Raw genomic sequence first — 144179 nt, 5'->3', positions numbered from 1 at the left:
AATGAATTACATCTTTTAAGCCTGTATTTCAAGTCCCATTATTATCACCATTTTTATCGTTTACTACAACTCCTGCTACATTTATTTTGGGGAGCTTATATTTCATGCCTCGCGTGCTACCTCCCTGTTATGACTCACCATCTCCCTCTTCACTCTCTATTGCCTCTGTCCATTGTGTAGGTCGACTCTTCCTGTCATTGATTTTACGTTTACCTATCATTCCTCTTTCCCTCATTACGAGAGAAGTGTCTCGTGATTGAATGTGACTGTCTGTGTGTACTTGGTCTCTGTCTTACTTTACTCTTTTTTGTGGGGGGGGGGACTCCTTTTACATTTATTTTTTAACTTGAGATTTTTTTTTTTTTTTTGAATGCGGGCACAGCAGACTACAAGCTCTGCTTTTTTTTTTTGTAGTCCCTTCCATTTCAACCATTTCTTTTTTATGTATTGTCCTGGAATTTACAAACTGCATCACTGTTCAAAGTTCATTTTCACTCCATATGGTATAATTAGTATGTATTTTAAAATGTTGTAATCATAATATTATGTGTTAGGAATGAAATAAAACGGAACAAAATGACCATTTGTTATGTATTTGATGACTGAAACAGCGTGATTCTTTACATCCATCGATTCGTGATTGTTAGCTGTTATTGAACAATGAGTCACGCCTTTCTAGTCCGGGAGCCAGCGGGGGTCAGCCTAGCTGAAAAGGTTACCAATTTTTATGTATATAGCAATTTAGTACATACGCCCCTAAGTATGGAAATGCACGTCTGGCTGGTCATCGGTGGTGGGTGTGGCCAGGAGGGCCAAAAAAAGGACCCCTCAAAATTAGGCTAGCCTAGCTGGAAAAGTAACCCCATGAAAACAACTGGAACTTGTTCGTTACACTTACAGGATAAATGAATGACCATTGCCAGACGTTTTAAGTGGTGGGGGGTAGCCGCCAGACGCTCTTAAAGGCCCAACTCCAGCTAGGCTAGCCTAGCTGAAAAAGTAACCTCATGAAAACCACTGGAACTTGTTCGTTACACTTACAGGATAAATGAATGACCATTGCCAGACGTTTTAAGTGGTGGGGGGTAGCCGCCAGACGCCCTTAAAGACCCAAATTTTTCCAGCTAGGCTAGCCTAGCTGGAAAAGTAACCCCATGAAAACAACTGGAACTTGTTCGTTACACTTACAGGATAAATGAATGACCATTGCCAGACGTTTTAAGTGGTGGGGGGTAGCCGCCAGACGCCCTTAAAGACCCAAAAATTTCCAGCTAGGCTAGCCTAGCTGAAAAAGTAACCTAATGAAACCCACTGGAACTTGTTCGTTACACTTACAGGATAAAATAATGAATGACCATTGCCAGACGTTTTAAGTGGTGGGGGGTAGCCGCCAGACGCCCTTAAAGACCCAAAAATTTCCAGCTAGGCTAGCCTAGCTGAAAAAGTAATCTAATGAAACCCACTGGAACTTGTTCGTTACACTTACAGGATAAATGAATGACCATTGCCAGACGTTTTAAGTGGTGGGGGGGTAGCCGCCAGACGCCCTTAAAGACCCAACTTTTTCCAGCTAGGCTAGCCTAGCTGAAAATATAACCTAATGAAACCCACTGGAACTTGTTATTTACACTTACAGGATATATGCATGGCCGTTGCCAGACGTTTTAAGAAGTGGGGGGGGGGGGGGAGGGTAGCCGCCAGATGCCCTCAAAGACCCAATTTTACCAGCTACTCTCTAAAAAAAAAATCGAGTGAAAATTTTCACTCTTAAAAGAGTGAATACAAGAAAGAGTGAATTTCGAGTGAAATTGGAGTGAATTTTGAGTGAAAATGCTCATTTTCACTCATTTTGGAGTGACGTCAGGGATCAGTCGAAGATTTTGGAGTGATCACTGACGTCACTCCAAAATGAGTGAAAATGAACATTTTCACTCAAAATTCACTCCAATTTCACTCGAAATTCACTCTTTTTTGTATTCACTCTTTTTAGAGTGAATATTTTCACTCGATTTTTTTTTTTTTTTAGAGAGTAGACTATAGCCCTGATGGCTGGAAAAGTAACCTCCTGAAACCCACTGGAACTTGTTCTATGTTTGTATCTCACCTGATAAACACTGTCGACATAGTATTCTGGTGTTCTTTCAATAACTTTCCACACTTTTGAGCTATTGATGACCACCAAATTCACTCCTCAGATCATCTAATGATTGCTGTCAGGTGTTAATAATGGTGAAGTCCGACTACGTCAACAGTCAAAAAGTCAATGAACTAGGCCTATGCCATTTGAAAATCTCTGTAATCACAAAGTCGATACGTGGACGAGACATCACTTCTCTTTTGCCTTGTTAGATGGTGAATATTTGTAAGCTTCCGTTTCTAATTCATACAGCACCAACATACATGTCTGGGAATAGCGGTAAAGAAGATTAGAGTCTTTGGCAACAAGTGCAAAATTAAATTCTGTGCCTTATTTGCTAAACAAACGTGGTATAGTGATAGGAGGACAACGACCTGTTAGGCAATATGGCGGACCAATAGCTCTATATTATTAGTGTTATAGAATAAATGACAATGATGTAGTTCTGAAGCATACTTTTCATTAGATGCTTTTGCAATGACTCAATGTATACTTTTAATAGAACTAAGTATATATCCATGACTTGCTCATGAATTACGGCAGAACGATTCGGTGAGGAAAGTTTTCTGTCATGTCATTACGGAAGAAGTGAACGTGTCAATATTTTGCTATTTGTTCCATAATTATTTCTGAAGTGAATGTATTTTCCTAAAACATTTTTTCTTTTATATATTACCTACGTTGCATCCAAATGCCTATTCGTTGAAAAAATGCGGGCCATGTATTCAAAGGTCAAAGATCATAGGTTAATGGAAGTAGGGCATACATTGTACAACATTTCACTAAGTTGTTGGTTTGTTTTTTGTTTGTTTGTTGTTGTTGTTGTTGTTTTTTTTTTTTTGGGGGGGGGGCATGATTCAAAGTGTCCTAAAACCTTGTATAATACATGTATTTAGTTTTGTAGTCACGACTCTTGCTATGTATGATGCCAAACTCTTCCCTCTCATACAAATGCAGCCGTTTCAGGGAAATAATCATGATAATGATTGTTAATGCTGAAGTGGTTCATAACATTCCATTGATACTATTTATAGAATTAAAGTGAATTTGACAATGGTATATGATATCCGCAATTTACTCTTTGACAGGTTCTATCATCCGATTAATAATGTATAAATTGAATATACAGTAGTCCCCTATTCAGTAACTACAGGTTAAGTTAGATAAGCTGCATTCATTTTGCACGCGACCATGGCGTTATAGCCAAAGATGATTGAATTCTGTAAAATCTGTGTGCCTGCACAGGATTGGAAAAGCGAAACAACTTTCTGTGTATAGAACAACAAAACAGAAACTGGTGCATGCATTATTCTCAGTCACTTTGTTATGCATAATGATGGTTTGCTCATTGCAGTTCCGGAATCTCAGCTCGAGGGACTCGAATTGATCCCAAATCAGTCGGCATGTGTGTATCACCCAAAACAATATCTGAACACAATTATAACTGCAGTCCTCCATAGTCTCTATTGGTTGCCGATAAGAGCTAGTATCAAGTTTGATTTTCATATTATTTACAGTGCCTTGTATTTAAATGTTTTCATTGAAATGCCCGTATACGGTATGCGTATCTCAGTTAACTCTTTAAACCATAGTTGTAATCTACGTGCCAAGAATCTCATGTTTTCAATAAGCGTGAACTCCAAGACATGTCGTGATAAGGACTTTCAGACAATTGGCATCGTCATTATAAAACGAATTCCCCTTTTACAAGACACGTTTTAGATTTTAGATAGAAATATGGATTCGTTTGAATGCATACAAACAGCTTCTTAAATCCTCTTACATTTTGTTTTTAAGATATGGTGTATACTTTAGAAGTGTAAGAAGCATGCTCTTGTTTTAGAGGCTTTGAGTACTGGTAAGAAGCATGATATGTTATTGTTATAGAATATGTGAATAAGTACGCATTCAAACGTTTTGAATAAAACGTATCCAGACAACTGCATATCATATTTTCACCTCTTCCGTCATGCAGATGTATACTCTTGCCGAGAAGGTTAACTGTTTGATAGATATAGTGCTCACCTTTTTTTTTTTAATATTGAAAAGGTAATTGGGTACATTTTTGGTTTCAGTATATTATTCAAACACAACTAAGTTAACTTTTACATTAACATTTTCACAACTCACAAATTCCACACGCACACACATTTCATGATTCACAAGATCCAAGTTACACTAATCCTATTTACTTTGCAGAGTGCAACAACATAAGTTATATTCTGAGCAAATAGGCTTACATCAGTTCGCACTATTCAAGGTTTAGAGTAGTTAAGGAACTAAATCGTACCCGATTATGTGATGCTAAGTTGCACCTTGAGATGATGGGCAATATTGCCCCTATAAAGGAGCAGGCGGTGACACTGACTTGCTCCTTTAAGGGAGCAATTTTGCAGCAGTCATGGAGCAAATAAGCACCACATAGGTGCAACATCATACCAATAAGGCACAAGATTGCACCCTCAAGAGAGGGTACATTCTTGCCTCCTTCGGGCATAAAGTTGCACCTAAAGGAAAGAGGTTGCGCCTTTTTCAAGGGGGCAAAGTTGCTCCCGAGGGTGTAACTTTCACCCTTTCTTGAGGGTACAAAGTAGCACGCAAAGCTCCAAGATTGCACCCTCAAAACAAGGCACAATCTTGGAACTTTGGGTGTTTCTTTGCACCCTCACGAAAGGATGTAAAGTTGCACCAAGATGTAAAGGCTACACGGGGTGCAAAGGTGCGCCGAAAGGTAAAGGGTGCAAGATTGCACCCTCAAGAAAGGTGCAACTTAGCACCCCTTAGTGTGGGTGGAAAGATGCACCCTCAAGAAGAGGTGCAACCTAGCACCACTTAGTGTGGGTGGAAAGATGTATCCAAGGGAACATTTTCGCACCCTCAATAAAGGGTTCAACTTTTCACCCTCTCTGCAGTATACACACGTGAATTCCTTGTTCCTGTGAGCTACGTTTAATATGAGCGTGACCCAGTATTAGACACGTGTCAAGCCTTTGTAGACACATAATTTTTTTCTTCATATTGTTTAAAGGTCATTTAAAACAAATTTAAATATATATTTATTTCTTTTAAGTTAAGAGGAGCAAAAATGTGGAGATCATGACATGTGATACATGTTACGGAAAGTCTATATTTTTATGTGTACTCAGGGTTTTTTTTTTTTTTCAACTACAAGGAATTACCTATGGGCTAATTGGATAAAGAAGCTAAGCATTACTTTTTTCATCAGTTAATGTCAGTGCTGGTGTATTATTCTTGAAAAGTTGGCATCTAAATGTCCTCCAAACCAAGTACTTTTTACACTGTATAAAATTATATTTCTGTGAGTTACGTTTCTTATGAGCATGACAGATCTGTAGACACGTGTCATAGTGGTTACAAACACTAAGTTTCCTTTGCTTTCATCGTTATCAAGAAGCGATTTTGAACAATTTCAGATGTTCTGGTTTTTTTCTATTTCGTTACGAGAAGGCAATAATGATTTCATGTAAAACATGTTAAGGAAAGTTGATAGTTTGGTTATTTTATCATTACTCATCTTCGTCTTCTCAACAAGAAGATGATACACATGAGCTCATTTGCTAAAGAAGTTGAAGGATGTTTAATTGCTGGTAGCCACGTAGGGGCTTTTGTCATAACATTTTGCATCTAAATCCCTCGAAACTAAGTACATGCAGTATTAGTTTATAGATAACATAGTATTTTTGTTGTTGCTGTGAGCTTATTCATATGAATTTTAGACATGTTTCTCATATGTTTCTGTCATATGCTTTATTGAAGAACAGCAAATGTTGAGTTTATTGCCAAGAGAGGTTGATCATTACTTTACAGTTAAGTTCATTGAAGTGCCGGAGCATAAACTTGTCTTGAAATATTAGCATCCTAAACCCTCCAAACCAAAATACGTGCAATACTAGACACGACAGGAATTCCTTGTTGTTGTGAGTTATGTTTCTTAAAAACACTGATTTTTTTTCTGCTTTTGCAATGTACTATGTTCAAAAACACTCTTGAACAATTTTATTTTCAGATTTCGTTTCTTTCTTAAGAGAAGAAAACGGTGAGGTCATGTGAAGCATGTTCCTATAAGTTTTATTTCGTTAATAATTTTTCTTTACCCATCTCCGTTAATAATTTTTCTTTACCCATCTCCTCAACCGTAAGGTGATACGGTACCTAAAAAAGTCATAGGCCAAAGGTGTTGAGCTTTAATTCCCCTTTTTAAAGTAAATTTAAAGCTGGGGCATTATTTATAAAAAGTTGGCATTTTAAGCGATGTACACCGAGGACGAGTCTTACTGAATGGATTTCTTGTTGCAGTAGAATTGTATTTTTTATGAGCTTGATGGAGTATTAGACAATTGTATAAAGTGTTTGCAAAAACTGTTAATGTATTCCCTTTTGCTAATGTCCAAAGAGTTAATTTGCCAAGTTTTGATTGTCTTTTGTTTTAATCATCAGGGGTTTGTTTTATCATGGTCATAGAGGAAAGAAACTTAATTATAAAAAAAAGCCTTCATGATATAAGAAGAGATACTGTAGGAGACAATTTCATCAAAAGTTGTGATTTCCAACATTTCCAAAATGCAATTGATGAATATTTCTCCCCAGGGCACAGAAAGAAAGTAGTTCTTGGTCTTGTTTTTTTTCTTCTTTTTTTTTTTCACGTCAGTATGTTATAATACCCGCGGGTTTACGCCCATCCCACCAATTTCCATCCGGATACTGTATCCGGCCCTGCTTTTTTGTTTTTTATTTTTGTTTTACACTGCAAAGAAAATGAGAACACTGATGTTTGAGAAAAATCCCGACATGTTTGATTGGGCAATTCTTTTTTGATGTCTATCATTCTTTCCAAATAAGTTTTTTGGTTATCACTGAGGACAAATACAGATACCCTATTTCTTCTACCAAAACCACAGCACTGTATATTCTCATATTTCTACAGTATTTCGTCTCAACACTTGCCCTATTGATATTTCAAAGCATGTTTCCCTGTGCGCTCAAGAAACTCCCCCATTAAAGGAGACCTCCGGGTGATTCTCAGATTTTTACATTTGTACAACTATGAATTAGTTATACTGAGGACAGAGTTTCAGAATTTGTGATAATTGGGATGAAGAATAAGAATATTTTCAAAAAATAGAACAAACTGCAATGAACAAGGATGATGACATGGGAGAGTCACCATAAGAATGCATGAGTTGGGGCTCAAGGAAGCAGAACAAAAGAATAAGGTATGCATAGACAGGTGAACTCGCAAGCAAGCGGTATAGTTATGGAATTACACTGCTATTATTTCTGAAATATGTGAACCTTATAGCTGGTAAAATTGGGTCTTTGAGAGCGTCTGGGGGCTACGCCCCACCACTGAAAGCGTCTGGCAACGGTCATGCATTTATTCTGTAAGTGTAAGAACAAGTTCCAGTGGGTTTCATGGGGTTACTTTCCTAATTTTCAGCTAGGCTAGCCTAGCTGGTAAGAGTTTGGTCTTTGGGGCGTCTGGCGGCTATTGTCTGGCAACAATCATTCAATTATCCTTTGAGTGTATCACAAGAACAAGTTCCAGTGGGTTTCAGGAGGTTATTTTTCATATATAGGTTAGTCTAGCTGGTAAAATTGGGTCTTTGAGGGCGTCTGGCGGCTACCCCCCCCCCCCCCCACCACCACCATTTAAAACGTCTGGCAACGGTCATGCATATATCCTGTAAGTGTAACGAACAATTTCCAGTGGGTTTCACAAGGTTACTTGTTCAGCTAGGCAAGCTTAGCTGGAAAAAAGTTGGGTCTTTAAGGGCGTCTGGCGGCTACCCCCCACCACTTAAAACGTATGGCAATGGTCATTCATTTATCCTGTAGGTGTAACGAACAAGTTCCAGTGGGTTTCACAAGGTTACTTTTTCAGCTAGGCTAGCCTAGCTGGAAAAATTTGGGTCTTTAAGGGCGTCTGGCGGCTACCCCCACCACTTAAAACGTATGGCAATGGTCATTCATTTATCCTGTAAGTGTAACGAACAAGTTCCAGTTGTTTTCATGGGGTTACTTTTCCAGCTAGGCTAGCCTAGCTGGAAAAATTTGGGTCTTTAAGGGCGTCTGGCGGCTACCCCCCACCACTTAAAACGTCTGGCAATGGTCATTCATTTATCCTGTAAGTGTAACGAACAAGTTCCAGTGGGTTTCATGAGGTTACTTTTTCAGCTAGGCTAGCCTAGCTGGAAAAATTTGGGTCTTTAAGGGCGTCTGGCGGCTACCCCCCACCACTTAAAACGTCTGGCAATGGTCATTCATTTATCCTGTAAGTGTAACGAACAAGTTCCAGTGGGTTTCATGAGGTTACTTTTTCAGCTAGGCTAGCCTAGCTGGAAAAAATTGGGTCTTTAAGGGCGTCTGGCGGCTACCCCCCACCACTTAAAACGTCTGGCAATGGTCATTCATTTATCCTGTAAGTGTAACGAACAAGTTCCAGTGGTTTTCATGAGGTTACTTTTCCAGCTAGGCTAGCCTAGCTGGAGTTGGGCCTTTAAGAGCGTCTGGCGGCTACCCCCCACCACTTAAAACGTCTGGCAATGGTCATTCATTTATCCTGTAAGTGTAACGAACAAGTTCCAGTTGTTTTCATGGGGTTACTTTTCCAGCTAGGCTAGCCTAATTTTGGGGGGTCCTTTTTGTGGCCCTCCTGGCCACACCCACCACCTATGACCAGCCAGACGTGCATTTCCATACTCAGGGGCATATGTACTAAATTGCTATACACATAAAAATTGGTAACCTTTTCAGCTAGGCTGACCCCCGCTGGCTCCCGGACTATTCCGGACAAGCTTCGCGGGCTTGTTGCGTCTAGGGACAATCTAGCACGCAGGATGATTTTCTGCGAGCAGACAAGGATTTGGACTAGTTCTGCGTGTGTTTTACCTGCTAGACGCGTGCTACTAACGTTCTTATTACATGCAGGTATGATACTGCGAAGTACCTGCATTACAATTGCGTGTTACATGCGTGGGAGTTGTCTGTGAAGTGCGGCCGCTACAAGCATCCTACTGGTGAAGGCCTTGTCACACCTTTCCGGGCAAGCTACGCGGGCTTGTGGCGAGGAGGTAGTTTCCAGCACGCAGAAGATTTTCCGCGGGCGAACAAGAATGTTTGCAAGTTTCGCACTTGTTTCTTACCTACTAGATGCGTGCTATTTAGCTTCTACTTGCGTGCATTCCGTGTGACCTGCGTGAGGGCTTTAACCGATCCGTTTTCTGTTACGAGCGACTTATGGGTAATGAGAAGTACCTGCGTAGGAGTTGCCTACGAGGTGCTGCCGGTAAGGGTCTCCTACTGGTGTTCTGCGTGTACCTCTGCGAGCGAACCCCCACGACTCACTCCGAACAAGTTTTGAGCATGCTCAAGGCCTTGCCATACCGTATCTGGGGACGTTTTGCGGCTTGACTTGCGGGGAAACAAATTTGCTACTCGCAGCTCTCCGCAGCTGGTCCGCACCTGACAGTACCTAGCGCGTATCTCGCCTGTAGTTGCCTGGAGGTGCTTACGCAAGTCCGATTTAACCGCAGCCAAGTTTTGAGCATGACCAAAACTTTTTCCGGGTGAGTCGCGGGGATGCCCGGAGAGGTCCACGCAGAACGCCAGTAGGAGGCCCTTAGCGGCAGCGCTTCGCAGGCAACTCCGACGCAGGTATACTTCGCAGTCTCCGTATACAGTCAAGATAATGACATTCCATGGGACTTTTGCCATTCCTTCAGAGAAATTCCTTCACTGAGTTGTCAGCCCCCACGAGACTAGTACAAAGGTCACACAGTATAGACCGATTCAAGCGACTGTTCATGGAAGTGCGCCCTCTCAAGGCGACGCCATAACTGGGGGCCAAACAGGCCGGGTCGGCAAGCACCCTGCGTGCGTGGCAAGGGTGCCAGCGGCAGCCAGTGCTTTTACCACCCGGCGCGCCAGCCGGCCAGCTAGCTATCTCTGGCGCTGGCAGCGATCGACGCATCTGCCTTTGTGACAACTAGAGTCTACAATTTTTTTTTTCTAGCTAATTAAAAATAAATGAAATTAAAAAACTTATACCGACTATGAGCGAATGGGTAGACGACATACGGCTGTAGCCAAAACTTGAATTTCAAGGTTAATATCGGTACGATCCGTGAATGTTTGTAGACTCTATTTCTTTGGCGATGACTTGGGTACTCGCGTGTAAGCCCCGTATATTCACATTTGTGTAAGACTTGCAAGAGAATAAAAACCGCTGGGGAGAATTATTGCTATGCGCAGGCAGACGTCTTGTTAATAAGCCTAGACTGTTGACAAGTTAACTGATATAATTAAATACAAATAATGAATAAGAATCTTGAGCTAGATATGGCGCAATAAATTGCAAGCTATCAGTTAACTTAACCTTTTTAGGGCAGGCTTTTGCCTTTACTCGGGAGTGTCGGGCCAGCAGGGTAGAATCTGTCTAACGTTAGATCTTATCTAGAAATCTAGGCAAGAGTCCAGACTAGATCTAGACCTATTGACTTCTAGAACCCTACATCCTATATCATTTTCGGTTGTCGCACCAGGCAAGCCTAAGTAAACCAAAAGGAATACAAATCTAGGCGTTTCTAAGCCGTATAAACTTAATTTACGTTGCCCGATGTCAACAACCAAAACTACTCTGTACTATTTTAAGTCTAAGTAACCTTGCGTAACATCACGCTGAGTTTGAAACGCCTATTATGATCTACAAAAGTGATTTTCAAATCATACTTTCTTAATTATGATTATGAAACGGATGTTTGCCACCATCCATGGTTTAATATTTAATCAGTTCCAGGCCAAAATTGAATAGGCCTATGGTCAATTCAGTGCTGAACATTGAAGAAGTGAAAACAGTATAAGAATTTAGCGCATCTTGAAACATTTTATTTAGCTGTAGTGTATGCTGTAAAATATGTTTGTCATAATAACAAAGTCTAGCCAGGAAGTGTAAACTTTGGCAAGTAGGACACCAAGGATAAAAAATCAAAAAAATCAAAAAAAAAATAAATCAGTGAATTATCAAATTCTTTGATCTAAACTTGTCTTCTAAGATGAACAACATACCTGTATTTTCCGAATATGCAGTGATAACCTAATTGAATAGAGAATCTAGTAGACAATCTAGTTTGTTTCGAAATCTGTGCATTTTTATACCGTTGTATTTCACTTAATTGTCTTTAGTTGCCTTATTTTATCATGCGTCAGCGGTGTCTGAATTTCACACACTGCCGTGAAGCTTCCATTTCCATTTTTTTCTGTTATTTGTGCACCCAACAACTGCACAATGTGTTTTCCTGATCCTTCCTTTGAAGCTTTCAAAGTTGATCAATATGTCTGAATCACTCAATTTGTCCAAAAGAAAGGCATTAAAAGCCACAGTGAGTATAAACAATCACAATATTAGCGCGGCGCCAGCGGTCACCGGCCGCGGCGCAGCGGCCGCGCCCGGCTAACTATGCGCGATGGGTACGCTAGGCTGCTGAGCTGCAAGTGCAACTCGCTGGGTAGCTAGCTCGCTGGAAGCCCCCGTTGGCCCCCAGTTATGGCGACCGTTATAGCGCCGCTAGCGGCGGTAGGTGAATAGGTCATCGAAATTGAATCGGTCTATACCCGCAAGTAAATTTAAGTAGAACGCATCCAGGAAGTAAGACACATGCTCTGACTCGCCCAAATCCTTGTCCGCCCTCAGAAATTGTCAGGTATGCTGGAAAATCCCTACACGCAACAAGCCTGCGTAGCTTGCCCGGAAAGGTGTGACAGGGCCTAAACATGGTTGCGGGTAAAAAGATTTGCGTGCACACCTCCGGGTGACTACGGGTGAGATACGTGTTAGATACTGTCATGTGCCGCTCATCTACGGGGACCTCCGGGTAGTAAAAATTGTTCTTTGCAAGTCGCACGCAAGGCTTGCCCGGAAAGGTGTGACACGGCCTTAATATGCGTGGACCTCTGTGTGCTATCCCTATGACTTACCCGGAATAGTTTTTGACCATGCTCAAACCAGGGTCACTCTGTCAACCTATCAGGGCAAACCTTGCTTGTGACTGGCGGGAGAAATGTTGGATTTCCTGAGGTCCCCGCAGATGACACGGAACCGACAGTATTTCACACATTATCTCGTCGGTAGTTGCCATGAGGTACTTTCGCAAATCCGATTTACCCGCAGCCAAGTTTTGAGCATGCTCAAAACTTGTCATGCTTGTTCAGAGTTAGTCGCGAGGTTTGCCAGGAGAGTTCCGCACAGAGCACCAGTAGGAGGCCCATACCTGCCGCAAGTCACAGGCAGTTAACCCGCTGGAAATACGTAGGATAACCGTGGATCTGTGCCCACGCGCCGGAAACGCGCGTCATCTGCGGATATTCTACGAGCATAATACAAGTGCTTGTCGGTACTGCTAACACTCGTGTAGCTGGTCATTTCTGCGTTCGTGAAACTAGCTTTACCAGCAAATTGCGTGCATGCTTATGGTCAGTTACTGCCTTTCTGCTGGTTACTTGAGAGTCGGGTTTCAGTTAACAGGGCTCATCTGGTTTAAAAAAATATAATCAAAAATAAGGAGAAGAAGTTGACTTAAACGTGTTGAATGACCGCAAAATTCCCGTAGAAACGGCATGAAGTGAATACGTTTGAGAGAATTGACATCCCCCCCCCCCAAAAAAAAAAAGAGAAGGAAGGTGGATTTTTCACGTTTTTGGAAATGTTGGATATGAATAGAAATGAGGGGCAAAACATAGTATTCACGCGTACACTATATCTATTCGTTGAAGGTTTTACAAACGTTTTATATCCGAATTATATCATGACGTTCTTATTCTGATTAGGCAGAGACAAGTAACAGATACATTATAAAATTTAAGTGTCACTTATCAATTTTCGTAATAGTATAATTCAAGATATACATGTACTATCACCCGTTTAACATTGTCTTGTGGTCCCAATTCATGTCGATGTAGTACACAGGGCAATTTGTCAATCAGTTGCATAATATGTCGTTTGGTGCTATATTCTGCACTGAGTCTGCACTGTTGTATTTCTCATATCCCCGACAGAACTGGTGGTCGTAGGCAAGACCTCAGTACCACTTCAGGTAGGGAGAGGCGCCACTATCCCATGTCAATTCGAAGAGATAACAACAGGTGTGCGCTGGAGGAAAGATGGACTATTAATAGGTGACGACGACCGCTACCAGATCTCAACAGAAGACAATTCTCTGTTTGTTAGCCACGTGACTATTTGGGATGCCGGGATGTACACATGTGAATATTCTGACCTCGGTGCGAAAATGGCATATCAAAGAGAAAATCACGTGACGATTATGGGTGAGTCTGTCTAAGTATGGTATTTCATTTACTTTGAAAGATCCCCAAATCCGCCTCTGAAGCATGGATAATTATTGCTGTACGACCCTCCGGTACAAGTGGATGGAGGTAATTTGTAGTTTTTCATCTATGAGTATATACAGTATGAATATTTTTTTTTTTTCAAGAAAAATTATTCTAGGCCTACATTTAAATTCACATTTTACGCTACAAGGAAACCACCGCTTCTGATGTGTTCACAGAAGCCATCTTTCATTCACCTGTCCTTTCTCTTTTTATCTCTCCCTCTTTATCTCTCTCTCTCTCTCTCTCTCTCTCTTTGGGAATTATTATTTTCTGTCCACACGTGCAAAAAACTCGGGATGACGATCGCGATGCAAATCTCGAGATTTGTATCCCGCTAATTGGTGTACGTGTGAACCCGGCTTTTATTAGACTTTTCCTTTCTTTTTACCACTTCTAGTTGGGTGTCTCCCTTTTTTTCTTTCTCCCTCACTCTCTTTCTGATTTCTTTCTCTCTCTGTCTTTTTTTATCTCTTATTAGTCTCTCTTCCTTGTTATTCTGTGTTATGATTGTGAAGTTATTTTAATTGTGTTTTAATTCATGTGGATTGTATATTATGTGCAACTGATTAGTTATATTGTTATAGTTATATTCTTACGTCTGAATTATGTATACTTTGCATAATTTATATTTTATTTTTTCACCTGGAAAATGATTATCTTTTTTGTTGGAAGAAAGACTAATAAAAAAATATCTGTATCTGTATCTGTATCTGTATCTGTATCTGTATCTGTATTATATCTATTAGAATTATACAGTGCTTTGACACTATATTTTCTTTTTTGTCTGGTGGCCTATTTGTGCCACTTAAATCTTGAAAACTGAGATTTTGGAGCCCGAAAAAAAAAAAAATTTAGTGGTAAAAAATGAGAGGAAAAACAAGAATCCATTTGATTTTTTTTTTCAATCACCGGACAAACAAAAAGTTAATTCGGTGGACAATTTCAGTACTAGCTAACGTCGAGCTCTGACACATATCATTATTCTAAAATTATCATAGATAGAAAGCACAGCTCTATAAATTGACACGTTTTTCCTCTGATTTTTTTTTTCTATCTGAAAGTGAAAGGTATGTAATTGCCCGAAAAAAAGCAGATATTTACGTAATGATCCATTTTGAATCGTAATAGTTGCCCGATCGGGCAATCAACATAGTGGCCCTGGGCCATTTAGCCGAAGCAAAATGGGTGAAGAATTTAATGGCAAACCGAGTTGCCTCCATTCTTTTTTTCTGCTGTGGAAAGTAAACCAAAGAAAATGCTAACAATATGCTACATATTGTAAATCAATACTTCAAGAATATTTGTTATCATGTTGTGACCGTGCATCACGAAACCAACAAAAAGTCGCACCCTCTAATTTTGTGTTAGAACTGAAAATAGGGAAATTGTGTCAACCCATGGATCAAATTTTCTTAAAGTGCAAGTCGTCTGCCACACTACACTAAAATTTGGGATCATAAAACGAACATAAACTTGTGTTTTCAGCAGTTTTTCTCGAACACTTTTTTGATGGAATAGTGTGATTAGGTGTTTCTCATAGAGTCCTCTTTTCATTTCTTAAAAACCCTGCCCATGTATACTCTTCTCTCGGCATTAATCATCTAAAGAATGTGTCCATAAATCATGCTAAATGCCAGCTCAATACCTTTATTGTTGTTGCTCCGGTGGTTATCATCCTGTTTTTGTTCCTTTCTTCGCACGGCTAGCACGGCTTGGTAAGGATTAAGTGCTAGTCTCTGTACTTGAGAGACTTTTCTCTCAGTTCACACTTTCCAGAGTGTGTGCATTCTTTTCAATATTAAGATATAAGATAGGAGAGTCAACTTGAATTGAGTTATACGTCATTATGGAGCTTAAAGTCTGCTCTTTCAGAATATTTTCGTAACTAAAAATCCCTGTATGGACACTTTTTGTTGGTTTTGTGATGCAAGGTCACATTTATTACAAGTACCGCATCTTTATCTGTTGATGGAGCTGCTAAAATGTGTGACAGTTACACTTGGGTGTATACGTGGAAGTGTAAGTGTGGAAAATGGGCGTATCACGTTAGCTGCCTAAAAATGGCAAACTATGTTCAATCAACGTAATGATCACATTTATATTGTTTGATCAACTTGTGATATTCGTTTTACCTTTTCCAGGTACACCAGACGGTCCGGTTCCCAGCTTTGATGCTTGCAAAAACAAGATGGGAGAGAATACACAGAACTGTACTCTAAAATCTAAAACAGCGTTGGATCTAACGTGCTCTGTGAAAAACTATTTTCCCAACATTTTCCTGGTCTTTCTACATGATGAAGAGATAGTAGCATCCCTTACTTCAGAGGAGACCTCAAACAGCGATGGAACGAAGAATATGGTGATTTCTATACGTGCTGCTCCCAGTGATGAGCCGTATGTATGCATGGCGGACGGGATACCTGGAATTGACGGAAAGAGATCAGCCTTGATCATGATTGAACAATCTCAATCATCTGACACGACGACTATAGGTAAACACTGAAATGTAAACTTCTTCTTTCCAAGATTCACTTGATGATAGTTTAAAAAATGCGATGAATGTCGGGGTTACTACCTAGGTGCTCAATTATCATAATCAATTATCATCCGTAGCTGGGATACAGTAATGTCAGAATGCATTATTAGATTAACGAAAGGTATGTCTGCAACCTAAGTTAGGACACACAACAATTTCTCCATTAGATTGTGAAGAGCCGTAACAAATGAAATGAACACACGCCATATTATTATATTGGCAGGGGTGTTTGTACTCTCGTCAACATTTATGTCGTACAAAATGTAGGTCTATATAGATGTAGACTCTCCTTTGATACTCCATGAATACCATGAAAACAAATCCTGAAAAAGCTTGTGGGAGAAACACAGGGATGATATTGTTTTATTATGCTCTATGCAGCTCCGGCTTCTCTGACATTGTTCTTATAGTGTGTCAGAAAGTTCCAAAATGAAAGGGATATTGACTGTTTATTTCGACGAATGAGAGTTTGAGATACATGTTTATACATGGAATTGGGTAACGGTATTTCAAATGGTGTTATTATAAACGATACTTGGAGCAACAGCTCTTCTTCCATAAACTTTTATTGTTATTTATTGGTAATTTCAAAATTACGTTTATTCATTCCAAACGTTATCTATCACGTTGATATAAACAGCAGTCGTCACCGTGCTCGTGGGAGGAGTCTTCGTTATTGCAACTTCCTCTTTAGTAGCTGTGTTTATTCGTCGAAAAAAGAAATACCGAACTAGAAAACGTAAGTTGTGATATCACGTATTTCTTTGCTTTAGTTTCCATTTATTGCACTCATTACATGTAAATACGAGCTTGCTCTTCTCTCCTAAATTTTGACGCAATACCTCGTGAAAACGTTATCTTCTCCACGTTCCTTCTGAAATTCTGAGGAAATTTATTTTATACTCAGTAATGTACATGTTTTGTGTTTTCTATTGTGAACTGCTGAAATATTGAGTATGTTACACGGCATTGCACTGTGAAAAACTAAAAGATAATTTCTCATGTGGAAAATTGTGAAATCTTTACGATAAAAAAGCACACATAAGACATGCAATAACATTTTGGTCATGTAATGAACTTTATACATGCGACGATATATTAAGATACTACTCTATAATGCCTTTTTTCTTCCACGAATAAGACCTCTGTCTCTTTTCTTCTTTAATATTTCACAGAAGAGGAAGATGTGGAATTACAAATGTTGGAAGGTATGACACTGCACATTGACCGGGTCCATTCTCAGTATGACCTGAATTATTTCATCTGCATCAAAGCGTCTTGCAGTCACAACGTGCGATATCGCTTGTTCAATATCGAAGTCCATAACTGAATTGTTAGGAACGCCTTACTGTTAAAGATGGGACATTATTCTCATTCCATATCCAATTTTCTTCATCTAAATTTGAAAAATCATTTAGTTGGTCGTTCGATTTCACTTGGTAACATCAGTAACTGTTATGTTAAAAAAAAGTTTTTCGTTCTACGTACCTATGAAAACGAACTGAAGATTCATACTAAATTGTTGAAGTAGAATGTTATAGCATAAAAAATAGTATCATTTTGCAGACAAAAGTGATATAAAACAGCAGACGGTGTTTTCGTTCTTCCATAATATTTATGGAACGTGTAAATTTCTTCAAAAAAACCCCCTCATAATTATAAGCCAGGTAATCCTTCTGTGTTCATCATTACCAGATAATACATCTGTACCATTGCATTTTTACTGTACTCTTCTATGTTGGGATCTTTACGCAGTTTTAAGCAGGGGTAGTGTCTACAAATGCTGTGCAAGATATCATCATATCCAGCGGATTCAGTCCTTTCGATGTGAAACTATTATTATTGAATTTATAGCAGAGATGTTTCACATTTGCGTTGTGGTTTCTCTCACAGAATCACTGTCTTCCATTGAAGTCTGGGAGTTATTGCGCTACGCTGAGAGACGTAAAGTCCTGAATAAGCTGGCCGACAAATTGCGCTCATCACAAATCATCAGTACAGATGAGCCACTGACTATGAATGCCATGCAGCTGTTTGTTGCTCTTTGTGATCCCAAGGGCAGAAATAAACAAGCCTCGAAAAAAGAATTGTTAGAAATTTTTCATGTCAGCGATACCAACGCAGATTTTAAAAAATATTTGGAAGGTAAGACCTACAAATAACTAGTTGATGTAATGCCAGTGATAGCCATGACATTTTAAAATCAAGAAACATTCTCAGCGGCTATTCAATTCTACTTCTGCCTAGTATTTCTGCTGAAATGTACTTAACGGGCGTATTATTTTTCCCCTGTTACGACAAATTTGGACAACTTTGGTGAATAAACTTGTTTTACCTAAAAAGGGCGTTTAGCCTCTAGGCTTTTTAATTCCCTTGAAATTTCAATTTATTTCAATAATTACCTCTTCTTTTTCGTGAAAAAGGGGATTTGGACACATTTTGAGTAATGTCTGAGGCATTAATTTTGAAGGCACAACGGTGATAAATAATTCAGAGAATTGCCTATTCCATGCTTATATCATGCATATTTCATTCTTGTATCATTCATTTTTATCCCCTTAAGTTGTGATGGTACACTGAAGGAGAAGAGAGCCCATTTTGACTCCGCCGCCTGAATGTTCTTGAAGATATATCATTAACACAAAATTGCCAAAATTGCTAACATACCATCTTCAACATTATACGCAGAAGTTCACGACCATCAGACATAGCTTCCGATTTTCTCAATTTCACTGACAAATATTTTGCATTCATTAAATACACATCATACAGCTTGGAAAAGTCTACCTTCAGTAAATCTGCACATTCGTGTAATTAGAGTTTGCTAATACTATGATGATTGCATGTACCTTTCCGAACTGTACAATTCAAGATCAATGTTTTATTCAAAAACGTATCCCATGCAGCGACCAAGAAGCAAAAACAAAACAGTACTAAACACAATTGAAAATAAAATTGACATAATTTATCCAGGGACACTTTTAAAAGTATCCCAAAATTGTAAATTGTCATAATAATCTATATGAGATGTAATATATTGATAGACTTAAATTTCTGCTCAGATCAGATTGTCTTATCTTAATCATTGCGACAAGGAAATACATGCCTGCACAAGTATGTGCTTCCAGGTTGATTGAAAAATCTTGAATGATATCAAGATCATTTCACTTTAATAGTTAATACATATAGAAAATCATGACAAGCCTTGTCATACACACTACCTACAAGCAACACTCCTACCTCCATATTATTCACAAAAATTCAAATCCTTATCGTTTATAGTATTACATATTGAACAGAAAATAACAAAAAAACACCTCAAATGAACTGAAAAACAACTGAGCTTTCTTGAAACTTCGATAACTTAGAGTAAAAGTCCATGAGACTGTGCCTGAATTTATTCTATTTTGTGTGTGTGTGTGTGTGTTGGTTTTTTTTTCGGGGGGGGGGGGTATTCTCTCATTGCGTTGCTTCAATGGAAATTTGTTATGTGCTACTTTTTCCTGATATTATTTCTCTGGCCTCTTTTCCCATTTAAGGCTTCAATAAAGACCAGCAAGAGATTGTATCGGATGACCTTGCGAAACATGTTCTTTGGAGCATTGACGGGAACAAAATCGCAAAATTCCTGCATAATTTAGAAGCAGCAGGTGGCTATGCCACGGAAAAAAATCAGTCCGACGTAGTTAGGGATCCTGTAGGGAAACTTCTGCAGTGGGAGGAGAATTCCAAGGGAAACTTCCGTGTGCAGCTGTGTCGAGCACTGGAGAAATCGCACTGTAGAACGACTCATCAGACTTTCTTTTTAGGTACATGTTCATTGTTACAAATATTGTGGTGTTATTTATCGTCATTATTGTGTTTATATGCATAAAGTTGACGTTTTGCTTTTAGGGAACTTTTTGACTCTCCTGAACCAAAGATCCTACCACACGTGTGCGAAATTTGCACCATCGAGAGAATGGACTGCCTGCATCATAACAGCTACAGTTAATGCTTAGTGGTGGGAACCTGACATGGTGGAAAAAGTTTAAAGGGTTAATTGTAAAGAAGGGAGAGAAAAAGACATAATATCTTCAAGTATTGACAGGGAAGAAAATCAAACATACACCAGAAGAGCCAACACTTTCAATCATCTTGCCTCAAAGCTAAGTCTTGTAATAAGATTATATATATAATTGAACTGATGAATATCTCTATTATGGCTTCTACTGTTCATAAAAGAGCAATTTCCTTTTTGTTTTCTCTCCTCATCCATGTTGTTATATTGAACAAAGCTATGCCCTGTATATAGAATGATATGATTTGTTCGCCAATTGAAACAGATGTGTGAAAAGTTATTATTTTCAGTGGAAAGATTAATATCTCATTTACCAAATTCATATTATGTCCCTGTGACCTTTTCGTTAGACTGGATCATAGTGCTTCTACCAGCAATGTGGGTTTGCCGTTGCATAACTAGCTCAAGTTTGACATTCCGTTGTTACAATGTGAATGCTGGGTGTCAAATAACATTATTGAAATGGCGGCTGAGCATACTCAGGATTAATATGTATGTGACAAAGCATCTTATCATTTTGCAGTCAAAGAAAAGTGGATGAAATCAATCAGCTCACTTGAAATACGGAAGATCGCTTCTCTGCTGACAAAACGATACCGTGGGAGGCTGACTGACGTGTTATCAACAGATGGGGGAGGAACAAAGGGAGAAAACGTTCCCAGAGATGAAGGAAGAGGAACTGTAGAAGAGAATTTATTTGCCACTTGCAGGATGATCGAAAATTGGATTGCACAGCAGGAGGGAAGTCCATTTTATTTCAGATGCAAACTTTGGGAAGCGGCCATGAAAGCAGGGTGTTACAATGTGCTTGGTAAGTGTCTTGATGTGACATGACTAAAGTCCGCCTTTTTTTAGCAAGTATCGAGGTTTCGTCACGTCTGAGTTACCTCTTTTGATATTTTACCTCTCTTGATAGGTAAACATACGTTCGATTCAATTCAATTCAATTCAATTCAATTCTTTTATTTTCACTTTCTTCCAACAGAAAATAACACAGAATAAATCAGAAATTATATCATAGGCATACATTCCACTGTGCAAAGAAGGAATGATAAATAACAAACACAGATATGTGTTGTTTGAAGGTTTGCATGGTGAAGTAAATGAGGGAGAAAGATTTGCGGTGACACCATGTGTATGTAGTCTTTAACCGGATCGTTGTTTGGCAGAAGAGCCTAGAAAGAGGAGAAATGAAGAGGGAAGCGACATATGGGGGTTGTGAGGAGGGCAAAATGTGAAGAGTGGGGGACAGTAATGGGCTAGAAGTTGAAGTTGCACTAGTGGAGACGGTAGAGAAGGGAACAGAGAGAGTGGTAAGGAAGAATAGTGTGAGAATCAAGTAAGATGTTCGGACATCAATAGAAGGGGAAAGATGAAATAGAAGGAAAGAGGAAGAGGAAGGAGTTGAATGTTGGAGAATCATGGAGATAGGGGAGAGAAGTGAAGATTCATGAAACCAAGAGAAGAACGAAGTCGGCGAACAGTGTGGCTGTGGAATGCGGAATCAATGGAGAAAGAACGAATAATCTCTCGAAGGAAGAGTCTGAGTTCCTTCGATAGATTATTATTATATACACATGGTGTCACCGCAAATCTTTCTCCCTCAAACACAGATGTGCATACCGGCAAAGCACAAAATTGTCTTTCGAGAAAAAAAAAACAGAATAAGAGGGCCATGCTTGTATTTTGGGAACCACTATTTATACATACTGATCAAACGGAGTGTGTGTATGAGTGTGTGCGTGTGTCTGTGTGTGTGCGAACGTGTGTGTGTTATGTTTGTGTATGTGCGTTTGTTTGCCTGCACGTGTATGTATCCAGTGATGTACATATGTCATGGCACGACGGGATATGTTATCCTTGGGAGTACTTGTGTGTGCGTGTGTGTGTGTGTGTGTGTGTGTGTCAGGTGTGTGCAAATGTTATCTAAAAGATGCATCTCCTCGGAGAGGACGGATTTCACGTTTTTTAACTTATTTTTTTGTTGTTATTGATCGGTGAATATAATGAATTGCAATGAATTATAAATTGTAATGGTGTATGTGTTTACTGTATTGTTGGTGTTAATTATGTTTATATAATTGTGTTGATATTGAAAATTGTATATATTTGTGTGTATATGTACATGAATATGTATGTATAATGTATGTACATATTCCTATGTGTACAGCCATATGCTAAAAAAAAAAATCTGAATCTGAACCTGAAATTATGTGTGTGACTCTGCATCACAAAACCAACATTTTAGGTAAGGAAAAATTGTGAAAGAGCAGACATGGTTTAAGCTTTAAATTGATGTATAACTTAATTAAAATTGACGTTCCTATCCTATCTAAACATTGGAAAGAAAACACACTAACTGGAAGGATTATAAATTGAGAAAAGATGCTCCAAAGTGTAGGGACTATTCAAGCGCTTCATCTTTAGCAAACCGTGCCAGCCGTGCAATGAATGGGACGAAAACAGGGTGTAATGACCTTAGCAAAAACAATGAAGACATTATCAGATTAAGCTGAAATTCAGCATATTCTATCAGTACATTCTGTCTATGAATAACACCAACTTTCAAAGCAGTAGAAATATCCTTTCAACAGTTATTAGAGTTAAGAGTGAAGAGTGTGTGAAGGAATTATTAGAAATGGAAAGGTACCTGTAAGACACACCTAATCACACTATACATAATCATTATGCGGGGGGGGGTGGAGGTGTTCGAGAAAAAAAATACCTAAAACACACGTTCACAGTTGTTGTAGAATCCTAAACTTAAGAATAATGTAGAAGAAGAATATAAGTCAAATTATGAAAAACTCAAGATTGACAAAGATAACCCGTTTCGCCTTTTTTTAATAGTCGTTTAATACGTAAATAGTGTGACTTTCGTTTGGTTTTGTGATGCACGGGAGAACAAAAATGATTTAAGACAGGACGAAACAAAAGTTACACTGTAACTATACTGCTAAACTAAAACTAAACTACGAAAATTACGTAATAAAGACAATCTTTTTTAAATCTTTTTAACTTACACAACATAGCGAAGCTTATAGTAGATCCTTTTTGTGAGGCCAAACAATTTGGACTGGAGAAGTGGATTAGGGACATTCACACTTCCACAGTTTCCGTTCCTAATTTTGTTTGCTTTAACATAAAAGAAATGCAATGGCTTGCGCCAACTGAATGGACTAAAAAATAAACAAATGTTTGCTGGTTCACTGAATCTCGAACTCGGATATAACTTATTTTTCCCCTTTCCATTATAGCACATTTTTCTTTTCTCTTTCTCCCCCCCCCCCCTCTCTTCTTCTTCTTCTTCTTTGTCTATCTTTTTATATATCCATCCATCTACCTTTCTATCTACACAAGGCTGCATATTTGCCGTTGATAACGACCCTGGGCCTTCTGGTCTCAGTGACCAGTCGACATTGCAAGTCCTTCATCAACTTGGTGAGTGTTTTGAAAGCAAGTATACAACCACTAAACCTTATCATAAGGAGAGCTTAAAGACACCCAGTCGCGAGGATACATGGACATATTTCAGCCGCGGGCGGCAGCACGTAAACTCGCTTCCGAAGTTGCTACGAAGCGAAATGTGTGTGTGCGCAAGACATCCCTAAAGCAATGTATCGCGCTATAGTATCTCGTTTGCTCGCTTGATTGATCTGAGCGCGGGGAGTACGTTTTGTGTAATGTGAATTGAATGTATGGTACGGTACTGTGTGATGCAATGTTCGCATGAGCTATACTTAGTAGTAGCTAGCTGCCTATACTTGTACGACTACAGTGTACGCCTTCTCTTCATCGCACCGTCGATCGTCGTCAGTCGTTAACTACACTGTAATCGTCAGATCAGATTATATATAGGTAGGGTGGCCATCATGGACGATGACACATCGTCATGGGTAGCGGATATTACCGCCGAGTTGTCCATTCTGAACGCGGACGATTGGGTCGGAGACCCTGTGTCTTGTGTAGCCCTACTACATATCGACCACCCTTATTGAAACCGACCGCGTATAATTCGCGCACTGAACACTTAGCACGCACTTCTCTGCGCGCAAAGCACATAAAAATGGATTGGCTTTGAATGTAGATGAGGATGGTGTGGGAAAACGCGATAATTCATTGTTCATTAATGGTTTTAATCAAGGACAAAATTTCGAATGAATATTTTCACTGAATCGTAATGACAGCACAATGTAACGTCTATGAAAGTTTCTAAAAGGCTTCTAAAAAGCTTCGTACAACACGGTGTTCAATACAACTCGGTTTGCGTGCATTGACAATGCAAAAACAGCGGTCGATCCTATTAACGCGATTTACCGCGGGGAGCTGAAACGAGGCAACGCAAGTTCGTCGGCGATATTTTTGCACTGAAACTTCGAATCGAAAACGGAACAACGGCATTTGATAGAGCTGGATTTTCTCAATCACGTAGGTCAAGTTTTTTTACGTGAATTTCAGTGTTAAATATTCTTATCAAGCAGATAAACATTAGGCGGTCGATTAGTAGTAGGTCCAACCATACTTGCCCTGGCGTGTGTAAATTCAGGACGGGGACCGGAAGCGACTGCGCCCGTGCAGGGCCAACGGCCACAGTTGCACTGCACAGTGTAACTGTGGCCGTGATAACTATACACAGCCCAGTCGCTGTACATGGTACGTCGAGTTTTCGCATAGCGTAACAGTGTCTGGTCGGGCTATGGCCGTGATAGAAGGGGGCCGTGCACCAACCGACATACCTTCAAGTCGAAGTAGGGCCTAAACTAGAATCTATCATTGTTAGATCTATCATCTTTAAACCTTTAGTTCCCCTGTTTAAACGTTAGAGTTCTACCAGATCTATTGGGTTAGACTACATGTATGATGGAGCTTGCGATAGATCTATTCATTTTTTTTTTTTATTTATTTGCAAATCCTAAATCATATTCTTGGGGAATTTGCATAACATGATTGATATGAAAAACTTCTCATTTAATGGGACTAATGACATTAAACTGACCCAGCAAATGTCATTTCAATTACGGCATTATCATAATTTGACATAAATGAGAACGCGGAATTATACATAGAAAAATAGGCCTACTTGTCGATCAAACGCAAATGCTCTAAAGTTACTGATACTAGATTAGAAAAAGTCATTCCACTTCAATCACTGATTCATGTGTAGACTTCTACTTACACATCATCTGGATCTGGATTCCTTGAAGTTGTTGACTTGGCCAGCTGGGGTTGCTTGATTGGCGTAAGCCGTGGCAACACAATTCCATCGTGCATGTCGTAACACGAATTTGCACATTCTAAATAAAAATTCCTGCAAAACTGTTCATGCAACTCCAGCAAGTGGAAAGCAAAATTTTCATCGGCACGCTGACGCTGAAGCCTCCCCCTCTGGTCTCTTACTTGTCCTCCAGCTAAGAACACGTCTCTCTGCGTTCTCCACTCGTCGATAGCGTCAAACAAGTAGATACGTTGCCTCGAGTTGGACGGCTGTTTGATCTCCATTGTGAGGTTTCATTACTAAACCAAAGCCAAGGCTAAGCCGAAACAGTACAGTACTTTTTATTGCAAACAGTACTCGCATACCACACACAATATTGATACTGACATACCGGTACCGACGACTTTCTATCAACTTTGTTATGTTACGATCCGGCCCAACGTACTGTAAGCTGTACGTATAACACATGCAGCTGACGCAGCAGACAACATTGCACGATGAGATCATAACAACCTGCCATATGGCCATATGCATTGCAACTTGCTATACATGAAGCTTAGAGTTTTAATATTTCTTCATCAAAGCATATTTATAAATACCAAATATTAAACAACGTAATATATGAATAATTTATGATATTGTTATATAATATTTTCAGACATTTTTAAATATTATAGCCTAGATTGCTGAAATTGGCACCATAGTGCATATAAACAGAGACTGGAGCCAGATACGTACGTACGTACACCCTACAGCTCTCACTACTTGTTGTGTCGCGGACCGGGAGAGATTTTCATGCGCATGGCTGTTGTGCGGTTTTGTGCATGCACCCATTCGGCCCCATTCGGTAGGTATTCGGGCGTCCATGTTGAAATTACAGTGGACAGCTCGCGCGGCGCTCGTGCCCCATCAGGTTTTCGCTGGTGCGCTGCGTAGCGTCGTGTTCGGCATTCGGTACGTACGGGGGTACAATAACGGGAGGAGCAGCTTGTCGTGCTTTTCTACTGAGCTGCGAATCGCCTGCGACGACCGGCTGCCTTTAAGACAAATTTTCATGCAGAAAACGAAGGAGAATTTCAAACAGATAATTGCGTCATCTTGATTTATTGCCTTTTGTTTTCGGATTTTGTTATCTTCTTTTTGGTTTCTTTTCAGGTGAGCCTGTGCCCTGTCTTCCCAAGAACGTGACATATGATGACAACATGCTTGCCCTGTTGAACCAATGTCGTGAGTGAACATTAACCAGTTATTTATATCTCCATTGAGACTGCATTTTCTTGAGCCTTTCAGAGATTTAGAGTGTTTACTTGTGTCTGTGCCTGTGTTCAGAACGCAGTTTACACTTCCATTGTAAGTGTGCTGTTCTCTCATACCAATAACGTTGTGCTTCCTTTTTTATACAACCGTTTCCTTTTACTTTTTATGCAGAAATGAACTATATTTCCAAGAACGAATTCCAGCAAAGTATCAAATATATGCAGCAAGAACGCAAACCTCGGGCCTTGGAGAAACTAGGTATCGACGTATCAAAACAAACAACAGACGAGGAAATAGTGATAAAGCTATGCCAATGGCGAGATGACAAACTGTGTGCGCCCGACGTGGCGCTGCGGAAGCTGTTCTATGACACCGTTAGTACATCTGAGTTCCAAGGCAAGGCAATGTGTGTGTGTGTGTGTGTTTTTGTGTGGTTTGTTTTTTGTTTTTCTTTTTTTTTGGGGGGGGGTGGGGACACCCCTTTAATAATTCTGGAGCACGAAATACCAAGCCATTTTCCCACAACTCGTTATGGCCTAATAAGTATGTGATTCAGTTGTAATCCTGCAGTGACGAACATCAGTGCTGTCCCCTTCTCTCCCAAGGAAAACAAATCAGACATTCCGATCTTCTTTGAGGGTTACCAATTAAAGCGTGACTATAGAAATGCAAAGCTCAGTGTTGATGTTTTATCACTTTCCATTAGGAAACTTAACAACGTATTAGATGAATCATTATTTGTGACCCTGCACCTCAAAACAAACAAAAAGTCGCCAGACATGAATTTTTAGTTATAGACCATATTCTGAAAGAGCAGACTTTAAGCTTTAAAATGATGTATAACTGAAATCAAATGGACTCTCCTATTAGCTATCTAAATATTGGAAAGAAAGCACAAACTCAGGAAAAGTGTGAACTGAGAAAAGAGGCTCTGAAGTACAGTGTCTATTCAAGCGCTTAATCTTTACCAAACCGTGCTGGCTGTGCGATGAATGGGACAAAAAAACAGGAAGTAAACCACCAGAGTAACAACAATGAAGGGATTATCAGATTAAAGTGAAATCAAGCATGCCTCATTAACACATTATGTCCATAATTAATGCCAACTTTCAAAGCAGTATCCTTTCAAAAGTTATTAGAGTTGAAAGTGAAGAGTGTGGACAAGGTTTTTCAGAAATGACAAAAGAATTCTAAAGACACGCCTAATCACACTATTCTACCAAAAATGTTCGAGATAAACTGCTAAAAAAACACACTTTCCTGCCCGTTTTATGATACCAAATTTTAGCATAATGTAAAAGAAGACCCGCTCTTTCAGTAAATATGAAAAAGTCAAGTTCGGCTAGGTTGACCCATTTCAGTTATTTTCAGTCCTCACGCAAAATCAGTGTGTGCGACTTTATGTTCGTTTTGAGGTGCACGGTCACATTTTTGAGCAAATTTAGCGTTTTGTTGAAATTTGTGAAGGAGTTTGCTTATAGGAATAACGATAAAAAGAACACAAACCTGTATTGGAACAGGCTGACCTGTTTATTAATTTTTGCCACTTTCATTGACAGATCTCATCCATTTAATGAGACATTCATTGTCCTTTCGTGACAACACTCAAACCTAGAAAAAGTGCAATATTTCATTGGTTGTTTAAAGTTCATTGGCAGTCATGCATGACATTTGTCAACAAAATTAAGCAAGCGTGGAAAAAGAAGGAGTTCTTCATTCCTCACCACCACCATTGTGCTCTCCATAGCTGACAGTTATTAAATGTGACCCTGCATCACAAAACCAACAAAAAGTTGCCAGACATGGATTTTTGGTTAAGGGCAGATTCTGAAAAAGCAAACTCTAAGCTTTACAGTGATGTATAGCTCAATTACAATGGACTCTCCTAACCTATCTAAATATTGGAAAGAAAGCACACACTCTGGAAAAGTGTGGACCGAGAAAAGACGCTCTGAAGTACAGGATCTATCCCTTCAATAGTTATCAGACTTGAAAGTGAAGAGTGTGCAATGGATCATCAAGAAATGAAATGAGTCCTCTGAGACATTTCTGATCTCACAAGTCTACAAAAACGGGTTTTAGAAAAACTGCTGAAAATGCAATTTCCCATTCATTTTATGATCACAAACTTAAAAAGAAATTAGGAGGATAACTCTTTTGTAAAATGTGAAAAACTATTATTGACTTGGTTGACCCATTTCACCTTTTTTGAGTCCTCACTTAAGATCAAGTGTGCGACTTTTTGTTCGTTTTGTGGTGCACGGTCACAAATAGTAGCCCTCTCAAGTTGGATTATATATATATATATATATATAATATATATATATGAAGAGTTTGTTCGCAAAAACCGATAAGTCCATTTTTGAAGATTTTGAAGTACGGTCGCTGTTATAAAGTACAAAATAATACCTTTTAAACGATATATTGGTCACTACTTTATAGAGGTACATTTTTGAAGTTATGGTCAAAAGAAACAAAAAATGTCTTATTATTCCCTGTATTTTTCTTGACCTTTAATCGCAAATATCTCCATTTGGCAAATATGGACTTATCGGTTTTTGCAAACAAACTCTTCATATATATGTACGTGTACCAATCATTTCATGGTATACTGGAATAACAACAAGAGTCGGAGATATTTGTATCCATTGTCTTTGTCTGCAAAATGCAAATGAAATGAAGTTGTAGTATTTAGTTGCGCTTAATATGTAGAGTTAAAGAAGAAGGGAACGAGTGAGACTACATTCAACTGTTAAACGTCATGCTCACGTGCTAGTAACTATAACATTTGTTCTTTCTCCAAAAATCTCTAGTTTCCATATTAACGGACAACGAATCGCTTATGATAGTTGGTAATCTAAGCCCAGCAGAGCATCAAGGATTTGAAACATCACTCGATCCGTCTAAGAAGGAAACTTCATCAACCAAATCACCGTTTGATGATTCAACAAATGAAACGCTACAGAAACCGACGAATTCTCCATCTCAAACGAACTGTGAGGAACCTAAAACACTTAAGAAACGAGCAGAAAAGCCATACCCAGGTGATGAAGCGTGATTTCCATTGTCTCCCCTTTAAAAAAATATTCAATAATAATCTATTTATCATGGATGCAAAAATTGCTTCCTAAATATTAAATGACATTTGTTTTCTATGTAGTTCTGTTGTTGTTGATGTTTGTTGTTGTTGTTGTGTTGGTGTCTTTTTCCTCAGTTTGTATATATATATATATATATATATATATATATATATGCTCACTTGCTTGGATAATACCAGTACATCTTATTGATTGTCTAAACATGCTAAAGGTCAGTTACCATCATGACCATCGTTTGAATTTGAAATTGACCCTTGATCTTGCTTCGCTGCCCCAACAGGTTTAAGCCATCAATCAAATGTAACGTGGCATTGCATGTATGAACTGTGCCAGTTGTATTGTTTATGCAGAACCTCCATGAATTAATTGTTTTATCTTGTTAATTGTGACCCTGCAACAAAAATAAAACCGACAAAAAGTCACCAGATGTGGATTTTCAGTTTAGAGTAGATTCTGAAAGAGCTGACTTTAAGCTTTGAAATGATAGCTCGACTCATGTGGACTCGCGCAATCTATCGAAAAATTGGAATCTAAGCACACGTAACACTCTAGAAAAGTGTGTACTGAGATAGGAGTCTCTGAAGTACAAGGTCTATTCAAGCGCATGATCTAACCCAGCCGTGGTATGTGCATAAAAATAGGATGTAGAACTTCATAGCAACATCAATTAAGGAATAACCAGATTGAGCTAACATCGGTCATGACATATTAATACATTCTCTCGATGACTAAAGCTAACTTTCAAGCGGTAGCATCATCCTTTCAAAATTATTCGAGTTGACAGTGAAGAGTGTGTAAAATGTTTTATAAGAAATGAACAGAGGACTATAAGGCACACGTGATTACACTGTTATACAATATACGTGTATATGTATTATATATATATAGAGAGAGAGAGAAATACATCTAAAACACAATTTCCCCTCGGAATTATGAACCGAAACTTAAGGACAATATGGGAAACGAATAACTCTCTCATGAAATAACAAAAACTAAAGATTGACAGGGTTGACCCGTTTCACCTTTTTTTTTTTTAATCCTCATGGAAAATCAGTGAGTGAGAATTGATGGTTTTGTGATGCACGATGGCAATCAATATGGTATAATGTCTTGTTTTTATTTCTTGCTAGGCCTATGCTTACCTTTACCAACTTCAAGAATCGACCCGATACATGAAGATCCATTCACACGCTCTGCTCTCGAAACGTCTAACCTCCATAAGTGAGAAAATTACTTGGTTTTAGCAGACCAATCGACTTGGAGCGGGGAAAAATTTTCCCTAGCAAAATAACGTTTTGTTTTGTTTTGTTTTTGTATGTTTGCTTCTTTTTCACTATTAGAATGCGTGGCTGAGCCTAAAGGAGACTACATTTTCGATGCAGAGCTTCCCGACATCGGGTTCGCAATGCTGATGGAAGACATACTGCCGTTTTCAGAGGCCCTCGATCTCGATACAGGTAGACTCCACAGGTACAGAAAACCACTAACAGCACTATGTGTGTCACCTGAGATTCGTCAACTTGTTGCAGAAGCTAGGAGAGAGAACAGGAGCCCTCGATCAATGCTGTGCCAAAGTCTCGTAAAGGCAGGATTCGCGGATATTGCCAGGATGATATTTCTGGGTAATAACATATTTGAGTCATTCATTTACATTATATACTCTCAATTCGTGATTTTTCACTCCCATGAAACTGGAGAACATCACAAGTAAGGATAATCGACACTAATTACGTCAAAGGGCTGTACTTAGTGTCCGTCTCATTGGTCTTGTTTCCCTACTCTCGGAGTCGTAGGCATAGTGTGCCTACTGTCGGACTCATTGGCCTTATACCCCTAGTGTCGATCTCATAGACTGTTGTAATATGACTCGTGGGCTGTGTGGCTCATGAATTTTTTTTTTCTCTCTCTCAATATCAAACTCGTAGACCAATATAGCAAGTGGATGTCGGTCTCGCGGGATGACCCCATCGAAACACTCTACGTAGAACAGATGCGTATCTCTATCAGTGTGTCTTTCATGTACATTGTGCTTTTTTTCTAATGACAGTACCATCGTTGAAATTACACATTCGTTGTTACAATCAGTCTTAGTGATGTTACTGTTCAATGCTTTCTCAAATCATGTGATGTTGCGAATTTGCTTGAGCAAAGGAGTGTGATACCTCCTTGTTTGATCCGTGCCAAGCATTGAATCACTAGATGAAGAAATGGTGGGCTCTTTTGTATCTTAAACCAAAAAAAAAAAAAAAAAAGAGCCCAATGACATATTTCTAATACCTGTTTGATGCAGAACACCATTCAGATTTTGAACGTGTTATAATCAAATGTGAAAAGGTCGTACAAGTGCGTAGACCTAAGGTTCATAAGGATAATGCATACACCAATGTCTATTTTCTGTTACAAAAAGATGTAATCAAATTTTTGGAATTCTATTACAGGTCATAACCTAAGCCTCAGCGAAATGTACGTGATCACTTCGAATCTCAGCGATGAACAAATGTTAGTACTCGTGAGAAATCTAGGACTTACTCAAGAAGACATCGAATCATGCAGGAAGACCTTTGATAAAAGCAGGCTTTTGGAGAAAATTTCACGATGGAGGGGGAAAAAACATGAACCTCCTTACTGTTACCGAGAAGAGCTGGCAAAGGCTATCAATTGTCTCAAAGGTCACGAGGAGTTTGCCTGTAAAATGCTGAAAGGTATGATGCCATTTCTGTGCTTCCAGTACTAATAATGCGCAAGAAACATCTAATTTTAGTCCAAATGTTATTTCTGTTTTGTTTTATATCTATACATCACTAACAGTAATTTTTCATCCAGAATTATCTAGATGTACGTGTGCTTTTCTTTTGAGTTTTGCAACTACCACAGCAAATTATATGCAAACCAGAGAATTAACGACCTCCATTTCGTCTTTACAAAACCTTCATTTGTATTCGCATAAATAAGGATAAGTGGTGGCATCATTGTAGTCCATTTATTCGTACGTACACTGCTGTTTGTTTGTATACATTCGGGACCAAGCCAAATTTTCAATGTCAATCCATGCCTTTCCAGCCGAAAGGGAAAATTTTAGAGGTTACCTCTTGACCAGTCTTTTTGATATCCATGATGAAGTATGATTTATAAGTAATAGCATTATTTTCTTTTAACTAATTCATTGTGTAAATTTTCTTCAGTAGTATTTCACCCACCGACTTTTTCTTTTTTATCCCAAATGGAATAATATGCTGATTTTACAGTATTGGCATCGTGATGTGCTGATTTTACAGTATTGGCATCGTGATGTCATCTAGCGTTAAGAGGATGGCATAGTTTTGGTTGAGATGGGACTTTAGCTTTGTAACTTATTGGAGATAATGAGAAACCTGTAATGAAATGAGAAAGAACATGAAATTCTAAAAGGGATGCAAAGCTTATTTGATGAAAATTGGTGTTGAAATGGCTGAGATATCAAACACAAATGGATCGTTATAATACAATTTGTATCTACTCCATGACTGAATTTCTTTTTTCTAATTTTTCTTCGAGAGGCTCAGCGCTTAGAAACATTGTAATAAGCGCTCTGTAAAAGATATCTATCATTATTATTATTATCATTATTATTATTATTGTTATTATTATCTTTATTATCCTAACAAAAGGTGGGACCCATCTCTTATTAGGAGTTTTGTTTTACTTTTTTTTTTATATCCCAGTCATTCCAAAATCCATTTTCATCAGATAAACTTTGAATTACTCTTAGAATTATATGTTTTGTAACATTTGATGGTTTCTTAGTTTCCTGCAAAAACTTAAAAGCTCACATCCTCGCCTCAACCAATACTGTACCATCCTTCAACATTGAGGCTGAACTTGTGATATTATGTGTTAAATCAAGCATGCATGGATTAAAGGTCCAGTTTACCTTTGGGAGAAGTGATTTTGAAATTTTTGAAGATATCACCTTTTATGCATATGTGTAGATCTGTTGTATCACAAAACGTCCTACCATATACAATTTTCGCAATAAAGCCTAAAATATAAGGAGATATCAGTATTTTTCTCAATAAACCATAACTGTAGACGGTTTAGTCTGAAAGTATTCTTATTATAACTATTGTTCACATTTTGTGTATTTAACAATACTTAACATTGATAATACAGATTCAAATTTTTACAGTGGTTGTTTCTATCCCTAACTCACATTTTAGAACTATTTTAAAGCACTAATGCTGGGTTTTTGTTTCATCTGCAAATGGTAACTTATGCCTTTAATGCTTTCTTGAATTCTACTTTAATTGAGGGCACACAGTATGAATAATTCAGATTGAAATTAGATATACATTTCTCTGTGATAATTATTATGTAGTATAAATTCGTCTTCTATGTGTGTGTGTGTGTGTGTGTGTGTGTTTATTGGGTGATAATGATATCGAGACTCTGTAGTGTCCATGTTACTAACACTTGACTAATGAGAAATGTTTTGCGCGATCTCAGATATTGAAAAGGACATTTACGAGATGAACAGGTCGGTGGCTAATCTCACCGAGGAACAAACGAAGAAACTCGCATCAAGACTTGGGCTCAGCAATGCAGAGTGTAGCTCAGTGAGGATGAAATTCAGCATTTTCCCTCCAGGCAAACGAACTGACAAACCAGCTCTTATCAGGCTTTGGCGAAACAAGCTTCATCCTGCGACATACAACTATTCAAATGTACTTGGCGAAGCTCTGCACTATGCGATGGCTGACAAAGCAGATTCTTCCCTCGAAGATGTATCACGTAAGAAAGAAACCTATTCAACTCGCCACAAAATGTTTTCGAGGCATGAGTGTATCATTCTATGACAGTGTGTGAACTAAAACAAACTATACGCGTACGTATGTCTTATGAAAAAAAAAATCTGTCTGATATCCTTTTATCGTACGGTTAATCACAATAGAAATAATGCATTCCTTTTCTCACAACATTTGTGTATGAGTGCATGTGTGTAGGCTACAGGGCATTTGTGTATAATTTGAACCTGAAATAATGTTGTTAAAGGGCCTTCACATTTTGTTACATAAAGTGTTTTGAAATGCAAAATTGAAGGAATCATTCAAACAAACGTAACAACCTAATGTGAAACCTCATTGTTCCATGTGATGTCTGCTACCTAAAAATTGATGATTGCCCACATGATAATTGAAAAAAAAAAAAAAAACACCGTTGAATCTTCGGTTTTGCTTTCAGCCTAATATGACATTTCATATACCATATAATTTTCAAGTAATCCAGTAGGCGATTATTACGGAAGAGCTTGTTCATGCAGTTCGTATGCCATTCCGAATTGTGGTCTACAGAGTCCCCGATTATATTTGAAAGTCCATTTGTATTTGGATTATATGTACTTGATTTATATTTTCTGTAATTGTTTTGTATTTATAATAGCTAATTCAAGGTGCCCACACTAATCGGGGAGGAAATCCTCAAGTGTCGGTAATTAGGTTTGCCTTTTTCTCTATCCCCTGGAAACAAGCGCGGAGCCTATGCTCCGAGAAAAACTGCATTAGAATGACTCTCTATTATTTAATGCTGAAATTCCAAAAACTAAGTAGATAGCTCATAATGATTATCATAAATATCATTGTTTTTATTATTATTTATACTCTTATTATTTCATTATTGCGACGATATACATTCATATATATATATATATATACATGTATATCGGGTATCATCAAATTTTGAGTGTGTCTCTTGTGTTAAAATATGGCTTAAACTATCTACCAATTCGACAAAGCTAAAATCTATACATCAGCACGCAATGTCGAATGCACCATTCTTCGTCTACTAGAAAAAGAGATTTTCACTGTGTGACTGACGTTTTGGATTACAATTGCAAAGAAGTCTTGTACAATTCTCATATTACTTTGTGTAAACTTGCTTTTCAGATGACGAGGAGAGCACTGAGGACCTGCTGGAAGGAATGCCAGACCTTACTGATGAAGAAATAACGGACGTTGCATTGCATCTCGGGTTAGAGAAAGGTGACAAAGATTCACATGTCGTCGAATATGACGAAAGACTAGAGATACTAAAGCTTTGGAAGAGGAAGATCCATTCCCCACTCTACCATTACCGTCTGGAGCTAGCCAATGCATTGAAGTCTATGGACAACTTCGAAAAACATGCTAAGGCAGTTCTATCAGGTATTCGCATTATCTCCATATGACAAGGCGTTTTATTCTAGCAATCAAAGAAATAATTTAATATAACATTTAGCTTTCCTCTGTAGTTGTCAGTTCCATTTCGCCAATCTCACCACTATTTTTTTCATTCGTGTAAAAGTTTTAATTTTCCTCTATAAGGCAATTATTGATTATGCGTTACCACAAAGGCGCTAAGTCCATTGAAAAATGATGGATTTAGCACCCTTTGGAAGCAAGCTCTTCAATTATTTTTGCATAATTCCTTTATAACGTGTATATCATAACCCTGTAGGCCTATATACTTTAGTTTTAAATTTTGAGGAAAATTAATTAAAAAAAATGCATCATTGTTAATCTACGAAAAAAAAAGGAGGAGAGTCATGCAAATCTGCCTTCTACCTTAATCATTTACATTAGTCATAACAATGCAAATTACTACATCAATAATGTATTTATAAATGCGTTCACACTAATGTTTTTAAAAGACTAGTTTTAAACGTTTTATAATTTTTTAGGGAACAGATGTTGCCTAGCCCTCAAATTCTTCTGTTGCTCTTCCGGTGTTCATTATATTATTGTCCGTAATTTTTGCTTGAACCAGGAATACATTACAGGGGAGTGTCACACCAAGCCGTACTGGCGGATATTTCCAGTCGCTTGACGGATGATGAAAGGAAGAGAATAGGCACCTTAGTCATGGGAAAGAATTCCAAGACGACAGACCTCACCGTGATCGTGAAATCATTTGTTGGAGAGCAAGACACAATGGACAAACAACAAAAGAAAGAACAACACACAACAGACAAAAAACAAAAGAAAGTGCAGGACACAACAAACAAAAAACAAACGAAACAGCAGGACAAAACAGACAAAAAACAAATGAAAGAGCATTACAACTTAAATGGACAGGAAAAGATGGACATATTGTTCAACGAGGGGTTCTCGGAACTGGTGCATGAACTTCTCCTAGTTACAGCGTAGAACTTAGAGTTGCTATTATTCATCTATTAGAAAATATATATATATATATACTTTTACAAGACCTGATGTGTCATTGCCATAAAGTGACAAATAATAAAGATGCCTCTTCTCTCTCTCCCTCCCCACCCCTCCCTCGATCTCTACCTGTCTTTCTCTCTCTCTCTCTCTCTCTCTCTTTCACACTCTTTCTCTCACTTTTTTAGACTGCATGTAAGGACTGCATCTTCAGGATTTACAATGACGGTGGTGGTCTATAGCATGTATACATTATGTAGTCGCTTAGAAAAGGAAGTGACTGAAGTGTTTGCTTAAGCATTTATTGTAGTATCGTTTTTTATGTGAATTGTTGAAGCATCTCACAATTGCAGCTGCGTCTGCATGCGTTTGTCAAATGGTAGATATTATTGCTATTTAGCTTTGGATTTTCCCAGGAACATCTTTAGAGACAATGTAATAAAAGTGGTGCATAAAGAAGACGTTTTATCGATCACTTCACACCGTTCAGGTCTATCACATATGAAATACCTGCTTCAGGTTTTCCCGTTATGTCTAAAACCTTTCTTGGAAGGAGGACTTCATTCATTTAGTTATTTTTTCATCTTTAAATTGAATTTCACACATCAGCCTTTAATGCCTTTATCATGTTTATCTTCAGGTTGTTTATTGCTAGAGGTCCTCCGGCCGTTAGCGACATTCATCAACCTTTCCGTATTTCCAAAATGCAATTCTGCCCACCGTACTCAGGAACCTCTACCTCACTTTGTCTACCAAATACAATGCATTGAACAGTTCATTCTTCCTATTGAGGTTGCTTCCTTTTTCACCATCACCGTTTTTATTCTTTGTCATCATTATCAACATCATCACCATCATAATCATCATCGCCATTATTATCACCATCATCACAATAATCGCAATCATCGCCATCATCATCAATCATCATACCCATCATCATTTTTGGCATGGTTGATTTAGTTATCTTGCGAGAAACACCGCAGGCATCAGCAAGATGAACCAAAGTTAACTTCCATTATCATCTCATATCACCTACACCTGTACATCCAAACGCATTGATCAATATAATTACGTAAGAAGGCAATGACAATGAATTTTTCTCAAGGTCAACACTTTTTGGCAAGAAAAACACAATCTAAAAGGGACATGAATTCACTTAATTAGTTGCAAGGTGTTAGAAAGTTGCACACTCTCACACACATATTATGCAGTATTCTGCTCATCTTGATGTGTGTTGATTTCTGATTGATCCTCTAAGCCAGTGATGGCTACATTTCAGCCAGCCAAGGCATAGGATAGATAAATGGACAGTGATGGATATGGACCTTGTTAAGAAAAATATGAATTTTAGGCCCTTTTGAAAAAAAAAAACAAAAAAACATGACTTTCATATCAATTTTGACGAATTTCTTTCAACTTTTTATTTTCATTTTTTGATAAATTTTAGTGGATGCACAGGAGGTCTGTCTAGCCATGTGTAAAGCCACCAAATTATTATATATATATATATATATATATATATATATATATATATATATATATATATATATATATATATATAATGTAAGTCCCTTCGCAAGAGAGCTCTTAAAAGAGAGAGAGAGAGAGAGAGCGTTCCGTGTTGAGAAGAAAAATAAAACTCAGTAGAATGCAATGCATTAATGCAATTATCACGTATAGAAATGTATCGTGCTAATCAATAATGAATACTAATCTACCTGTAATGATAAAGGGATCCACATCTGCTGCTTGCAGAGGTTTTGTTGTTGTTGTTGTTGTTGTTGTTGTTATTGTTTGTTTTGCTGTAATCCCTTTCGTCATGTTGGTAAATATGTTGGCAGGAATGATGACAGAAAATAATAGTTTAGATAGTACATGATTGCTTCAGCTACCGGTGAGGAAAGGGAGAATTTGATAATTTATTTAATCATGTCTACTTGTAAGTGATGTTTCCTTTAATACGGAGAGCAGTGATGAAAATTCCAATGTATTTTGAGTTCAAACAAAAATGTGCAAATGATTCTTCTAAGAAGGTTTTTTTTTTTTTATTGTGTTTCTTTTATGACGGGTAAATGTCACGAACACGAGAAGTCTTAATTTTGGCAAGTGATCACAGAATTCTCTCAGCATATTGCTATCCATACATACGTCATAACCTCTAGTAGTCTCCTCATCCAGCGGTTCCAAAACCAAAACTTTAAAAAGTCATAACTTTTGTCCAATTGTCCGATTTTCCTCAAACTTTCACTGTTGTGTTCTACTAATGTTGATGTTTTCACTCAACTTACATTGCTCTTTGGGTTTGGGTTCCCTTTAACAAAGAGCAAACCAAACTTGGATATTTGTTATGGTTGATATCTCAAGGTCATCATGTGGGACGCTATTCATTGCAATATAAATAAATGTAAAAGAAATACGGTATTACTGTAAATTTTTTAGTATGTCTTTAGAATTGCCCAGTATACAAATAATGACTGCGCTTTGAGGGGCACAGTTAAAATTATAGGCCCATGGTGATGTGAAAACCATAACTATGCCCGAAGCGAAGCTGAGGGCATAGTTATGGTTTTCACATCACCGAGGGCCTACATAATTTTAACTGTGCCCCGAATATCAAGCTATCATTGTTTGTTTTATATACCGAAAATATAGATATAAATATATCGTAATCAACGCTGATCGACAGCGCGGCGGTCGTATCATTGGTGAGTACATATGAGTATACAAATAATGACTGATATGAGGGGCACAGTTAAAATTATGGGCCCAAGGTGATGTGAAAACCGTAATTATGCCCGAAGCGAAGCTGAGGGCATGGTTATGGTTTTCACATCACCGAGGGCCTACATAATTTTAACTATGCCCCGAATATCAAGCAGTCATTATTTGTTTTATATACCGAAAATATAGATTCCGAAATATAGATACCGAAAATATAGATTCTAGTCTTTTTAACAGGACTCGTAATCAATGCTGATCGACAGCGCGGCGGTCGTATCATTGGTGCGTACATATGAGTGATCATCTATGTGTACAGTGCATAGTGTCCGGCGTTCCGACTGTAATCTTTTAGTTCGGTGCTCCAAACCTATTTACAGGGCACAGTGACCGCTATTCTCTTTTACAGCAGCTGATTGAATGCGCGGCGGTCGTATCATTGGTGCGTACATATGAGTGATCTATGTGTACGGGGTCGCGACTATCTCCAAACCCATTTACAGGGCACAGTTGATTTACTGTGCCCCGGTGCCGGGCACAGGAAATCAAAAATGGGGCACAGCTATTTTCATGACTCCGCTTTTAATCAATCAGATGAGAGGATTCTATATATGAGGTATATAATGATCTATGTGTACGGGGTTGCGACTGTCTCCAAACCTATTTACAGGGCACAGTTGATTTACTGTGCCCCGGTGCCGGGCACAGTAAATCAAAAATGGGGCACAGCTATTTTCATGACTCCACTTTTAACCAATCAGATGAGAGGAATCTATATATGAGGTATATAATAATTTTTATATCTTCATTATTCCATCATAAAGAAAATCTTGAGTTTGCAGATTAATTACATGATAAACAAATAATACTAAGGCAAAGCTAGAGAAGAAGAATCAAACTTATACATACTGAAAGGAATATCTTTGGTAAATGCACATTCTCAATCATTTCTAACATACATGTATTTTTCGTTTCGATGCCTTTTGTCACATGAAATCCAAAGGAATCATAAGAAGACATTTCTAGGCCATTCTAAACCAGATTTTACTTTATATTTTATTCCTTAAGTAAATTATGGCCAAGAAAACTCATTTCATCCGCTGTCAGATTATTTACTGAACTTAGATCATAAAAACACTCTTAATCGGACAGACATGGTTCCTACTTTAATGTTGCCATGGAAACCATCAACATCAAACATACCTGAATTATATATCAACATTTTTGCAATAAGATTTAATAAATAGTCACCAAATCTGGTTGTGTATGAGTGGCAAATGAAAATACGACGGGGGCTTTATAGGTTAATATAGAAAAGAAAAAAAAAACTAATAAAAAGATTTCTGCTCACTATAAGCTTTCACATGTGCGCTCTGACTTCTTGGCCTACAAGACGCTTCTGCTTTTAAAGTCGTTCATGTTTTGATAATGTGTCTGTCTCTAAATGAGATTGTGAGGGCTTAATCGCTTGTGTGCTTGTCTGTGTGTATACAGTGTATATATGTTGTGTGTTTCCTCTGTGCTGATAAGTTTTTTAGCAATTCCCCAGTTTTGATAATCACTATGATTATACTATTGAAAACCCGAACAGAAAAAGCACTCCCATCAACAAGTGTAACACGCAGATGCACACGACAGTGCAAACTGAATTGAATCAGGTGTAGTTGCTCATTTGCATGTACTATGTGTATGATAATTTTACCTGTGGTCCCGGTACGTACCGAATTCTGAGAATCCTGACCATTGATACTTCGACAATTATTTCACCTATATCCACCTCTGCATTTTGCTGTGTTAAAGGCCATGGAACACTAGAACTACGTGTTTACCTGTCTTACAAACCTAAGATGTATATAGTAGTTATGTAAGGGAAGAATGTTAATATAAATAAATGTTACATTTCATTTGATTTTATTTGCATTTATTTGATTTCATTTGTTTCCTGTATGGCATTGTTGTTGTTTTTTCACTTCCATCAATTTTAAGCAATTTCGTTAAACATAATATACACATTAGTATATTATTACACTGTTTGTTGTTGTTGTTGTTGTTGTTGTTTGTTTGTTTGTTTGTTTGTTTGTTTGTTTGGTTTTTTTTTTTGGGGGGGGGGTTAAATTTCAACAAGTTTCATTACGTAAGTGTAAATACATGTGTCAAGTAATTGAGTATCTGAATATAATAACGATCCAAGTCCATGGGAGGTCATTTCTAGTAAACTTTAAAAAAAAACTTCATATCTTTTTTTATTAGTCCAATAATATTCTATTAAACTATGATGGGAAGGCACCATTGTAGATACAAAGTAGCACATATATTATTATTGTTATAACAGTTATATCAATTGTGGAGAGGTCATTTAATTTGATAGACTTTGGACGTTTTTTTAAATCATTATGGACTTAGGTCGTTTTTGGAATCATCTACAGGATAGACTGCTATAATGGTATTGTAAAACCAAGATAAGAGACTTCTGTTACTTTCTTCAGCTTTTAGGCTTTTAGTGGCCGACAAAACTGTAGTTGTCTATCATAGTATAATATCCCTCTTCACTATACTGATATTATTCATCATGTGTGTGTACCTGTGTGTGTACGTGTATGTGTGTATACATGTACTGAAGCTACACAATGTGTATGTGTGCACGTTTTAAATGCGAGGAAATGTCTTCCATCTGTCTCTTATAAGATAAAATATGTGGACAATGTAACTAAGGAACCGCTAGAGGTACTTTATTAAAACTTTGCACATTCATTAATAAGTGAATAAAGCTGCAGTCCCCGTCAACTTATGGTTGCACATTCCCAAGGTCAAGGGTCAAAGGTGATTAGTCAAGTTTAAATATTGTGAAATGTCACAATAATTTTCCCCGTGTCTCTGCAGTGCAGGAAGGTATCTTCATAAAGATTTGTTATACACACATACTTACCAGACATCAATTCTCTGAATCTTTTTGGCCATCTGTTCAAAGGTAAGGACAAATTCTGTCATTTCACTATTTTCCTCATCTTCTAAAATGGCTGCATTTCCAGTAACTCCTAAATTCACACCATACATAGGCCTACTACTAACGTGCGCAGTGAAAACATAAACTATTCCACATGATTCCCCAATAATATTGTGTTATTCATATGGAAGGAACTTGGTTGTTTTGCCATGTTTGTACCTTTCCCCCGCTGCTCTAAAGCCTTTTGCTCTTATTTCGTTTCCATTCTAACTCATTCCTTTGTTTTTCCCAACCTACCTCCTCATCACTGTCCAGCAAGTCATGTTCATTGTGTAAATACGAGAATAAGCCCGGAGAAGGAGTGATGAGAGAGGGCGCTAAATTAAACATAATGTAAAAATGACCCAAGTCCTGGCCTTGGGTCATTCTTACATTCATACAAGATTTCACTTATTCATTTTATGTACTTCCGGGGGGGGGGGGGCAACTAGGGTACTGTATGTCATTTTTTTTTTCTTTTTATACAAAATGAGTCCACGCGTAGACTACAATTTCAATTTTGAAAACCAATTTTTATCAAATAAACATTGAATCCTTCTTTAGATTACATGCTCTTTCATATTTCGTAATAGGTTTCTCATTATCTCATTTAGGAATGTTATAAACATGAATCCCCACCTCAACCAGTACTATACATCCCCTTTAATTTGGGCCTTTAGTCGAAGTGAGGTAAAGTAGCACTTGTGCGAATTGTTCATTTGTCTTCAATAGTCTAATCTAAGACATCGCACTCAATATATTGCATTTTAAAGATATGTCTGTCTTTCTCGTTCCTGATATGCGACACTTGTTCGATGTTCAACAACACTGACATAAGGTACCGCACGGACAAATAATGAATGTAAGTGGATTAGTTTCTAAAATCAGTATTTATAAGTGCTTTGGAAGAGACTTCTCTATTGTCTATTAGGATTTTTCAAGAGAGGCTATGGAAGGGAACAGTCAGATTTATTGGGCAATACTTTTAACATCCTATCGAGACAACATTCTCTCCTGGGGAGAGCTACATACACTGATTACTACGGCCAGCGCATACGCACACATCACAATAATGCGAACAAATTTCAAATCCACGAACAGATAAGATGTCTGTGTGCGCATGCGCTGGCCGTCAATTCAGTGTAGCTCTCCCAAGGTCCTCTCGACCGAGTCACATTCAGTCATCAATTCGAACAGAAAGGGACTATTAGCAGAACCAAACGTTGCTCGAAGCCTGTTTTCAAGACTTCAGCTTAATTGGTAAGTCTTCAAATTGAAGAATTTTTTGGATTTTAAGTTGATATTTACCCGCGATACTAAATCTGTCATGATCATGTAAGCTACAATGCGAAGCCCCATTTAGCTATGCGTATGGGGCTGCTGGTCGCAGTTAGCTACTCAGTATGCGTATGGGGCTGCACGCTGCTGGTCGCAGTTATCATGCAATAATGGTTTCGTACAATACGTGTGCTACCTCGCCGCCGTACGGCGGCGGCTCTGGTACGAAACCATTATTGCATGATTACTAAGACATGAGAGCACTTCGGGGCGAGTAAGTCTCACAGTGTTAGTTATATGAAAGGTACTTTAACCTGAAACACAAACTAAGACAAGGAAATTTAGGGAAACTTTTGAGGTAATACCAAAACTTTATATTATCTTTAAGGTTTTATAGAGTTATATTCTAATCCTTTTAAATCTTTTAGGTTCATGATGCATGTGTGTTTTTTGTGCATGTTTATGTATGTGTTGGTGTCTGTGTGTGTGTATGTACCTTTCACTTTTGTTAGTTTTGGAGCGTATCACAATAATGGTAAATAATAACAAAGTATGTTGAACTATCCACGCCAAATTTTTATAAGCTTTCGACATCCATGTCTTCCTCATTTTTTACTTGTCTTTATCCATGCATATGGAATAATACAGCAATAAACGTAAGTGGAGACATAAATGACATAGGAAAGGGTGCATGTTAAACCATGTTAAAGGAGACCTCCGGATGATTTTCAGATTTTTACATTTGAACAACTATAAATGGTTATACTGAGGACAGAGTTTCAGAATTTGTGATAATTGGGATGAAGAATAAGAATATTTTCAAAATTTAAAACAAATTGCAATGAACAAGGATGATGACATGGCAGAGTCACCGTAAGAATGCATGAGTTGGGGCTCAAGGAAGCAGAACAAAAGACGGCATGCATAGATTATACACAGGTGAACTCGCAAGCAAGTGGTATTGTAATGGAATTACACTGCTACATTTCTGATATATATGGACCTCCTATGTTATCATCCTTGTTCAGTGTAATTTGTTTAAGGTTTTTCAAACTATTGTTTCTCTGATCAAGAACCACAATAAATTCTACAAACCTGTACATGGAGTTGTCGATTTATGTACTACATGGTGTGAAATTATGAAAATCGTCTGGATGTCCCTTTAATTATATATGTTATCCACATATATACCACATACATCTCCGCTTATGTCTATTTCTTCATCTATATTTATTGGTAGGGGCTGACAAAGCTAAGGAAGGCATGAGTGTCTGACCCCGATCCTGCCACATGTTATGTCATCATTAATCACACTTAAAAAAAAAAAAATGCCGATTAGAACATGGAGAGAGAATATTGTTATTCAAACATGTTTATTGCACTCCAAAAATCTTTTACATTGCCAAAAAAGACAAAAGGGACAGGTATACACGACATACGCAAACGACACTGACTATGATTGCTTGGTTGTGCGTTGTGAATTCAACTATTGCCGTCACATAAATGTGTACTCAGTAGACACAATTCCCAACAAATTGGCCCTACCGCAGTTTGATTTGGAAACAATAGGTACCGAATCATACATGTACATCACGGTTGTGATTTTACTATATTATCACATAAAATTATACCCTTTACACCACTTCATGACTTGTCATCATTACACATACATCCTTTAAAAAACGTTCTCTAGCATTTGGTTAGGGTGTTTCACAGTCTCTTACTTCTATGAGTAAGACAGAGAAAAAGAATCATGACTCCTTTCATATACAAAAAACAGACAATTATATATGTATAATTATGCACATAATACCCCCCAACAACAAAAAAAAACCCAGATTACTAAAAGCACACTATGTAAACTATCACTATCTAAATGGACTTTGATCTTAGTTTAGTCCAAATAATATTGAATAAAGTCAATTGCAATCGATTACAGGTGCTTCTAGAAAAAAAAAAAAAACAACAACACTGTTTCATGGAACAAGTAAGCTGTCGTACGTGGAATATCGATAATGTATCAAATGTCTGCATGAAGTGGAAGTTCGATACAAATAATTTCAGTCCGAAGTTCAAAATCGAAACGCAGTATCACCATTGTCATCTGTTTTCTCGTGTTGTATTGATTTACAACTACAAGGCAAAGGTAAAATTGATTGTGAAGCCCCTGGAAATCATGTCATATATTTTATGATATAGTGCGATCTGCTGTTAAGAGCCGAATGCAAACTGAATGACATATTACTTCCTCGAGCTTTCAATGTATACCCATAGAAACCCATGCTTCACTTGGCTTTTATAGAAAGCACTACATGTACTCAGAGAACATGAAAAGTGACAATTATGTATTAAACCAAGGTTTAAAGTATGCTTACATATCATAGATAAATAACTGTGTCGACAGCGTTGCCTATAAAAAGGGAAGCATGCAAATAAAAAAGGCATAAACTGCATGACATCCATTCTACATGGTGGCGTTCAATGCCAAAGTAATGCTCACACTACGGGCAATACGCTTGTAAGATTCACGATGGCTGACCTGCGTTTTATCTTCATGACTCTCGCTGTTTCATTGGCGGCACCTTTATATAATTGTAAGTATAATTGGCTGGAAATTTCAAAAGTCATCTCTTACTCAACGTATCTTTATCTTTAAAACTGACTACTTTTATAGTACTGTATTGCCTTTCTATTGAAAAATCTGAGAAGACGTTTTAAAACAGCTCTTTTAGAATTTTTGAATAATGGGATAGTACAGATAAAAGCTATGTTTCTTTTTCGTTTTGATCCACTCTTGAAAACTGAAATCCAAATTTCTATATGACAACGAAGAATATTGCATTTAACACTTGATGGATTACAGATATGTGACCCTTTTAGCTACTGTGGCATCTGAATTTTGTATTTAATGATAACATCATTTTCTACAGCGCAAAACTAATATATATATAATCGTATCAGGACAACTCCCCCGGAGGACTAGTCCCCCGGGGACTACTCCCACCTGACAGCTCCCCCGGAGGACCACTCCCCCGGAGGACGTCTCCCCCGGAGGATTACTCCCCCGGAGGACGTCTCCCCCGGAGGACGTCTCCCCCGGGGGACAACTCCCCCGGGGGACAACTCCCCCGGGGGACAACTCCCCCGGGGGACAACTCCCCCGGGGGACAACTCCCCCGGGGGATAACTCCCCCGGAGGACAACTCCCCCGGGGGACAACTCCCCCGAGGGACCACTCCCCCGGAGGACCACTCCCCCGGAGGACCACTCCCCCGGGGGGCCACTCCCCCGGGGGACCACTCCCCCGGGGGACCACTCCCCCGGGGGACCACTCCCCCGGGGGACCACTCCCCCGGAGGACAACTCCCACCTGACAATTGTTCCTCCGGGGGACAAGTCCTAGACCCTTCAAAGCAGTAGCGCTATCCTTTCAAAAGATATTAGAGTTGAAAGTGAAGAGTGTGGACACGGTTTTTCAGAAATGAAAAAGGGACTCTAAAGACACACCTAACCACACTATTCTACCAAAAATGTTCGAGATAAACGGCTAAAAAAACACACTTTCCTGCCCGTTTTATGATACCAAATTTTAGCTTAATGTAGAAGAAGACCCGCTCTTTCGGAAAATATGAAAAAGTCAAGTTCGGCTAGGTTTACCCATTTCACTTATTTTCAGTCCTCACGCAAAATCAGTGTGTGCGACTTTATGTTCGTTTTGAGGTGCACGGTCACATATATATATGATATATGTATATGAATATAAATATACATATATATGATATATGTATATATATATATATATATATATATATATATATATATGATTTCATTGCAATCATTACCACTGTTGTTGTTTATTTATATAATACTGTTAATACGGTTCCGTTGTTTTCACTGGCAATGTATGTCACAATATTGCTACTCTGTTTTAGTGAATGTCATGTTGCTGTCTATATTCCCTTTGATTTTCTCTTGGCTTTTTTGCCTTGCTTTTGCCTTATTCTTTTCAAATGTTTGCAAATTGCTACCTTTTTGCTTTTTTTGTTTATGTCCCAAGCCCTTGAAAAAGACCGGTAACTCCGTCGAAAGCTAGGGAGAATCAAAGGCAAAGTGATCATACTGCCACGTCTGCCAGTAGTTACATAATGGTCGATTCCAACGAAAAGTGTACAAATGATGTCCCGATCAATATGATATTTTTTGTGACGTCTGACAGTATTGCAGTTGTGTTCAGGTGAAAGAGCTCGATGAAACTTTTCGTTCCACACCAAAATGATGTGATTGGCCATATAATCTTGGTTTTATGAGTAAAAAGCATGCTTATTTTGGCCATTTTGGAAAAAAGTTTTCTTAACACTTTTTCAGAAAATTTACAATTTCAATATGAAGATGTAATTCAAAACTTGATAAAAACTTGCCACAATGTTGACAGCGTAGACCCGCTTTTTTTCCTTAAAATTTCATGATGATTGAACATATTGTTGATTTTTGTTGATTTTTTCTCCCCGTGGTAAAATTTAGTTACCTACGAATATATTTTTCAACATGCTCACAAATTAGTTTGAATTCATAAATACATACGAATTAAGTGTAAAAAGTTACTCACATGTGCCCTTCAGACAAAAACATATGCCATTAAAAAGTAGATAGAACTGTAAAATCAAGAGATAACAAAAGGGATGAAAAGTGCCACTTGGTAATAAAAATAGCGTTACCTACGAATACATTTTAAAATGTTGTAGTTTGAAAGTGCTGGTCAAATAAGACAAAATGCTGAGAGGGAATATGTAAGACCATTCCCTCCTGATATTTGGAAAGTTTCCTCGTAATTGCATCACAGATTTTTAAGATAATGCAACATATGTGTATTCGTAGGTAATTTTACATGTCAGAGATGTTACCTACGAATACAAGATTACAACCTTTTACTTAATGACCAATTCAGCACATTTTTTGGAACCGTATGTCACAATTATTTTACTAAATGTGTTCAGAAGACTATGGGTGTTTTGTTTAACATTGTTTTTGATTGTTGTTGTACTTAAACCAAAGTTGAACTACGATATGTGGATATGATAAATTTGACAATCGATTAAAAAAGAGAGGCACAAAGTATCCTTAACGCAACTCACCCACTTATTAAAATTTGTTGGCTACATTAGTGTATTTATAGTTATTTATCATATAAAGACACCCCTTCATTATAGTTATGGATATCAAATTTAAAGCAAAGTGCTCATTTTAATGAATAAGCTCCCCAATTATTCAGATAGTAATGTTGTATACGTAGGTAACAAATGTATTCGTAAATAACGTAGTGACCATCATTTTCACTCCTTATTGATGGATGTTTGCCCAAATCTCATATATTTGAATTTAATGAGTGACAATGGATGTTGGGCTTCTTCACAGTAGCAAAGAAATAAAGAAAAATAAATATAATAATAAACAAATATGGTGATTTAATATGAGTATAATAAAAATATAATCATCCTTTCATGATTAATACTTTTCTAATTGATGATTTGATGATAATGAATAAGAAAATCGTTTCCCGTGAATTTAAAAGTTTAGAGCCTACATATGAAAAAGCGATCAAAAATAAAACTTTAATATTTTCATTCGATATGATTTGACTAATTTTCGATTATCAGTGTATAGAATGTTTAATACAATTTTTATTCCTTTTTTTCGGGGGGGGGGGGGGTTGGTTGCTGAAGAAGCATGTCAAAATCAATGTCACACACTCAAACACACCCACACACGTACATCTTTATGACAATGCACACACACACACACACATACACATACACATAACTGAAGGAAAATATTATGACACAAACAACAGACAAAATTAATACTACCTCCCTCAACTCCCCTTTTGTCACAAAAAAGATGAATTGAAATTCATATATAAAAATGGAAAGTTTTGATAAGGAATTTTATGTGAATGGTTAGTTTAAATGCAGTAATTCCTTCCCTATGATGTTCCGGGGGTGAAGTATTTCAACGGAGGAGAGTAGGATAATGTACATGGTATTTTAAGTTAATAACATTAAAAAAAAAAAAACAACTGTTACCTACGAATACATCTGTAACCATGTGAATACCTTCTGTTTAACAATGTCACACAATGCTAACCTGTTAATAAGATTAATATTCCTTTATTTCAGCAAGAGCATTGTTCAAATTTTAATTTTGATGTTCTATACTTTATGTTTGGAGGTTAATTTTACAATGTATTTTGTACATTTAGAACATTTAGAATGGTAAAATAATATTTTTTCTTTCATATCCTGAATTAGTGTGATCCATAGATAATTTAATGTACCTTTGTCATTTCAAATGGAGGAATCCACCCCGAGCCATTATTATAAAACCTTAGAAACGTCTCTTCATTGACTGAAGGTTCAACAGAAACGACCAAAATGCCAAAGTTACCTACGAATACAACGTTACCTACGAATACACAAGATTGAAACTGATATGATCATGTAAAAAAATGTGTTGATTGCCTCCAAACTTTAACTTGTTAGAAAGCACTCTTCCTCATCTGTAAGATATGAGAGAAACTTTCTTCATATATGTCATATCCACAAAAATATAGGAAGTTACATAAAGTCTACTTTCAAAATTTAAAAATCTGAAATTCGATCGATGTGTATAACATGCCCCAAATTTCAAAATAAAGTAGATTTGAATGAACTAAACATCTTTTCACAAGTACATATTGGCCCCCTTTTAATTAATATCAATTATTTAGAAGATATTTGGAAAATAAAGAATCCAGGTGTACATATCTAAACTAAAATGCTTGTATTCGTAGGTAACATTGAAAATTACCAGTTTTACTTCCAAAAAACTTTGTTTTTAGTCGAGATTAGTGATGGCAAACTCTCTCCGTATATGCTCAATATGTCTACTTTGAGCAAGCAAAACTAGAGAAATGTGGAACCATTTTGAAATTTGGAAGTCAAAAACCTCATTTGCACACTTTTCGTTGGAATCGACCATAAAAAAAAGAAATATATATATATATATATATATATATATATATAATAGAGAGAGAGAGAGAGTGCTAGAGGGAGTTCCCTTCCCAAAGGTACGCGGTGCCTCATTATGGGTAGCATATAGTGGATTGATTAGGGAGAATGGGTCGGGGTGTCTATGTATGTGTACTTTATGTACCTTTGGCTTTTGTCAGCTTTGGAAAGTATTAAAATTGCGATAAATGATGACAAAGTATGTGGCATGATCGACGATCAATTTCTTAGAAGCTGTCGACATTCTTGTTTTCCTCACTTTTTTAGCCTATCCAAACAGATGGAATAAAATAGCAATATACATACTATACGGAGATGTATGGCATAGGAAAAGGGATCATGTTAAAACCATGTCAATGATATATTTATCCACGTATCTATACCATACATCTCCGCTTATGTCCATTTCTTCATTACTCTATCCAATATTGTCGGTACGGACTAACAAGGCTTTAATAATAGGCAGGCATGAGTGTCTGGCTTCAATCCTGCGTGATATCTTATGTCATCATTCATCACGCTTTGAAATGCTGATGAAAACGAAACTAGACCTTCGTGCTATTCTAACATGTTTAATGCACTCCAAGAATCTTGTACATTTACCAAGGAAGAAAAATGGACAGGTCTACCATCCTACGCGAACAAAACTGACAATGATTGCATGGCTGTACAGTCTGAATTCAACTATGACGAGATCAGCATTGAAATCACATATCTGTGTCCTCACAAATGTAGACAAAACCACGAACACATTAGACCTACCACAGTTTGAATCGGAGACAGTAAGTACCAAATCATCTAGATGTATATCATGGCTCTGATTTCACTGTCTTATCACATGCAATTGTACCTTACACCACTTCATGACCTGTCATCATTACACATACATCCTTTCAAAAACGTTCTGTCGCATTTTGACTATCTACCTACATAGTCAAGAAAATGTTGATTATCAGTATTAAGACTCACTAATTCCTAAGAGGTTTCTCATTTACTTACAGAAAAGTGGAAACCCGAAGCCTGAATGATCTCAACAAAAGCTATGCTATCCCTGTTTGTAAAGCGCATTAAAATTCTTTTAAAGTCTGAAGTGCGCTGTATGAGAATTTACCATTATCATTATTAATAATACTAATTTGGGCGCCTTTTGAGGCCCCTAAACTGCTCAATTTGAACAATTTGAGGTCCTCTTACTTAAAGAAAAAGAGTGTATACGGGGCCCCGAGGTTCCCGGATCTGCTATAAGCAAACCTGAAACTATATTCGTCAATGAACTTGTTTATAAACTATATGCTTATAAGTTATTATATACTAATAAGATATAGAATAATATTTTTTGACCGGTGCTTTGTAAAAAAAAAAAAAAGTTCGGTAAAAAAGAAAGAAAAAACAAACGTTAACAGATTTTCAAGAAGAAACTGAAAATGTGAGAATTCTGTCTCCCCAACCCCCACCCCCGCTTCTGCAGATAAGCAACCTTGAAATTACATTTATTAGTCACATATGATATATATGATACTTGCCAATATAGCACTGTTAAAATCAACTTTATCACTACTGGTTCTACAGAAAAAAGGATTTTGTAAAACGTTATTAAGTTAGATAATGGGTTCCGGCAACCTACGACCCCCCCCCCCCATCCCCCAACATGGGCATGACGCCCATTGAGATCTTGTCACGATAGAGATGCGATCTGTCAAGTTTGTTCAATGTAAAAATTCCGCCCCATCCCACCTTCTCCCCCACCCCCCCCCCCCCTTTTTCTCCGGCTACGTGCAGATGAACAAGAATACAAACTTCGCCCTATCTCTTCCGGTTCTCTCTATTTCTTTTTCTTTTTTCTACTTCTTCTTCTCCTCCGCCTCTTCTCCCTTCTCCTTGTTCCTCGTCGTGACGTCATGCCATTGTGTTCTTAGTTGCCATAATATTGTGCCTTTTCTTTACGAATAATTATGTACAGTTTTCGTTTACCGTTTTTTTTTTTTTCTATTTCTTTTTTGCGGCGTGACCAACTGTGCGTGTTGTATGAATAATTGTTTCTTTCAACATAGCTCAATGGATATTGTCTGCCCAGCGATATGACGTATCTTACTTTACATTCGTACATTATGTTGAAGTAGGCCTACTGTTAACAATTGCTATGCTCTTTTCATAACAACAAAGAACTGCTTTTATTTAACAATGAACATTTGGGGAATGTACGTCACTTGCAGAACAACAACGTTTACAAGGTCAAAGTCTTTTTTGTGTGTGTGTATTACGCTTTTCCATCACTGTACATATTCACTTTCCATGTCAATTCTGCAAAGCATGCATCGTTTTTCTTGTACTTTTATATATCCATTCACACATAAATTTTGTACTGTACTTAATAGCTTGTACGTCTGTATTTCTTTGCTTGATGTACTTTGCATTATGCACCAGCTTTTGTCCGATGAAAAATAAATTATTGAATTGACTTGCAATGAATTGAATTGGTTTGAATTGGAAGCTTAGATTAGAAAAAACAAACAAACATAGTGTAGAGACTGTGATGCTTAAGTCCCACCCCCCCCCCCCCCCACTCTGGGTGGTTTTCAATTAAAAATAAAAGTGATAGGACCTATGCTGTCACCCCGGTGATGTTGTTGTTTTTGTTGTTTATGAAAAGATATAAATGGGGCCCTATGGAAAAGTGATTTGCTCAAGACAATAGTCAGATCAAATCAGACGATGTTCCAAACAGCTCAACTATTATCATATTACATGTATACAGTACTATAGTAACTTTAATGTCTGCACGAGAGACCCCATGATACCAAGTGTCTAATAACAATGTAGAATTATTTCAAACAAAGGTATACAGTTAGATTCGAGGAAAAAATACAAGGCATTATATAGCATTGGAGTGCATTGTAGAATTTTTGAGTTGGCTTGAAAGAAACGCTACTCAGAAGATTTTAATGCACCTGCCAAATTTAATGAAAATCTGTCGAGGAGTTTTCATTAAAAAAAAAACAATGATAAATGATTCACGGTCAGTTTTGACACAAACTTTATTATCTATACGTAATAACTATTTTTTTTTTTGTATTTCTGGATTTTATTGATCAGATCGAAAAACATCGTGCTTTTTCACAGGTCATATGACAAATACATTTTTGACAACACAAAACAAAAGTTTGATAGCATTCAATGATAGTAAAACTACCAGGCGTCTGATCCTTTTTTGGACTATAGTCTCTAACACACGTTAGCACCAATAATTCTAGAATCGCATACACAGACAACGAGGGAAAAAAAGAGAAAAAAAAATAGCCTTCAGTGGAAACACTAAATATTACCAAAGACCAGACAAAACAAACCAAAGGAGCAAGAACACACACTACAATCTTAAAAAAAAATAATAATAATAGTAAATAAAAAAAAAAATACGTAATAATTATTGTTGTCCCCACCAGCATTTTTTTTTTTTTTTTTGCATAATACATAGGAATATTATATGGTCTAACAACTTGGGCAACACCCCTCCCCTTTTTTTTCCCCCGGAAGTGGCATTGAGGGGAAAAAAAAAAGATGTGGTTAATCTTTCTTGTTTGCTTGAGCAGTTATGAAGTGAACGATTGAAACACTACACAATCCAATACATTTTACCGTTGATGCAATTTTTGTTGTTTTGCACATTTCATGGAAAGACGTTTGCACATTTTCCGGTTTTTGCACACTTCCAAGCTTTACGCTGGTCTTACTGAAAGTGTTTTGGTGATTCACTTTTTTTTTTCTTTTTTTTTTTTTTTACGCACAGCTGTAGCTGAGCAGATCACCATCATGCCTGAGACCACTCTTCCTGCTGGAACATCAATGTCTGTTCCATGTGGATATAATGGTACCGTATCTTTCGTTGACTGGCAGAAGGGGAAACGAGGAACTTGGGAAGCAGACGGGTACCTGGAGCTGTTGAATGAACGATCTGCTCCTGGCAAGAGAACTTATTTCCTGGACCGTTTCAACATCACAGATGATTACGCACTGACTATAAACTAGATGGTGTTAGCTTGAAGGACGAGGGACGATACTTCTATAGAGTTTCCAGTGATGCCAGAGGAAAGTTTAGCACCAGTATTAAAACAGATGTCCTTATAGAAAGTAAGTGTTTTGGCTGTTTAATTACCACGTAAACAGTGTTTAAGGCTTATTATCATCGAAGGTAACCTAAAGTCAGGAGAAATTCGCTGTGCGAGTTTCTTGAAAAATAATGCATCAAAATATATGAAACAATCAATTGTATCTTTCATGTATTAAACTTTCAGAATAATAATAATAATAATGATAATAATAATTATAATAATTATAATAATAATAGGTAATTTATCAAGCGCAGAAAATATGTCTATATATTCTATTGCGCTTCAAGAGCTCTTAAATTCCTATGTTGCATAATGCTGCATGGGAAGTGAAAGAAAAAAAAAAGAAATAGGCCTATGCTAAAAACAAAAAAGTTTTCACATTTGATTTAAAGCTGTCTAAAAAATCTGACATTTCCGAATGTCTAATGGTAATCTATTCCACAATCTAGGGGCTGCACAAGAAAATGATCGGTCACGTAAGGTAACATTTGTTTTGATTTGGGGTATCTGCAATATCAATCTATCATTTGTACTACGGAGATTATGATCATGAGTCTGAGATTTAAAGTTCAATAATTCACTGATATAACTAGGGACCTGACCATTCAAAGCTTTATAAACCAGCATCAATATCTTGAAATCAATTCTTTGGCGGATGGGCAGCCAGTGCAATTCCCTTAAAAGTGGTGTAACATGAGCAAATCTTGGGAGATTACAAATCAATCTTGCACATGTGTTTTGAACCCGCTGCAACTTAACTATCTGTGAATCCGGTAATCCATACAAAAGACTGTTACAATAGTCTAATTTGCTTGTAACACATGCGTGGACAATAGTCTTCATACTTTCTTGATCAAAATATTTACGAATGCGTCTCAAATTATATATCATATAATATGCTGATTTACATACACTAGTAACCTGAGATTCCATATTCAAATGGGTATCAAAAAACACTCCCAAATTTCTCACATTATTGGATGGTTTTATAACAGTATCAGCGAGTGATATGCCATTTAATTTGAATTTAGAGACTTGCCGTGGAGTGCCAATGACTAACAATTCCGTTTTCTTATCATTCAGCATCATTTTATTATGTAATGTCCAGGTTCTTATGTATTCGATGCATGATTCTAACACAGTTATGCAGTAGTCTCCATTTGGTGTGTCAGGGCAGAATGACAAATAAATTTGTGTGTCATCTGCATAACAGTGACAAGTGATAGCAGGAAACTCCTTTAGAATATTTGTGAGGAGTCTACTTGTGTTCAATGTAAACAGTAGGGGACCTAAACATGACCCCTGTGGGACACCAAAAGGTACCGTGAACACATCAGAGACAGTATCTTCCATTTCAATTGTCTGTTTTCTACCAGACAAATAAGAGTTAATCCATTTCAGAACTTTACCATCAATCCAAAAATGGGTTTTCAGAGTTTCCGATAGACAAAAATGATCAATAGTGTCAAAAGCACCACTGAGATCAAGTAAGAGCAGGAAGTTGATCTTTTGGTCATGCATTGCCATGAGGAGATCATTTTTAATTCGAACGAGTGCTGTCTCAGTGCTATGAAAATTTCGGTAAGCAGATTGATTGAATGGAAGAAGTGAGTTAGACTCAAGGTGTTCAAGGATTTGTTGGGTAGTAGCGCCTTCTACTAACTTTGAAATGTATTGAAGATTGGCCAGGCCTCAGATTACTGAATTCTGCTTCAACACCAGACTTCTTCAACAGTGGTTTAACAAGAGCAACCTTCCACAGGGCAGGGAATTGCCCTGTTGACAGAGATACATTGATCATTGATGTTATGACAGGCGATAATACATCTAGATATTTCATCAATAACTCAATAAATCAATAACAATAACTGTGGGTAATGGGTCCAGTGAACAAGACTTCTTACTAAGTTTCATAATCAATTTCTTAACATCATTCTCAGACAATTCTTTTAAAGTTTTGAGATCTACAATCTGTTGATCAAATGGGGCTTCATCAATGACAAATTTGTTCACATTAATGAGCTTTGATTCTATGACATTAGGCCTATGAATTTTCTGAACTTTATTCAAGAGATAATTGCCTAAGTCATTAACAAAAGCTGTTCTATCCGTATTACATGAAATAACTGGTTGTTTTGTTTGACATATTCAAAAAACCCTTCACAATATTAAACAGTGCTTTGGTGTTTTCCTTATGTTCAGACACGAGGTCTTTGCTATGAGTTTTGCGTGCCTCAAACAATGAGAAATTGTAAGAGTTTCGAAGTGACACATAATCTTTCTAGTCTTTTTCAGATCTTGACTTCAACCAACGTTTCTCAGCTTTCCTCTTTCTACATTTCTTTTCAAATATAGCATCAGTTAGCCAGGGTGTCTTAGGTCGCAAGACCACAGTCTTTTCTACCATCGGTGCATACTTATCCAACAGCTCTTTAATGGCACACTTAGCTTTGGCAACGTGCAGAGAAAGAACTACGCAGTTTACACAAGTATACCCAGAATCAGATGTAATTTTGATACCTAGATGTAAATACACCGTGGATATTATGATAACACAGTAATAGACAGATAGTACTTTCCTTTCACAAGTAAACTACAGGTAAAGTCAATCAAAGATACTAACACTGGATACGATAACGCAAAACAGAGTTGAATAGGTCTACACATCTAAGACAAAAAAAAAATAATAATAATGGGACAATATATACTGTTCGCTGCAAATAACGATAAAGTTTCCTACCAAGTATATAACATCAGCACAACAAGGTAGTAAAGTAAATTGATAACATGTACAAATCACGAAACTATATGGGCGGAAGCTAAAGAGCAGCGGATGTGCACGCACTGGGACAAACTGCAAGCAGTGCTTGACTGCCGCGAGTCGAACAATTTACGATGATATGCGTTGTCGTTTGGGTTTTCAGATCCGCAGTCAAAATTCGAAACAAATTCAGCAGAAATGTGTCACACAAGGATCAAATAAATGAAAAATAAGCTCACTCAAATGATCAGGAAGAACATACATTTTAATTATTAATCAAAGCTGAAAGGCAGAAAATATAAACAAAATTCGATTAATAGTCCAAGTAGAACTGCGGGAGCACCAGAACACGTCCGCACCCTTCGACCGGTCCTGCAAATCCTCGCACGTTTTAGGAAAGATATCTCCAATTCTAGGACTTTCCTTATATCAAATATGATCGAGGTAGTTACGTAAAAGACATAGGTCTTAGACATGCGTTACACGTCATCGTATTTTTTCCATACCCTCAGAATGAAAAAAAAAAAGAGTGAATGCTTAGTCTAATATGAACACCACTGTGCCAACTTAGTAAATAATACAATAAACACCTGTTATATATACCATAGAAGTTTTTGCTTTCAATTATGTTAGTAAATTAGAAAAGTGGCCGACGTCGAGAGATTTGTAAACACTGCAAGAGTTTTACGAAAATTCAACTTCGTGTTTCTATAAATTTATAATACAGTAATAACAATAAATTCACAGATTAGCAAAAACTACGAGTACAAAAGGACAGATATGTGTGGAATCACATATGTGTACAGTGGTCTACAATCGCATCTTTCGATGACTCTCTTGATATGTTTAGTACATAGAGCTGCATTTACATATCGCTAGAGGGCGTACTCATTTAAATCGCTGTGATCGCATGGAGAGCTCGCCGCCATGAATACTAAGAGTGGCAAGTGAGAGTGGCAAGTGCATTATGCACGCGCACTGCATCTGCCAAAATTGTGCATGCAGACGATATTGCCAGTGCGTACTTGGGCTTTAAATTCTGTATTTTGTATTACAGATTTTCTAACAGCCATTTATGATGTATGTCGAATAATTTGAAAATTAATATCCCATGACAAGATTAAATGCATAGAATATATTATGCTCTGTAGTACATGTATTCATTTGTGTGATATGTTCAGGACTTTGTGAGTGTGTGTGTGTGTGTGTGTGAGAGAGAGAGAGAGAGAGAGAGTGTGTGTGTGTGTGTGTGTGTGTGTGTTTGTGTGTGCAGGCATATTCAGTATGTCCCATTCAAATTATTGTATTCCTAATTAAAGTTGAGATGGGGGCCTTCAGCGTGGTGTGTGTGTGTGTGTGTGTGTGTGTACAAGTAATGATCCTTATTGATCTCAAAATACACTAAATTCACTTTGAAGCTACCTTTTTTCAAGTAGCCTAGCTACTTTTGTAAAAGTATGGCCTTTTCCTCTGATTTCAGCGATTTTGCTACCCTTTTCACTATACGCGCGTACATCTTCCGTCCGTGAAAAACAACCCCTTTTACACGCATGGTTTATACAGGACTTGTTATGGCAGTGTCCCCAGGGCTGTAGGTATGGGGGACCTGCCCCCCCCCCCCCCCCCCCAAAAAAAAAAAAAAAAAAAATTGTATGCCACCATGTGCCTCCCACCTCCACCCCCTGAAAAAAAAAATATATATGTTGAATAAAAAATAATCACCGTAGCAGTTCATGGTGCCCCCTACAAAATTGCGAGGCCCCCCCCCCCCCCCCAGTGCCCCCTACTGGAAAAATCCTAGCTATGCCACTGATTCCCGCCCCCGGGGTTACAAATTATCTCCAAGTCGCGTTCACCACTCGATTTTTCGATTAATCAGAGCTAATTAGCTGCGTAGCTGCACTTGAATGTCCGCGATGAACAATCAGCGCTCAGCGTATGAAAATTGATACACTACTGAGGAGATAATTATTTAGCTTTAATGTACATTAAAAATAGCAATTATATTGCGTAACGCGTGGTTTTGTGAATGAGATTATCAAATTATCACTCAAATCGTTGATTTTCATCGCGTGTACGTCTTGCAAAGGAGCAAATCCGGCGTTGTCAACCCCGGTTGTCAACGCAACGGTACATTGCTAATACACAAGCGCCATTAAAAGAACATCGTTCGGGGATGGATAACCAGTCACAATAGTTAAGGTTTAAGCAAACTTTAGTATGCTCATGCAACACAAACTGCCGGCCAAAAGGGGCGAAGGTTGTACAACAACAATATAACATACATCTCAAACACTGCCCGTAAGAGGGCAGTATAACACACTGGCGCGATCACTTTCTTCTTTCTGTCTTCTTCTACATAACACAGTGGAAAACCCTTGGCTATGGAATAATCATGCACATTCAATATGCCAAGAATGTGTGTGGAATTAAACCAATCAAACTTCTGATGAATGATGTGGATAGCTAGACCACATTACGAACACTCAATGATTTGATAACATTAATACAAACATTATCCCCATATAGACACAGTCTCTAGAAACTTGTATGGACTGACTGACAACCAACTAATATGAAACACCAACATTACGCTATGATAAGCGCTGCTATACATATACAGTACTTACTCACTGGATCAACAATCAGAATCATGCCCATACAAAAATACGAATAACCTATGCTATACATGTATAACCTCATACATACCCTATACAACGTCTTCTACCAATCATAAAACAACACTTGATAAAACAAACTACTTTACGGTGTACCGTAAATGAAACAGAAAATATCTCACAATGTCAACCATCAAATATAATACAAACACATGTAGCTACCTCACTTTCTACCTTTTCTCACAATATGAAACACTACTACTGTAGGCCTACGTAAGTACCATGGTCTTCCCACTCTCATTCACTCTTTTATTACAACACTGTTAAACACAGCACATACAGCTATAATCACTTTTCTTCTACATATACTGGGATTTGGAACGAGTGTACATAAACACTACACTATAAATGTCTTTCCTCTACAGTCTTAAAGCACATACACACCACACACAATGTTGTTACATTAGAACCAAATAGACACCAACATAGGCCCTAAAGGCGCGGAGACAAAAATCCCTAGATAAATCAAATGAAACCAACATGGCATTGAAAACAACAATGTGGTGCGTTCATAATAATGCCTGATACATGTATTCAAATCGGTATGAGTAAGACACGCATGTGAATGAGAGCCGCTGAGAATAGCCACCCATCTGATGTAGCAATGTCAAAACCTTAATGTCATCATTAACTTATCATGTGAGTTATTACTACAACCCTTTGGCATATACCAAACGAAACAACTGACAACGATACATCCAGTAAAAGATGTACTTTATATGAAAACAAATTACAATATACATTTGTATAAAAAAAAAACCGCAGAGATCAAATACACCTGTACGGTGTATTATACTTCTGAAAACATACTCAAACTTCCGAAACATATTTTGTCCTTCAAGTGTATCAAAAACGGACTCCGACATTGACGTCACTCCATACAATATGACCTGACACATGATTTTTACATATCAAAAAGGGGAAGAATGAGCTACATGAGGTCCATCAAAACTACATTGTATATGCCATGTACAATGTGTTACCATATACATATCATGTAAACTTCATATGATTACAAATTATCATCATACGTACATTTATCTTTTCTTTATCAATAAACCTGTTACTGATATTCTACCCTGGCATGTGCAACAACAACAACAAAAATCAAACGAGCATCATACATATGTATGTAAAAATCTCACCTCTCCTACATGTGTGCAATATGTATTTGACAAGACATAGGAAATGACTCAAAGAATCATACACACTGGGCAAACTGAAAGGCAAAAACACAAACATAAAAATGCTGACTTATACTTAAGTTGCTGTCAAAACCATCATGTGTATGCTTATGCTGCCTACATAAAACGGTAAACATGTTATTCAGATTTGCATAACTTGCTATGTGCAAGTCAACTGGCTGCTTACATGATGTATACTACAACATGTACTTGCATCCAATAACAATATACATGCACTGTCTCCGTACATTACATGAATCAGAATCAATGCAAAACACTTTAGACCAGAACAAAAATATTAGCAACTTTGTAATATAGTATGCTAAAAAAAAAAAAAAAAAAAAAAAATGCGTGCTGCGCATAGATTTCATACAATCACAAAAACAAACAAAAAATGAACCTGAGTTTTAAATCTCAGAGTGCCAAAATATCAAAAGTTGCAGAACTATACACAATTCACACAAACTTATAAAAATGAAGCAGGCATGTGGCACACAATTCATTTCACAAGTCAGAGTCCAGGAACACCCGGTAGCTGAGGTCAATAATGGGGGTTATCAGTTATCAGGGAGCTTCGGAATATACAGTCAATGTCTGGAGGACGGCCAGGAGGGGGTCCTACATGCAAGCCCGTGGAGTGACCTGGTCGAGGAGTAGGAGCAATGTCCGAGGTTGGAGACATCACAAATGTGCAGAGCTGAACACGAGGAGTAGTACTCTTCTCACGCCGTGGAACGTGAGATGTATCTCCAGGAGTGGAGGCACTGGTGAAGACACGGGGTCCTCTGGATGCATCTTGGGGGCGCCCAGGAAAGTCGTTGATCTCGATAGTGCGAGGATGGTCTGGGGGGCCACTGCGTCGATAAGGAGTGCTGATGCTACTAACACTGATATTGAGAACATCCACAGGAAGCTCATCAGTGGGTGAGGGACACTGGTTGACATCTGAAGATGGCTGGCATGCTGGCAAGCCACAGCGATGACGAGGTGTGGTTAGGGCACCAGAGGAATCATCATCGGTGACATCAGGGATGGTGCGATTCATCTCAGGGGTGGGAATGATGGCTAGCTCCGACTGAGCTAGACACTGACGTGCAGCCTCAGCATCCTGGGAATAAAGGTGTAGGCCTATGCCTTGGTGGTGACCGTTGCTGGCTGGTGAAGGTGCGGTCACATCATCAGAGATAGATGAAGGCGAGTTGTACCGGGGAAGGCTGAGAGACATCGGAGGCGTGCGGGAAAGACGAATATCGACCTCTGGTGTAGGATCAGGACCATGTGTACGAAGGTCCATCCCCAATTGTGATACTGCGCTTTGCGGGACGGATAGTAATGTCGTGCAACACTATGAACGGAATGCCTGCCTCAATTATAACATCCGGAGAGTCAACAACTAACCCTTCAAAGAGAAATGCCTTTCCATCTCTGGTAAATGTGAGGCACGTCCCTCCAACAACTGCATATGGTGAAGAATGATCAACTGGATAAGCTTCAGAAGAGTCCGAAAAAACACCTCCGAGACACTTGAACACTGAATAGCCAATGAAGTTCTGTGGCGAACCACTGGCAAGAGTAACCCTGATAGTCTGTTGACCATGGTCAAGATCAATGTAGGGAGACATACAGGCCTTTTCAGGCAACACCGAGGGACTAGCTACTGGACACTGTGGTGACTGATCAACCCGGAAGTGGAACTCATCCGACTGCGATGAGCCACGATCATAGCAGTAAGAATTGTCTTGAAACCCTATTGACCTGTCTATATCTAACATATCCTTTGCATCTCCAAGACTAGTACTGTCTGAATCAGCAACACATACCCTAGCAATATCTGTAGCCAAAGCACTGTCATGAAGATCATCAAAACATTCATCAACTTCTGAGAAATCACATTCTGACTCTAGCTCATCATAATCATCCAGATAATTGTCATATGGACACAGGGAATCAGAGTAGCCAAGGATGGACGCCGCTTGGCGAGCACATGTAATGATAATTATCTCTTTCATGCTCTGGTAGGAATGAGCAATCACTGATGTGATGCTGGTTCGGGCGATTGGCCACGAGACATATTGGGCAACTGTGAACTGTATGTCTAACATTAGAACGACTGGACTCACTAACACGAAGACTACTCATACACATAGGGACAGGACGAGGAGTAATGCTACATGTACTTGGATTGACGCCATCATACCGAGTAGCATGCAATACTAGATCCTCATGGGGACGAGGTTGGTTAGGGTCCCCGAAGGGCTCATCACAACTGTCATAATTTTCATCATCATAATCGTCACAGAAATCATCATAATCAAGACCGACATAATCATCCTCAGTCATCCATTCATTGCTTTCATTTCTTTTGATTTGAATTGACTCAGAATCGCAAAGACTGTAAGGTACCTGGTACATTGTACTTCTGGTTAGAATACTGGTAGGGGCGGCCTCTCTCTCGGGCCTGGGTGCGAGGTCGTTGCCTCAAGAGGGGACAGGGAACAGCCATTAAAGGGCTATGTATGGGACTACAGCAGATGCGAGCAAACCATAACTACCTATCACGACACGTTTAGCCGACCGACTGGCTGCCATATCATGCATAAAATCCATCGGTAATGAGGGAAGAGCAGGGTACTTGATCCCATGTAGCTGCCACCACGCCATTAAAAGAACATCGCTCGGGGATGGATAACCAGTCACAATAGTTAAGGTTTAAGCAAACTTTATTATGCTCACGCAACACAAACTGCCGGCCGAAAGGGGCGAAGGTTGTACAACAACAATATAACAGACATCTCAAACACTGCCCGTAAGAGGGCAGTATAACACACTGGCGAAGCGATTCGCACTGTACTGAAGTTTTGCCACTCTTAGTAATGGCGGATCGTGCTCCATGCGATCACAGAGCCTTAACGTGCGCGCGTATGTCGAGTCCGCACTCTAGTACGTATAATACAGCTCTATGGTTTAGTATTATGTTCTATTTACGCCCCCTACGTTGTTTTCTTTACAATGATTTTATTTTTTTTTTGTGCGAATAAAAATGTAAAACAAACTCAAACGGATTCGCCTTCAATACTGTCATTTTTTTTTTAGTAATGTGAGGAATAAAGCAAACTTTGATTGATCTGTCTTGATAAAACTAAATGCTTACTGGTGATTTTTTTTTTCTCATTCCATACTAATGTCAGCAATCAAAATGTCTACATACAGACATGTGCATGTAGGTCCAATACATAGTTGTTATCTATTAGCTTATGTGCGTGTGTGTGTGAGGCAGACGTTTTAACCAGTGCCAATAATCTTGAAATACACGCACATACACACACGCACACACACACACACACACACACACACACACTCACAAGTAAATGAAACATGAAAGCACAATGGCACTCATTCAAATACATTTTAAGACAGAGGTGAGAGATTGTTATAACCTTACCCTAGATCTTAACAGTTGGGCCGAATTCACAATGGACGCCATCTACATTCATGAAACCTAGTATCATAATTTATTCCGGAGACAAGATTAACCTTTTCTGTGCCAGTGAGTCAAATATGCACATTTCACACGCAAGCATATGGACAGGAATGAATGTGGTGCGCAGAGGGTTAAACTGCCCCCTATTTTCGACCTTTGTGTTGCAGTTATGTGTCTGCTTCCGAATCCGTAACGACACCCTTGCCTGCCGATTATGTACAATGTACTGTATTCTAAAAAGTATACTTTGGAAAGCTGGAGCGAGTTACATGTACTCGGAACGTCTGTATTCATGGACAAAGGTCCCTAGTGAAGAATAGTGGAATTTTAATGCTATCACTGAAATTGGGCCATATCCGTATCATATTTTTATGTACATAATTTTGAACCTATATTTGTATGTCTTTTTATATGATTCGGAACTAAATAACAATCAAACAATGTAGTTGTAATAAGCAAATAGCTAGATTCCATGATTCATGAAATGTTCATTCTTGCTGGAATACACTATCATAATCAAGTATCTTCGCTGAATATCATAATAAATTTCTGGAAAGAAGAAAAGTCTTATCTTAAGAATCAGCACTGTGTAAATATCAAATTTGGAAGGATAAGTGAATTTCTAAGAGGAATGGGTTGAAAAACAAAACAAAACAAAACAAAACTGTCCTTTAGCTTTCGTATTACTGTGCAAAAATGTACATTTTGAACAAGAGCTAAAGAAGCTAACTGAAATTCCAGTCGTCTTATTGGCTGAATAAATCCAGCTTGACTGTTTAAAATGGACACACATGATGTGAAGCGTAACCTTCAGCAGGTCAGCTGACTTAACGATCCAATCCACATTGACCAATCACAGGCTTTCATTACTAAAAAGGGAGCTTACACATCTATTCTGAGATTTTTATGGGAAAGATATGTTCTTGACACTATGAAGATAAGTGTAAAAAACATATACATTAAAAAAACAACAACACAGGTATTCACCATGCTGTTATGTCAAAATGATTGAAGATCAAACTAGGAAACAAAAAAAAAAGATCAGTTATAGGAAAGACAAAAAACTATTTTCATTCCACATTCATCATAAATTTCATCAATTTCTAACATATTTCATTATGATAAACAACATTACAGACTAGATAGTCATCTTCGCATTGCTGTTAGAATCGGAATACCGATACAATTCAAAGGAGTTATAGGTAAACAGCCAGAGGCGTCCCAAACTTACAGCTCGTATTTATGGAAGGAATATAAAGGCTATGCATAATGTAGTCCTGTATGACAGAATGGACTTTCAGGAGACTTAGCAAGAGGCAGGTGATGGGAGAGTCGTCCATACATCATGTGAACTGATGTAAAGCGAAGATCAAAGTCCGACCAATTCAAAGTCGTTGCCTTTATGTCACACACACTAGACACGCTACACACTAACAAAGAGCAATCATTCGTCTGCTCTTTTAATTTCTTCTTATAGTGCCAACCACACGAAGCATTACACGGTATTACAAAGTATAATTCACTTTGGGGACAGCTTGCCCAAAGACTAGAGCCAGCCGTGAATTTTATTCAAGTTACTTTCTTGCGTTTACACAGACGGGCTAACATGTACTTCGGCCCAGGGTTAAAAACCAGAGGTAAAAAACTCAACGAGACAAAAAGTTCTCTGGAAAACCTTTGACCTCGCAATACTCTAACTCCGAAAAGCTTCTGTAGATAAACATGTTATATTGTGATAACGTTGAAATGATTGTATGACATTCGACACTATTCGGAAACCAACCCGTGTGATTAAAATCATTAACATTTACGTCTGAACGTGTTGATGGCGCAAGGTAGAATAACTGACAATCCCCACGCCCTCGAATACCGCTACCAAACCCACTGTACTCAGGACGCATCATTCCTGCATAATTACATGCAAATTCCCACATCGCCTCATATTTTCATAATGTATACCATAGAATTATTGATTCCAGACAACTTTTGCCTGCTATACGGTGTACCGTAGGCAAATAATATTAGCACTCGGCGTCGTGTGTGAGATACGATATGTGATGTCGATTCCAGTGAAGCTTAGGCATTATTCGTTTTCCTTTCTTTATATCCACTTCCCTTATCATACACCATCTTTCACACTCGCGCATTAATTTCTTCTGATAAATCTATGACAAAGAACATGCTCTGTGAAAAGAAACAAAACGTACTTTAGTCAATGACTTTCTGTGTTAGTCAGCGTTCAAAGTTCAATGGTTGCGTGCGCGCGTATGTTATGCAAATAAAGAGCAAATATGAAATATTTCTGTCAAGGAAAAAATGCAAGAGAGAAATGAGCAAAGTCCGTCTTTTTCACATCCATAGTCGCGTTCTGCGCTACGTGAAGGCATTACCATAGGCGGCAAAATGGCGGAGCTTCTCTTCATTGTTCAGGCTACTTGGATTTTACTAATGACATGTACACACTGTAAGTATCTAGCAAACTGGAATCAGTTCTCTTCAACACTGATAAATAACATACGTCACTCCTTCATGGGGTTGATTTTAGCTACGGTTTTCTTAACGGTTATGTATAGTATGAAAACGACTGCTCATAACAGCCTAAGTGAGAGCAGATGACTGAGGGAAATCTACTCCAGAGGATACGCTATTGCACCTCGATCTTATGAGAGGTACACAGAAGCAACATTCTTATGACAAGTTCTGTAACCTTAGAAAATAGATTCATTGGAGTAACAAGAAAAATAGTACATAGGCACCTAATTAAGCGACACATGTGTAATACCTTTGTCCAAGCATATAGGGAAAGGAGCATATTTTCTAATAGTCAATATCGATTCTATACAGGCCACGCCCAAGGGGTTGGCACAGAACCACATATCACCTTTGGTGTCGGTACATCAGCGACTCTTCCGTGTCAGTATGAAGACAGAGTGTTTGCTGTATACTGGAAGAAGAGCGAACTAGGAGCAACGGAAGGGGAAAACTATGTGGTGGTCCTGGATGCACGATCTACTCCAGGAACCAGGATGTACCACATGGACGGCTTCAACATCACCGACGATTTTTCGCTGACAATAGCTGACGTCAGCTTCCAAGATGAAGGCAGATACTTTTGTATAGTCTCCGACTACGCCACTGGAACTCTTGTTACTGGATATACAGATGTTACTGTTGAAAGTGAGTTAATGTTTCACTCACGTATGTTAACCTCTCAAGTCCCAGAAACCACTTTCCGTATAGATTGATAGTGTATCGTGTTATCATGAAATATACTTGAAATTGTAATATTTCATCACGTTGGTAAACAATTTCCTTAGTTTTTTGTTGTCCATCCATATTCATTCATTCGTTCATTCATTCATTCATTCATTCATTCATCCATGCTGTTTGTTTCGGTTGGTGAATATATGATAGATTATCAAAAAGCATAATTTTCATTTGTAATTAAACTTGGTATTTCCTTAGACATTTCTTTTTTTTAATATCATTGTCTGATCTTATACAGCCTTCCACTCTGAATATAAACTTTATGTACATTGTACTATACATACATGACATAAGTCATTACTTTCAAGTATACAAGTAGGCATTTTTTTTTAAATCTGGCAAAGTAATGTACCAATATCCAGAACAAGGAGCAGAAACCAGCACTTGTGGCCTCACACTTTTTTCTTCTTCTAGAGCAAAGTGAAGATTGTAATGCAAATGCAAGCTGCCTTAAGCAATTGATGAACAAACTTCTCGCCTTGCGACAAAATACTGAACTTTATAATACAATTGAATATCCATATAACATTCTGAACAGTTACAGAGGTCGAACTATTACGTTACATATCATGACATCGGCTACTGCCTTCTTAAGCTTCCTAGCAAACGGCACAGAGCATTTTTTCAGAACAATTTCAAGGAGTCATATATATGCCTGAAGTAAGCTTGCTTGGACCTTGTATTCCTTTTTTTAATATCAACGGTATGTCGAATTCATCAGAGATTCTTTCTTTTTTATCATTCGCTGATGGCAACTGTTCCTAATATGTTGACTGATGCTTTGAATATCAAATTGATGAGATTTCTACAGCGGATTAGAGTAACAAATTGCCGATAAGTTAACAAATAATAAATGCATTTTTTTAGTAATTCCTGACAATATTCTACCAAGGAATATTTTCCTGCGCGACACAACCTTCATTGAAAAAAAGTCTCTTCCGTTTAATTTTTGATAAAAGACTTACCTGAAATTAACATTTTGAACGTTGGATTTTCAGTATCTTACGTTCTAAAAGTGATGCATTTTTTGACACATTAGTAAGAGCATCTTCCGCAGAAGACTATGATACCAAAATCATTAAATTTGATTCGGTACTTTTTATTCTACGCTAATTTCTGTAAATGCAGTCATTTTCATTTTTTTTTTGCGACAAATGAGATAATAATTTGGGTACGACACGCGTTCCATATGGTGAATTGTGTACGCTCGTTGATCCATGTCAACAAAAGATAACGCTTTCATATTGGGCGGGTACACACACACACACACACAGAGAGACACACAGACACACACACACACACACACACACACAGAGACACACAGACACACACACACACACACACACACACACACACTGTTTTTTTTTTTTCTGGCCCGTGCCCAATGTGAAAGCTGTATCTTTTGTTGACATGGATCACTGAGCTTACACAATATTCACCGTATGGATCGCGTGTCGCACTCAAATTATTATCTCATAAGTCACAAAAATCCGGCGAAATTTGAAAATGACTGCTTTTTCAGGAATTGGCGTAGAATAAAAAGTACTGAACCAAATTTTATGATTTCGGTATCATTGTCTTCTGCGGAAGATGCTCTTTCTAATGATGTCAAAAAATATATCACTTTTAGAACGCAAGGTACTGAAAATCCACCGTTCCGCTTTTTTGGGACACCCGGTATATATATATATATATATATATATATATATATATATATATATATATATAAATATATGTATATATATATATATATATATATATATATATATATATATATTTTGGAGGGGGGCTGGCTAAATTTGTATTCTCCTTATCTGGTCCGAAATTTATTGTAATATAAGCTCTAAGTTTGAATACCTTTACCTTTAAATTAAAGAAATTTCAAAATAATGTATTACATTTCATAATGAATTACATCTTTTAAGTCTGTATTTCAAGTCCCATTGTTACCACCATTTTTTATCGTTTACTACAACTCTTTACCCTCCTTTATTTTGGGGAGCTTGTATTTCCCCTGTTATGACTCACCATCTCCCTCTCTACTCTCCATTGCCTCTGTCCATTGTGTAGGTCGTCTCTTCCTGTCTTTAATTTCACGTTTACCTATCATTCCTCTTTCCATCATAACAAGAAAACTGTCTCGTGACTGAATGTGACTGTCTGTGTGAACTTGGTCTCTGTCTTATTTTACTCTTTTTTTTGGGGGGGGGGGGGGCTCCTTTTACAGTTTTGTAACTTGAGATTTTTTTATGCGGGCACAGCAGACTCCAAGCTCTGCTTTTTTAGTAGTCCCTTCCATTTCAACCATTAAAAAAAAAATGTATTGTCCTGGAATTTACAAAACTGCATCACTGTTCAAATTTGGTTGTCACTGCATATGTGACCGTGCACCTCAAAACAAACAAAAAGTCGCCAGACATGAATTTTTAGTTAAGACCATATTCTGAAAGAGCAGACCTTAAGCTTTAAAATGATGTATAACTCAGATCAAATGGACTCTCCTAACCTATCTAAATATTGGGAAGAAAGCACAAACTCAGAAAAAGTGTGAACTGAGAAAAGAGGCTCTGAAATACAGTGTCTATTCAAGCGCTTAATCTTTACCAAACCGTGCTGGCTGTGCGATGAATGGGACAAAAAACAGGAAGTAAACCACCAGAGTAACAACAATGAAGGGATTATCAGATTAAACTGAAATTAAGCATGCCTCATTAACACATTCTGTCCATAATCAATGCCAACTTTCAAAGCAGTAGCACTATCTTTTCAAAAGTTATTAGAGTTGAAAGTGAAGAGTGTGGACAAGGTTTTTCAGAAATGAAAAAGGGATTCTAAAGACACACCTAATGACACTATTCTAGCAAAAATGTTCGAGATAAACCGCTAAAAAACACACTTTCATGCCCGTTTCACGATACCAAATTTTAGCATAATGTAAAAGAAGACCTGTTCTTTCAGAAAATATGAAAAAGTCAAGTTCGGCTAGGTTGACCCATTTCACTTATTTTTAGTCCTCACGCAAAATCAGTGTGTGCGACTTTATGTTCGTTTTGAGGTGCACGGTCACATATGGTATCATTAGTATGTATTTTCAAATGTTGTAATAATATGTGTTAGGAATGAAATAAAACGGATCAAAATGATCATTTATTATGTATTCGATGACTGGAACAGCGTGAATCTTTACATCCATCGATTCGTGATTGTTAGCTTTTATTGCACAATGAGTCACGCCTTTCCGGACAAGCTTCGCGGGCTTGTTGCGTCTAGGGACAGTCTAGCACACAGGATGATTTTCTGAGAGCAGACAAGGATTTGGACTAGTTCTGCGTGCGTTTTACCTGCTAGACGCGTGCTATTAACGTTCTTATTACATGCAGGCACTGCGAAGTACTTGCGTTACAATTGCGTGTTACCTGCGTGGGAGTTGTCTGTGAAGTGTGGCCGCTACAAGCCTCCTATTGGTGATATGCGTGGACCTCTTTGTGCTATCCCTGCGACTTACTCGGAATAGTTTTTGACCATGACAAAACCAGGGTGTGTCAACCTTTCAGGGCAAACCTTGCTTGTGACTTGCGGGAAAAATGTTTGCTACCCTGGAGGTCCCCGCAGATGACACGGACCCGACAGTATTTAACACATATCTGGTCGTTAGCTGCCATGAGGTACTTTCGCAAGTCCGATTTACCCGGGTTGGTCGCGAGGATTGCCAGAGAGGTCCGCTCAGAGCACCAGTAGAAATCCCGTAAGTCACAGGCAGTTAACCCGCTTGAAATACTTAGGATAACCGTGGATCTTTATACCTACGCGCCGGACACGCGCGTCACCTGCGGACATTCTACGAGCCTATTTCTTGTTTGTTTGTTTTCTACGCTTTGGGAAATGTTGGATTTGAATGGAACTGAGGGGCAAAACGCAGTATTCACGAGTATATTATAAATCCATTCGTTGAAGATTTTACAAACGTTTAATATCCGAATCATATCATGACGTTCCCATTCTGATTAGGCTGAGATAAGTAGCAGATACATTATAAAAAATGCTGTATCCGGGCAGATACCAAAAGAGGGCAATTCCCCCCCCCCCCCCCCCGGCTAAATAGTGGTTAGTGGTAAGGCTAGAGAAAAGATTAGGGTTAGGGGTAGGTTTAGGGTTAGGAAATTCGGATTAGAGTTAGGGTAAGGTTCAGGATTAGGATCAGGGCCAGGGGAAGGGTCCTGTGTAATTACCCAGGGGCTTTTTGCTCTAGACTCTAAAATGCAACTATCAGTTATCAATGTTCGTAATCGTATAATTCAAGATATACATGTACTTTCACATGTAAGTTGTGAGATTTTTGGTTTAAACTTTCTTTCCATCATGTACTTTTACCCGTTAAATATTGTCTTTTGGCGATATATTCTTCGCTGATTCTGCATTGTATTTCTCCGACAGAACGGGTGGTCACAGGCGAGACCTCAATACCACTTCAGGTAGGACGAGGCGCTGCTATCCCATGTCAATTCGATGAGATCACAACAGGTGTGCGCTGGAGGAAAGATGGACTATTGATAGGTGACGACGACCGTTACAAGATCTCAACAGAAGACCATTCTCTGTTTGTTAGCCACGTGACTATTTGGGATGCCGGGATATACACGTGTGAATATTCTGACCTCGGCGCGAAAATGGTCTATCAAAGAGAAAATCTCGTGACGATTATGGGTGAGTCTGTCTAAGTATGATATTTCATTTTAATACTTTGAAAGATCCCCAAATCCGCCTCTGAGGCATGGAGAATTATTGCTGTACGACCCTCCGGTAAAAGTAGATGGAGGTAATTTTTAGTTTTTCATCTATAAGAATATACAGTATGAATATTTTTTTTCAAGAAAATTATTCTAGGCCTTTAAATTCACATTTTACGCTACAAGGAAACCACCCCATCTGATGTGTTCACTGAAGCCTTCTTTCCTTCACCTGTTCTTTATCTCTGTCTCTGTCTCTCTCTCTTTGGGAAACATTATATCTATTAGCATTATACAGTGCTTTGACGCTATTTGTGACCCGCTACAACAAAATGATCCTAAAGTCGGGCGAGGTCGATTATTTGAAACTTGCATGATATAATTCCCTAATCTTTCTGCTTTGAATTGATATAAAACACATTTTATAAAAATAATCGGCTGCGGAGATATCGACATTTAAAAGAGAGCATGTCGAGACGTCTGGAAAATCACTGTTTCGAGAAAAGCGCCCTAAAAGTCTTCCTTTCGACGCAATCGCGATCAAGGGACACGCAAGTCAGTTTTCACCTCTGGACAATAGAAGGTAAGCCCTAGCAACCCCCGAAGAGTTCATTCAAGCACATCAGCGTCGGCGGTCTCCTCACCAACCAATCAGTGACCAGGATTTGAGATGCGGCTGATCATAGCGCACCCCGCCCGCACGCACCAGTCGACTGGGCAGTGTGCGAGTTTCACGCTTCGGTTAGCATCAAGCAGCAAACTGGCCAATGAGATCACTCTGGTCGTTGTTAGGGGCGGAACCTATCTGTGGCGCTCAATCCAAATTTTCGAACCAGTTTCTGCTTCGTTGAAACGCCAAAAAACATGGCTCAGAAAAACGCAATTTTTTATCTTTCCTTTGATCATGTTGCTTCAAAATTTCGACAGATGATAGAAGACATGTTAGACTCCAATAATATATCAAAATCAGAAAATCGTAAGTTTTGACCAATTTTAATGCTCTGACTTCAAACTCGATTTTCACGGCTTCGACTTTAGGACCTTTTTGTTGTAGCGGGTCACATTTTTTTTCTTTTTGTCTGGAGGTCTTTTTGTGCCAATCTTAAAATCTTAAAAACTGATATTTTGTAGCCCGAAAAAAGGCAAGTAGTGATAATAAATGAGAGGGGGAAAAAAAGAATAAATTTTTTCTTCAATCACCGCGCAAATAAAAGAATAATTCGGTGGACAATTTCAATATTTGCTGACGTGAAGCTCTGACACTTATCATTATTCTACATTATCATAGATAGAAAACACAGCTCTATAAACTAACATGTTTTTTTTTTCTCTAATTTTTATTTGTCGGTCCGAAAAGTGAAAGGTACGTAATGGCCGAAAGCAAAAGCAGATATTAACGTAATGATCCCTTTTTAATCTAAATAGGTGCCCTAGGGGCCATAAACATAGTGGCCCTGGGCCACTAAGCCAAAGCAAAATGGGTAAAGAATTGGTAAAGAATGGCAAAACGAGTTGCCTCCATTCTTTGAGATATTTACCATTTCAGCTGTGGAAAGTAAATACAAAGAAAATGATAACAATATGCTGGATATTGTAAATCAATACTTCCAAGAGTATTTATTATCATTTTGTGACCGTGCATCACAAAACCAACAAAAAGTGGCACCCACTAATTTTGTGTTAGGACTGAAAATAGATTGAATGGGTCAACCCATGGATCAAATTTTCTTAAAGAGCAAGTCGTCTTCCACATTATACTAAAATTTTTGATCATAAAACGAACACAAACTTGTGTTTTCAGCAGTTTTTCTCGAACACTCTTTGGTGGAATAGTGTGATTTGGTATTTCTCATAGAGTCCTCTCTTCATTTCTTTTTTTTTCATACTTCTCGTACATGAATGTCACATCAGAAATAATAATAAAGGTTCTTTTACCTTGTAAACAATGTGCAAAAACGAACAATATACATGGTAATATCACATCAATTGAAATGATAACTGGTCGAAATCGAATGGGGTTGAACAAAGAGAAGTATGATGGGACCTACATGAAAGCAAGCTTGTTTGACTGTAGGCCCCGAGTAGTCAGTGTTTGTGAAAAAGAAACGGAGAACGGATAGAAGATAAGACCAGGCGAGTGAATGGTGCCAAATAAGAAAAGCGTGGTATGTCTATGTGATTAAAAAGAAGATAAAAAACTATACTAAAATGTGAACCATGATTGTGGCCGAGCTGTCATTTGTTGTCGGGGTAAAGCATAATTTGCTTATGGAACCTCCTTTGGTATACATTATAAAACTGTTGTTGCATTAAAACCATCACAAGGTTATGTTCAGTAAGACACAAAAAGTATCATGTACAGCTATCAAGCCATTTGGTGCCTGCCGTCAAGCTGTAGGTAAAAAGTGAGAGAGAGGTAGAGGGAAGGAGGAGAGAGGGGAACGAAGTAGCGTGTGGAAATAATGAATTCGGAGAACCTGACGGCAAGGCCCAAAACACAATCTGCAACGGGTTAACAAGAATGTTGATCGGACAATAACATACCACAATATTACTTATGACATGACAAATTCATTTAGTGTCTGCAAGATATGTACTCAATAAGAACTCTTTTAATTTGCGTTTAAAAGAATATGAAGACAAGCAGCTTGTTATTTCGGGGGAGAGGTCATTCCAGTATCTAGGGCCCGTATACATTATCGGTTTTGTTTGTTTGTTTGTTTGTTTTTTTGTAGCAAAAATTGTTCGAGTGCGTGGAAGGTGAAATGCGTCACTTTGGCTGGCGGGTAGGATAATTATGAATCAAATAATTTTTTCTGAACATGCGCTCCTTAGCAGAAAATTTGTACATAAATATGCCGACATTGTAACTGAACAGATCTGATGTTTTCAGTATTTTATTTTTAAAAAATAAGTTGTTTGTGTGGGACAAATATCCGACATGGTTGATATTTCTAATGACGCGTTTTTGAATACGGAACAATACATCAAGAAGATTTCTAGTTGCATTCCCCCACACAAGAATACCATAATCAAGGCACGGAGTGATCAAAGTAGAATTAAGATTAAGCAAATTTTGACTAGAAAAAACACCCATAAGCTTATTAAGAACACCCGTGTTTTTCGAAAGAATATTACTTATATAACTAATATAGGATTTCCAAGATAAATCACTCTCAGTAAAAAGACCTACAAATTTTATACTACTGACTTGATTTAATTCAATTTCATTAAACTTAATACGGAAGGGAAGGGTTTTAAGACTGTTGCTAAAAAGCATACAATAAGTTTTATCTATATTCAGTGACAATTTATTGGCGTATATCCAAAACTGCACAGATTTCAGTTCTTTATTCATTGTGTTAACAAGAGTATAAGGATCTCTGTGGGTAAAAAAACAAATTGGAGTCATCAGCAAAACATATAAAAATAAGAGCAGGTGATGAACTAGGAAGATCGTTAATGTACAAAATGAACAATAGTGTGCTAATAAAGAGCCTTGTGGAACACCACATGAAATTAACTTCAACTGAGAATCACGGCCATTTACAGTCACAAATTGTTTTCTGTTTGATAAAGTTAATAATCTCGAAACCAGTCCAAAGCCTTCCCACGTATACCATAATTCCGTAGCTTATAAATCAAAATATCGTGGTCGATTGTGTCGAATGCCTTCAAAAGATCAAGAAAAACTCCAATTTTGTGGGAGACGTCATCTATAGCATGAGCAACTTTGTGAATAAAAGTGAGTAAGTCATGGGTTGTGCTGTGGTTTTTTCCTAAAACCAAACTGGGAGTTACAAAAAAAAAAAAATCCCTGCCCATGTATACTCTTCACCTGGCATTAAACATCTACAGAATGTGTTAATAAATCATGATCAATTTCAGCTTAATCCGGTAATCCCTTTATTATTGTTGCTCCGGTGGTTAATATCCTGTTTTTGTTCCATTCTTCGCACGGTCAGCACGGCTTGGTAAGGATTAAGTGCTTGATTAGACTCTACTTGAGAGCCTCTTTTCTCAGTTCACACCCTCAAGAGTGTGTGCTTTCTTTCCAATATTATTTTCTTTGCTCATTTTTCCACTAATATTAGGATAGGTTAGAAGAGCATGAAGCATGACTTTGTATTAATTTTTGAAGCATGACTTTGTATTATTATTTTTTTTTTTGCCAGTATGCGCCCTTATGTTTATCGATATCATTTATTTTTTGCAAAGGCAAATGTTTTTTGTTTTTGATGCAATACCTGGTTTATCTTGTGTTATGTTTTTGTTGAAAAGGAGAAGAATGAAAATAAATGAATTGAATTGATTTGAATTGAGAGGCAACTTGAATTGAGTTATACGTCATTTCGAAGCGTAAAGTCTGCTCTTTTCAGAATATTCTCGTAACTCATAATCCTGTTTGGCGACCTTTTGTTGATTTTGTGATGCAAGGTCACATTTATTACATGTACCGTATCATTGCAAATGATTTATTTCGCTTTATCTGTTGATGGAGCTACAAAAAATGTCTGACAATTATACTGGGGTGTATTTGTAGAAGTGTGTGGAAAATTAGCGTATTAGGTTAGGTACCTCCAAATGGCAAACTACGTACAATCAACGTGATGATCACATTGTTATTTTTTGATCAACTTGTGATATTCGTTTTACCTGTTCCAGGTACACCAGACGGTCCGGTTCCCAGCTTTGATGTTTGCAAAAACAAGTTGGGAGAGAATACACAGAACTGTACTCTAAAATCTAAAACAGCTCTGGATCTAACGTGCTCCGTGAAAAACTATTTTCCCAATATTTCCCTCGTCTTCCTACATGATGGAAAGATGGTAGCGCCCCTTACTTTGGAGGAGACCTCAAACAGCGATGGAACGAAGAGTATGGTGATTTCTATACGTGCTGCTCCCAGTGATGAGCCGTATGTGTGCATGGCGGACGGGATACCTGGAATTGACGGGGAGAGATCAGCGTTGATCATGATTGAAAAAACTCAATCATCTGACACGACAGTTATAGGTAAACTCACGAAATGGCAATGTGCATTATTTCTTTTCACTTTAATTCACTTGCTGATAGCCCATATGCCATCTAAACACGATGTTTGTGTGCTCTCAATGACCCATCATATAATAAGCTACAATAAAGTCAGGATTCATTGTTTGATATCCAGTCATTCTATTTCAGCTGTAGACTCCCGTTTAGTCAGTTAGTACTCCCAAACATTAATTTTGAAAAAAAAAAATAATGGGCAGTCTCCTTTGAGATATGATACGGAAGGTACGTAACTGTCTTTCCAAAATTTGAAAACAAACAAACGAACAAACAACTTTCGTGTTTGACTTTGCTGATTTCTTTTTATACTTCTTCAGTAAGCTTCGACATGAATGGGGCATTGACTGCAGATAGTGAGACACTGAAGGCTTTAGGCATGTTAATGACTTTACTTACATTATTGTAGGTAATAGCGAACGCACTCAAAACGTTTTTATTGAAAGCAACGCATCTGGAGCAACAGCCGTCCTGCCACGACTTTATACTGTAAAGTCATTTATCATTTTATGCAATTCCCAGATGCACTTAAGAAAGCAAAAGTGACACCATTCTGTAAAGAAATGATCGAATGACAGACTTTTTGTTTTGTTTTGCCAGTATTTGGAAAAGTTCTTAAGAAAGTGTTAGTTAATGGTCGTCTTATGAACTCCTTGAATGAAGTCATGAATCACGTACAGGAAAAGAGGCAAAGAATATTCCATGCTTAGACTACCGAAATGTGGAACACTGTACATTTTCTATCCCTTTTGTTGGAACAAATTTCATGAATAGTTTGCCCCAAAATAAAAGAGAAGTCATCGTGAAGATGTTTATATTAAAGAAATCTACAAATCATTTGGTTAATAAAGTTTAGCGATGAAGAATATTTATGTACGGTAGATTATAACCTTCTAAAAAAAAAATAACAAATGCAATGGGCACGGGAGAAGTAGGTATGATGGGAGAATCATATCCTTGACAAGCAATTGCGCAACCTTTTGGTTTTCCCTTTGATAACATTTCCTTCCGTTTCTTCAGAATCTTTGTTCATGCATATTGTCTATACATACTTATTCATGTTTTTGTCTTTCAATTGTATCAACATGTCGTTATGATACTGAATCACACATACACAACAATTTGCTCTTCTTATGTAAATAAATATTGAATGTAAAATATGCACACATAGCTGTAAGTACCTCGCATATCCTTTTTTAAATAAGATTTCATGTTATCATAATTATAATGTCATTTCAAGGTACCATATTGAAATGTAAAGATTTAAAAAAAAAAGCTTTTAACAAAATCAAATCAACCCTCAACTCAATAATAAGCAGCTGTCACTGTGCTCGTGGGAGGACTCTTCGTAGTTGCCACTGCCTGTGTAGTAATGGTGTATATTCGTCGGAAATACAGAGCCCGAAGCGGGAAAAGTAAGTTTTGAAATTACGCAATACTTTCTTCTGATATTTTCTATGTCCTATCCTTTTCTTGTAAATATGTAAACACAGGTTATCTTTCAGCTTACTGTATTTTTTTTTCTATTCTTACACAGTACCATGTGAATACAGTTTGTACTCCACCTTCACTGACCTTTCCTCTGAAAAATTCTAGGGAACTTTATCCTATTATAGTGTACTTGTTTTACTTATTGTGACCGGCAAAAAAAAAAAAAAAAAAAAAAAAAAAAAAAAAAAAACGTGTTGAGCGGCGTTGTACGTGACGAAATAAGAAATATTGTTCTCATTTTTACTTAGAAAAAAATATGATATTAATATCATATAAAACAAATTTTCTTTATGTTTTTGCTTCAGGAATTAACTTTAAATGAAAACACCATGAAAAACTAAGACTGTGATGCTATTTTTTTTTCCACTAAAAGTTCGCCATCTATTTCTTCTGTAGAACATTCCACGCGTCAAAGCTCGGACGAAGAATCTCAAAATCTGACTGAGGAAGGTATGATAAATGTCATTTCAGATTGACAGTGCCAATTCTCAGTATGTCCTAAATTATTTCTTTAAAAAAAATGCACATATCAAGGCCCCGAAGAGGAATATCAAACTCTGCTTTAAAGGCATGATAAATCTCATTTCAAAATGGCAGTGTCACTTTTTAGTATACCCATAATCAATGCTGGAGAGTGATGTCATCCCTTGCAACATATCGTCCTCAAGCCACGAGCAATTTCGCCTTGTCGGTAATCGAGCCTGTTAACGGTAGATTCGTAAAGAAACAACTTACTTTTTTTTCTGAGGCATGAAACATCCCTCTTTTCATGGTGATATAAGAAATATTTTCTCACCTAAATCATTAGTTTCACCTACCATTCACGATGATCATGTTCAATTCTTTTGAATATGCGACAATAATTTTCAAGCAAGCAGAGGTTACTCAGGTTTACACATTCATGAAAACGCGACAATGAGAGAAAATTTGGAATAGAATGACATGAAGAAAAACGCAATTGAGCAAGCGACTTATTATTGGTAATCTTACTTTCATCATTACCAGATGGCATATGCGCATCATTACTTTTGTAGTTTGTAGTTTTCTTTTTTATTTAGTCAATATTGCACACTCGCATCTTTATGCAGATTGAATCATAGTCTGCAAAGCTGTACCAGTTATGAACACAAGGGAGTCGATCTTTTAGAATATTGACGGCAAACAATTGGGTTGCCTCCCCTTCCCATAATTCCTGAGATGTGGACAATTATCTTCCTCTTCCGATAGAAAACGGTCCAAATATTTTACCCAAGGTGTACATCAGATAGATAAAAATTTTAATTCTTGAAAATGCAAAATATCAATGCAAAATGCCAAAGTTCCATCGTATTGAACGGAGTTTCTCCCTTCAATTGACCCTTTCCCCCCTCTTATTTCCTCTTCATAGATTCAGTGCACTTATGGGATTGACAGTATTTCCAAATTCCATCAAAAATGTGTTTACGAGATATTTTCATTTGAGTCTCGTATGCAGGGGATTCAACCCTGGAAGACAAGGGGGCAGTCCTCCTCCCCCTCCCCCCCCCTCCCCCCCCCTCCCCCCCCCCCCATTGAAAATATCATTATACTTCTCTGATAAACATTTCAGGATATTCCACGGGGGATGGGGGGGGGGGACTCTTTGGTGTGGATACCACTTTTACGCACCCCAGCCCCCATCAACTTCCATGCTCTCACTACACAGTGATGACTAATACATGGAACAATAGCTGACATACAGCGATATAGGCATTACCATTTCGGTGAATATTTGTTTTTCTATGTCATGAAAGGAAACAAGGGAATCCAAAATTTCACGAAAAAAAAAGTGCACCAGATTTTTTAAGGTCTGAAAATGCAATATCCCCCATGTGTCGTGTTCCCCATCCGTATACTGAAAATGGATCAAAGCTCCTCTATCATCATATTCTTTTTATATGAAACTATTACATAATTCAACGTATGGCAAAGACCAATTACAATTTTGTATGTTCCTTAGGTGCAGGGCCCATCTTCCTGTTACGTGTGTACAAAAGATTTGTTCGTATGTCTGGTTTCCTTGTAGAATCATTGTCCTCCATCGAAGTATGGGAATTACTGCGCCATGCTGAGAAGTGCAAGGCCCTGGACGAACTGGTGGACGCACTCCGCTCATCACAAATCATCAGCTCAGACCAGGAGTTGACTTCTAATGTCACTCAACTTTACGTCGCTCTCTGTGATACCACAGGCAGAAATGAAAAAGTCTCGAAAACAAAAATGTTAGAAATATTTCAGGAAAGCAATACCAACGCAAATTATGGAAAATTTTTGGAAGGTAAGATATACAACGAACTTGTGGCTGTGATGCCAGTTGTTAATGATAAAAATTCCCGATATGAAGCATGCTCAATATTTTGCCTTGAATGGATATCCTTTGGGGACTAATTAAACGCATACTGAGTGAAATGATGCTTTGTGTTCTCTTATGTTTATTCTAGATTGTTGTTCTTGCTTCAAAGTACAAACTTTATCCTCACGTTATGTCCGCAGAACTGTTGATTTTGCTCTGAGATGTTTTAATGAGACATATGTGTTTTAGATTACGCTGTATGAACGTGGTGTCAGTTGGGAAATAACGGAAATGCGACATACTAGCCAGAAAGCTAGTTTCACTGGAAGAACGACAGGCTAAGAGTATTTATAAGTTGATATACAATTTGATATCACTTATCGATAATCAGCACCCTCGAAATAAAGTTGTCCTTTCAACTCTGTTAAATTTTCATCATTTACAAGGAAATAAGAATGTCCGATATTGGCGGCCATATTAAATATCTCAAAATTCTGTTGCATCATACAGAGCCGAAATCAGGTCCCTCGAAATGGTCTACACCTAAATCTTTTTCTCTTCGCATTTTTGTTTTTTTAGCATTTACAAGGAGATATACAAGAATTTTAGAATTTGGCTGCCATGTTAGTAATCTAAAAACCCTCACGGATGGAGGATTTATATCATACTTATTCGATTTTGAACCTCCAAACGGGGTAAAACAATCAAAATACATCAGGCTGAGGGTAATACAAGGTTAAAGCTAAAAATCTGACTTTTGACATCTCGGCTAATTCGTTTTCGCTCCTTAGTTGAGAGCATGGTTCTTCAATAAGATTACACAACAACAATAAAACCAAAATCCTTTAAAAACTCAATTATAAAAGACAAGTTTGTATTACGGCTTTTCCTTTTCATCAAGAGATCTTTTGCAACGATAAACAAGAGTTTCCCTTTTTTACCGTCGTGTTAATGATTATATTACATTACTTATATATGTTATAAATGTAGACTGAAAAACCATACGTTCAATAAAGACTTTGCTCATATTTTTTTTTCCGTATTTTAACCAGGTTGTGAAAGTTCAGAGCTATACATTCAGGCAGGATTCGGGTAAATGTGCTCTCATTTTGAGTAAAAATCAAGAATGACAAACATAATTGTGATAGTCCATACGTTGCTAAGCTATGACAAGCCTTGACATCCACACTTCTTCGAGTCAAAATCTCTCAATGCTAACCTCAAAATACTGGTCATATAAAGTGTTGCACCATCTTGGAAATTTTAAAGCAAATTATCAACTCGAAGTGCAGAGACAGTCATTTCTATACAACCATCGACAATAACATGTATATTATTGACCTCTTCTTGCATTTTTCATTGCATCCGGTTATTTTTAATGTGTGTTTGTTCATTTGGTTCTTTTATTTCAGATGTAATTTTTTTTTTAGTTTTTATTCTTTTGTCCACTTTTCTAATTTGAGGCTTCAATAAAGTGCAGCGACAGACTGTATCGGATGACCTCGCGAAACATGTACTCTGGAGTGTTGATAGGGACAAAATCAAAAAACTCCTACACGAATTAGAAGCATCTCGTAATTGCAGCATTGTGGGAAATAAGTCCGACGACGTGAGAGATCCTTTGGGAAAATTTCTGCAGTGGAAAAAAGACTGCAAGGGAAACCTTCGTGTGCAGCTGTGTAGAGTACTGGAGAAGTCCCACTGCAAAGTGACCCACCAAACGTTCTTTTTAGGTACATGTTGATAATGTTGACGATGTATATTCAGAATAAAGTTGATCTTTCGGAACCCTTCGACACTGTTGTACCAAAGATTCTAATTCTTGTTGCAAGAATTACAACCATCGAAATTGTACATGATAACATCTACTTCATAGTTTTGGATTAAAACCTTGCATGATGCAGCAAGTTTTTAAAGAACAGATGATTATCTCTATCAATGTCAGCGACAGTTTGTTAAATATGAATTTCCTTTTACTTTTTCCCCTCGATCATTCTATGTTTTAGAATTGACCGCCTTCACTCTTCAGAGTCATGCCCTTAACAGTTCATGTGTTTTGGTCATCAATTGGCATTAGGTTGGGTGTGCTTTCTTAGCCCAGTAGCAGATATGTTATTTGACTTATTGTTAATAACGAGAGATTACTATCTCATTCCTACTATGTCACTGTGGCCTTTTTTGTTTGACTGAGACAAATATCTAAACAAGAGTGGCTTGCTGGCTGTATCACACAAGAAGTTCGAATTTGGCTGTATTATCATTAAGATCCTGACGACAAAGTTTGTCAAGTTAGACTATTGAGGTGTATAGGCACATACAAGGTTAACATTAGTCTAGTTCTGGACCCTTTTAATCGATTTTTTTTTTTCGCCGACTATACGCGTTACGCCAAGTGAGGGCACGATCCCGAGAACTGCGCAACGAGTTATGCAGTTCTCGGGATCGCGCCCTCACTCGACCTAAAGCGAAAAAAAAAGAATCGATAAAAACGGCCCAGAACTAGACTATAGGTTAACCTGTACGTGACAATAATGTTCTATCTTTTTTTTGCAGTTAAGGAGGAGTGGGTGGAGTCAATTAGCTCAACTGAGGTAAAGAAGCTCGCTTATCACCTGACACAGCGACACCTAACAAAACTCAGAAGTGAGCTATTAACCAGAACGGGCGGAAAAAGTGGAGGAAATAAACTAAGAGATAACAAAATATGTGAAGAAGAAGACAACTTATTTGACACTTGCAAGATGATCGAGGATTGGATCGCACAACAAGAGGGAAGTCCGTACCATATCAGGTGCAAACTTTGGGAAGCGGCAATGAAAGTAGGGTGCTTCAATGCTCTAGGTGAGCCACTTGATATGATATGATAACGTCTATTAGGGTCGCCTTCTCTAGGGAGCATCATAATGCTTTTACAATAATGGGACCTCACACACAAGTGACAAAGACATATAGGTGAGCTCTATTTTTACATTGAGTATCTTAGTAACCATGTGGATCAAACCAATTATAATTCAACCAAGTGATGTTCATAGATTATGATTACCGTATGTATTCATTAAATATCGCAATATGTTATACCGTATACATTTTAATGAAAAAACAAACTGTTTTGACTTTCTAATAACTCACTGAATATTGATCTTCGTAAGATAAATCATTGGAATGCGAAAAAGGGGTTATCAATGATTTGTGAAAGCAACCGATGTGGAAATGTCACAATTTAGTTCATAATTGCCTTTTAAGTAACCCTGTATGTTTGGCATTGATAGCAATGAATGTTAAATCAAGGTCTGTGAACATAAATAACATCGATCTAGGTATTTAGGATATCAAGAATTTTGGCTGTTACAAAACATATTTATTTAACGTGCGTCCATCCCTTAAAAAAACTTAAATTTGCCTTAGTTTTACACATATAGCTTGTTTTCATTCACATGATATATCAAGTTCATTAAAAGTACTTTTTTATGTTTTTATGTTTTTAAACTCGATATGGTATTGCAAAATGGCATGGAGATTTTATTATTGTTATGACAAACACGTAATTGTCACCAGGGTAATTCTATTCACATTACTTCTCCTCAGCAGATTAGTCAATGTTTCTCGTTGAGTCGTTAACATCATATTGCATAGCTGTGATGAATTAAAAATTATATATAGTCTCAATCTTCATAGAATCCTTGTAAAAAGGACTGTGTCTTCACATACGAAATTCCATTCATGAGTATCAAGTAAGAACAAATATAAGACCATTTACCAATTTCCTTCAGTAACCAGAGCCATCAAAGAATCTGGATGCATTGTTTTGAACCTTCACGATGACAATAGGCTTACTCTAAGGCATGAGCTAAGGATAAATAAATGCTGCTTGAGTTTCATAATTATTTGGATTTAGCAGCTTGTTAAATGCAAATAATTATGAAGCTCAACATTTCAGATGTGGCGTAATATTCTTTTCGTCCAATCACGCTTCTCTCTCTCTCTCCCTCTTTGTGCTTATGCAAGGCTCTATACTAGCCGTTCATGATGATTTAGGACCTTCTGGTCTCAGGGACCCATCAACGTTCGAACTCCTGCAAAAGCTCGGTACGTATCGCGAAAGCAAGATTGCAGTTTTGTCACTAGAGCAAAAGGCAAGTATACGCAGAGAGAATATGCTGGAAGACATCACACATGCTATAAAGTAATCGGAAATGTTTTCTTTTGATTCATTTCAGGTCACGGGGTGCCCTGTCTTCCCGAAAGGGTGAAGTATGATGAAAACATGCTTACAATGTTGGACAAATATCGTAAGTAGTATACAAAGTAACTTCAGACAAACAATGCAATCTTTAAGTCTTCCATGCAATGTTTGTCTTCAAGGAAATACCTGGTGAAAATATTCATGAATGTCTTCATATGTTCATGCAGTAACTCAGTAGTTAGACATGAGTGCACATCCATTTCGAAATGAACTGAATTGGACGAGCAGAGAGACATTGTGGGTTTTCCATTGAATGTGTCGCTGGATTTAGTCAGGCACTATGGGGGTAAAGATATTTTAGGAGTATTAGTCTATGGAAGAAAATACTGAAGTAGTGTCACAATGTACATATTGCTATAGCATGTGAGAATTGCATTTACTCTTCAGTTCGAAAAATCATCCACTGGTTGACATTTTCTGTGGAATATTATTGTAGGCAAATATAGGCAATGTAGTCATTTTCCAATTGATGCAAGCTACCAAGGGATGAAAAGTAATTTGCACGACCAATGCACTATACAACAAAAATACATTCAAGATTGACGTGAAAAAAACAACAACTTGTGCATTTACAAGGAAACATAAAGTATTCTCAATCGGAAACATGTAACTTTGTCTTAAATTGAACTATACCTTATCATATACCTCAGTCACATAAAGTACAATACTTATCAATAGAAACACAACATTGACGCCAGTTTTAGATATCTAATCATAAACACAACAAGAATAACTTTATTTCTATTTATTTGAACTGCATATTGTAAAATGAATAACAATTTGCTTTGTCAAAATGTTCAAACGAAGTCAACAGACCTCTACAATAAACTGGGTATGAAAGCATGAATCAGTTTCGTTAAATCTATGATAAATTTTAAAGTTCCAGATTTTGGTCAAAGTTGAACCCTCTGTACATTATTGAACTTTACACGAGAACCAATGATATGTATGTGAGTGTGTGCATACAATTACCCTAAGCAAAAGACATGAATTCCACCTTTTCAGAGCTCTGGTGACTAGACTTCTGGGCTTTTGCTCCAAGGCACATGAATGCTTTATTAATTATTCATGATGGATTGCCCTCGGCACTGCTAGTCATAATTCATGGCGAAAAGTAAAATGCATGCACATAAAAAAAAATAAGCACATGTTTCCATGCGCTTGCATACACTACATTTCAGAATGAATAAAGACTAGCTGTGATAGTGGAATTTCTCATGAATATGTAATAGAGCATTCCAATTGTCAGGATATTAACCACACATTTTCATACACACCAATTGATCACTGTGCAAAATTAACATTTTCTACAGAGAGTTGAAAACAGAGCAAAATCTGAAACCTAACTTCAGAAGAAATCTTGAATTTAATGAAAATGATTTATGCTATCAATTTTAAATTACCCCCTACAAAATTGTACACTATTCAGCTTTGCTCCATCAGTGTTATCTGATACATAATTCTTGCACTATTAAGGATCAAAAGTGGATTTTTTTTTAATGTAACACCACCTAGTAAAAGTTGAGAAAGAGAGAGAAGGAAGGAAGGGAGGACAGAAAGAAAGTTTCATGATACCAAACCTTAACGATCTCAATTTCGTCACTTAATTACGAGACGGCCTATACCTCATTTCCTTCATTGTTTGTGGCAATTGGAATGAAAACATGTACCGTCCCACCTTATAACCAAGGACAAACGCAATAGATTTAAAGGATACAATGAGGACTTCTGCTTGCATTATACATGTCCTTAGTGAAATGATATTGTACAGTCTAGGTAGAAAAGGCGAAATTCAGAATAAATCATAAGCTTTAATCTCAAAGGTCTTCGGAAGAAGTAAGAGACATACCGAAGCAATTAAAAAAGAATTAAACTAACACATGTTGGTACGGGCGGATGTACACGAGTGTCTTTGGGTACAAATCAGCTTTCTGTTTTATTGTGACTGTAGGTGTTTCGTACTTTAAAAGGGAAGTAACAACACTAAAATTATGTGTTTGTTTGTTTATTTTCTGCATGATATCTGTTCATTATCTATGCAGAGAAAAATCATATTTCCAGGAACGAATTCCAGCAAACTATTAAATATCTGAAGCAAGAACACAAACTTCAGGTCTTAGAAAAACTAGAAATCAAAAGAGCTGAGGAAATCACCAATGAGGAAATTGTGACTGAGCTGTGCCAATGGCGAGACGACAGACTGGCTTCTTCCGACGTGGCGCTGAGAAAGTTGTACTACGATATTTTCGACGCCCTGGAGTGTCAAGGCAATGACATAGAAATTGTTGATTATGTTGGGAAATCTGTCTTAAACAGTGTTCGGTCAGCTCAAGCAGTAGAATTATTCTGATGCATAATTAAATGGGAACGGTTTTAGTTATTGTGTGCGGTGTGTATTTGAAAGTCATTAATGTCGCTAATTCGCAAAGGGGGAATGCAATATAAAAAAAATACAAACAAAAGAAATAAAACATAAACTTTCATAATTGTTCTGAGGGATACCCAAAAAGGGAGTAACAACGGAAATGGAGTCATGACGCTCACAGCGCTTGTTAGTATCCTTGCCTACGTGTGTTTAAATTGAAGAAAACAAAAAAATATAACGCATGACTTAAAGTAATTGTTCAAAGAAAAAATATCAATATCGTCGTAATATCTGAAGCCATATTACATCTTGATCATCTAGCGTAACAGTGAAATAATATATTTTTTGGCACAAAATATGTTTTCAAAAGCTTTACAATGAAAATATTCAACAACCTATATGCATTCACATGAATTTACGCGCATGCATAGATGCGTATTGGGAATACCAATCTCTGAATAGTATGGTATTACGATTGTTTTTTGCGTAAGAATGGAAACGACATAAAAAGATTTAATTGTATTTCGCAAGTTGAAGAAGACGGGACAGAATATGATTACATTAACATAAGTCGTTATTACATGCTTGTAACCATATGGAATTTAATTTCATTTTCCCCCAATTTTTCGTAAAGTCTCCACCATAACGGATGACGAATTGAATATGGTCGTTGCCAATCTGAGCCGAGCGGAGCGTGAGGGATTAATAACGTCGCTCGATGCGTCGCAAAAGGAGCCTTCATCAGCCGAGTCGCTGTCCGATAATTTCATGTTTGAAGCACTGCAGAAATGGAGGGATTCGTCATCCCAAAATGAATGTGAAAAGCGTAAAACACTTCGGAAACTATTAGAGAAGTCATGCCTAGGTACAAATGCAACTTGATTTTATTACCTTCCTAAAAACTCATGAACTACTCCTCCAAATGGAAACACCGAAAGATAAAAGAACGATTTGCACTTTATTTGTGTTAGCTATTAGATTTGCTTCGATGATCCTAGAATTTTCCATTTGAGTTACCTGAAAAGCTATATCACCTTAATTAAATTTCAAATCAACCTAAATAAGGAAGGTTCTCAAACTAACATTACCACTCGAAAAGATGTGAGACGCATCTCAGATTATGTTATTAAATTCAGCCATGTTTTGACATGTTAACATCTACCGTAAACACCATCTAGCTCTTAGTTGAATGCAGAATGGACCACACACGCCGAAGTTCATATTTATACGTTTGTTATCGAATGGGCCAACCTTTTACATTTTATCACCTACTCTATCACTTGTAGCATCTCATCCGACGAATCGACTTGCTGTTGTACACCTATCATCCAGTCAAATAACACTTTCACCCAGCAAAATTACATTTAACCCTCACAGAATGCGTTCCTGAACCTAAGGGAGACTACGTCTTCGACACTGAGCTTCCTGACATTGGGTTCGAAATGCTGATGGAAGACGTCCTACCGTTTTCAGAGGCTCTTGGTCTTGACCCAGTTAGACTCCATAGATACAGGAAACCATCCACAGCACGATGTCTGCTACCTGAGATCCACCAGATTGTTGCAATAGCTAGGAAAGAGAAAAGGAATATTCGCCTCAAACTATGCGAAAGTCTCATTAAGTTGGGATTCGTGGATATTGCAAGGATGACCTTGCTGGGTAAGAAGTTACTCTTTCTCTAACAATAATATCATTTTCTGTCGTAAGTTTGTTTCGTTTTGCTTTTTTTTTTTGTTTGGTCGTATTGTTTGTTTATTCATTTATTTGTTTGTTTTTATTTATTCTTTTGCTCCCATGTGGTAAAGACTCCACTTAGATCATATGTGTATCACTTTTGTGTCGGGTCAATCTGTGATACTGTAACCAAGGAATGTGAGACCTCCTTTGCTTAAACCATGCTATATTATGCTGAATCGTTAGATCCAATTATTAAAAAAACACACGATTGGCAGTATATAAAACAAAGCTCACGGTATTTTTTTTTTCTTTACGGTTGTATTCAGATGTGAAAACGTATAAGTTTGTAATATTTTAGAGGCAGATATAATAGGCAGTAATGGCTACCTTTGATACAATAAAAGGTGTTTTGCAACTATATTTCAGGTCATGACCAAAGCCTCAGCAGTATGTACGTGATCACTTCGAATATCAACGGTGAACACATGTTTTCGCTCATGAGAAAGCTAGGACTTACTCAAGAAAACCTGGATTCATGCAGAAAGACCCTTGAAAAAAGCAGATTTTTGGAGGTGCTGACACGATGGAGGAAAATGAAGCTTCCTTCCTCCCCTTACTTCTACCGAGAAAATCTTGCAAATGCTATCAACTGCCTCGCAGATCACATGGATTTTGCCACCAGAATGCTGAACGGTGAAGTAGCCTCTTAAGCCATCATTTGCTTTAATGTTTATTATCACAGATCAGTAATATTCATGCTCTATTCTAGTTGTAACTGATTTTTGGTAGTACTGATTCAAGAGATCTGAAATCCCTTCGTCAAACAGGAACTGTAACATCCGCAACGCCGACTACCATGACTACAAGCTCTTTATGTTTATGATCTGGTTACGGATATATCTATACAAGAATATTTGCCATAGCATACCTATGTATCAGTAATTTTGAGGGCCTTTTGAGAGGCTTCCAAAGACATTCAAGCACTACAAATGTTGTAAACGAGTTGCTAGATGTGATGTTTCGGATAAAATTCCTAACGCTCCAACCACAGAAATTCAAAGAAACCCATTCAAAAGTTTATGCAAACTTGCCCCCAAAAAAACCATGCATAGAATGGAACTTGGAATGGATGAAACTTAACGGCATGGTTTAGTTTCACATTAAAGGACTGGTCACTCAACAACAAAAAAAGCTTTGATATTCATAAATGAAGTGAATTATACATTTTTCGGAAAGTTTAAATAGGTCTCTATACACTCTAAAAAGACCCGAGTCAGAACTGACCCGGAACTGGGTCCGTTGGGGTCATACACCGTTCCGGGTCAGAAATGACTTGGAATTTGGTCATGAAGACCCCGAATGGGGTCATCCTGACCCGATTCATGACTCTGAATGGGTTATATTTGACCACATTCCTTGTCATTTCTGACCCGGAACGGTGTATGACCCCAACGGACCCAGTTCCGGGTCAGTTCTGACTCGGATGTTTTAAGAGTGTAGGAACACGAATAATTAAGATTCAGAATGTGAAAACGTCTCTAGAACGATGGGGAGATTATATTTTGACGAGTCATCTGAAAGGCAGAACCCGATTTGATGGGACCCAAATTTGGGGGACCCAAATTATGACGTCATGCAAGGAACGAATTAGCCCTGCGTTGATGCGCTGTTGCTGCGCGGCGCCGTGGTTCAAAACGTGAATTCCGCATGATCCGTAGGTACATTTCAGCCAGGTGTCTTCCTAACAGAATCAGGTACAAGAACATCGTTCATTATGATTGTTGTATATTGTTATATATGAGTGTTGAATTATCTTGCGTAGAACAATGGATAAGAGTAGATAATCTTTCGAGACTTTTCCTTGTGCTTTCGTCTCTCTATTCGCGAACAGTAGTTAAACTCGTGCTAGAACCCCATACTCGCCTATACGTACCTCCGCTCCGTAACACAGACGTCACGGAGGACTACGTAAGTCCTATGTCCAGTTTCACATTATTCCCACAATCATTTAGATAAAAAGTCGACATTTGTATGGGTCTACGTAATGTGTAGGGCCTATATTCCACATTAAGAAAACCAACCAATAGTACTATATAAACATAGTGTGGTCTGCACTTCCGCCATGCACAATTACGGTAGACCTATAGTCTAGTATCTAACTGGACGCTGTGAGTAAATTAAACAGCTCACCAGCCTCATCAAAATCAACTGTTATTTTTCTTATTTGTCAATACAATTTTGGTTATCAGAACTTTTGAATTCAGAACATGTCTGATGGTTGCATGGATGGAATTTCAAGAAGTGAATTACGGTTGTGAAATAGATAATTTCCTCTCAAAGTACGTACCTCACATTACAGTGGTTCTGTAGGGCCTACCTAATGCACGTGACGTACCCGGGATTTAATAGTTTTATTCACTCCATACACCACTCTCACCGCTCTACACGGGAATAGAAAACGTTACAGAATTGTTGTAAAGGCTAATTTAAAGACCTAATAAAATGGTTTAGGCATTTTTTTCTCAATGATGTAATAATATTAAATGTTAAATTCTAAGTAATTCTGTGGTTGTGCGGGTTTTTTTACTGTTCTGAATTTTGTTCTATATTTGTTAACATAATGGATGCAATTTCCTCGGTTTTGGAAAACTTGCTATACTTTCACCGCATGCGGCGCACTATCACTTCTAAATTGTGATGACGTCTAAGAACGGAGTCGTTCGTTCACGACCAGTCTAGCCGTAGCCAGCGAGCTGGCAAGGCTATGCTAGCGCAGCGCAGCGACAGCCGGCGCGCGGCCGGCGGCTGCACTGGCTACTAGCGCTGGCGGGGGAGCGAGCTAGCGAGCGCATAGCAGGTGCTGCGCTGCACTGTTGTCATTGGCTAAGCCTTTAGACAAAAGAATAAAAAATATTTAATGAACTGTATCGGATTTAATACTGCCAATAATACAGATTACAACTGTGGTACGCTTGGATATCCATTATTTTCGGCAAACTCGTGAAATAGGCCCCACCACTGCGTGTCTGTACTAATACGGCGACTCGCCTGTTTCAACCCCACCGTGTGGCGTTCATCTCGGTAGGTAAGCACGGCGGTGGGGCTGCCTTCCACAGTGAATACTCGTGAATGCGGCGAAAATGACTTCATAATATGGCCCTCGGCTCGACTAATTTAACGGCCAATTTAACCATAAATACAACCCTACCTAACCCTAAACCCTAGGAGGACCTACCCTTGCTTGCTATTTAACGCACGGGTACGGTGCACGCGTGACTGCGGTGTGGGGCCTATTTCACGATAGCCCCACCACCACTGCGTGTCTGTACTAATACTACGGCGACTCGCCTGCTTTATAGGCCTAGATCTACTCGTGAATCCAGCCCCACCGTGGCATTCATCGGTCACGGCGTTTGGGCTTCCTTCCACAGTATGATTTTTAGCATAAAACAAAAACTACTCGACCAAAATTGACGATCATTCTTGGTATCGTTTTTCTTAGAAAATGACGCATCTAAATTACTGATCATATTGCAGAAACTGACTATGGGAAACTGGTTAACGTGTTAGGCTTTCTTTTTTTCAGCCACGACCCACCCTGTAACAACATATCCCCCTAACCGTTAATCGTTAGAGTGTAGCCTCTGTACTACTACCAAAGATTCTGCTATTACTACTTACTAGTCTACTAGACCTAGTGCCGTAGTGGTAATAGTACACTACTACTAGTAGTAGTACTAGTAGACTACTACTACTAGTAGACTATTATAACTACTAGTAGACTGCTACTAGATCTACTACTAGACTACTACTGGTAGTTTAACTTGTAAGCGCCGGCCGACGGGCCAGGCCACGGCCGGGACGCTCCCGCTTGCTTGCTGCGGCCGGAGTAGCCGCTCACTTTGTGAGCGAGCTGGGCCTGTTCTTCTAATCTACTTACTAGACAGTTACAACTTACAATGTCAGTCATGTAGAATACAGTGTATCCTTTCTAACGTTAAACTATATGGGGGCATACCAGACATACCACTCTGTATTTCCCAGGCGATCGTTTCCGTGAGGTCTATTCTCGGGCTTGGTGCCATATGTTCATACGCTCTTGCACTGGCAGCGGGGGAGATGCAGCTGGTTCATATCGGTAAGGTGCAGGTGCGCCCCACGATAACGTTCTGGTTCATCGGCTGGTAGTGCCTCTCCCTCCCCATCTTCCCCTTCAACTTCATGTGCCTCCTCTTCCTCTCCGCTATCGTCCGAGCTGCAGTCTTCATCATCATCATCAATGTCGAAGTTTACCCATATAGGGGAAGACATTATGCTCGAGGTACCAGGTATATGTGCAAGCTAACTTAGTGATAATGTACGTGGTAATGTGTACATGTCGACAGTCAGTGTGTCGACCGGGAGCGCACATCCCGCGGGGCCCGGGCCTGGCCGGGCGGGCTAGCTATCGTGTACGCGCGTGTACCAAGCTAGTAATCTGAGTGCTTGTGCTGAGCGGCGTCTGCTAACTGAGCACAACTCCGTGCTTATACGTCATCAATCAGTTCAGGGGTGTCGGTCACGTGACTATCTTTTTCGCAAAAGCTGCAACGGGGTCCTCCAAAAATGTGATATTTGGGGGAGTTTCTAGAAGCGATGAAAACCGGAACGACACTGACAACATATTTACATTGATAATCATGACATATATTTTACATTTCTTTTGCATATTAAAAAATTTTGCAAGCATTTTATTAGGTCTTTAAAAACAAAACACACTTGTTATCATTTGTAGGCCTTAAGTAGAACCTTTCTAAAGTCTAGGCCTATTGTGAGCTGGTTGAACTAGAAAGGTCCAAACGTATTGGGTGATCTCGTTGAAATAATGCACGTCGATTTCATTGGCAATTTAGATCTGTATAGAATCTAGACAGACCCTATAGATCTAGATGTACTGCCTAGGGGTTTAGGCATGCATAAAAAAGTGTGCCCAAGGTATACAATATGTTGGGGGTGCTGGGCCTTATTGGGGGAAAAATAAAAACCCCTGAAATTTGAAAGTTCAAGAATCTACATACTTATCTAGCTATCGTGATTCGTACATTCGAATCCGAGATATGCATAACTAACGTATCTTAGTTTGAAATAGCTTAGTACATGCAGTCTGTTATCTCTCAAATTCTTATGAATCACAAAACTGGAATTGAAACTTCCGTCCTGCGACGTTTGGCCGAATAACAATCATTTTTATGTAGGCCTAGTCTGTAGATTTAGATGAATTCCGAACTCCCAACAGTTCCGACACTTATAACCTAGCTTTAAACTGCTATTCGTTCCTGCATGCTGCTGGAGACCAGCTAGACTGTACACCGCACCAAAGATCGTATGTGGGATCTTTGACTGCACTAACTAACTGTTATTCAGCAGGGATAGCTGCTTGTGTAAGTTGTAACAGTTCAGTGCGAGCTGTTGTGAGGCGCGCGGATATCAACATGAACATAAAAACCAAACAAAAGAAAATCTAATTACTGTGCTTCGTGTTACCGCCTCGCCCTTGCTTCTTCTATACCTACCCGACTTTGCAGCTGTCGCTATCAGTGTCATTGTCACTGTCATCACTCAACTCGCTCTCGACATCAAACTCAAAGTCTCATCGTACAATGATATATAATGTAAGAATTGGACGCTTTTATGGTTCAGCCGGGAAAGCTGATGCCAGGAAACATAGCCCAGATATTGCATCCGCTCGCTCGGGAATACGTGCTTTACGAATGACAACCTTAATAGTGTCAACGTACCGCTGCACTTATATGGTTTTCATCCTTGCATGACGTAGTGATTTAAGGCTCGGAAAAGACAGCGATTCAGGGCCGAAAATCGGTGAAGTGACTTGATCAGTTTTATCTCGAAATTTTCCAATGGCGCGAATATCTTATAACAAGTCAAAATGATAATCTGCTTATAATCTGACACCTTTTTTTCATATGATTTTCCTAATCTAAATCTCTCTTTAATTGTATTTTAAAAGGGCACCCAAACAACAAAATCTAACCTCAAAGAGCTGCCCGTTCGACCTAGTGGTGGCGACACGTTGGCAAATTCATTCAATATTTAGGCCTACGTAGTTGTTTGAAAGAGAATAAGATGAATATTAATGTACCCCTGATGGAATTGTCCAGGCAAAGTGCAAGTGTCAAAGGATTTTAAATGATTGTAATATGACACGTATCTGTTGAAACAAGTTCGCATTGAGCTTCTTATAAATCTATGTCAGGATAGGAGAATGCCAGGAACAGACGCACCATTATTTACTGTAATCGAGTAATCACATATGGCCATTCCCTTTCGACAAAACTTTTCTTTATCGGCTTGTTCGGACTTGATTAATTTGAGACCCTATAGTTTTCTCGAATACACAGGGATATTTTTTTTTTCAATGAAAACAGATGTGCTACTAAAATGTTGCAAATGAGGGGTAACACTGCATGTTATTTCTATTCATTTGTACAAATACATTCTCCTGCATTGATCCAGGGAGGTGGCCACCTCCCTAATTGATTGGTTGATTTCTATTCCTAATAAACCAATAAAATGATCTTAAAATATCTACATGACACTATTTTGCGCTGATATGTGACACATGACATGTTTTAACATATAGTGTTTAACATATAATAGTGTCTTTTCTTTTCTTAGAACTATTTTCATCGAGAGCCCGTAGGGTAATATTTTTGAATTACACATTTAGAGTTCAGTTTATTTGATTTAATACCATATTAAATTTTCATATCATTTTGATATGCTAACAAGGATAGTATGCGAGATCATGTTACAAAAAAAAAAATGATTTAAGCTTATGACAGAGAAGATCGAGGCATTCACTATATACATATATATATATATATATATATATCCCTAGTTGGCACCTTAGGGAGACATATTGGGGGGAAGTGTCTTCATTAGGGAGACAACTGGTCATTAAGGAGACAATTTTCGTGTCTCCATTGCGTAAATTGCCATTGAACATGTATTTTAAAATTTGCATATAAAACAAATGGAAATGTCTCCCAAATGACCCATCTAGGAGTATATATATATAAATATATATGTATATTAAATGGGTTAGTCAAATACCGGTTAGTGATTGGCTAAACACAGTCACGTGATGGAGGTATATTCGTTATGTTCGCCCATGGGCGAACATTCTTGTTATGTTCTCCCATGGGAAAACATTTTCACGTAACAAATACCCGCGCGCACAGTGAATTTGGCTCTGCGCGAGCTAGCGCGATCGAGTGCGTTGTGCGTGTGCTGGACCTTTACGCTAAGCGTACCATGATATCAATTAATATTAAGGTAGTACCGTAAGGTACGGTTTGATGCGCCATTTTCAGAGCGTGAAATCAATTGATACTGATGATATTTGACTAACCCATATAATATAACAGATGATGACTTTTGTTGTCGGGAACATACCAAACGTTCGACCCTCAGGGTTTGAAATGCTATTTCGGGAGGCTATAAGTCCCTGGACTTCGTCTCGGGACTTATAACCTCCCTCAATAGCATTTCAAACCCTTCGGGTGGAACATTCGGTATGTTCCCTTCCCCGCCAGTCATCATCTATATAACATTTGCAGTCTTGATGCAATGTGTTGTCACTGTTCGTATACGTAACTATTCTTGCAAGTAATTTGTGTCGATGTTAATTATAAGGAATGTTTTCTCCCTCGCTCAGATATTGAACATGACGTTAACGCAATGCACAAGTCTGTGGGCGAACTCACCGAGGAACAAACAAAGAAACTCGCATCTAGACTTGGCCTCAGTGATGCTGAAATTACCTCAGTGGCTACTAGAACATATTTATGGTTCACAAAAACTGATAAACGTGCTCTCGTCAAGCTTTGGCGTAACAAGCTTCATCCTGCGTCGTATAACTATACAGGAGTGCTTGGCGACGCCGTGCGCTATGTGATGACTGACAAAGCAGTTTCGTCTACTGGAGATAATATTTCACGTGAGGGAAAATGTTTTTTAACTCATAACAGCAAGTGTTTGAAATATGAGTCTACTTGTGCAAACAATTCCATGAACTACAATACAAAAATAACAATAAAATGATCCAAACATGGGTACTACTTGGGTATGACACTCTCTTACATAGATCACGTCCATTTGTCTGGGATAAACATAACCGAAATTTAATATTTTTCTTTTCTTACAACATGAGTGAACATAAATTGATGTGTATTGATGATAAATTGATGTGTATTTGTATAATATATAAATTTATATAATTTCCTTTATGCTAGCTCCCAAGTATTTATAAATGCTATTTGGTACTGTAATTAGAGAAGAAACACAGGAAGAGCAAAAGCTGTTTGGGAGCTCTTTACAAATACCATCTGTGATGACAATATGAGTGAAGAGAAATGATGTGTATACAACGGAGAGGTCAAACGAGGTATTATAAAGAACGTGCCATATTATACATTTGATAGCCTGTTACACACTAATCATTAGTGCATCGTCATGGTCACTGAGTGTCCCTCTATTGTCCGTGTTCTTTTTTTATCACCCTTACATGAAATGATATCTTGTATAAAGGCCTTGCCCATCCAGAGCTCCCAAACGACAAGAACAACCTATTCTGTTAGTGTAAACATTATTATGTATGTCAGTTACTTAAAAGTGCATCTACAGTATTAGGTAGCCTTTGTAACTTACTACTGCTTCCACAACATCGAATCATGACAGGGAAGTATAAATGTCTTCTTCTATCTTCTGTTTATAAATAAACATGTTTTAACTTACAATAGAGATTCTGTGCAATTTTACATGGAAACAAGAAGGAATGAATCTCTGGGTACTTACGAAAATCTCTAAGACCAAACGTATTTCCCTGCAATATCTGTTCTATTAAATTTGTGTACAAAGCTACAGATTCATACATTAGAACGCCTTCTAGTAAGCATATCCTACATTTAAGGAGGTACTTTCCAAACCATTCTTCGGGTCTAAGCTCTATAGGTTAAAAAAGTCTCTCTCATAATATTTTGTGTACTTTGCTTATTTCCAGATGCCGAGGAGAGTACGGAAGACTTGCTTGAAGGCTTGCCTGACCTGACTGATGAAGAAATAACTGTTGTTGCATCACATCTCGGCCTAGAGAAAGTTGACATAGATTCACGTCGCGTCGGATATGATGAAAAGCTTGAGTTACTGAAATGTTGGAAGAGGAAGATCCATCCCCCACTCTACCATTACCGTCTGGAGCTGGCCAAGGCATTGAAGTCTATGGGCAATATGGAAGAGCAAGCGCATGGAGTTCTGTCAGGTATGACATGTACCGGTATCCTCTCCAAAAAGCAATGTTTTGCCTTAACAGCCGTTAAAACATTAACAAGCAAATATCACATGGACATATCCCTTAGTTGCAAATTGCATGTCGTCTTTCTCAACACTTTTCATTCGTGTCAAAATTGATACACGTATTACACGTGTATAATCTTGGTCTAATGCGAACAAATTGTATTGACCTACTCGTTGATACTCATTGTATCCATGGATTCAGCAGCATAAATCATTATGTATAATATATGCGTGCTTTTTGCCAAACGTGATTGTTTATTAACGGTGATCCTGAACCCCTTTCCCATATTTAGGGAACAGATAGGCCTACTTCCTCGACAATAAAAAATATTTTGATTTCCTTGTGGTTACACAACCGAAAAATTTGGTTGTTATTGTTGTTTTCTGCAAATTCAAATGTACTTGAAACTTCCTGGAGACATGGGAAGTAAGATAATATCTTAAGAATAACACAGTCATTTTCCACCATGTTTTCATCAGTTTATTCTGGACCGTCATTTCGCTCTAAACAGGTAAGCACTGCAAGGGAGAGCCACACCAATCCGTAATGGCAGATATTTTCGGTCGCTTGACGGACGATGAAAGAAAGAAAATGGGCAACATCATCGGAAAAAGTTCGAAAACTCCAGACATTAACGCGATTATGCACGTGATGGAAACATTCGTCGCAAACCAAGACAACAAAAACAAGAAAGGAAAGGAAGAACAAGTCAAATTGAAGATGAAGAAGATGATTGACAAATTGTTCAACGAGGGGTTCTCGGAACTGGCACATGAACTAATCGTTCTGACATCGTGAATCTCGGAGGTATTGTATTCATCCATTGGAAAAAAAGTAAATATGAATGTTACTAGTGTCATTATCTTGAAAGACGTTTCTTCTCACCCTTTTAACAACACGAAAGCACGTGTGGGTCCTTTGCACTTTTGGGAGTTTCAATCGCACTGTTGTTGTTTTTCTATGTCAATTTGTCGCTTGGAGATGGAAAATTACCCAAATGAGGGCTACACGAAAATATCAAGAGACAAGTGATTATAAAACAATATAGAAGGTTGGAAAAAAAAAGGAGTAATTTTGAAATATATGAAGGAATGTGCTTTGCTGAATATTTGAAATAGAAGGAAATGACGCATCAAAGTACTTTTCGCTTATAAATCCATTGCATACTAAGGTGTCATAATTACGATGGAGCGTAACGTATTGGATTTCTAGAATTCCACAACAAGGTATACTTTGAGGATATGTTTCTTTCAAGACTAAAGGAGAAAATCCATTGCGTACGATTTGTGAGCACATGATTCCTAACTTTAAAACGTACTAATGAATTCAAGTTCAAAATCTAATCTTTAAGTCAATGCAATTTACATAAAGTATTATATAAACAGATGGATTATGTATAGCAAATGTTCTTATCCGTAATCATTCACATACATTTATCTCAACTCCTAATTCCTCATCCAAAAAAAAAAAATTAAAAATACGGTTTAATTTGTGAAGTATGTAAAAGTTTGGGATACAAGTAATACAAGTGCTATGTATGCTATATTATTTTGAAAAGCTCAAATCATTATTGAAAAGATACAGCTCATTTGCCACTTTGTAGTGATTTCCCCTCCTGTCTAAGTGTCCTAAAGAAGCTTTTACACACTCACGATAGTGTAATGCTCATTTATAAAATGGCGGACGAAGTGTCCGCACGCTACATGTCTCGCAGTGCTTCGTCTAGATTTTTTTTTTTCATGACTTATTTGGTTGGTGCTAATCAATGTGAAATCAATTGAAAGCTCGAAAACTTACAGTAGAGTCTTAACAGAAGATCATTACTCAAAATTTATGTAATATTGTAAAAAAGAATTTGCAGTGAATAGGCAGACGAACATTTAAAGGTTTAGTATAGTTTCGGTTGAGATGGGGCTTCAGTTTTTAGCATTTTTTTTTTTTAATGATGATGATGAGTCCCTTTACATGATAAGAAACCTAGTATGGAATTATGGAATATGTAAGAGTAATTTTAAGAGAAATTCAAAGTACATTAATGATGAAAATTGGTTTTGAAATGGCCGAGATATCCAAACCAAAGTGATCGTATTAAAGAGAGGGACCCATCTTTTATTAGGATCTCTTTGTTTTACTTTGTTTTTGAATGTCTATCCATTTCCAAATCAATCTTCATTAACTCGACTTTGAATTCCACTTAAAACTGTGTATTCGTTAACATTTCATATAGTGGTTTTAGGCATCTCACCAAAACAAAAAATAGAATAAAAGCTGAATCCTCATTTTAACCAATACTATACCATCCATTAAATCGCGAGGTAATGAAGCAAGGATTTACCAAAAAAAAAAAAAAAAAGAAAATAGAGAAAGAGAGAGAAAACATGTCAAGTTACTCAGGAGCCGATTGTCTTTATCATTTGTCTATATCATTGTTATAATGGCAGAGTCCTTTCTCTAGAAGCAAAAATAAGATTCAGTTTGTTGTTGTTGTTGGTTTTTGTATATGCGTGTGTGTTTATCTTCGTAGTCTTGGCATTAAATATGTAATGTATATACACTTTAACCAGTCCTTAATTATCTGTATATCATAATCATGTGATAGTGCATCACAAAACCAACAAAATGTAGCACTACTTTTTAAGTCTTACTATTTCAATTTGATTTGATTTGATTTGATTTATTTGTGCTTGATTCCGTTACATCAGATATGGTATGGACAAGTAATATGACAAACAGTATATCGACACATAGTTTGTAGTACAATTATGCAAAACAAATACAAAGAGCTTAGGGAACTTCAACAGAAGGGTCTCCAAAATAAGCCGAGGCTTGACGGTATGGAGACTCTATGGAAGATATGGAAGACGGTATGGGGACTATCTGGAAATTTACATGAGAATTAAAAAAAAAAAAGGTTAAAAAGGCAATCTAGTCAATCTAGCGTTTTTCATATTTTCTGAAAGACCTATTCTTCTAAATTATTATTAGCTTGGAACCATAAAACGAATGGGAAAATGTGTTTTTAGGCCCTGGGGTGAGCCGGTTTTTTCGCCTGTTTCGTTCCGACAACTGCGGCACTAAAATTTCTCAACAGCTACGTGTAAGCAAATAACCAAAGAGGCTACAGAAAAAAAAAAAAGTATTCTGGTAATTTGGGGGGGGGGGGGAAACAGTACACTTTTTGGTCACTGAGGAGCCACAATGTGTACACTTTGCCGTGTACGATATTCATTCGCGAACGATCATGTGATCTATGTTATCCAATCCGAATCGAGAATCATTGTTTACATTTTTATTACGAGTCAAAATGGCCGCCCCCTGTGAGCCTGACGACGCGTCTACGTCGTCTGCTTTGCCGAAACTTTTAAGATGCGTCATGCATGTAGAATCGATGAAGTTTGAAAATTTCATGGCTATGACAAACCTAAGATGGACGAAATTTATATCATTTGCCAGAGAGTGGATCAAATTGAGTGGAGGAGACCGTGAAATCGCAGAGCGAAGTGAGGCAGAGGGATACTGCATTTGGACTAGACTTCTATGGTGAACTGCAACCTGACATACATTAAGAAGCAACATTTTTGAAGTGTTGGTTTAAGAACACACACACACACACACACACAAACACACACAAAAAATAACTTCAGTGCAAAGTTCAGAAACAACAGAATGTATATGCATCAATGCTTTGGTCAATGTGATTATAATATTCAAGAATTGACATCTTACCAAAGTTGTCCATGATGAAATGTCTTTGTAATATTCTGTTTCCTCTATTTTGAATGCCATTGTTTATGCAATATGTTGTTTAGACTCCTTGCCTCAGTATGTGATTGTTCGCGCTGTAGCAAACATTTCTGCCCACTATTATGCTTTAATTAGGGTTGAATTATTCTAATTACAAAGATGTTTCCCTAAGTGTGTTTTTTTATGTAACTGAATGACTGAAATTAAAATTTGTTTCTCCCACTCTGGAAAAAAAAAAAGATGTAAGTATTATTAATACTGAGACAGAATGTTCATGCAGAAAGGTTAGTAGGTGTGAGTACAAAATCAGTTTGCTAAAACTAGTACCAGCTGAATGAAAATTGTGCATAAGTTGAGTCAAGTTTGCACAGATCCTCTGATATCGGAAGTTAAGTGCAATGTTATCATAATTTTTAATGCCAAACCTGTTTCATTCTCTTCGAGATTTTCAGGTACACATTGCCTCCAATACAGAATCCAACAGTTTTCACTTATGAATGGGTAAACTAAAATTTTACCTTTATTCTATTTATCAGCATTTTTCAAAACTTTTACACCCTTTCAAGGATATTTGGTTCATGGAATGTTCCAGGAAATTTAATAAAACTAGAAAATTTGAACGATTATTATTTTGAGCTATCTTACGTGTAAGGAAAGGAAGTAGTGTCCCACCATGTCGTAATGATAGCAATGGAAACTTCAGGAAATTTGATGAAGATTAAATTTTCGAAAGCACTGTATAATATTTCATGAACAACGTGATGGCTATGTGATCGAAATATATTAAAACTTCTTAGGAAGAAGATAAAAACATGTTTATTGATAAACAGTATGATCTGTCTAATACTGTAGTAATGTCTCATGTGTGTAAATGAGTGTGTATATGTGTGCGTGTGAGTGTATGTATATATATATATATATATATATATATATATATATGAGTGTTTGTATGCACCTAAGTATGTGTAATGCACTGATCAATATTATATCATTATGTGTGTTCATGTTTATGATTATGATTTTTATGATGATGCTGATGTGATAAATGGCCAAGACATGTAGAATAACATTTTACTTGGGTATATTAAATCTTCATACCTATGTGTGTACGTATGTGTGTGTGCGTGTGTGTGTGTGTGTGTGTGTGTACAATAAGATTCTCCCACATGCGCGCGGACGCACACTCAAACAAACACACAGTTGTAGTTTTTTTTTTTTTTGTCTTGAATGATCAGTCATTTGATTTGACATGTCTTGGAACAGAATATAAGGCATTTGCCTTGTCCATGGCCTCGGACAGTCAGTCGGTGCTCTCTCTCTCATGGTCTCAAACCACTTTGCTCTTGTCCTCCTCGGCAAAGCCAGCATCAGGAAATGATAAACATGAGATATAATGCAACTGTTCAACGAAAACTTTATTTTTTTCTGGGTAGGCCTCTATGGCTAAAAGCAGTGCTTTACAAGTGTGTATATGTATTTTAGTATAGAAACACTATAGGAACTAACTGCGGCCAGCAGCCCCGTACGCATATAGCGTAATGGGGCTGCGGACCGGCATTCAGGATCATGACAGAGTAGTATCGCGGACAAATATCAACTTAAAATCGAAAAATTTCTTGCGCACACAGACATCTTATCCAGTCAATGGATTTGAAATTTGTGCGCATGTGATGTGTGCGCATGCACTGGCCGTCAATTCAGTGTAGCTCTCCCAGGTTCCTCTCGACCGAGTCACATTAAGTCATCAATTCGAACCGAAAGGGCTATCGGCAGAACCAAACCTTGCACGAACTCTGTTGTCAATACTCATCTTCATTGGTAAGTCTTCAAATTGAAGAAATTTTTCGATTTTAAGTTAATATTTGTCCGCGATACTACCCTGTCATGATTCTGAATGCTACAATCCGCAGCCCCATTACGCTATGCGTATGGGGCTGCTGGTCGCAGTTTAATATGGGAACCTAAAATATGGATTTACGCAAAAACTACAGGATATTTTGAGGAGAACTTTTTACAGCATATTTAGGATGTATAAAACATCACATTTCCGCATTCAGAAAGTAGTGCCAGTGTTGCTGGAACGAAACCCATTTTTAAAGCCTCTTTTTCAGCCTCATCCCATGGCCTATTTGACAGTTTGTTTTTTTTCTAGAACACTTCTTTTTGGGTAAGGTATTTTGATTAGGTAGTGCTTGCAGGCCCTTTTCATCTCTTAAGGATCCTTTGAGCACGCTTCACTTTTACTTTAATAACTCTTGAAAAGACGATGATACTGCTTCAAAGTTGGTATTATTCATGGATAGAATGTGGTTATAGAGCATGCTTAATTTCAGCTTAATCAGAGAATCCCTTCATTGTTCTTGCAATGGTGATTATATTGTGTTTTTGTCCCATCCATAACCATGATAACGCAAATATAGCGTGACCTTGTACAGATTAAGTGCTTGAATAGACCCTAAATTGGGAGCCTTGTTTTCTCAGTTTACAGATTGTGTGAATTCTTTCCGATATGTAGATGGGTTAGGAGAGTCCATTTCTATTGAGTTATACATCGATTTAAAGTTTATGGTGTTCCCTTTCGGAATCTGTCCTTGATGAAAAATCCATGTCTGGGGACATTTTGTTGGTTTGTGATGAAGGGTCACATATATACAGACATAAACAAGTGTTTGCTTGCGTGTTGTTGTTGTTTTTTTACCCACTGTAAAAAAGAAGTGGCGAAACGGTCTAGCACAAATACAGACAGATTCATTATATCTATAACAACTTATGAATTAAAGTAGTCAAATGTAATTAAAGGTGTATATACTTTTCGTTTACGATGGTTGTAGTGGTTTTCCAACGTATACTTGCTATAGGTCTTGTCGTAAGGTTGCGAGTAATGTTTCCAACAAGATTGTAATGAAAGATGACAGCGCTTAAAGGTTTCCATCTTACCCTTACTGAACATCAAGTGGAGTGGCAAGATAATTATTTTTAGGACATACGTACACACTGAGCGAAACTAGTCTGATGGGATTTTTTTTTTCTTTTATTTTTCCATTTGAGTGTAGATATACCTATGCTAGGTTAATAAGAACTGGACAGTTTGGATTTCAATATGTTTCCTGATTGGGTCGGGAGGGGCAAGTGACTTTGCTTCGTTTTATTAACCCTTTTATGTTTATTTGTTTGTTTTTTGTCTGTTTTTTTATTTTCTTGTTGTTGTTGTGTTGCCAATGGAGATACAAAAAGGAATCGGGTCGATGCGTATCCCCCCCCCCCCCAAAAAAAAAAAAAAAAAGATTATGAGATTGCCGAAGTGATCTTTCGCTTACTTTCTTCCTCTTACTTGTTCACCTTGAGTATAATAGATTAGTCCTGACACTTCTCACCATATCTATCTCTGATTCAGATTTTGAGGACTGCATCCCTCTTTATCTTTTTGGCCGAGTGTGTCGTATTGTTCATCTGCTTTTGTGTGACCTCTGTCTTGATAACAATTTGGTAACTTTCCCTTGTTAGATGTTAGTATGTTGACACTCCCATAGCGACAGGTAGATACACAAGACATAAAATAAATTAATTGATAATGAATTTTGTTGTCGATACAGTAATATGAAGGTTCACGTGTTGGCGCTACCTACCGAATTCTGAGAAGCCTGACCCTTCCTATCCTACCGCCACTTAAATAACTATATAATCCAACATCTGCATCATACATTGTTGAAGTGTCATGAGAAGGCGAATAGCATGTGCTTTCCGTGGGAATCCGCTTGTTACAAGTACTTTGTTTCTGTCTGGGTGTATGGAGCAGTTCTGCAGAGGATGAATGTGTTTGAGTTAATATGATATTGTTTCGTGTTATTGTTGTTGTTGTCTGCATGACATTGCTTTACAAAGCAATCATTTTTCAGCAGTTTCATAAAATGTTATACACTTCAATTGCATTACACAGTATCGTTATTTTCCAAAGCTTGAAAAGAACGACCCTCAAAATAAATCTGCTCTTGTGGTAATTATTCATTTTCTTTAAAGAGGTATTGCAAGTTCAAATGAAATAATTTCATTTCAAACTGTTTCAATTATGGAGAAATAAATTCTTACCCTCTAGTATGAAACATTAACGTTGTCTTCCACTATATAATTCATATGTGTAATAATGAAGGAAAAATATGACAAACTTAGGAGGTTCAGAGAGCTCTTCCTCGCCAAATTCGGAAAACGGATTCCTATCTAATCTATGATAATTATATGCAGAGACTTCATAACTAGGTCGGAGACAGCACAACTTACATGCGTCGACTGAGTTAAGTATTGTGACGGTTTTTGAAAGAAGAATAATGCTGCATACGATTATGTTGTGTACCACTATTCACCTAGAATATTTCGTCATGTACATTTACGAATCCTGTTTGACCCCTTCGATGTGATTGTTAAATGCTGACACCATTATGTCTCGAACTGTTACAGTTTCATCTAATAATGCATCCCTGATCTGATTCTCCATCCATAGAACTAGTTCGGCCCGATACCAAATAGCTGGTCCAGTTGCATACTCACTAGATCGGTCCGCCTTGATTCTAAAATTGCCCTCCTTTGACCAAGCTTGAATGTAGACCAGGCCGACTTGATCTCAAAAAGATATAGGTCATGACCCAGTTATACATCCACGCGCCTCTGCCTTCTTTGAGAAACTGGATGACCCAGTTACACATCGTTCGCATGGTAACTGGACCGCCCAGTTTTACGGCACGCGACATCCCAGATCGTATATAAACGTCTGTTTTGGTAATTACGAGAGGAGAAAGGGATTCCCTTTACGCTCTGCTTTTACGAGACTGGACTAGGAGCTAGTACTAGTAGTTCGAGACCGCATGATGTGTTAGCCCTTTTAATGTTTCGCAGTTACATGTGTGAGGTTGTATTGACGCTCGTCTTATCAGTACGTGATGTCTTCTTTTAATAAAATACGAATAAAGTGAACTCGATACTTCTCTTGTTATTAATTCAACTCTCCTCTACGACGAATTGTATGGGATATGCGTGTGCGTGAAATCACAATTTGAACCCTCGCCATCCATGACATGCATCCACAACTCTTATCACGAACGCACCCAGAAAATTCGTCGCAATGGTGTCAGGAGTGGGATGCTGACTTTAACACGTGCCTGGACAAACAAGGGACTTACTGTTTCTCTCAATATCAACGGAAGCAGTGCGATTCGAACTTACGTGCCATTTAAACGGCTTTTTATCCTTGAAATGTCGAACAATATTGTTAAACGACAGAAATGCCAACGACCAGCAAACCACATGGAGAAGGCAAAGGCTGGTGACTTTTGTATCTGACAAGTTCTCGGAGAATTAAATCGGAATCAATTTCTGCGCATGATAATTCTCTACCCAAGGACAATGAAGATCATAACTTTTCTCCCATTAGTAGCCCTAGTCTACTTACTAGTTCCAACTGATACCAAAAGGAGTGTGGAATTACCGGCGAAAGGACTAATGGTCATCGAAAGTGTTTTCTTGACCATTGTGAGCGGAGACAAGGACATTGGCTCTGCTGCATCTGCCGAAATCTCACGAAAACGGAAAATCTATTTTTGTCCATCCATGTTTGCGCACATTATCTTGAATATTTCTCTCCCCCCCCCCCACTCTCTCCAATCTCCTGCCCCTTTGCTGTTCTCTCTTCTCTCCTTTCCGCTATAATTCCATTGTATTTGAGCACGAGTTTGTAACTGATTGAGTGCGCGCTGCTGTATTTACATTGTGACGTCAGTGAAAGGTGCATTATGCTTCATTTTTGCTGCACTTTTTGGCATGCCCGTGAATGTTAGTCGTGATGTTTGTCTTCGCAGCCATATTGGAATTCAAAATAGCGGGCATTGCGTTTGTCAGACACATCACTTTAGTCCATTTTTAATTCAGTATGTTAAAATGCTTGTTTGCACCTAATTTCAGCGTCACTCGCCACTTAGAACTTGAGATAGGGGTTTTGAAATATTTCGTCGAGGCGGCCATATTGGAATTCAAAATGGTTGTCATTAGATGTTTGTCAGACACTTCAAATTAATCTGTCATCAAATTCAATATGTCAAAGCGCTCTTGTGTACCAAATGTTGGTGTCACGGGTCATTCAGAACTGAAGATAGGGATCTTTAAATTTGTTTTGTGATGGCGGCCATATTTGAATTCAAAATGGCCGCCGACCCCGTCAGATCTTTTGGATTCGGCAATTTTTTAAATCAGCGCCCCAAAATACCCCTATATGCAAAATTTCGTACTTTCCGCCGGATGTGAGCATCTCGACCAATTTTGCTACATATCTGCCCCACTAGTAATCTTTTCGCCAAGTCTAGGCCTAACATAATAAAATCCCCAGGTTTGACCATTCTGCCTGTCTCAGACATCAAATGTCAACATGTTGTATTACATACCATTGATGAATGCTCAATTTTCATTGGTCAAAGGTGCAGTTGCTGGTTTTTGTTATGCTGCCCTGCAGTCAGCAGTTGTTCCTTTTGTTTTAATTTTGTCATTCCTTGCGCGTCTATCTATAGTTGTGAAATTATACTTTCAATGATTATTTCTCTGGGAAAAATACAACTTCATTCCGACCCCCTGATTTCGCATAAATATCTTACATCAAAAAGGGAAGTAGTACATAAAAATATTGACTCTTTTTCCGGTGGTTTCTCAACAGTGCTCTGCCCTTCGAACTCCCCTTGTGGCATAGCACTGTGGAGAAATCTCCTCTGAACACAAACACATTTACCCGTCCTTCTTGCAGCAGTGATATCTGCATAATATTACATGGTTTATTCAAATTTCCTATCATAGATGTGTGTAAGACCACACAGAACTGTACCCATAAAAATCTCACGTGCTCTGTCGGCAGTTACCTCCCAAACATTTCATTTGTCTTCCTGCATGACCAAGAGATCGTGGCAGCCCTGACATCAAAGGAGACTTCGAACAGCGATGGAACGAAGAATAAGGAAATCTCAATAAATGCTGCCCCTAGCGATGAGCCATACGTGTGTAAGGCGATTGGGATACCTGGGATGGACGGATGGAAAGCAGCTGTAGTCATGGTCACTGGTGGCACCGAATGGAGGGCACCTAACACAACTGTTATCATTGGTAAACCACAACAACAACAACAAAAAAAAAAACTTAAGTTCACTCTTTTTTCAGAATTAATGTTAAAAGGAAACATGTCTGTAATTTTTGTGTATGCGTCAGTAAATCTTCTCTGAGAAGTCTGAGGAAAGTCTCACAATCTCTACAAAGTTGTAAATTTTGACAGTTTCAGTGCCACCGTTGGTGGATGAGAAGACCACTGCATTTCTTTACGTCACGGCAGGACACCCCATGAAAATATGTAGAAAATATTCCTCAAAATCTATCCGTATTCTAATGCAAAGTATTGCTTCCCTTTGATGATGCTCGAAAAACAAATAATATGTTGACTTTTCTGGACATTTCTAGCTATAGTTATCCATATTTAATACTGATGTCATTATTGTGGCAGTCTTTTCATCCACTTGCACCAAAAACTTGAAATATTTAATCATAACCTAGGAAAGGATTACCCAGTTTTCCTCGAATTTCGCTGATGTGTCCTATGGATAGAATTGCAGCATTTCATAAATTCAGATACAGTTCACATGGGTTTAGGCCTCTTTAATCACATACCAAATCCGAGCATTTCACACCTCGCCGTTTGCTCGCTGAGTCTTACCTGTATACTAGTAGCCGACGGGCTTGATTCTGTATCTCCTACCAATCCTTTGCTCATTTCACTGGTAATGACTGCATTGAGCGGGACCTTGAAAAAGGCACCTTTTGTCTCAAACTTTGCCAGTTCAAGTATTTGCTTCAACATTCAAACAAGAAAAATATGTTATTACTGTGTTGAATGGATAGGATGTATCTACGCTCCCATAATAACATAAATGGTAAGTATTTTCCTTAATATGTTTTCACATTGAATTATGTACCTATTTCTGAGAGCAATTTTATCTTACATAATCTAAAGCAAAATGTTAGCAAAGAGTGTGCCCTATAGATTCACACACACACACACACACACACACACACACACACACACAATCCAGTTAACACGAAAGCCTCTTTGTATTTTGTATTTTTTGTATGTTTAATTTCATTTTTTTTACTGTTGTGGATTATACCAAGTCTTGTATACATTCCGGACTCTAATGAGCTTAAATTAGCAGTCAAAATAATAATAATAATAATAATCAATCCCTCCAGTTCTCGTCTACAATGATATACTATACTTGTGCAGATGCACAATTATATCAACGTACTTAATACAACAGGACTAAACCTTAAGTGTGTGTTGTTGTTGCTGTTGCTGTAATTTTTTCTACACCACTGATGGTTTCATTCCAAAAGCAGCTGTGGCTGTTGCGGGATCATTGCAATCGCCGTTGCCGCATCAATGGTGGTGTGTTTCCACAGGACAAGGAGAGCCAGAAAGGTACAGGCTGAGTTACTGTAACTTTTACTTTGTGATTTTGTTTTTGCTTTTGTTTTTGCCTTTCTTTTTTATTTTGTTTTACTTAAAGAGGAAATTCAGTCCAAATATAACTTAGTCTGAAAATAAAGAATATAATCTAACGAATTCGACGATAAAATTTTGACTGAAATCGGATGAAATGTAAGGAAGTTATGAAATTTTGAAGTTTTGTTAAAGCCTTACAATCGTGGCGAGTGGTTTGTGCGGCACGGAGACGAACGCAACACGCTGCCTCCCCCCATTCTGTATCAAATGTCGTGACACCGAATGAGAATAGCGCTGGCTCAATGGGTAAGCGAACACACGCTGGGCTTTAAATCACCTGACCCAAAATGGCTGTCCGAGCCACAAGGGCTTCCAATCACTGCCGAATGGACGCACACTCACAGTGCGCATGCGCATGAAGAGAGGCCAAAAGGGCCATGCGTCTTCTGGCCTCTCTCCTCCAATCACCGCAGCTCGCGGTCACAATGTTTGTGTATGATGCGTACACACACACATACATACACGTGTCTCAGTTGCAGCACTGTCCCACACCTGTCCATTAGGGGCCACGATCGTCCGACATTAATTTCTGCAACGCAGTTCTTGTAGAGTGCATATGAATATGTAGATGTGCGAGCTAACCATGTCATACCCTCACAATTTTCCATTGATCGTGTATAAAAAAAAAAAAAAGAAGACAATTTAACAATGCTTTTGTCATTGAAGTCTGAAACTTGATGTCATTCCTGGTTGAGCAATTTCAGAATAGTGATCAGTTCGATATGCCAGGATATGAGCCTCGGGCATTATTGCGTTTGAATGAAAAACTGGAAATTTCAAAATCTTATATCCAAACCTTATGGCAAGTTTTGAGGGAATGAAATGCTCTCTTTGCCATTGGCATATTCACATTGACTGTTCAAGAACTGTTTCCTGAAAAATGAGCGAAAATTTGAAATGCCGTAACTTCTTTATTTTTCACCCGATTTCGATAAAAATTGTACAGTTTAACTTGCAATATTTTACTCTTTCTTATACAGACAAATATTTGGAATGGATTTCTCCTATTCATGGTCTACTTCCTTTGGAGTTAACTCGTGTCAAGTGAATTTAATATCAATCATATCAGTTTTCAAAATTTATGTCTATAATGCATATTGAAAAATGAAGGGTTATGTTTATTCCTGTATCACATAATGAAGTAATTACATGAAAATGAGGAGATGTTCCAATTGATAAACGCTGCAGGCGAAATATTTCAGCATATTATGAATGCTCATAGATACTTCTGAATGCTCATAGATAATGTGTGTTCATTGAGTTTTATCTGGAGCCAAGTAGCAAATTCTTTGTAGGCATTTTTCTCTGGGGAATAAAAATAATTTTACATTATTAATGAAAAAGAAAACTGACCAAGCAAATTTGTATTTCTATAGGAAAAAAACAATTATGGCAGCCTTGGGGGCATGAATTATTTCGCTAGTTTTTTTTTTTTTTTGTTTTTTGTTTTTTGTTTTGTTAATTACTTGAGCAAACTTATCCTTTGAAAACTGGAAAAGAAAGGGGTTATAAGAGTTGGAGGCCAAACATTTACAAAACTGCACTCCGATGATGAAATTGTGTATAGGAATCTCAAGACGACCTCTTGAGGTTTCTAGATGTTACTAATTATTGCAAAGAACGAAGGAAATGAGTTATCGATTAATTATTTAACAAGAGAACGCTTGGTTTTTCATGAAAAGAAAATGGCTTTTACATGCATTCTCATATAACACACTATCCGTATAAACACACACAAAACGTTGCTGTTTTGAACTACCGTGGCGTACAGTACCATTGCAATGACTGGGGGGGGGGGGGTCATTTTGTGATGCATTTTGTTCGACAAAGTTGTCATACAAATTTGCTCTCAGCCAATCAGATGCAAGGATTTCAGTAGCTTGTAACAGTTTGTCAGAAAAGATCCGCTCTTCATGAAATGCCCCCCCCCCCCCCAACCAGGTGTGTATAAAGTGATATGGAACAGCGGACTGCTCGTGCTTAAACATCTAAATGTCATTTTCATCCCTTGGATCAGAAAATTAAATTATCCCCCTCCCCCCCTCAAGAAAGATGATGTATATGTGACCATGCATCACAAAACGAACAAAAAGTCGCACGCACTGATTTTGCGTGAGGACTGAAAACAGGTAAAAAGGGTCAATTTGGTCAATCTTGACTTTTTTATATTTTCTGAAAGAAGAAGTCTTCTTTTACATTATGCGAAAACTTGGTATCATAAAATGAAAAAGTGTGTTTTTTTAGCAGTTTATCTTGAACACTATTTTTTAGAATAGTGTGATTAGATGTTTCTTAGAGACCTCCTTTCATTTCTTTAAAAAAAAAAAAAAACCTGTACACACTCTTCATTTTCAACTCTAATAACTTTAGAAATTAGGATGCTACTGCTTTGGAAGTTGGCATTTATCATGGACAGAATGTATAAGTAGAACATTCTCAATTTCAGCTTCATCTGATAATCCCTTCATTGTGGTTAAACTGGTGGTTTTCATCTTGTTTTTTGTCCCATTCATTGCACAGGTATCACGGCTTGGTGAAGATTAAACGCTTGAATAGACCCTGTGCTTTGGAACCTCTTTCCTCAGTTACCACTTTTCTGGAGTGTGTACTTTCTTTCCAATATTTAGATACGTTAGGAGAGTCCATTTGATTTGAGTTATACATCATTTTAAAGCTTGAAGTCTGCTCTTTCAGAATATGCTCTTATCTAAAAATCCATGTCTGGCGATTTTTTGTTTGTTTTGTGGTGCAGGGTCACACACACACACACACACACACACACACACATATATATATATAATACTATTTTTAGTGCTCTTAGGCCACGGCACATAAGAGCCTTGCATATATCTAATGTTTATTTATGGAAATGAAACATTTTTACATCAGACATGGTTAAGCGTGTTGAGAGTTGGAAAAAAAAGTGGTTCCTTAGACCAACAATGAGTATCTAACTGACGGACAAAATTACCTATATATCTGCGAGAAACTGGAGAGGATGTTTATGGAGATTAGAACTACACAAAATGCGATTCTTTCTTGATTAAAAAGACAGTCTAAAACGTTTGGTATTTACAGAAACGTTTCATGCATATGTGCATTTTATGGTTTGAAAAAATATGTCATTTTTACCTCATGACGCACGGACATGAGGAAGAACAGCCGTCTGGCTGAATCATGTGCCGTGCTTAAATAGAAATATGATATGAAATTTGAGAGATATACGACATTAAATAAACGTAGAGCTGCTTGAGAATATTATAAACACGAATTTTTGCACATTATTCTTCCATTCGTCAATGGATATAATAGGCAGAATGTTAGAGAACTCATTCATAGATTGTACTAGTAACTAATACTGAAACATTTTTGTTGTACAATCAAGTGACAATGTTGATCTTACTATGATTACAGTCAAACTGATATTGACATTTTAGTACAAACCAGATAATTTCCATACATATAACGCAAATGCAGCTCATTGAATATCTACTTTGCAAAGCCACAAATTTTGGCTGAGGGAAGTGGTTATCAGTGTTGCGTGTTCACAAATAACGTTAACTTCATATAAAAAAGATATAAACAAATCAATCATTTCCTGAATATCCCACCAGGCGTTCCGATGAATTTCATTTATTTCTTTTACGATCTAAAAACACACATTAATTTATGTAGGCCCAAATTATTGGAATTCTTTGAATCATGATATCAAAAAACGCTCCATCCATAATTATATTCTTTTAAGAGGAGACTGAAGTCCTTTCTATTGCAATCGTATGACTCTACAGTACTGAACTAGCCATTTGGCCTTTTTACTCACATACTGACTTACTCACTTTGTCTCCCCTTTGAAGAATTAATTGTTATTTCTTGGATGTTGTTATCTATGCTATTGCCCAAAGAGACTAAGAGTTGAATTTCCGTCTGTTACTCCTGTTCATACGTCTCTCTATTTCTTTGTCTTTTTTCTTCAGGCCTTACAATATATCTTTTTTTTTCCTCCACAACTGTCATCTGTTTCTCTTGGCATGCTTCTGCCGAAGATCGCCGTCTCCGTTGTGCGTCCTTTTCTGCTACTTCGTCTTCTGTTTGTTAGTCTTGTCCATTCCGTTTTGTCCCGTACGGCCTTTTCTTCAGTAGTTGTTTTTTTTTGTCTAGTCTTGTTTCATGTTTGTTCGCGTCTATAAATGTTTCCTTAAAAAAGATGAATTAATTTACCTACTGATCTACTGACAAGATTATCTTTCTTTCAAGATGCTCATCGAGGCTATCAACAAATTCATATCGTCGACTGGGCACTGAGGCCAGGAAGCCTAGGTTGGCAATGATGAAAGAGAGAGAGAGAGAGAAAGAGAGGGAAAGAGAGAATGAAGCCTGTATTACATAAAGGGAAGACAATTACCCTATAGCGCATTTTTGATTTTCAATGGACTTATCGGCGTGTGTAATTTATTTGTTATTGTGTTTGAAGAAGAATAAGTACGTTTCCTCGTCCTGATACTTCTGTACGGAATTCCATACTACCATCGTAATCAAATGTGTACCTCATAAAAGGATTGTCTTTCAATTTTCAATTCAAAGTTTATTTCATTTTTCGACAAAACATATATGTTTCACTCCCTTTGATAACAGAGAATAAGGTAAACAGAACATTGAGTAGTAAAATTGTACAATACAACTATTGTAATTGAGGAACTTACAGTAATGGGGTCATCCCACTAGACCGACACCCACGAGTCATACAGCCCACGTCCCTTCTGGCTCTGAAGCGACTTGTTATAGTCAGTCCTGTGTTACCTGCTGACCTGCTATAGTTGTGGAGATAAGCCTGGGAGACATTTTGCCTGCAGAGAATTAGTTTGCCTACATTGGAGATAGACTCCATTTTTGTGTCAGTGGACATTGCTACGGAAAAGCTGTGAATGGGCTGGATTCCTAGCTGAACATTTATTGAGCGAATCATCATTCAACGCATCGACTGAACGTGGTCGTCATAACGTTTGGAGTCTGCACGTTTCGCCGTGGACGTATATCGTGGATTTTACCCCGGATCTATACCATGGACTATCGTAACCTACGCCTCTGGATTTACGTCGGAGGAATCATTCATTCATCGGTGCATCGCGGATCTTTCGTCTGTGCATCGAACATCGTATTTGGACATTTCCAGGGATATTGCATGTAATGTGTGTAAGTGATTCTATTACTGATTTATAATTGTTTTTATTGATCATTATTGTACTGAGGTAAAAACCGATTATGAGTGTGTGCCCACAATATCACTGTTAATAAACCGCCTGAACATTGGTTGATTGTTTCTTTTGTGCGATCATTCTCAGAGTGATTTTGGTCGTAACACTTTGTTTTAAAATTTGAGCGAGCGAAACACAAAAAGAAAATTTACCAGATCCTAGACATTGATAATATTCAAATGCTAAAATAGCATAAGAGATCAATGTGTGCACATCCTGAAACAAGTATATCAAAGTATCAACAACAAAAAGTAATCGCGGTTTTGGTGATCACATTTTAGGTCAAGACCAAAGCTTGAGCGAAACGTACGTGATCGCTTCGAATCTCAACGAGGAACAAATGTCATGGCTCGTGGAAAAACTAGGACTTTCTCAAGAAGACATCGATTCATGCCGGAAGACCCTTGAAAAAAGAAAGCTTTTGGAGGTGATCAAACGATGGAGGAGAAGGAAACATCCACCCCCTTACTACTACAGAGAAGAGCTTGCATACGCTGTAGCACATGTCCGACGTCACCATCAGTTTGGCAGGAAAATGCTGAAAGGTGTGAAATTATGTTTCCGTTTGTTATTCTGATTATTCGTAATTCCCAAGTCTCGTCATTACCACATGAAATAGAGTTCATTTTACAAAGCCTCGTTTCGATATCTTTAAAGTTTGTTAGATAAAGGAGGTTTGTGTTTTTTGAATAACGCCCCTTTGGAATAACGAACCAACGAATCACCCGATATCATATCTATATTTGTTACAAAATAATATGCATGGCATAACTTATAATAATAAGATATTAGTTTTTCCTTTTCACTACCGTGAATTCCGAATTCCGAACTACACGTCTGGAGTGAGGTAACCGCCATTAGAAAATCTATATCATGGATAGGAAATATAGGAAGCATTCTTTTTTCCATCCCAGAATTATATTAATTTCAGTTGGTGCAGATTAAAGTTGTCTGAAGTAATTTTTGTTTAAAAAACTGAAACATTCATGTCTTTTTTCAAGTTTTGCACCACTATATTGACTTGGAAAACCAAAGTAATAAAAGGTATTAACCTTTATACATTCTCTTTCAACCTAACTTAAAGTTGGAAACCGATAATGCCTTTACTTTATGAACGCATTCCCTATCATTTTCAGTGGTAGGCCTATACTGTATCTGTGTAATCTATATACATTAGGATTTGGTCCTCTTGATTACCTTTTACAGTGCCTTTTGCAGTGACTTCTTATGATGTATGATTCATTGTTTTTAATTAATCATGATTTCTTGCAAAAAATATGCATATTTTGCATACATTCTGTGCTTTCTATTATTAATAATGCCGTTCCTACTTCATGTCAAATATCACATCCAACAGAGCGTCATTATAAAGATGGAAATCTGGTAGGAACGATTTGACTGTTCTCTCTTTTAAAAACGTGGAAGAAAATCAGAAAGAAACAGATACAACAAAAATTTTATGGGGATATCGATTCGAGCAAAATGATAGCTATTTTTTTTTCATGGTTGGCTATAGTAAAAATATAATCTTATTGTTTACCGGCATGTCGAAGCATGACAAAGCCGTTTCTTCTGTTGAAGATGATATATCATGTAAGAAAACTATCATGCATCTATGACAGTTTCCAACCTCAAAAAAAAAAACACGTCAACGGGGATCAAACAATAAAAAAAATGGAACACAGACACAACAAAAGCTTTTTAGGAGTCCTAAATAATAGAGACCGTCTGTGATGACTGGGTTAGTGTACAGAACTTGAGGTTATGGAGAGAATACACAGGTTATAGGAGACAGGAAAGATATAGTTGTATTAGATTTAGATGTATATTTGATTTAGATGGGATGAATTTCCTAGGAAGTTTTCGTCAAATCACTATGAGTGGCCATCATTTTGTGAGCATTTGTCAAATCATACTCTCATACCTTATCAAGCTTCCTTGAAAACTAAACCACACCTTAGACCTAACATGAAATATTTTACCTGCTTTCATATTACAGCATCATAATATATTATATAATATAATATATATGATGCTGTAATATGAAAGCAGGTAAATTATATCTTTAAACCATAGAGGAGTATTTAATCGCAAATGTGACGCTTTCGGTAGACATCGATCAGTTATTCAATTTATATTAGGTATGATTTACCCCTAAATTTTACGCTGTTTAATAAACAAAAAAAAAATAACTCATTTCAATCTCGACAGGGAAATAAAAAAATGGTTTTGTTGCTAAATCACTTGTCTTTTGACAAAATAGGCATTCATTGGCTGTTAGCACTGATTCTGTGTAACTTTTGCTTTTAGGCAAAGGGGAACATCCCTGGGTAGGCTTACCTTGTAAAGCAGTTCCGTGCATTTTGCAAAAAGACGCTGTAATATTATGTGCAGCAACTTTTGTATCTTTTATTTGATCTGGCTTGAACTATAGCCAGTTCTAAAAAGCTATGAAGAGTATACAAACTAGGACAAGATTTTGTTAGCATTTCATCTAATAATTGCTTATATTATGTTAACTCTGTATCTCAAATTGCCAGTGTTCATACGAATAAAAGGCAAGGTTTCTTTTCTCTCGTATTTTGTGTACAACTCTCTTTCCAGATATTGAGGAGAGCACAGAAGACTTGCTAGCCGAATTACCAGACCTTGATGATGGAGAAGTTACTGTTGTTGCCACTCGCCACGGTTTAAAAAAAAGATGAGATAGAGTCATGTTGCGGATTTGACGAAAAGCTCGAGTCGCTAAAGTTTTGGAAAAGGAAGATTTATTCCCCACTCTACTATTACCGACAGGAGCTAGGCAATGCATTGAAGTCTATGGGCAATCTGGAAGAACATGGAAACAGACTTCTGTCTGGTATGGGTATTATCTCTAAAAGATTATGCTTTGTCTTAGTATCAGTCTTACGTAGGAAAAGGTTTGTATTCTTGGATATGTAGAGTGCCGACAACGACTTATTTTGCGTGGTGGACATTTCCCATGGAACTCTCAGTATGATACTGCCTAATGGAACATTAATGTAGCCACCCACAAATTAACTGCATGTTACAGTTTCAGGAATTCTGGTTGGGTTTATTCTGTTGTAATTTAAACTTTCAGTATTTGAACGAAAAGTGTATTATGATTGCGATTGAAGGTTAGCAAAAAGGACAGAAGCACTTACGTATTCTGTATGTTTTTGATTTGTTTCAAACAGGGAAACATGTGCCGGAAGGTCCAAACCAGAACGTCATCAAGGATATCTACAGCAACATGTCGAAATCAGAGGTAAAGAGAGTAGAAGACATTTTGGTTATCAGTGGCCAAAAGACTGCAGATCTGGAAATCAGAGACGAAGATCTGTTTAGCTTACATTTGAACGTGATGATGAACATATTGTTCAATGAGGGATTTTCGGCTATGGCGCATGAACTTATTCTTCTGAGTTACCACAGCTCCTCTAAAGAGAAGAAAATAATATTGTCAGAATTGCAAGATTTATCATCATCTCTTAAACAACAATGAACTCATACGTACATTGTCTTATGACGTAATGCCTTGGTCCATATTTTGTGTGCGGATAGGAAACTTCCACCATCAGCAGACAGGTCGAGAAGCTATACTGCAGTCTTCGTTTTGCAGTGTCAGTGAATTCTTTGAATATCGTGACACTACTGTAAATATTGACGTGCCAGTGAAAAACAAAAATGCAAGGACAATTTGAGTTCATATAATGTATTTTTTTTTCTTGATTTTGTTTTTGACCTTATGAGTTAATGGTTACTTCAAGTGCAGTCAATTAGTGTGCCCCCGCCCCTTCTCATGCTTGCCGATTGGGGCGTGGTGTAGAGATCAGAGCATTAGGCAATGTTTCTGTAAAGCGGTTGCCATGGGTGCACATGACTTACTATTGTTCAGGTTGATTTTGGATTGCCTTCGGCTTAGTCTTTTATGTGTAACGATATATTATTTTGAAGTTTCGTAGCATTGTGTCACTCATGTCCAGGCACGCTTGACTGTTGTCTTAGACCGGCCGTCATTGATGGGTGAAAGTTTTGAAAAAAGAAATGAAATATGTCAAATTGAATGGGTAGGGCGCTTTCCGTTTTGTCCTCAAAATCAACGAAACAGTTCATTTTTGTTCATTTTTTTAATACAAAAAATAAGACCTAACTACTGGAAATACTTATCACTCCGCAGAAATAAAATTCGCATTTGTTCGTTGATTTGTTGATCGATTTAATTTTTCCTTCCATCGAGTAAACGTATGAAACATGTGTATAGGAGAATCCTGCTTAGTGGATTTTTATATAAGGAAATTTGGTATATTGGCCGGGTTCTTACATTTGGAGACTTTCTGTACAAACAGGAAAGTAAGGGTCCATTAAATTTTGAACCTATATCGCATCTATAGGTAGCAAATATTTCAAAAAAAAAAAAAAAATCTCCAAGAGAGAACACATCGTTTATCATTGCATACATTTCCTGAGTGCAAGATGTCGAAGGAAGCTCAAAATTTACTTTGTATCGAGAGGTATGTGTAAAAGAACATTCGTCTGCTTCCAATTGAGGTTCTGATTTATTTTTTTTTTTCATACCAAAGGCTATTTGTTGGTGGACGGTGTGTCAAATAGCAAATATTTTCTTGAGTGTTCAGTTGTTGTATTTATACGGCTGTTCCAAGGAATTCCTGTTATTTAATACAGTTAAATTTTAACATACAGGTCAAAAGAACTAGGAGGCTCTATGAACCAATAATGCAATGCGCGGAGTCTAGGGAAATTATTCCATGAGCAATCATACCCCAGACCCTTCCTCTGGCCCCAATCCTAATCGTAATCCTAATCCTGGCCATAATCCTAACCCTAAACCTGGCCCTTGCCCTAATCTTTACGCTAACCTTACCACTTACCAGTATTTAGCCGGGGGTAATTGTCCGGGAGTGGTAATTTCTCTGACACGCAATGCACATTACCCTCACATCTATTCTGCATTTTGTAATGGATTATATTGCATTACATTATTGTTCCAGTACTGTACTCAACTTTAATTTCCTCAGTCTTCTTCCCAATAATCCCCAAGGTGTATGAATATGTAGGTTCCCGGAAACCGAATGTGACGGATAGGATACTGTATAGCCTCTTGCCGACAGCTCTGATGGCCCTGTTGGGGTTCGTACATTATGAACCGAGGCGCTTTGCGCTGAGGGCCTCTTGAAATCTATAGGGGCCTACCTGACGAATATTCCAAATTTTGGACGGTGAAATCCATCCAATTTACTTAAGCGTTAGCTACCATAGCACACATTTATGTCTTCATAAGCATGGGTCCTTGGTGCGATTGCTCATTATGTACCTTTACGAGATTCTGGAAGGATGTATCTGATACTGAACGGTGACATTTATTTCCCATTCGTCATTACTTGTCAGTTATATAATGATCTATCGTTAACGAAAACAAAATGTAAGAAATATTCGAACGTCAACAGCGCCAATGTTGTCGACAAAATGCTACGGATCGGATGATAGTTATGCTCTTCTCAATAAGTCTCTATGGGATAGAAAAGATGTAGAACTTGTCCGTGCCTGCATAAACGTGAAGGAAATGTTGAAATTAGTCATTGTTATGATATAAAATACACTGGTGGTGGCTCTCAGAAGAGTCTTCGTCCATTCTCAGCTGGATCAATAACAGCATGAACAGGTCAGTATCAAGAAGTTTCCTTATACGTTCACCTGCTTTTGTAAATCTCTCCCTTGCTTCTATATTGCTGTCCTGTCAACTCTTCATGTTGATTGTACGTATATTTCATTGATCCACAATGCTTATGTTCCGTTTTTACAAAAGAGATAATTATTGTATTCCAGCACTGTAACTAGCGACGAAAAGATACTTGATAAATTGTAGTGCTATGCTTTGATCAAAATATTCCTCATCGGCAATGTGCGAAGATTTTGTAATACTTGACTTTAATTCGAGTTGTTGATTTATGTAGTATGAAGTACAGGACAAAATTCATTAGAATCATAGTTTGATGTGCAAACGTATTCTACAAGGATTGTGCATAGTAATTTTTTTCAGTGTACTATGGATGTATAATTAGCCATTTAGCATTTTTAGACTCGAGGTTCTTCTGAAATTAAACTTCAGAAATGTTCATATGAGGTGTAATACAGTTCAATTTGTGTTTCTTTGTCTCTTTCACAGTAAGTGTGTGGGCGTGACTTTTTGGTTTATACTTTTGTTAGTGTGGAATCACTGTGTTGACGCTTGCAACTTTTAGATATTAGGGAACTCCGCTAAGAAATTGCTTATAAAATTCATCAAAATAAAACATTATAGTTTCATATCAAACAGTAGCAATTCAGTTGGACATCGACATAATAGAAATGAAGTGATGACTAAAAATCGGGTGAATCTCACAGGCTTAATAGTCATTTCGGGTTGCAATGAATCTGAAACTGTGAAAAGGAAGCGTTAAGCGTTTTTGTAGTGGCCAGAGGTGCCATGCCATAAAGAGTCTTGAAACCTGTGATATCACAGTACGTCATTTAGGGAAAGCTCTCTTGTAATCTAAATCGCCAAATTCCTAGGAAAGCTCGTTGTGCTAAGCTGGTTATTAGACAATGATGGCTTTGCAATAAGACACACAATGCTCTCCCTGACAAAAAACACGATCCTGACTCGAATATCAACAATAACTATATGCATAGTTGAATCGTCTATCATGACTTACCCCTTCCAAAATAACAGATGATAATTTACTAAATATATTGAGTGGCGACCTTATCACCAGCTAAGCTTAGGCTGATAAAGGTTAACGCTATTGCAGAACAAGCAAATTTGTAATGTCCTCGGATGTCTTCCTCATGGAGGATATTGGCGGGCTTGTTTGTTTTTATTGCTTTGTGTGTGTGTGTGTGTGTGTGTGTGTGTGTGTGTGTGTGTGTGGTGTGTCTTTGTGTGAGTTTGGAAGACGCAACTTTAGCGGGTGCTATCAACATAATTGTATGCACAAAAATCAAAAGATACACAATCAAACAAATGCAAACATACTTTTACTACAAAATGGAATGCCTGACGTTTATTATACTGCAAACGAATCAATCCAGATTTACAATGTTACTTCAGATAAATGAAGTCGACATGTAATGATATCAGGTGTATTGTATGATATTAGGTTTTGGCGTTGGCGCTTTGTCGTGTGCATTTATAATTATGCAACCAAAATGTGCTTAGTTTGTTGAAAAGATTGAAAAAAGAAAAGAACGAGCTTTCTGAATTTCTACCTTTGGGTTCTTCTTCATTAACTACGCGGGTACTATATTATGTACACTCATGGAATCTTTTCAGTTCAGTTCATTTTCAGTAAGCTTCATTTCTCCCATTGTACATAATTGCAAATAAGTATTACAATATCAAACATGTTTTTCACAAATCATAAAAATATAAACAAAGTTTAACATTGCAAGTATATTATCATGTGAAATAATACATGAATTCCATTATGCGGATCTTTAAGTGTATAGGTGGGGAAGACCGTTATCAATAAGCAAAATGCTTTACTTGGACAACATCATCTGAACATATATGCCTTGTAACATTTTTTTTTTAAACTGAAGGAACAGAACACACACACACACACACCTAGAACAAATAATGTAAATCCTAAAGTATTTCAATTGTCATAAATATGACCAAAAAGGACAGCACACGGTAGACTGTATAAAGACAGGAAAATACAGAGAATAAGTGACCCGAAAAGGAAGAGCAGAGAGAAGAGAGGAGAAGCGAGGAGATATAGTGTTCAGGAGATAGGAGCTAACAAAAACGTAATATCTAATTCGAGTGGTACATTGCGAGAAGAACATTTTTATAGGATGATTTAAAATGTTGTGAAGACGGACTGGGCTTAAGGTCATCATTCAATGAGTTCTATACATCTGGACCATGATGTCTTATAGAATTTTGAGGTATAATGAGTTAAGGATTTTCCAAATGATAATCTGTTGCATGACGGGTAGGATACGAATGAATACTATAATTTAAAATATACATATCTTTAAACAATTCAGGGAGCTGATTGTTAGTATTATATTGCTGTATTCCATGTATGTATATCAGAAAAAAAAAGTCTTTAAATAAAAACAAAGTTTCAGTGTGTGCTAAGTAGCTTGAACCGGTAATAAGTCTTTCATACAGCACGTTTTTGTAGTAATAATATCGACTTCATTTCGTTAACACCGCAATTTCCCGAAATGACATTACAGTTGAAAATATGGGGTAATATGAGAGCATTATAAAGAACGTGCAGGGTATGTTTGGTCACATTTTAAGCCCTGTCACACATTTCCGGGTAAGCTACGGGGGCTTGTTGCGAGGAGGGATTTTCCAGCACGCAGGAGAATTTTCTGCAGGCGGACAAGGATGTTGGCGAGGTCTGTACTTGCGTCTTACTGCTAGACGCTCGCTATTTGCCTGCTACTTGTGTGTATTCCGTGTAACCTGCATCAGAGCTTTGAAACCGATCCATTTTCAGCTACGAGCGACATACGGGGACTGCGAAGTTCCTGCGTTACAGCTGCGAAGTACCTGCGTGGGAGTCGCCTGCGAGGTACTGCCACAAAGGGCCCCCGTTATGGAACAGCCAGAGTATTGCCACATAGTAGAACACACTGTGATTCACAGTGTGAAACACAGTATATAATAATAATAATAATAATAATAATAATAATAATAATAATAATAATAATAATAATAATAATAATACATACATACATACATACAATTTCTATAGCGCCGTTCTCCATTTTGAATAAATGCTCAAGGCGCTTTACAATATTGTACATCAAGGCAAACAGACTGAAGATACAAGTACATCACCGTAATAGAAGAAGATGAAGAAGCAGAAGAAAAAATAAGACATGAAAGTCTGTCTTCAAAAGGCACTGGTCTTCAAAATGCACTGCTAAACAAATAGGATTTTAAATTACTCCTGAAAGATGTTATAGAGCTTAAGTCACGAGGAAGTGAATTCCACAGTGTTGGTCCAGCGTGAGCGAAAGCTCGTTCCCCCAAGATTTTCTAGAAAACGGAATATGTAAGAGACCTGAAGTTGAGGATCGAAGAGTTCGTGAAGGTTGGTATTGACGAAACAAACAAACATTGTAATCAGGAGCTGTTCCCTAAATAACGTGATAAACCAAAAGAAGTGTCTTAAACCGAATACGCTCCTGTACAGGCAACCAATGAAGACTCTTCAGGATAGGTGTGATATGACTGCGTTTACTTGACAAAGAAACAATACGTGCAGCGGCATTTTGTAGCTTTGTAATTGGGCAATTTGTGAGTTTGGTAGATTGAAAAACAAACCATTACCGAAATCAAGGCGTGAAGAAATAAGTGTACGAACAAGTTTTTCCGTGGCAGAGCGAGTTAAATACTTGCGAATAAAACCAATATTGCGCAATTGATAACGGACTGATTTAGAAATGTGGGTGATTTGATCAGACATGGCCATGTGAGAGTCAAACATAACACCCAGATTGCGACATGACTTTGACAGAGGGATATCATTACCTACAATCGAAATAGAATTAATATCCAACTATTCAAGTGAGATTTAGAACCAAAAAGAATAAATTCACACTTGCTGTGGTTTAGAAGCAATGAGTTAGACCTCATCCAAGCATCAATATCAATGATGCAATTTTCTAGACAGCGCAGTGCATGAGATGCTTGGATTTGATGCGGTGGAAAAGATACAAAAACTTGTATGTCGTCTGCATATAGATAATACCGAACAGAATGCCTTTGAAATATTTTCCGCAGACCGATCAAATAGATAGAAAAAAGGGTGGGCCCGCCAACAGAGCCTTGAGGTACACCACAGCCTAATGGCTTTGAGGACGATGTGACATCATTCAAAAGAACAGACTGTGAATGGTGTGATAGGTATGATTTAAACCATTCGAGAGCCTGTCCCTGGATACCCAAACTTGTAAGTGTATTGACAAGAATTCTATGATCTACAGTGTCGAAGGCCGAAGACAGATCCAACAAAACCATTGCTGTGACGGATTCGGAATCCATTTCCCTTAAAATATAACTAGAAACATTCATCAAAAGGGTCTCCACACTATGGTGAGGGCGATAAGCCGACTGTAAAGGATCGAATAGACCATGTTCCAGCATATAGTCTGAGAGTGTCGAAAACACAACTCTCTCTAAAATCTTGAACAAAAATGAAAGATTGCATACAGGACGATAACTTGTCAGTGATTCCTTATCCAATGAAGGTTTTTTTTTTTTCAGTAAAGGACGGATCAGACCTTTCTTTGAAGATAAGGGTACGCTGGCTTGCTCAATACTGAGGTTAACAATTTGAGAAATAATCGGGGCAAACGTGGGTGCGCAGTCCTATAAGAGAATGGTTGGAACCGGATCCAATGGACAGGATTTAGGAGGCAATTTACGAAGAAGGAGAAGTATTTCATCAGTAGTTGTATGTTGGAAGATTTCCAGTGTGGAAGAGGTGACAGGTTCAAATTCAGGTAGCACAACATTACAATTGAAATTATCTCGGATGTTTTCAACTTTCGAATGAAAAAACTGACTAAAAGTTTCAGCCATGGCACAGCCATCGACATGTTTAGGCAATGGAGATGATTATGTCACACATGTGTTACTGCTGTGGTATTATTACACTATGGAAAATTACAGGGTTGATATTGTGGTAGGTAACACAGTATGTCAAACTGAGGCATCCCATACTACGCTATATGCCACACTCTCACACTGTATTATCTACCACACCCTCTCACAGTCTCACACTGTGTTATCTCAGGTTATCTACCACACTCTTCCACTCTGTGTTATCAACCACAGTCAGAAAAAAAAAAAATCTCTGACATTCAACAGCCATATATATGTATACCAGAATTTACCAGCCATATATATGTATACCAGAATTTACGTAATAGGCGAGTGATGAATTTCAGGACAAACATGACCCTACCTAGTACATGTATATACACAATCTGTCCTTCTCCTAATATAAACTCAAACAACTCTTACGCTCTACCACCATTCTAGTCCTAAAGATCTATAATAGTCATCCTGTTCTTAGTTAGCCATCAAGTGTATCAGTATACGTATATAGGCCTATTATATATATAAATAAGCCACCTATTCGTAATGCATTAAGGCATGGTTACTAACTAGACAATATATGTCAAGATATGAATTTATGACATTGTGAATATTATTCTTAACATTATTAGACAATCTTTAATAAGGTTCAAAGTAATTCCCATCATAAATACTCTGAAATTACAAGTCTTTTATGTATTTTCTAGAATTTTGATTAGTTTCCATGAATACTCTGACCTTTGTAAAAAAATTGTGCCACAGGGTTACCAGAGGTTTACCACAGGAATACCACCGGAATACCACATCAATATCACATGAAGTATCACATACTCAGTACTCCCACTTAATAGGTCATACTGTAGGAGTATAGGCCAGGTTAAATACTGCTTAGATCAAATTGTTATAATTCACACCAAAACTCATCTATTCATTAAATTCTGTAACATGTGGTGTGGTCTGTTTGTTTGTCGTTCCAGTTGGTACTGCTGCGTGATACTCCTGTGAGGTACTGATGTGCGTTACATTTTATTGTCTTGTGGTAGTCCTGTAGTAAGGTATATCAAGAAAAAACAAACAAACAAAAACAAGAATAGTCTGTGTTATTTTTCTATTTTGTTATTGTTTGTATTGTTATCATAATTTTAATGACATACCCCATCGCCATTCACTTGTGGGTTGCTCTATACTGCAACACTATACATTTCAACATGCTGCAACAAATGACACGTTCTATGGTTATTTTGTGGTAAGCTGTGGTATATGGGGGAGAAACCGTGTAATCTAGAATTTCACACTGTGAAATTCGGCGGACACAATATCCCCGCGTACTGCAATATGTGACACAATGTGGTTTTTGTGTGGCAAGCGCTGTAGCAACTGTGATTACTATGTGACTTTCGGTGAAGAACCACATAGACTAGAAATTCCCACTTTGACAACTCTATGGGCACAGAAATTTCACATATTACAGTATGTGTCACACTGTGGTCATGATATGGTGAGCCGTGCTAACTGTGTATGACTAAGTGAGGTGTATGTGGTAAACCACATAGTTTGTAATTTCACACTGTGGCAACACTGTGAACACACTACATTAACACATTTTACACATAGTTGACTATGTTTACACAGTGTGGTAATACTATGAGATTTCTATGAGATTAGCATGTGGTTAGATACACACTGTGCTCTTTCCCACGGAATGAAATATGTAGCACACTGTGACTATGATGAGGTAGCTGTGGTAACTATGGATATGTGGTTAAACAAATTGTGAACATAGAATAGACTTACGTACTTTTTTTTTCCATTTCTGTTTATTCTCTTGCATTTCAATGATTTGTTTGAAATGATATATGTGACCCTGCATCACAAAACAAACATAAAGTCGCCAGACATGAAATTTTAGTTAAGAGCATATTCTGAAAGAGCAGACTTTAAGCTTTATAATGATGTATATAACTCAAAGCAAATGGACTCTCCTAAACTATGCAAATATTGGAATGTTGGCACACACTCGGGAAAAGTGTGTGAACTGAGAAAAGAGGGTCTGAAGTACAGTGTCCATTCAAGCGCTAAATCAATTTATCAAGCCGTGCTGGCTGTGTGATGAATAGGACAAAAAAAAAAAAAAAAAAAAAAACAGGGTGTAAACCACTCGAGTAACAATAATGAAGGGATTATCAGATTAACCTCGAACTAAGCATGCATTATCAACACATTCTGTTCTTAATTAATGCAAACTTTCAAAGCAGTAGCATTATCCTTTCATAAGTTATAGAAGTTGAAAGTCAAGAGAGTGAACAAGGTTTTAAGAAATGAAAAGGGGACTCTAAGACACACTTAATCACACTATTCTGCCAAAAAAAACCCCAAAACAATGTTCGAGATAAACTGCTGAAAAACACACTTTCCAGTCCGTTTTATGATCCTAAATTTTAGCATAGTTAAGAAGATTTATTCACTGAGGGGCGCAGCATTAACCGTACATTGACCGTACCATAATAAGCATGTCGCTGCGCACGATGTGGGTTAAAAATGTTACATTATTGACAGGCGCGACGCATGGTGTTAAGGCGCGAAGTAATGCGCAATGTCCGAATTGTTTTTATGACATCACAATTGTTTTGTCAGAAATTGATACAACATACTCACAGAAGCCATGTCTACACCTATCCAAAAACTTGTAGTTATACTAACTACGAGCGCAAAAATGCGTTCCCCTAACCACGACAAAACTTCGATGCCGTTCACACCTACATGCAGTTAGCAAAACCTCGAGGTAAAGATAACTACGATAGAAAATAAAGGGCGCCTAGTTTGCACATAGGGTTGCGCACTATTGTGGAAAAAACTGAGCGTCGTGGTTAACAAAACTCCGTTCACATCTGTCATAGTTTAAGCGCGCTGCCACAGCGCGCTTAAACTACGCGCTTAAACCACGACAACACCCTAAGAAATCTTGTGGTGTTGTCGTGGTGTCTTCTCCTTAAGGTTTTGTCGTGGTTTTCTAAACTACATGCGTCTACATCTACGCTAACTTGGAGTTTAGTGCCTCGTAGTTTACAAAACCTCGAGGTTTAGAAAACCTTAAGGTAAAGGGGCCTAGGTGTGAACCTCACTAGAGTGACGGTGCAAAGCTGCGCACAATTTCAGAATTGCTTTGTGACATCATTTTGTCGTCATAGAAGTGTCATCATTTTGCAAACAGCACTTTATGTAGTGTCAACTTTTTGAAATAGCTGAAAATACCTATAATAACGTGAAGCTCTTTCAACCTATCAGCTGAGGATAAATTTTTGATCCAAAATACAAATGTATACATGAGATAAAGAAAACACTCAAAGAAGACAAAAAAGGGAAAAATCCCATTGTCGTAAAGAGTTTAAGATGTGCAAACAATGGTTTCACAATTTGTATGCACAAACAAACGGATGAGCAAAGTCTGCTGCCTCTCCCGCTAACACTTTGGTCACGTTCCATAATGTGTGCATGCCCAGCCATTTTGATGTACCTCAGGCAACATGGCTGAGCTGCATTTCATCGCCATAATTGTTGGGTTTCTAATGGTCACATCTTCATCCTGTAAGTAAAATAGGCTTCCAAATTGTACAGTTCTTTCCAGTGCTATACTGACATATTGTTAATAGGGTTGTTTTAAACGCATCTTTATCATCTTTAGACTTACAACATGAGATTCTCTGCTACTTTCCAGCTAGGTGTGGCTAGACCATGTGCAGAGGGAAAGTATGCCATATTTTATACAGTTGCGTGTGAATGAAGTGTTGTATTTAGCCGCTGGTGATATTTAGCCGCTAATATTCTTGACCTGTTTGAGTATGCGACAGCATTTCGGTTTTAGGGCTGTGAGTGTACGAGAGTTACGGGACGTAAAAAGTCGATACACTGCTGCAGAAAGTAAATACAAAAATATCGGTAAACGAGATTGTCTACGCATACGTGAGCGAACAGATTTACGGAATCCTGATGTGCGATATCGATTCCTTACAGGTAACGCCCGAGAAGTCGGCACAGAGCCACATATCACCCTTGGTGTTGGAACATCAGCAACTCTTCCCTGTCAGTACGAGGACAGAGTGTATGCTGTATATTGGAAAAAGAGCCAACTAGGAGCAACGGAATCACAAAAAGATGTGATTGTTCTGGATGTACGATCTACTCCTGGAAAGCGGATGTACCATATGGACGGCTTTAACATCACCGACGATTATTCGTTGACAATGGCTGACGTCAGCTTTCAAGATGAAGGAAGATACTTCTGTACAGTGTCCGACTACGCCACTGGAACTCTTTTTACCGGATACACAGATGTCACAGTAGAAAGTGAGTTAATGTTCTACACAAAACCAACACAATTTCTTCGGTTTAGTGTTTTAGTGTTCATTACCAGTGATTTATCATGAATGGATATTGATTTTCTTTCATTAGTTCTGTGTTGTGATTTTTTTTTATTTTTATTTTAAAGGGACTGTACAATACTGGTTGAAGTGAGGATTCAGGTTTATAACTTTGGGGGGAGGTAATGAGAAACCTCTTATGAAATATGAAAGAGCATGTAATTTCAAAAAAGAATTCAACGTTAATCTGATGAAAATTGGCCTTGAAATCACTGAGATATAAATAAGCGATCCTATTAATATTGACATGCCACGACTTCTATAAGGATTAGGGGATTTTCTTTATTTTGTCTTGTGTTCAGATTTCTCAGTCATTTCAAAACTGATTTTCATCAAATAAATTTTGATTCCCCTTAAAATTGTATACTCTATGATATTTCATAGAGTAGTTTCTAAATATCTCGCAAACGTTACAAGCTAAATCCTCATCGCAACTAATACTGTACACTCCCTTTGATTGCAGCACATTCTGGGGATTAAAATAAATGTTTCGCCCTGCATGTTATTATATATATATGGATATATGACTATATCCATATATACTATAGGCCTGTATATACATATATATACTGGCCTGCTTTGCCAGATACCCCCCCCCCCCCAAAAAAAAAAAAAAAAAAAAAAACCAAAAAAAAAAAACCCACTAATAATAATGTGTTTGGTCGAATCTAGCGATGCAATACCAAAAGAGCAAGAAACCAGTTTATTTGTTTGAATGATTGTTTGTCTGTTTGCTTTTATTTCTAGAGGCAGAGTGAAGATTGAAAAGCAAATGCCTTCTGACCGAAGCAATGAATATGAACATATTTAGCAACTGTCTACAAAGCATTAAACTTGTCTCAATATCCACGTAACATTCCAACACTTTACAGACGTGGAACCTATAGGCTTACAATATGTGGCATTAAACTGGTTGCTGCCTATTCAATTTCGTAGCAAACACACATAGCATTAGTTAAGTCCTATGTCGAAGATCAGTTATTTTGTGTTTTGGAATAGCATTCGTTGCACCCTTCCGGAGTGTTAACTGAGTATCTGAATATACATGTAAGAACGACCCAAGTCCATGGAAGGTCAGTTTGAGTAAACTTAAAAAAAAAAACTTCGTTTCTTTTTTATTTGTCCAATGATATTCTATATAACTGTGATGGGAAGGCAACATTGTATACACAAATTAGAACATATATAATCATGATAATTAACATTATTTTACATTAATTGCGGAGAGGCCATTTAGTGTGATGGACTTGGGTCGTTCTTTGATCATATGGACTTGCGTCCTTCTTTGAATCTTAGGCTGCTGTATTAGATGAGAGAAGCGTTGAGAGAGGGCGCTATGATATGAATGAAAGAATGACCCAAGTCCTGGACTTGGGTCATTCTTACAACATTCATATAAGTTTTCACTCATTCATTTCAGGCACTTCCGGGGGTAATTAAGTTTTATCATTTATACATAAGATGACCCCATGCATAAACTCCCATGTCCAACTGAATTTGGCAAAATGGACCAATAATTTGGTCGTTCTTATATTCACATCTTCAACTGGTTGCTGTAAAGGGATTTAAGAATTGTTTCTAGGTCACCCAATTCCAGCTTCTTCATTTTTTATAACCTTCTGTGTGATTTTTACCTAACGACTCCTGTTGAAAATGTTAGAAACTTTGAAAAGAAGATAAAAACCTTCAAGAGTTTATTACCTAGGTATAGACCAAACAAAATTAGAAAGAAACCATCAAGGTCAAGTTTTCGTGAAGCAATCGTTGAACTTTGTTAGAAAATTAATGACATACCACTACTATTATATCTACAGATGCAATGTAAATACTGTTCTTGTTCATTATGTATAGACATCGTTTATGAAATACATGTATTGCAGATTATCATTACAATTATTCATTTAATCAGATGTCTTTTTGAGCAACATTACATGTAAACGAATAACCGCACAGCACACTTGGAGTCATATAGGGATTAGTTTTGATGAGAAGAAAGCTGTTTAGAGGCTGTTGGATGTTGAAACAGATAATAAGAATGAGTTTAAAAGATATCATGCGACCGATCAGGTGGAAGGTGAACAAGATTAGAACTTATGTAACTTTCAAGCTGTTACATAGAACTTCAGTCAAACATAAACCCACATGCTTTTCAGTTGGCAAACCATGATATATAACATTAATCAAGTAACGTACCGTTAGTGCACCAGTTTTCAACAGGACCCAGATTTCGACACCCAGCAGATAATTCTCATAAAATTTTATACTCAATACAAATGTCTGACTTCAGCAATCAACCAAGTTATCAATCACATTTCTAGTCTTATATAAACACCGTTTGTCACTTGTCATCATAATCCGACGGTAGAACATTTAGGAGAAAAGCAACACAGTGTCAGCAGAAATGTTAATGTCAGCCATTTTTAGGGGTTCACAACAATATGACTCATTTTGTATACATCGCCGTAAAATTAAATTCGACCGTGCCGGTTATCTTGCTTTAGTATCAGTTTGTTTGCCAAATCTTGATGTTTGATTTCATAATCGTCTTTAGTAATTTCAAGGCTGAATTCGTGATAAATGAGCAAACTTGTAGAAAGAGTTGGCTTTGAGAATGTGGCACCAGATTTCGACATTCCCATATCAAGACACGTTATAGAAGAAACGACAAGTTCTTGCGCCGGTATGATTGCTAGTTTGCGTCCACAATGCAGTGTACGCGTACTGTACGCGCCATGTGATTTCTGTATGATGCGCTCTGTGATTGTGTTGAAAAATGATGCTGGGTGTCGAAATCTGATGCCAGCGACGGCGTGACGGAAATCGCTTAAAAATTGAACGCGAGTGCATTCAAATGGGAATTCGTTTAAGGCATAATATGCCTATTATTATTATTGGACTTTGTAGCTCAACTTCATATCGAAATTCCGAGGTAAAACGATGCAGTATTGATGGTAAACAAGGAAATGTGCTAAAGTGTCGAAAACCGGTGCCCTTACTGTATGTTGCGACACGGATTGTCGCCCCTACACGGATTGTCGCCCCAGGCTCGGGGGCGACAATCCTTGACGGAGTTGACGTCACGGATTGTCGCCCCCGTCACGGATTGTCGTCTGGCGACAATCCGTGACGAGGGCTGGCGGTACGGATTGTCGCCCGCCCTCGAAGCACATTTTGCTGGGTAACATCGTTCTGGACATAGTCATTGAAATACTAACACATAACTTACATGGCTATATCCACGCAAACATGCCATGTAAAAAGTCATGGTGAGGTTTCAAGGAAGTGTGTATTTGCGCGCGCACATGATAATTTAGTGTACGTTTGTGTGCGCGCGCGCGCGCGTGTGTGTGTGTGTGTGTGTGTGATGGAAGAATGTGTTTATTATGTCAGCTTTTTGCGTATGTGTTTTTTAGCTGCGCGTGGGTAGGGATACCTAGTAAGCTGTTGCTGGCATAAACGTTGATATTGATTTTATCAGCAGCTTTGACCTTGATGAGTTTGTTTGAGGGATTTGTTTATGAATTCGAAGTGGTGCTTGCATGCAGGCGGATGCTGCTTTTCTGCATACGGTCTATAATGTCTTATTTATCAACATTGGGAAGCCGTTTCATCAGGAAGGAATGTGGTATCGGTTCGGGTGTGTTTGTGTATGTGGGGAGGGGGTGACATTTCGTTTGCAAAAGTTCGTTATTCTGAAGGCTCTTTAGTCCGAAGGTTCTTTATTCCGAAGGTTCGTTATTCCGAATTTCATTTTTGGATCAACGAACCTCCAGGTACAGGGAATTGTGTGTTTCGGATAAATGAAGCTTCGGAAAAAAAAAAAAAAAAAAAAAAAAAAAAAACGAACCTTCGGAATAACGAACCTTCGTGTGTGTGTGTGTGTGTGTGTGTGTGTGTGTGTGTGTGAATGATGGAGCGCTGCGCGTGTTGTGGGAATTGTGTCGCTTGAATGTTTCGTTCTTATTATCTCCTGCATGCTAATGCAACAGTCACACAGTGCTTTACGATGGGTTACGTACGCCGCGGATAGATACGGATGAGTGGACGCACGGAGACGCAGCGTGGACGCAGGCATCCGTAAGGACGTATGTAGACGTAACTGTCCGTAACTCGTCTTTAAAGAAACGTAAAATGAAGGCGGCAAACCTGCGAAATTTTGAAATGTTCAAATTTCGCAGAGGGACTCCACGGACGCAGACTTACGTAAGTAGCCGTAACCAAACGTAACTACCCGTAACTGAACGTAACTCTCCGTAGCTTGAACGCAGACCATCCGCAAAACATTACTCCCGTCCGTTTGCTTTCGTTTACGTCCAAAGTAAGTATTCGAAATCAACCGTAAGTTAACGTATCACAACACTTTCGTCCGCGTACGGATATTTTCGGAGAGTTACGGATGCTGTAGACGATTACGTCCTCCGACGTTTTCTGTTTTCTACTCGCATGGGAAGCCACACAACTCGTGTTGCCAAGCTGCAGCGCATTTTCCTGAAGGAATGCTACAACACACTCGGAGCGGTGGAGAGGCAGAACCGCAAAGTCAAGTTACGAAATTTCTCCCACAAATGGTCATTTTAGGTGGCACCCATATACGCATGACATCGCTTGACCATTGGCGCTGAACATTTTTCCTTGTACTCTTTGAATGTATATTTTTCGAAACTCGGAAGGCAATTTTGGGGTTGGGGATGAGGTGACAGCATTTTTTTCTCTTTTCTGGCCGGGAAGGTGTGGGACAGCGATAAGCTATATAAAATGAGAACAAATTTAGTATTTCCCTATAGTCTTACCCACTTTGCGCTCCATGGATATTACATTTGTTTTTTTTATGTTGTATTTGGGTGTGGGAGGGGTGTCCGATTGTCCTAAAGTTTTTTGTTTTTCTGGAAATGTAATAGGCATTGTTTTATTACAACAATCTCCTTAACATAACCCAGAAAATCATGAATATCGCTGCACAATGACAGCGTAACCACAGTTTGTCATTTCCATGACTGTAAGCAATACAGCTGTATTTTCTTACTCTGTTTAACTTATCGATCTATATTGTATTCCCTTTGTGGTATAATTATGCTATGTATTCTTTACATTTATGGTGTTAATCCATATTTTAGCTGCACAAATAAAATCAAAATTCAAACCTCAAGTTCAAAATTTCATATATCTTTTATTACTGTAAAGCAAATTAAAGAAATGCGAAAACTTTCCACAATTTGTACGTAAATTCAATTTCAGTTTTCCCCAGTGTACAATGAAAGACAGTCCAATATGTGATAAATTTGCTGTCATAATACACTGACTTGGCAGGGATTGTCATATCGTACATAATTACTTGTAACAATCTGTAACTATCCGAAAATATCCGCAACTCTCCGCAAGTGTTCCGAACTATTCGGAAATTTATGCAAGTTGAAAGAACAAAATTACGTGCCAATTCGTAAGAATATCCGCAAGTGGACGCAAGTATTCGCATTTGGTCGTATCTCTCCGTATCGCCCGCATATTTTCCCATATGTTTTGTAAAAATGCTCTGGTGACAGCAACGGATCCGCGGGAGTCCGCAGAAAAAAATGACTTATTTGGACGTAACGCCGGACGCAGAGCATTATGTGACTGGGGCCTTACGTAGACACACGAACGCTCACACACAACACACATACGTAGGGCCTACGTAGCCCACGAACACCAAACCCCTCAGATACTCATGCAGGCACAAAACTGCGCCCACAAACACGCACCACCACATACCCTTTGATATACACATACGCCACTATATACCACACACACACGTACGCACACAGGCACACATATGCACACAGACAAACAGACCACTACCACTATACAACCACCACACATAGACAGTTTCTACATATTGCATTATTATACTCCACACACACACACACACACAACTATACGGAAACTCATACACAAGTCACTTATTGTACGCACCTACAAATCATACACAGCACATACCATTCAGCTCACAACAAATATACACACACACACACACACACACACACACACATACGCATAACTTACCAGTCATACCCATCCCACCAAAGCTTAACACCGGAGCAACCACCCCGAGCTCGGGGTGACAAGCCTTGACGGGGCGACAATCCTTGTCGCAACAATTTTTTTACCATCATAGATTGTCGCCATCGAGGTCAAAAATTGGGAACTGGGGCGACAATCCGTGACGCCAACTCCGTCAAGGATTGTCGCCCCGAGCCGGGGGCGACAATCCGTGTAGGGGCGACAATCCGTGTTGCAACAAACGTAGATTCAGTAATGATTAAGCCTATTAGCCATGGTATTCTTAGATTTGGAACAGTAATTGGAGTCTGGCACCTGAACTTTCTGTTTGACCAAAACACATGTGTAGGCCCTAAGTGGTATCAAAATGTATGGGAGACAGTGTGAGAGAAGAAAATCGTTAGTGAGAAAGTCCTGACCTATCTTTGGCAGTCAAAGAAAAAAAAAATCACATGTTTTCAGACATTTCCGCTGAAGCAAACATTGTAAATTCTAAAGTGTGACATAGGACCTAACAGGGTAGGTGCAGTTATATTTTCAGCTGATTTTGTGTGAGCGGGAAAACTAGGATGCTTTGGGCTTTATTTTGGGGGATTCTTTTTATTGGAACCTGCTGTATCTTTGAAGAATTATTTTCACATCAGGTCGATCTCTTTCTAGACATTCTTGGATATTGCTTTCGACAAATAAAGCAAAAAGTCAGAAAAGGTCATTCAAGAAACGATCATAATTAAAAAAAAAAGAAAAAAAAGAAAAAAACCTGTGTTCGGCCGCATTTACCTTGACCTCCTTAATCATCCCTTTTTAGGGTACTAGGATTCGAAATTCATGCTCTCATTTGACACGTAATCAAAATATTTCACATGCATTCTGCATGAAGAAAAATCAAATCATCATTTTACACCAACACACGAAGTCTAGTGAAATCGCTGTGTTCAAGAAAGACAGAAGTTAAAAAAAAAAATAAATTCAACCATGTCCATGGTCACCTGATGGTATAGTCAACACCATTGGCCCATTTCAGTTAATTGGGGGAAAAGGTCATGTATTTTTTTTTATTATTATTATTTATTTATGCTGGGACTAAAGTTATAGTCTAAATGCCCTGTGATGGGGCACTTGATCTGAGAATAAATGAAGTGTGTGCTTTTCTGATTTGACATTGCTGGCCTGATGTGAAAAAAAAAATAAGAAAAGGAAGGTGCATTAAACAAGTAAAAGGACCATAAAAGACTTATAGATACTGCAAAATCCCTTCTTTAGAGCAGTAATACCTCCACCCGTTGGGGGCGTGTTGGAAAGTTAATTTTGAATAGAACTAAGCGGAAAACGTATAAACATTACACTATGCCTATTCGTTAAAGGTTTTCTTTTTTGAATTGGGGGAAAAAGTTACGATACAGACACATTTTAACAATGTAAGCATGAGTTATCACTGTCGAGGACCTCATCATACAAAATATGATAGATTTCGGCTTGTAAGTCTTGTAATTCTGATATCACCGACAGAACGGTTGGTCCTAGACGAGACCTCAGTTACACTTCAGATGGGAGAAGATACCGCTATCCCGTGCCACTTCAATGAGATGGCAACAGATGTGCGCTGGCGGAAAGATGGGATAATAATAAGCGACGACGATCGCTTCCAGACCTCCACAGAAGACTATTCTCTGTTTGTTCGCCACTTGACTATTTGGGATGGCGGGATTTATGTGTGCGAATACTTTGACCCCGACGCAAAAACGGTATATCAGAAAGAAAAGCACGTGACAGTTATAGGTGAGTCTGTCCAAGCGTCAGGTTTTAATTATTATATTTTCTAGAACCCAAATCTACCATAATTCTTGGAGAATCATTGCTATTATTGTCTTTGCGCTTGTGTATGTATATGGAAAATGAAATAATTATATTGTTTGATTTGAATAGCAAACTACGAATTGTTAACCACATTGTTTATCGCGTCTAAACTGAATTGAATTCAATATAATTCTTTGTACATGCTACAGGCAAACCAGTCAGTCCGTTCCCCATTGTCGACGCTTGCAAAAATAAGACGGGGAAGGCGACACAAAACTGTACCGTCAAATCATCCGCAGCTCTGATTCTAACATGTTCCGCGGAAAACTACTTTCCTAATATTTCCCTTGTATTCCTGCGTGCCGAAGAGATAATGACACTACAAACTTCAAAAGAGACCACAAACAGCGACGGAACGAAGAATAAGGTGATCTCTATACGTGCTGCTCCAAACGATGAGCCGTATGTCTGCAAGGCTTTCGGGATTCCTGGAATAGACGGAGAGAGATCAGCCATAATCATGATTGAAGAAACTGACGGGAAATCATATACCACGGCAGTCACTGGTAAACACACATAGCGGTACTTGAGCATGCAACTTTTTTTTTGTTTTTTGTTTTTTTCACCAATTGGGCACTACATGACACGCCATCTATGCTGTGAATGTATTAGATGCATTATACTAAAACTCCTCAAAAATAAGTTCTGCAATTTAAGTTTCAACGATCATATTCTCTTATGCCCACATAATCTTACAGTATATCAACATTATAATATGACATCATAAGAAAGCCTGATCAATTATCTTTAAAACGAAACCTTACTTGCTACGATTGGGTGTTCTTGGAATGTGCAAAACAGCTGCTGCTGAGTATGGGGACAGATCAATTGTGAAAAGTCGCAACAATTCTGTTATTGATATGTACAGTTTTTATGAAAAACGACCACTGGAATAAGCAGTTCTGAAATGAGAGCACTTTCAAAAACTCTCATTTCCTAGACATTAGATAACTGTTTGGTCAACCTTTATGTTTAAATTTAATCTGCAGATACTACTACAGTTTTTAATTCATGGATAGAGCATGGAACCTAATGATAATCTCACAATGCATTTTTTTCAAGCGCATTCCTTCCCTAAAACGGCAAAGCAAATGGGAATTATACTGTTTGACATAACACGTTTGCTCTATTTTGCAACATTTCACATTTGACCTTTCCTCATACTCAGTCATACTGTGCGTTCCAGGAAAGCAAAATGTAAACAAGTGGGTTATCTAGTAAAGACAATTAGTCAGGCTTATGATGTCACATTTGAATGAAATGAAGCAGTTTGAAGAGAAATGTGGAACATCAAATTGGAATTGCAGGACTTTTTTGAGATGTTTATTAAGGACAGCTTAAAGAAAAAAGTAACTGCCTATCAGTAACATGACTTAATTTACAACAATACATCACACAACATATTAACAATTAGCAAGACAAAGTGGAATTTGACATCTTTTTTTTTCGTGGCCATACATCCTATGTGTGTGCATAATGCATATGAATACAAGTATAGGCCTATACAAGGCTCTACAATGCTGTTGGTCTGGGGCTACAACTATTGAAGGCATTATGAAATGTTGTTGGCCGCTCTTACCACCAATAATCTTACCACCAGTCGCAGTCGTTAAGACTTCAAATGGTTGATTTGTTTACTAAAAGACAATAAGCTAGATTGTTTTTTTCTAACCCGTGCTACATGATATTTAAGATGTTTTATCTTCTAAGGTCAAGTCTTTGAAGTATGCAACGGTGTCTAAGTGACTAATATCCTGCACGTTTGAATGCAACTATAGCTAAAATTTTATATTCTCAAGAAAACCTACTTGACTCAATGAGTTTGACAATTATGGCGTCGGTGGTTTTTGTACACTTTCATAATCTAAGGAACTATAACGGATGTGCCATATTTTGAAAAAATTTGGGAAATTTTTATCTTTAAAACTACTTTTTCTTCTACATTTGTTTGATTTTGATGATAGTTTCATTGTTCCATTACTCGGATCTTTCACTCTTTCTTTTTATTAATAGTGCACGTCAATAAGCAGAATTTCACTCAGATCACAGTATAAGACGTACTGTTTCCTGCACTGCAGATAAGTCACAGTTTGCATCAAAACAGTGTAGAAAACAGACAATTAGGTACCGGCAGTAGAATTGCAATTGTTGAAATAAAAAGCAAATGTATTATACTTTATCTGATGCAACAGTAGTTCGCAATCTCTGACTGCTTTTTCTTTATTTGTCAATTAATTCATCAAGCAGTTGTTTCCGTGATTGTGGGAGCACTAGTCGTTATTGCCATTGGCTTGTATATTCGCCGGAAGCACAGCAATCGAAAAGGGAAAGGTAAGATATAAAATCCAGTGTTATCCGCAAAAACGTACAATCGTCACCTGAAGTGTCGATCGATACAGCTACAGTTTTCAATTTTCATTTGATTTTAGATATATGGAAATATGTTTGATTTTTTTTTTATGTCTCACGGTCATACATAGTTGTGTTACGATTAACCTGCAATTTCAAGGACTTCTATTGTCAGCTGCGTTCCACATGTCGTATAAACTTTCATTAATTGAATGTGTAGTCTTAAAACAAACTATAGTTCACAGATTTGCTTAGACAGTGACTAAATACACATTTCACAGTGATGATGACGTGAGTCTGCGTGTCACATTTCCGCAAGATATCTTATATAATGATATTGTTTTGTACTATCTTTTTTCATATACATATATATATATATAACTGCATGGCAAGGTACCGACGAGGAATCTCAACTTTTGCCACTGTCAGGTAAGATCTTATCGTTGACCAATTATTCAGTGCGTGGCAATTATTATTTCAACTTGAGATCTACATCATCATACAGCAATGTGTCATTTTCTAGTGTTAAATATGCAAGGATTTAAATGTATGCCTGAAATGGGAGCCGACTAGGATTGTTATATCTTTTGAACATGTAAATATGACTTGAAAAGATTCGAAAAATAAAAGTAATATGTAAGGAATATTGCCCAATATCAAAAAATCAAAGATCAGCTAAAACGATGGTATATTAACACTTCAGGATTTTCGCACCACCAGTGAATATAATTTGTTTGATCTCTAAAATGAACAAAAATGAATGACAACCATTGAGAGAAGCAGTTTATATCAAATGTAGGTATACGGCGCATTACGTCATTAACGAACTGTTCTGCACGTTAAGTAACATTTTGTCGTTTATTTTTCGTCTCCTGTATGCTGCAAGTATATATGTCATGTGTTTGAAGTTACATACTGAATTTGCTTCAGCTTCTGTTTTCGTCTACATTTAATATTACTGTGTGTGTGCATCATTGTGTTTATATTCACACATCGTGTTTATCTTTTTTAACATGATTTCTATCAACAGTTTCCTTGGTCTAGAATTGTTCACTTTTTCTCGTTCTTATAGCTTTGAGATAGCTAAAGCGTGGATTTTGTTGTGTTTTCATGCAGAGTTGCATAGGAAACTAGAATTATACGAATTCATGTTGACGTTGAAATTGAATTAATTCAACTCTAGTCATCAAGATTACTCATTCTCAAACATATTGGTCACTCATTAGATGAATACAAAAAGCATGTTTACCTGTGGAATTTTGACACAGATTCTTTGTCCTACATCGAAGTATGGGAATTGCTTTGCTATGCTGAGAGGACTGGGGTCCTGGATAAACTGGTGGGCGCTCTGCGAGCATCAAAAGTCATTAGATCTGGCGAATCGACGACTTACACTGTCATTCAGTTATACATTCTTCTCTGTGATCCCAAAGCCGGGTATAAGAAAACTTTGAAAAAGGAACTACGAGACGTCTTTGGAAAGGTCAGCGATGAGAGCATGGTAGATTTTGTGCAATATTTAAAAGGTGAGACTTAACATCAAATGTGTAACTAATGCGTGTTTATCCTACTTGAATATATACTGCAAAAAGTATACAGGTCTACATAAGCAAAATGTGTTAGAAACGAGGACCTCATATGTTTAGAAAACTTACTGTTTTCTAGTTCTAACCAATGATGGAAAAATCTATCTTGTGCACTATTGGTCTTTACA

The sequence above is a fragment of the Diadema setosum genome, chromosome 6 (genome assembly GCF_964275005.1).
Source record: "Diadema setosum chromosome 6, eeDiaSeto1, whole genome shotgun sequence".
Lineage (NCBI taxonomy): Eukaryota > Metazoa > Echinodermata > Echinoidea > Diadematoida > Diadematidae > Diadema > Diadema setosum.
This window is presented reverse-complemented; position numbering follows the sequence as displayed.